This window comes from Podarcis gaigeae, assembly GCF_964106915.1.
Source record: "Podarcis gaigeae genome assembly, chromosome: 3".
Lineage (NCBI taxonomy): Eukaryota > Metazoa > Chordata > Lepidosauria > Squamata > Lacertidae > Podarcis > Podarcis gaigeae.
Window position 1 is genome coordinate 74,202,192 of NC_139680.1, and position 144,179 is coordinate 74,346,370.

General features: G+C 42.1%; 2 protein-coding genes and 1 long non-coding RNA gene across 3 annotated transcripts in view; 2 read left to right on the forward strand and 1 right to left on the reverse strand.

Moving 5' to 3' along the window:
• Positions 1-17,459: 17,459 nt before the first annotated feature.
• On the forward strand, positions 17,460-86,551 carry PGBD5 (piggyBac transposable element derived 5). Its single transcript, XM_083732446.1, has 7 exons — positions 17,460-18,168; positions 55,285-55,712; positions 63,163-63,297; positions 71,372-71,552; positions 74,201-74,398; positions 74,652-74,757; positions 80,615-86,551. Exons 1-7 carry the CDS (start codon positions 17,490-17,492, stop codon positions 80,808-80,810), a joined length of 1,923 nt encoding a protein of 640 aa, XP_083588572.1. The 5' UTR covers positions 17,460-17,489; the 3' UTR covers positions 80,811-86,551.
• Positions 86,552-94,241: 7,690 nt separating this feature from the next.
• Positions 94,242-95,635, forward strand: LOC310841666. Its single transcript, XR_014562670.1, has 2 exons — positions 94,242-94,749; positions 94,973-95,635. It is a non-coding gene; the product is annotated as an uncharacterized lncRNA (long non-coding RNA).
• Positions 95,323-144,179, reverse strand: part of GALNT2 (polypeptide N-acetylgalactosaminyltransferase 2) — a 63,802-nt gene continuing 14,945 nt past the window's right edge. Inside the window, exons 2-16 of the mRNA XM_083732500.1 lie at positions 132,298-132,391; positions 123,545-123,698; positions 121,630-121,728; positions 121,468-121,535; positions 120,513-120,578; positions 116,800-116,921; positions 114,097-114,184; positions 110,872-110,959; positions 108,163-108,266; positions 106,584-106,710; positions 105,300-105,392; positions 103,675-103,758; positions 102,179-102,305; positions 99,346-99,465; positions 95,323-98,036 (exon numbers count right to left, since the gene is read on the reverse strand). Of these exons, the coding sequence (XP_083588626.1) occupies positions 97,881-98,036; positions 99,346-99,465; positions 102,179-102,305; positions 103,675-103,758; positions 105,300-105,392; positions 106,584-106,710; positions 108,163-108,266; positions 110,872-110,959; positions 114,097-114,184; positions 116,800-116,921; positions 120,513-120,578; positions 121,468-121,535; positions 121,630-121,728; positions 123,545-123,698; positions 132,298-132,391 (1,590 nt within the window). The 3' untranslated portion in view covers positions 95,323-97,880. The remainder of the gene's footprint in view (positions 98,037-99,345; positions 99,466-102,178; positions 102,306-103,674; positions 103,759-105,299; positions 105,393-106,583; positions 106,711-108,162; positions 108,267-110,871; positions 110,960-114,096; positions 114,185-116,799; positions 116,922-120,512; positions 120,579-121,467; positions 121,536-121,629; positions 121,729-123,544; positions 123,699-132,297; positions 132,392-144,179) is intronic.

The following is a 144,179-nucleotide window of genomic DNA, read 5'->3' on the forward strand; positions in this document are numbered from 1 at the left end:
GAGTAAAGAATACAGGAAAGGTTTATGATGCCCCCACTGACCCATGCAAGTCATCACTTTATGCTGCAGTCATCACCAACCAACCCTTATCTGAAAGAAAGTTCTGTTGAAGTCAGTGAGATTTAGGACTGCTTCACAGTTGTTTGCTTATTCCTACACATGTGTAGATGCAGGTGGTGCTATGGTCTAAACCACTGAGCCTCTTGGGCTTGCCGATCAGAAGGCTGGCAGTTTGAATCCGCGCGACGGGGTGAGCTCCCATTGCTCTGTCCCAGCTCCTGCCCACCTAGCAGTTCGAAAGCATGCCAGCGCAAGTAGATAAATAGGTACTGCAGGAAGGTAAATGGTGTTTATGTATACTCTGGTTTCCATCATGGTGTTCCGTTGCACCTGAAGCAGTTTAGTCATGCTGGCCACATGACCCAGAAAGCTGGCCCAAAAGGGAGATGAGCACCACAACCCCATAGTCGCCTTTGACCGGACTTAACTGTCCAGGGGTTCTTTACCTTTACACATGTATACACTTTATATCTGACAACTAAGTTCTACGGAGAGATCTTCTGTGTTACCTCACATCACTTTGGGCTTTCCAGTAGGTTGAATTCATGCACTCAGTTGCCAGCCGTCAAGTGTACATTAAACACCCACAGTGATGCACAACCCTTACAGACAGGTCTACCGCTAAGAATGCTACTAGTAGATAGACAAACACCGACTCCCTCGGCCTGAAAGCGAGATGAGCGCTGCAACCCCATAGTTGCTTTTGACTGGATTTAACAATCCAGGAGTCCTTTACCATACCTTTACATGCCGGATGTTATCTGCTGGGCAACATGGATAGGCTAGCATACCCTACATAACCTGCGGCTTTATTAAAGATTAAGGTGTAACCGTAAGCAAAGTCCTTACTTGGAAGTAAGTCCCACCAGGGATGAATTTCAAGTAAAAGTTTTAGGCCTTGAGTATATGTGGCTTACCTTAATCTCATCTATGAAGCTGTTCATATAGAGCAAAAGGGAAGACAGAAGCATCTCTCACTAGCTGTGCTTTTGCAGAAAGAGAGAGTGGGAGGAAAGGAGAGAGAGAGAAAAAATGAAACATAGAATTATATATATTTTAAAGACTTTTGCATCCTTTGGCCAAGAAACTATGTGCAGCAGCATTTGTTAGTATAATTGCATATGTTGAAAGCTTCATTACAAAAGAACAGTGAGTACTCAGCAATGGGAACATTTCAGGAAAGTGCTAATTTTCAGATGGCTGCCTGTCAGCGTCTTTATTTGTCTCACATGGCCAGAGTGTCTGGGAGCAGTTTCTACCAGATTTGGACCTTTAAATAACTCTTGGCCACTGAGGATTGTATCACTCCAAATGCACAAGGCAGAGGGGAAAAAGCATCTTAATCCTGTCAATGAATGTGGTTTAATAGTGTTGCTCATGTTTTAAGCTGCAGTGCAGAAAGGATGGATCTTGAGTATCATGACATCAGAATTGAATGGTGTGTTTTTTCTTCCACCCAGTTCCAAGAAACATCTTTGGAAAGCTGAAGTATATGTCAGTGATAGAAGTTGCTGTTGGAGATAAGCAGTGTCCAGTGCACAGCGGAATGATGAAAAGTACGTGCCAACATGCTCTACATTACTTTATTTACACTTCAAAGCTGGTAATTTACAGAAAAACATCTTCCCTCTGCCGGAGCAGAGAAAAGCATCCTCTCTCCTCTAAAGCATGGAGAGAAACAACACTGAACTGCAAAGAACAGTGAAAACAGGAAACCAGTGTACGTCACATCCAGTCTCCTTTCCCGTGAGAAAACCCAACAGCACTTGACTGTGGAATGTAAACATTGTCTTGTGACAAGCATTTCGCTGCTCAGTGAAGGAAGCAGAAACCAACATCCTCCCCCTTTCTGTGAACATCACTGGGCAGCGTGTTCGTACAATATCAGTACAAACCCAACTTCTGCACATAGGTACAGTGTTGATCCCTTGATACAATCTTGGACAATACATCAGCAGGAATTTCATTACCTGGCATATAGGACACCGTTACGAGTCCCTTTTGAATACGTTCCCTAGCATGTTGCAACTTCAATTGCAAGTGCTTCGTGCTTTGCTTACAACCTTCAGAATTCAGCAAAGCCAAACATGCTTTGTTGTCCTGGTAAACCTGGATTGGACATTTGACAGGAATTTTCATGTCTTTGCACAATTGTAACAACCATTCACAATCCTTAAGTGAATAAGACAGTGCATTCAGTTCAGCTTCACAAGTACTTAAGCTAACTGTTGTTTGCTTCTTGCATGACCAATCAAATAGACCCTGATTGTACTTATAGCAAACTCCAGGCGTACTTTTCCTGTCTGTAGTGTCACTTCCAAAACTTGCATCTGCAAATATCTCAAGACCACCAGACTTCTGATTGTTAAATCTCAGTCTGTAATGCATAGTGCCTTTCAAATACCGCGCTATGCGTTTCAGAGCTTTCCAATCCTTAACAGTAGGATTGTTGACTTGTCTGCTTAGCAAATTACAGCTAACAGCAATGTCTGGTCTTGAACATCTGGCAATGAAGTTTAGCTTGCCTAGCACACTTCTGTACAGTGTAGTGTCAGAAAATGCTTCTTCAGTGTCATCTACCTGATAACCTGTTGTCATCGGTGTGTCTACAGGGTTAGCATCCATCAGGTTTAGTTTGCTTAACACATCAGCAATTTTCCGTGACTGGTGTACTAGAATGTTACCATCTTGATCTCTCTCTATTTCCAGAGATAGGTAGTTGTTTACCTCACCAAGATCTTTTATGTCAAAGTGCTCTTTCAGTTGAGCTAGGGCGTTATTGTACATTGTGACATCTTCCCAAAAGAATAAAAGATCATCAACATAAAACAAACAATACAGTTTCTTTTGCCCCTCCTCTTTGACAAATACGCATGGATCAGCTTTCCCTTGCTTAAAACCTAGAGAAAACAATACTTCAGTGAGTTTTGTGTGCCAACACCGTGCACTTTGTTTGAGACCATAAAGGGACTTCTTCAGAGCACAAACAAATCCCTGTTTTACCTGTACGCCATCAGGTGGAAGCATATAAAGTGATTCATCTAGAGATCCGTACAGAAAAGCTGTATTCACATCATGGTGACTAATGTGTAGATTCTCCTCTGCAGCTAGCTTGAGCATAAGCCTAATGCTCTCATACCTCACGGTGGGTGAGTAGGTCTCGTGATAGTCTTCACCTGGTACCTGTGCAAAACCTCTGGCTACCAATCTGGCTTTGTGTCTGACTATCTTGCCATTTTGATCTGTCTTCGCTTTGAAGACCCATTTGCTTCCAAGCAGTTTCATTCCTGGAACTACTGGAACAAGGTCCCATGTTTTGTTCCTTTCCAAGGAATCAAGCTCAGCCTTCATGGCATTTAACCATGGCTCAGCTTCCTTTGAATCCAAATCCTGGATTTCTTGGAAACTTGAAGGTTCAAACACCTTCTTGGAGCTTTTAACAGCTGTTACTGCTATCTTGGCAAACTCATCAGCAAATCTCTTTGGAGGTCTGCCTTTTGTTGCTCTCTGTGACCTGCGAATTAGCCTTAAGTCTTCAACACTCTCCTCTTCCTTCTTAGGAGAAAAGTGACCTATTGTGAACAATGGTTCCTCTAATTCTTGATCAGAGCTTTCAGAGGGTCGCATAGAGGCTTTCGCACTCTTGAAATCCTCTGAATCACCCGATTCAGTTTCAGACTCAGAATCAGAACCTTCATCAGTGGGTGTGGGTTGTTGCGGTTGCTTTTGACTATCCTCAGTTTCATCACTGTCATCAGGATAACATTGGAAAATTCCCACATTCTCCCCCCACTTGGCATTGTACTCAACACTTCTTGTGAGCTTAATTGTCTTAGAGTCAGTCATCATTATTCTGTAAGACCCTTTCTGATAACCTAGAAAGATACCATGCAATCCACGCTTGTCTAACTTGGAGTTTTGTGGTGAGTGAACCCACATGTCAGAACCAAAAATTTTCATGTGTTTGATGTATGGCTTCTTGCCAAACATCTTCTCATAGGGGGTACAACCAATCGCTGAAGATAACCTGCGATTATAACTGTAAGTGAAACATGAGAGAGCTTCGGCCCAATAACTCTCTGGAAGATTGGCATCATGCAGCAAGGTTTTTAACCCTTGAAGCAATGTCTGATTTGCTCGTTCCGCAAGTCCATTCTGCCATGGCGAGCGAGGACTAGACAAATCGTGTTGAATTCCTTTCTCAGTCAGAAAAGCTTCAAACTGCTGAGAAGTGAATTCTCCCCCGCGATCACTGAAAAGAGTCTTTACCTTCTTACCATGCACATTTCCCAACCAAGCACAGAATTCCTTGAACCTTGGAAAAGCCTCTGATTTCTGCTTGAGATTGTACACATAAATATACCTGGAAAATGCATCAATGAGAACCATGAAGTACCTGTTTCCACCCAAAGAGGGCGCTAGTGGTCCAACCAAATCAGCATGAACAACCTGGTATGGTTCTGTAGCTTGCCTACTAGACACCTTACCTTTCGCAGCCATTTTTACCTTGTTTGCTGCGCATGCCTTGCACTTCATGTGGTACCTGCAGGGTTTAATAGTCATACCTTCAACCAAGGCAGGCATTTTAGATACTGCCTCAAAATGCAAATGACCAAATTTTCGATGAAAATCGTGAATACATTCTGCATGCAAACTTTTGTTAGAACCTGCAATGCAACAAGTGTCATCCTGCACAACATCATCAAAATACAAAACATACAAACGATCAACATATTCAGCATGCAATACATAATCATTTTTCTTTGTGATGATGCACCTTTTGTTCTTAAAGGAAACGTCAATTTTCCGCTCATTCAGCTGTCCAACGCTGAGCAGATTATGCTTGGCATCTGGCACATAAAGCACATCCTGTATCGATAAGTCCAAACTGTGAAGAACAACAGTTCCGTAGCCTTTACTGGGGATTGTGTGGTCATCCGCCTGGTGAATCGCACCTTCCTGCGGTGTAAAAGACACGAACAGTCGCTTATCGTTGCACATGTGGTGGGTCGCCGCTGAATCAACAACGAAGAAAGATCTAGACGTCTTCTGGACCTCTGCAACCTTTGGAGTGAAGCGTGAGACCATTGCCTTGTGCTGCGTTGTCCTGGACACCGGACCTTTGCCTTTGCCTCGGCCTTTTCCACGCGATGAGCTTTCGCTGCGCTGCTCTGTCTTGGCCCTGGGATATCTGCATTCCCTCTTCATATGGCCTAGACGTCCACACGTGTAGCATTTCACTGCCTTCAAAGCTTTGGCGCCATCTGGTGGTTCCACTGCACTATGGGATGACGTCTGTGAAGTCTCCCCCTTGTTGATGCAGCTAGCACCCCGGCGATCCGCTTCATTCAATATCACGGCAGTAACATAGTCCACTGTTAGCTGAGCAGTTGGCTGTACAGCAATCTGAGTCGCAACAGACTCCCAACCTGAACCCAAAGATTGTAGTATCATAAAGGAATACACTTCCTCTGGAAAGTTGAGTCCTCTCTGTTGCAGCTCATGTCTCAGATTCTGCATCTCCATCAGATGTATACGCACATCTCCACCTTCAGCAAGAGCCATATTATGCAGCTTGTTAAAGTAAAACATTGTGGACCCAGCTTCTGTCCTCAAGTGAGCCTCTCTCAAAGCGTCCCAAATTTCTCTGGCTGAGGTCTTATCACGCAACAGACAGAGCTCTTCTGGGGATACTATCAACGTAAGAGTTCCCCTTGCCTTGGAATCCATAGCTTTCCATTCATCTGTAACTGGAGCTGGGGGGGTCTCTGTAATAACTTTAAACAGACCCTGTTTCCGCAGAATAGCCTCTGCATAGAGAACCCAGTCCGCATAGTTCTTCCTATTGAGCTTAGGAATCCCACAAGCATCCTGAAGGGCCATCATGACTTTGGCATTAGCCTTTAGCGTCATCTTTGCTGCTTTAAATCAGGCTGCTTTATACATGCTGCGTCTGTGTACAGCTGCTTCAATCCAAAAGCAAATTCAAAACAGCCTCTGCCTGTGAACCTGTGCCATTCTGCTTAACTGCTTTGCTTATCTGCAGCTGCTTCAAACCGCATTCCAAAGGCAAGTTCAAAAGTGAAAGTTCTCTCTGCTGTCTTAAATTCATGCTGCGACACTGCTGCAGCTGCTTTACTTTCGATTTCCCCCAGCATAGGAAAAATTTATCCTTCTAGCCTTTTGCCTGTGCCACGGCAAAACCGGCTATAAAAGTTCAAAGTCCAGCCATAAAGCCATTAATTAGAAGCTGGCAGGCTGCCCGGAGCTGTAGCACATACCTCATCAAATCATCTTGACGCGCAGAAATATCGTCTGATCCGGCCCTCTGCATTCCGATCCTTTGCCGGCACTCCAATTCTTTGCTCCTTTGTTCCTTTGCCAGGAGCCCGACTTCTGGAGTCCATTCTCAAAACACTGCGTTTTCCTGGGCCCGGAACCAAATGTTGGAGATAAGCAGTGTCCAGTGCACAGCGGAATGATGAAAAGTACGTGCCAACATGCTCTACATTACTTTATTTACACTTCAAAGCTGGTAATTTACAGAAAAACATCTTCCCTCTGCCGGAGCAGAGAAAAGCATCCTCTCTCCTCTAAAGCATGGAGAGAAACAACACTGAACTGCAAAGAACAGTGAAAACAGGAAACCAGTGTACGTCACATCCAGTCTCCTTTCCCGTGAGAAAACCCAACAGCACTTGACTGTGGAATGTAAACATTGTCTTGTGACAAGCATTTCGCTGCTCAGTGAAGGAAGCAGAAACCAACAGTTGCGGCAATCAGTTTGTGTGCACAAGTATTTGCAGGTCACGGAAACAGAACCTCGGCTCATTATAGAGTCATCCTAATGAGGACGACTATGGCCAGGTGACTGCTGTGTCTGCTCAGTCTGCAACCTATGTGCTAACTGATGAAGGGCAACTTCAAGGCCCCTCCTCCTTGCCTTTTGGAAAGAGCAATCCAAACCCCCAATCTATCAGGCTGGAGGGGGTTTGCATGAGGCAGAGGTGTCCCTCTGCCCAGCTCCACTGGATTCCAATGGCAGGTGTGCTCTACCATCAAGGGGTATCAAAAAATGGTCACCATTGTCACAATAGCCAGTGGAGCCTCCCGGAAGATGTGTGTTTTGGGATGGGGAATGGAGTTATGCCAGCACAAGATCTTCTGGATCCTAAGCTGGGTCTGTGCTCTCACATGTTGGCAATGGGCCCAGTTCAGTCAACCAAACAGGCATGGCATGAGTGGCTCCATTAAGCCCTGACACAGCTAACCAGAGGTTTCAATTGCAATCCCAGGGTTCTTTATTTTTAAACTGGACTTGGACCAAATAGCCCTTCAAATTGACAACACCTTCAAATAGAGGGCTGTCCTCTGTAAGGTAGGACACATGGCCATCCTCGTACACAATTTAACTGTGAAGAAGCATTCTGAAGAGTTCTAGAGGAACTGCCGCCCCCAATGCTGCAGTTAGCCAAATTTGGGGAAATAAGTAAGTCTGACTGAATCCATCACTCACCAACCCCAAAATAATTTGCCACCTCATTCATAGATGGGAGTTTGGTGGGCATTTTTGTGGCTCTGGAATGCCCAGATGTTTTAGCATTCTGTCAAAGAAAAAAAACTCCTAAAAATATGCAGGGGTGGTTCAGAAGGTAGATGGGGATCTACTGGCCATTCAGGGTCACTGGCAAGAGTTTTTGAAATTAAAAAATAAGATTATTCTTGGAAAACGTTTATCCAGCTTAAATGGGGGAAATGTGGGCTGGCATTCTGATATGTGGACTCTGTGAAAAACCTGCATGCATGAGCAGCACCTAGCCCAAAATAAACACCCATATGGAGGTATTATAATTTAGTTAAATTAATTGAGCATCCAATAACCAGAGTTCTCTGGTTATTGAAAGCCAAGTGAAATCACATGTCAGCAAAACAGATGTCAATAACAGCACAATTACTTGCAACTGAGACATAAGGATGCATTTAAAATTGGGGTGGTTAACCTTTGATCCTTCAGATGTTGCTGAACTACAATCCCAACTATCTGGCCGTTGGCCCTGCTGACTGAGGCGCAGGGGTATCATCTTCCCCAGGCTCTGATAAAATATCTCATTTATACGCAAACATTTTCAATCTCCTAATACTAAGTTAGCTGAGCACCTTGTTAGAAGCTGAGCACCTTGTTAGAAGCCCAAAACAGTGACTCTTGCAAGGAAAAAAGCAGGGAAGAGGAAGAAGAAGAAGAAGAAGAAGAGGAGGAGGAGGAGGAGGAAGAAATGTAAAGAGGAACTCTAAAAACAGTTCAATGAAGAAAGGGAATAGGATGGAGTATTGGGGAGACCAGCATACTTGACTGACTGGAACACTAAGCAGGATCACTGCACACTGCAACATTTTGCTGCAGATCCCAATTGTTCGTTTTCTTTTAAAGAGTGCACAAATCACACATATGAATAGAAAAGAAGGAGAAGAACTTGCACACAGGCCTTACACTGACCCACTTAAGTTCTTTAATGGTACACTATTGACTTTTCTGTTTTTGTTGTGGGCAGAGAGTTATTACATATTGCGCTTCCTGTACTGCCCGTGACATTGGTGGTATATTAGTCCATTCCTGATATAGCATCTGGCTGGGGTATTTTTTTCAAGTTCAACAGTTATATAAGGTACTTTTTTCCAGGCTATCCTTATTTACGGATAGGCACTAGCACAATGTCTTTTAATTTATTTGCTGCCTTTAGCTATTCTTCTCCACGGTGGAATCAATGACTCTTTATTTAAACTCCACAGATGTCAGGTTCTCTGTGCCAGGCAGAACAGGCTAAGAAGCTTTTCCACATAAATCCTGCAAGAAATATATCTGGAAAGACATTTCGGAGACAGATAAACAGTCAGGATTTGTTTCGTCATTTGGCTTTCTCTCTACCTTTGTGTGGATTTCAAGATCAGAAAGATTTATGGGATTTGAGATCCCTGAATTGGCAAAAAGGGACATTATTACAGTCAACAGAGAAGGATCTGGACTCTATTCACTCTCTGATCATAATAGTTCAGAAAATTGGGTTGAAATGTTCTGAGACTTACTTTAGAACATGTCTCGGATAAAATGTGTCTCATTTGGTGGCTCAGAAATGGCCGGAAATATAACAAAAAAGTCAAGAAACGGTCCTTATAGAACAATGCTATCAAATTATTAATCGGCAGAAAAGAAATTGGTTTGCTGTTGATGTAGTTAATTACTATCTTGCTAGGACATTAACTTTTCCAGGGAAATGTAATTGGCACAACGATCTTTAAATAGAGGCAAGTGTGAATCTATTTGGAAGATGGGTGTGCAGGAAACCGCTTATGTTTTTCAGGGGGAGGGGACCCACACTTTTTTAACTAAAGAAAAAAAACCAGACACTGTGCATGATGTTCTTGTTGCAAAAGGCCAGGACACAGGAAAGGTACATAAGTGGTGCTAAATATATGTTTTTGTCCCACTTCCTAACACTTTTTTAAAAACCTGGCAAATATGGCTAGTGGAGCACATGACGCAGTCGTGGGATATTTTTAATGGTACTTTGTCTATTAAACTTGAACAATTTTGATAAGCACTTGCTACTATTCTATTTGTATAGAAATCCATCTATACCAGATATGGTCATCTAGGAAGGTGTTTGACAAAGTTCCCCATGATAGTCCTGTAGAGAAGATGGCAAAATGTGGGCTGGATGAGGTAAATATAAGGTGGATTTGTAGCTGGTTAATTGACAGACTCCAAAGAGTATTCACTAATGGTTCCTCATCATCCAGGAAAAAAGTGACAAGGGGATTCTGTCCTGGACTTGTTGTTCAGTGCCTTTATAAATGACTTGGATGAAGGAATTGAGGGGATGCTCATCAAATTTGCAGATGATACCAAACTGGGAGGGGTACCTGATGCAAGAGAAGACAGAATTGGGATTCAAGATGACCTTAACAGATTGGAGAACTGGGCCAAGATTAACAAAACGAATTTCAACAGGGACAAAACTAAGGTTTTACACTTAGGCAAGAAGAACCAGCTGCACAAATACAAGATGGGGGACACATGGCACACCAGTAGTAGATGTGAAAGGATCTAGGCGCCTTAATAGACCACAAGCTTCATGAGCTTAACATGAGTCAACAGTGTGATGCGGCAACAACAAAAAAGCTATAGTGTCTTGATAAAGGGAAGTCATAGTACCACTCTATTCTGCCTTGGTCAGGCCCCACCTAGAGTGCTGTGCCCGGTTCTGAGCACCACAATTTAAGAAGGCTATTGCCAAGCTGGAATGTGTGCAGAAGAGAGCAACCAACACGATCCAGAGTCTGGAAAACAAGCCATATGAAGAAGAGTTGAGGAAATTGGGTATGTTTAGTCTGGCAAAGAGGAGACTGAGAGGAGATAGGATAGCCATCTTCAAATATCTAAAGGACCATCTCATGGAGCTGGAACAAACTTCTTTTTTCCTACTCTGAAACAAATGGCTTCAAGTTATAAGAAGAAATTCTGACTAAACATCAGGAGGAACCTTCTGATGTTAAGAGAGCCAGTGTGGTGTAGTGGTTAAGAGCGGTAGACTCGTAATCTGGTGAACCGGGTTTGCGTCTCTGCTCCTCCACATGCAGCTGCTGAGTGACCTGGGGCCAGTCACACTTCTCTGAAGTCTCTCAGCCCCACTCACCTCACAGAGTGTTTGTTGTGGGGGAGGAAGGGAAAGGAGAATGTAAGCCGCTTTGAGACTCCTTCGGGTAGTGATAAAGCGGGATATCAAATCCAAACTCTTCTAAGAGCAGCTTGACAGTGGAACAGACTCCCTTGGAAGGTGGTGGACTCTTCTTTGTTGGGGTTTTTTAATCCAGCAGTGGAAAATTGAAAATGCTTTTCCATCACCAGCTCTGGAGCCAACTGATGATTCATTCCCAGGTAAGATCCTTCCCCTATTGTGTGGGCAGGTAGTCCCTCCCCTTACCTGGCCTGATCACCTTGGCAACGCCTACCCAGGTGGGATTGGGCAACTGACTGGGGTAGGCGGAGACCTCCAGGTATTCCACCTGGGGGGAGGTGAAGTCAAGCCTGTGCTAATGGTGCAGCATAGGGTACAGGGGGCTGCGCGCGACCATGCAAAGGGCTCCCCCCTTTTAATGTGGGGAGCGGTCATTACCAGCACATTAAAGTGTAGAAGATGAAAAACAAAACTCAGTCCACGAGAAAAAGAAGGTCATTGTGAAGCTACAAAGTTTGATTTTTTTAATGTACAAGCAAGAATAGATACCACCTGACCGACTCTTAATTATTTTAAGGTGAGAAAGAGATAAATTCCCACTCCTCTGTAAGGGAATGTGGAGGATTTCCTTCATTCTCCTAGAAAATGTTCCTGTACCTATATGTTCGAAATTTGGGAGAATTAATCCACTCTGGAGGGGCTTCTGTGTCTGTAAATTTCATCCACTGTAAATTTCATCCCCAAAGCGAAAGGTTATAGCTGTGGGTTCCCTGTGATAGTGAATGGGAATATACAGAGCTTTGGCTCAGAACCTGAAACAAGAGAGAGCATACAGTATCTCAGAAACAGAATCATAGGGAATGTGCACACTCCTGTATAAAATGCTTAACAGCAGGCTAACAGCTGCACAGATTAACGTGCTACGTTAACATTAATTACTGCTTTAATTTCCCCACTTTTTGTCACCACCAAAATCAGTGGAGTCTTGGGAACCCACCAATTGGGGGTTGGGGTGGAATAGATCAAGGACCCAGTTCAGGGATTAACCCCTCCTGCTCCAATGACTGGTATGTTGCAGAATTATATATTTACCCATTTCTCAAACCGATTTTTTGGATGAAAAATGAATTGCTCTGTTACTGCTCGTTTTAAGCTATGCACCACAAATGATTGTCATGAACCAAGCATGCTGTTCTTTGTAAAATGTGGATTTAGTAACACATATCTTTTTTTTAAAGTGCACATCTTTGAAATATTTTTGGAATACTGCATTCTTACATGAATGAATGGCTTATTTTCATCTCAGCTTAAGTACCATTGGGCAAGTAATCATTCACTCATATATGAGCACATGACATCTCATGAGGACAATACCAAAAACAGACAACTAAAACATGCAGCCAATTTCCCAAGTCTTAACAATGGTTAAAATAGACTCCACTTCTGTTTCTTTCTGAATCATCTGGGGCTTAGATGTACTTCTCTACAAACCTGCATTTAAAACCTTGAAAATTAATTATAAATGCACACTTTATGATTTATGCTGCAAACGTATTCCTGTCTCGGTCCTAATTTTAGCTCCCACTTTAGCAAAGGTAGCTGGCACCTTAATTACTTGTGACTTTTCTGGGTTTTTTAAAATCCAACTTTTGTTCCAGGTAAATAGAAACCTTATTTTTCAAAAGAAACAAGATCTATGTTTCCCTATTTCTTGTTGCATTTATATCTCGCCCTTCTGCCAAGGAATCTATACATGGCTCTTCCCTCTCCTCATTTCATCCTTGCAACCAGATAGACAACACTGGTACCTTGGTTCAGGTTACAGACTCCGCTAACCCAGAAATAGTACCTCGGATTAAGAACTTTGCTTCAGGATGAGAACAGAAATTGTGCAGCAGCGGCGCAGCGGCAGAAGGAGGCCCCATTAGCTAAAGTGGTGCTTCAGGTTAAGAACAGTTTCAGGTTAAGAACGGACCTCCAGAACGAATTAAGTACATAATCAGAGGTACCACTCTATACTTAGAGAAGAGGACATGGTTTGCATGCAGAAGGTCCCAAACAGAATCATTGGCATCTTCTGCAAGACCTCTGCCTCTTAGGAGGCCCTGGGCCATAATACTGCTGCCAGTCAACATAGGTAGCTAGATGACCTGACCTGATATAGCTATGTTTCTATACAAATAGAATATAGAAGCAAGAACCCATCAAATTGTTCACGTTTAATAGACAAAGTGTATATGTTCTCTTTGAGATGAACTTGGAAATAAACCAATTATTCCAATAACATTACTCAAATCTATATCAGTCCAAGGAACATTTACAGATTGATACCCCTTCAAAGTGAGGGCAATGTGTTTGGTTTCATTTTCCCTTGCTCTCTGACATCACATAGCCAAATCTGATTAGCTCCATGATGCCATAGCATCCTTAAGTTCATTACAGGATCCCTGATTGGATGGGATCACATAGTGAAGCAGAAAGAAGATCCCAAATACTGTATTGAAACAGCAAATAAATCTGGGCTGTGAGGAGCATGTCAAATATGAGTTGTCACAAAGTAAGGTTTTGGTGGCAACTTTAAGCTCACTCCAGAAGCAGTCCTAATCAAGCCATTAGAAAAATGACTGGGGGGAAATAGAGCCTTTGGTATCAAAACAACCTGGCAACATTAAACACAATAATATTGTGTTGCACCTTTTAGTACTCATACGACAACATCATCATCATTCATTTAGCATCAGCAGCAGGAGTACGAAGGGGCACTTGCTCACTCCTTCATGTAAATGAAGTGTCTGAATCAGACCATAGTAATTCATTCTTACCAGGACCGATTTACTACAGGGTGGGGAGGCTGTGACCTCAGCTGTTATGGGTCTACAGCTCCCATTATCCCTAATCATTTGTCATGTTGACTGAGGCTGATGGATTCCAATTTGTTGTTTAGTCGTTTAGTCGTGTCCAACTCTTCATGACCCCAGAGCACACTAGGCACTCCTGTCTTCCACTGCCTCCCGCAGTTTGGTCAAACTCATGCTGGTAGCTTTGAGAACACTGTCCAATCATCTTGTCCTCTGTCATCCCCTTCTCCTTGTGTCCTCAATCTTTCCCAACATCAGGGTCTTTTCCAGAGAGTTTTCTCTTCTCATGAGGTGGTCAAAGTATTGGAGCCTCAGCTTCAGGATCTGTCCTTCCAGTGAGCACTCAGGACTGATTTCCCCTGCAGGGAACTGACAAATGGAGGGTCCTCACTGAAGCATTAGAATTGGGAAATTTACCTTTTAGTCCTATAATATATCTTTTAGTCCTATAATGCTACTCTGTTTTAGACAACAGACTTTCTGTTAATGATGTGTAATCCCATTGAATGATGGTGGAACATGATTTTGAGTTCTAACTTGATACTTAAAATGTGTGTGGTCTGTCTGGTTTAATCACATCCTGTCCCTGCCGTTCCTCTTTCTTGTTTTGATATAGAAATTTTAAGAATGTGTTTTGTTTTTACTTTTAGAGGGTTTATTATTATTTTAAAAAACCTGATAACATATCACAGGGAGATCATTGGCTGTTTATTGCAGGAATTGGAAATTGTGGGCCGACATGCCATTTGATCAAGGAACTCCACCCTGAATCTTTGCTGACCCAAAACGGAAGAATATAAAAGTGGGAAGAGCTTTATATTTGGGAGAAATTAAAAACTCTACTTCAGGTTGCCATGGCTACAATATTCTATTCACTGTTTCAACTCTTGTCTGACTATCCAAACATAGGTAAAGTAATTATCATGAAAGCAGGATGTGATATGTAATCATCCATTAGATTAAGACAGATTTAGGTTTAGCTGAATTGCAGTGCTGTGATTACTTGCCTTTGGAGTACTGACTTCAGTAATAATGTTGCTCAATAAATTGTATACATACTTTGCAAATTCATAGATACTAGGTTTCCTTTTCTTTCTTTCTTTAAAAATCCAGCCACATAATTTGCTTGAGAGCTGAAGCTAAGCTACCATTTTGCTTACGGATTTGAACATCACTCTGCAATACACTTACAACCCTATCCTAAATGAATTAAGTTGTCACCCTGTCATTCTGTATAGCCTTCATGCCAGAGTAGGGAATGTAAACATGAGCAGAAGATGTCAGAGGCATGTTCTACACTCAGAAGCACCCTTTACCTGAATTGGAATATTAATAATTTTCTCCTGTACAAAGAAAAACATGGACAGAATGGACAGAATTAGGCTGTACCCCCACACCCATTTACTTGAATGTAAGCTCCCTGGAACTGAATGGGAGTTACTCCTGAGTAGACATGAATGTGATTGCATGGTTAATCTCTTAAATCTAAGTACCCTAATTATAGGGGTAAGTAGTCTGCATTAAGGATTGTTGGCTAAAGGGCAGATCCACAACACATTTAAGCACATCCATGCACATTTAAAGCATGTGGCTTTTCCAAAAGATGCTGGGAACTGTAGTTTAAAGGTGCTGGAAATTGTATCTCTTTAGGAAAGTCATGTGCTGTAAGTGTGCACTGAATGCATTGTGTGGATCTGCCCTTTAAGTTGCAGGTTGTGACTATAACTGCAGACCCTCATCACCTAACTCCATTGCTCTACTAAAAGGAGTCAATTGTCCTATTTATTCCGGCACTAGGGATGGGTGTATTTTACTGGTTTCAAGCTGGAAAAATTCCAGTACAATTGGGTTATTTTTCTGGAGCATAAGTGGAAATAGAAATACTTTAGTTACCTTCTCTGAATCTGCTGGACCTTTAAATGTAGAGATGTTTTTGTTTGTTTGTTTGTTACATTTATAAATCACTCCTCACCCCCAGGATTTCAGGGTGGTGAACACACATAACAAAACCATTAAACAGTTAATTCAACCAATGAAACAAGTTCATAAGTAGCATAAAAAATAGCCATACCCAAATGTTTGTTTGTGTTTTCAACTGCCTTTTTTTAAAAAAAGGAAAAACTAGTCAGAGTGGCAGCTTTACCTCTATAGGTACAGAATTTCACAAATGGGGACCAACGCAGAGAAATTCTTATCCCCTTTCAATGCATAGAAAACTATGCTTATTGATGGGGACATGAGGCGGGACTCCCCTGCAGATCACATGGGGAGCCAGCCTAGGAAGAGGCATTCTCTCAGGTAGCTGGGCTTTAAGCCATTTCAGACTTTACACATTAAAGTCAGCACCCTGAGCTGGGTCCAGTCACAAATGAATGGCCAGTGCAGTTAGTGCAAAATTGATACTATGTGATTCCTTCTTGCTGCATCACTCAGAGCTTGAGATCTTGCACTTTTATTTTATACTTAAGTGGTACATGATGGTGCCTAGAGGCATCTGGGCAGGCCATGAGTTGCACTTCACAGATAAGGGCCTCCCTGCTCTGGGAAATGACCTTGGGAGGTAGCAGCCTTCCCTGCCCTGAGGTGAACTGTGCAGAGGCCCCAAATACTGGCTTCCCTGTGTACACATAGTGCAGCTGTGGGCATGTGGCATCATGGCATATCCAGGTCTTGGGAGGCCTATAAATCCCAGGAGGCAAACTGACATTGCAACAGATTCCAGTAAGTTGTTTGTTTTATCTTTGGGCTGGATGTGCTTTTAGTATTTATGGTTTTATCAATGTCGTGAGTTTTATGGGAGGTTTCATATTCTATCCTGTTTTATTATAGTCAACATTGTTTTTTTATTAGTAATTGTGCAAATACTTTAAATAAAACAAAACAAGTCTCAAGACCTTCCCCGGGTGGCTTCGCCATGCACCTTTAGTAATGTTAGAAATCTGAGGTCAGCAAAACAAGTGTCAGCTACTGGGCTAGGTATGTCCAGAGAACCAACATTCTCCTTTCCAGTTGCTGAAGCAATGCTGGCATGGGAACGATCGAGATCATTGTATGTCTCAGCTATTTCGAAAACAAGTCTGACTTCCCAATACTTTGGTCCCCACCTTCCAGAGCTGCAGATGAGCAGCGACTCTTCCCCTCTTTGCAGTCTTTCCCAGATGCTCTAAAGTGCGCTCTTAGGATGTATTAGTGCCACTCCAATTTTCTCCGACATGAAAGCGACTCGAAGACCTTCATCACAGTTGAGTGCAACAAGCGTGCTTGCAGATGCTATTTGCGATGAAGGGTATGTGACAGGATGCTTATTATGGCCAGCCGATTGTCATGTCCCAGGTTTGTGCAGAAAGGCGTGCAATTCTCCCCCTCCCCACTTTCCCCAATTCTTTTCCGGCTCCGGTCAGCCGACCAGTCCTGCTGGGTCCTGCTGCTTGCCGACTTTCCTTTCAGACCATGTGCCACATCGGTTTGTTGTTGCGAGTGGAGAGGCGGCTTGATCTCGCTCGCCCTGCCTTGAACTCACTCATTCCAGACTTCTGGGGGACGGAGTCCAGAGGCTGGTGGGGTTTCAGCACCAGCGCCGCTGGACAGCTCCACAAGCCGGAGCTGCGCAGAGGGGCTCCGCGAGGCGTTTGGCGTCTCGTCCGGCTGGGCGGTTGCTCTGTGCGCAGCAGCCGCTCTCTCGCCTTCCTGCCAGGCAAGCCTGTGGTTTTAAGCGGCGGAGACCGTCCCCTTTCGGGGGCGGGGAAGGGGCGGGCTCCGGGCGTCCGGAGCGCGCATAAAACCCCACCTCCCGCTTCAGGACTGCAGCTACAATTGGCTCGATGAGGCACAGGGAGAGATGTTGAGCTGGCTGCTTCCACCCATGGCTCTGCACACACACAGGGGCGGGTTGTGCCGGGGAGAACGGGAGGCTGGGCTCCGAGGCGGTGGAGGCGGTGGAGGAGGAGAAAGCGGCTGTGCTGCTGCTCCCGCAGCCTGCCTGCCTCCTTCGGTGACCGAGCCGCTGCTGCTGCTGGGCTGCTGCCTGCGGCCGGACGACCCGGCCGAGCGGGGGCTGCTGCTGGCGCCGGCGGGCGAGATGATGGCGGAGGGCGGCGGCGGCCAGAGGCTGAAGGCGCTCTCGCTGCTGGAGGCGGCCCGCTGCCGCTACGAGAGCCTGCAGATCTCCGACGACGTCTTCGGCGAGTCGGGCCAGGACAGCAGCGGCGGCAACCCTTTCTACAGCACCACGGCCGAGTCGCGCTCCGCCTCCGACGAGGACGCCGACGAGGAGCGCGAAGCCCCGGACGGAGGACGCAGCCAGCGGGGAAGGACGGCGGCGAGACGCGGAGCCAAGCCAGCGGCTGAGCAGAAGCAGCAGCAAGTGCCCGGTGGCTCGGAAGCGGCTTGCCCGGCTTCCCTGGAGCAGCAGCAGGAGGAAGAAGAGAAGGTGGAAGAGGAGGAGGTGGAGGATGAGAAGAGGGGCTGGAGCCAGAGCCTGAGAAACACCGCGACCCCTTCCTTCAAGGATAGCAGCGGTAAATCGGCTCGGGTGTGTGTGTGAGAGAGAGACGGTGGGGGAGCTTAGGTGACTCGAAATGCCTGGGTCTCTAAGTGTGCGCGTGGGGGGAATAGCAACCCTTCCCCCTCGTTCCGAGGATTCTGTAAAGTGCGGTGGGGAGAAGTGGGGAGTTACTGGGTGGTGCGGGGAAGGCGCAGCCCCTGGAAAGGGAAAGACCCGCGAACTTAGGGAAGAGCACATCTGGATGGGCTCACAGGTAGGTGCATGGCTTCCTCCTCGCCCTGTTGGCCGGTTCTTCTTGCGAGGAGCGCCCCGCTTAATTCCCAAAGACGGCGGCACAGTCGAAAGTGTGCCTCGATCTGTAATGGGATGGTCCCCTGTTGCATCCGTGCTGCTGCTGTGCCTAGCCAGGAAAGTGTCAAGAGATTTGTGCGTTTTATAAATGAATAACGGCGATGCTCTTCTATCGAGTGACTCTTCCACATTGTGGGGTGGTGGGGAAAGGACCCCCTTATGAAGCGGGGCGACCCTGCCTGAGCAGAGCCATCTTCTGTGCGAGCTCGAAGGAGAGGAGGAAGGAAGCTGATCTCGCCAGTGCCAGACTGCAGTCACCGCTGCTGCCTAGATCTGCCCAGAGGAGAGGAGATGCGGAAAAGGCGCATCGCTCTCCGGGAAGCAGAGGAAGCTGCCTTAGAGCAGGTTAGAGCTAGTTGATCCAGCTAGTTCAGTACTGTCCACACAGACTGGCAGCGGCTGCTGGGGGTTTCAAACAGTGGCTTTCTCAGCTCTACCTGGGGCATTCTGCATGCAAGGCGAATGCTCTACCACTCAGCTGAGGTCCCTCCCCATTATTGTTCTCTTTAATAAAATATAAATTATAAATATAAATTATAAATAAAATATAAAAGGGGAGTGGGAAACTGGTTTTTATGGTGTTGTATTTTGACATTGTTGTAACCTGCCCTGGGACCTTGTATCGAGAGGAAATCATAATGACTACTAATAAAAATAAGGGAACTAAGCCAGGCTCCATCCCACTCCATCTGTTTAGAGGGCAAAGCCTCAAAAAGTCTCAGATCCATCACATTTTCCAGTTTCTGAACTGGCCGTGTGGTCTGATCTGTAGAGTTTGAGGGAGCTGAGGAGATTCAAAAACAAAGCACCTTGGAAGTGTGTTCCTGAAAAGGGGACCACCCTGTGCAGTAAAAGGGTCATCCTTTCTAATAACAGAGCATTTTGGAAATTTCTGCTTGAGAGAGTCCCTCTCTAACCTGACTGGCAACAAGGAAGCCTTGGATGTTCAGCTGCTGAGCCAAGCCGTCTCACTGCATCTTGTAAGGAGTGGGTCAGCAGACATAAATGAGCTGCAAGATCCCCAGAGCTAGTGCGACAGCCCAGCCCTGAATGTCTGGCTGCATCCTGGCCTCATTAAAAGACGAGCTTGTAGGGCAGACTCCTCTTCATCATGCCTGTTAGTCATTAGGGGAACAAGCTTTTCTGAGGCTGGGGCCTGGGAAACCAGCTGCGCAGGAGGAGAAAGGAGTGAGGTGGCTTTCAGGAATGGATGCACAGAGGTTCCTAAGTTTTCTTTGGATATCACTTTAACTAGGTGTAGATCTACATGCCAGTCAGAAGCTTTGAAAGCTTAGTCACTGGCAGGCAGGGCTTTGCTACTTTTGGAAAATGACAACTGCGTCTTGTTTATGATTATTTATGAGAATGGTTTATATCCCACCTTTTAGGATACAAATCCTTTCAAGTTGGCTTACAAGTAGCATTTAAATTACATTTTTAAAAGCAATAATCAATATCAACACATTAAACATGTTAATAAGTTTTTGGAATTCATCCTCTGGGGCAGTTGGTGGCAGGTGGTGGTAAGTCTAGCTGGAGGTGATCTTTTGAGATGTTCTGGCTGGAGGTGGTCTTCTGAGATGGTCTTTGCCTTGACCCTTTCTCTCCTGAGATCCCAGGAGGGATAGGAATTGGATTAGCAGGATCATAAGCCCTTCTCCTTGGATGATTCCAGGAGAGTTCACAAATGAATGTTCACCACTCGGTGACTGCAACAGCAAGTGATGACTTGACTGTAAAAAATGGTAATACATTGTGCATGTGAGAATCTGCATTTGTGTTGCTCAAATGCAGTAATTTTTGCCCATAGAGACGGTTCTACCAAGAGCCAGTGGGTGACAAGTTCTAAGTGATAAAGGTGCAAGTGTGAATCGGCCCTAAGGATACTTCTGAACAACAAAGCACATGATGCAGGGCTCTCTGACATTCTGCAGTGAGTGGGAGGGGTGCGTTTCTCATGAAGCACATATTGTATCTATTTGCTGTCATCTAGTCTGCAGAATCATAGAATCAATGTCCAGACCTGTGACACTCCTGAAGTTGATGGTCTTTAGCGCCCACCATCTCTGGCCATTGGCTGGGGCTCATGAAAGATGGAATCCAACAACATCTGAAGAGCCACAGGTTCTTAATCCTTGGTCTAGGTAGACATTTATGAGTTGTGGATTAATGACTGTGTCAGATGGGACTCCTAATGAGTCTGACTAGGAAATTCAAAGTTGGTGAATGTTGGATGTAACCTGGTTAAAATTATATTGTAGCATTTAGCATTTTCTTAATGAAGAATCCCACCACTATACTGGATGCATTCACTGCACTGAATTGTAAGAACTGGACAATGTGAGCAGAAGTTGACAACAGCTGTTTAGCAAGTAGGAGTGGGTGTTGCTCCCGTTGGGATTGTTTTGGAATTATTTATCTGTGTATGTGTGGTGGGGGAGTTCGTTTGTTTTCAGAGACTTCTTGTCTAGCTCGTAATTTCTTCAATTGGTTCTCAAAATTGTATGTTGGTTTCTCAGTTCGTTTAAGCCCTGGATACTATATTTACACCCCCACCACATGTGAACATCCCCTCCAATGTAACACCGAATATGCCTTATTTATTTGATTTAATCTGATTGGTGTAAATACCTTTTATAACTATTTTCTTCTTTACCTCCCCTTTTAATAATTTTTTTTTTCATATTTTGTATATTCTTTGCAGTTCTTGTTTTCCCTTAACCACTTCTTTGTCCATTCCTCCAGTTGTATATATTTAAACCAAGTTATTTTACTTCTTGTTAGAGCTTCTCTTATGTGTTTTTTTATTGCTTCTTATTTTCTCCACCCAATCCTTTATGTATTTTCTTCTCTTTCGCTTTTTCAGTTTCCTTTTTTTTTAATTTACTGGCCCTGGATACTATAGATAGAAATGTGTAAAAAACAACAACAAAGCAAATAAAAGAAACAAGAAAGACCACCCCAAAGGATGATTATTTTATTTTTAGAGGCTCCAAGGATTTGCATAATACCTGAGCTACTGGCACAAGGCGTAGCTCTGGAAAGGCTGTGGTCCCTGAGCTTGTTTGACTATAGGGATGGAGGGGGAATTTTGATTCAGTTTGCATTTGAAGTGAACCTGCCTAATTCATTCTTTCCATAACTACACAAACCAAAAAACATAGCTATCCTTCAAAATTTGCACTCTGCTGAATTTGGAGGGCAACTTTCCAGCCAGGTTATGTGTACAAAATACAGTGGTACCTCGTGTTAAGAACTTAATTTCTTCCGGAGGTCCGTTCTTAACCTGAAACTGTTCTTTCTCTCCCCCCCCCCCCAGAATAATTTTTATTAATTAATTTTTAGTAAACATACATACATTCATATATTACATATATAAGTTACATATGTAACCTGAAACTGTTCTTAACTTGAGGTACTACTTTAGCTAATGGGGCCTCCTGCTGCCACTGTGCCGCCACCACGTGATTTCTCTTCCCATCCTGAAGCAAAGTTCTTAACCCGAGGTACTATTTCTGGGTTAGTGGAGTCTGTAATCTGAAGCGTCTGTAACTTGAAGCATCTGTAACCTGAGGTACCACTGTATGCATATACTAAGTTAGCACATGCATAAAAATAAATACATTAGTGAAAATAACAAATGCATTATACTTGGGTGAAAAAATGAGAAACCAAAATTGACAAACTATTTGATCAAGCTCAGGGAATATTCTTGAGCCACATGAGCTGAAAGGAAGACAAGACTAGCTTGATATACTTTGTACACTTCTTGTATTTAGCCCATGTGTTTGGTAAGACCTCTGCCCTAGTTATGCTCCCAGGTCTACAGTGACTTGAGCTATCTCAGGGGAGAGGGGAGATTTACAAAGCCAGTATAGATGGAACCTAAAGTCCCAGGCTTTAACTCACTCTGGTTGGGGAGCTTCCCTGTGATACATCAGGCAGGTTCAAAGATTGAACAGCTCATTTTCTCCCAAGACAATGGGCCAATAACTCAGGGATCCCAGAGCTCTAAAATTCACCCCTTAGTGGCTCCACTGATGCTGTGATTTAGTGTCCTAGTCTTGAATAACAAAAGATGAACGTTTTCAATTTTTGTACATTTAGCTGTAAGACAGTCTGGCCCCTAGTCGTACATTTAACTCTTTTCACATCCTGAGCTGGAGAAGAATTTTGCAGGGAAGAGACACTGACTTTGCAATACACCTGAGCTCTAGAAGTCAGACAAATATATACTCTGGACCACGTGACTAAAAAACTTCAGCAATCTAATAGTTGCCAAGATCTATTTTGTCTCAATATTTTGTACAGCCATCTTAGATTGCTGATCTCAAAACACTCACTTAAGAATAAATCCATTTAAGAACATGAGACTGCTTCATAGAGTAGGGTTGGGAAAATCACAGTCTACCTTGTGTGATACTTTCGTTCCATAATCCATTAGCTTGTGAGTTAAAAATAAAGAGTGGACTTCAACGTAGCACCAAGGAGATTGTTCTATCAGATCTCATCTTTTCTCTCCCCCCTGCAACTACTGATATGGGGGTCTTGCAATCCTAGAGCAGATTTGGAGGAGGTGGAGGGAAGCACAGTAAGATGAGAGACTCCTGCCCAATCTAAGGTACGTGTTGCCTCTGCCAGATCAGTGTTTCTGTTGGAGTGAATATTATTATCCTTCCTGTTAATAAAAGTTGGTTGCTGGCATATGGAGGTGCTGGGCAGTAAAATGGCTGGAGCCAGAAGGTCCCTGATGATGCTGATGGGAGGGAAATTTCCAAACATGCAGTAAAGCTTGGCTTTTGGAATAAGGCCCTTGCCCCCGCCACTCCATTGCAGGGGGACTGACAAGGGAGAGCAACAAATGGGTTTGAGCTTATCCTTTCCATAAAGAAGGTCCTAGATTTAATTCCTAGCATCTCTACTTAAAAGAACCAGGTAGCAAGTGACAGGAAAAACCAGTGCTGGAGACCCTGGAGAGCCTCTGCCAATCAGAATAGACAGTCCTGGGCCAGATGGATGGAGTAAGAGGCTGACCTGCTTGCTACAACACAGTGCCCAAAATTGAAAATGCTTGGCAGGCGACTATAGGACAGACAAGATGAAGTGCTACTTTGTACCACATGTGTTTTAATTGATGGAATTCTCTGCCATATGATGTGGTGGTGGACCTATGGCCGGGTTTTAAGATGGGATTAGGCAAATTCAATGGAGGATAAGGCTATCGGCTGCTTCTAGTTCTGACAGCTAACTGGAACCTCCAGACGTGGGGATAGTTTTTGGCTGAATATCAGCGGGAGAGGGACTGTTGCCTCCTAGCAGGCTTTGTGGGCTTTGTGGAGGTGTCTGGCTGGCCACTGTGGGAAGAAGGATGCTGGACTAGATCAGGAGCAAAAGACCCTTTTCAGCCTGAGAGCTGCTTTCCCTCTTGGGAAACCTTCTGGGCTGCCATATGCTAGTGGTAGCAAACTGCTGGTTTGAATCTAGAACCTAAACAAAATGTAGACCTTTGTTCTGCAAAGGATGAATATCTCTTTTTAAAATCGGCATGGAAGCTGGAATCAAGATAAGAAGACAGATTCTTGCTACTTCTGCCTTTAAGCAGTTGTAGGTTTGAAATCTTATTTTCTGGACGGGAAATGCAAGCTAAGGATGAAGATTCTTAAGGAAAAGCCAACAGGAGCTGGGAAGCATCCTGTTCGTGACAATTTATCTAATATGGGGGATGATGCAAATGTTTCAGAAACATTTCTGAGAGGGGGAAGCTGTGGGCAACACATACAGAGAACCAATTTTGTCACGGGGGAAAATTACATGTGAAAAGGACATTTGAGAGGAAGACCAGGGACTGCATCCAGCATCCATCAAACTCAAAGTCTGAATGTAACTAACTTGGGTCCATTGACTGTGAGTCTTAGGTAGATCAAACCCTATGTATTGCTGCTTATATTTTAAAACTAGAAGGTTCAAAAGCAAATGGGGGACAAGGTGTGTGAAAAGAAAAGGGCTTTTTGGATGTGGGGACACTTCCCCCTCACCCATCAGACAGAGGGCAGGGAGTGCAATAAATAGGGGAAGGAGCTCTAGCTGAGTTGGGGAGCAAATGCTTTGTGTGTCAAAAGTCGCAGGTTCAATCCCCTACTTCTACAGATAGGTCAGTGAAAAGGACGAGTATTTGAAACACTGGAGAGCCACAGAGAGCCACAGCTATTCAGCGTAGTAAATAATTCTGAGGTAGATGGTTTTGCATGGTATAAGGCTTCCTATATTCCTGTGCCAGAAAATGTAAAAGGAAAGGTAAAATGGATGCTTTAGTTGACTTTCCTGCATTGCAGGGGGTTAGACCAGATGCGGTCCCTTCCAACTCTACGGTTGTATGAAAGAGCATTCTTGCAGAATCACCGTGAATACAAATATCTGCCCCACCCCCACTGGAAATAATATTTATTAATATTTACTAATACATTGCTTCCTCACTTGTCAGCCCCGGTCCCTAAAGTGGCTGCTAATGTTAGAAGGGGGGGGGGCATATCATGATAACAAAGCAATAATAAAAACAAGCAGAGCTAAAAATAAGAAGGAGCCTGAAAGTACAGCAGCAGCAGGACAGCAAAAACTCCAAGCAAAGCAACAGCTTGGCAAAAGGAAAAACATCTTTCCAGTTTGCTGAAATTGCAGAAAGGGGAGGGGGGTGTCAAACAGGATTCCGGAGGAAGTGAGCTCCACAGTCTAGAGCCAGTCTGTGTTGTGTGTTAGTCAGCCACAGCATTTAGGAAGCTGCCTGATCTCAAACACATCGGACCACTGGTCCAGCTAGTTCAGTAATGTTGACTCTCTAGGGTCTTAGTGTCCTTCCCCAGTGCCAGGGATTGAAGCTGGGACCCTCTGTTGGCAAAGCAGACTGAGCTATCACCTCCAAAGGCAATGGGACTTGGAAGAAGCACAGTACTGGGGCCATGTTACCTCCCTGACCAGACCTCTGTGGGTTAGGACAACGGAGGTGGGATAGGAGCCAAATGTTGCAATGCTAACATCAGGCGAAGTTGTCTATTTTTTACATAGGCCCAGGAAATGTACATTGAGATCTCAGCAAAAAGAAAAAATCCTTAGGAGAGTTAGTCACAGAGCCAGTCTCTTGATGCAAATGGCATTAGTCATTCCTTTTCCAGAGAAGTGCCTTTAAAAAAGGATAATTTTTCTTTCAGAGAAGAAAATCTTGAGGATCTTACAGCTGGGCTCAGTGAATCTGTCAATCTTTTTGCTGTGTTGGAGGCATTGCAATGAAGCAGAGAGATAATATAAATAATATAAATTCTAGACCATCTCTATTATATAAAGCTTTTCAAAAGTGTGACAGAACATGTCTCCCCCCTCTTTTCTGCTTATTTAACGCTTGTGATTTTTCAACATTATAAATCTCCTTAGCTTTTTCTTTAAAAAATTGTTCTAGTTATAATCTCTAGAATAGAGATTGCAAAATTTTAAGTACTACCAGTTTTTCTTAAGGGATGGCATGTATTATTGCAATTGAGATATGAAGGAATTTTAGCATAAAATCAGTACACAGACCCCCCCCCCCCAGGTTTATTTTTTGGTCAGGCAGTTCTTTCCTTTGCAGCTATAAAATTCTTCAAGAGGAAGTTAGTTAAGAAATATTTATCAAGAATATTATAATTTTTCTAAAAAGTAGTTAGTATCTTTGAGTATCAACAAACCTGCAGAGAGGAATAACTAGTAGATATTTCACACTGGGCTTTCAAAAAGCTTAGTCTCTCACCAAAGGCTCTTGGGTGAAATTGGCAGTCATCGTATAAGAGGACATGCTCTCTTGGGGATCTGTAATTGGTTAAAGAACAGAAACCAGATGCTGGGAATAAATGACAGCTTTCACACTGAAAGGAAGTAAGCAGTGGGGATCCTCAAGTATCGGGATCTGGTCTGTTTAACTTAATCAGAAATGCTTTGCCGTTACAGGTAAGCAATAAGACTGTGCATGGACCTCCAACCCAATCTGATTTGTAAGTGCTGCTGAGGCCCTGTCTGTTTCAGACTGATCTGGACCTAGTTTGACCTAATCTGCACTTGAGTTTTACACAACTCTAAAAATCCCATTGACTTTCATTGCAGCATGTAAATGGCTATAACATTCTTGGTTTCTGACATAGTGGCATGAACTTTGTGGTTATGGTAGCCACTATAGAGGGGGTTAGTTTGCTTTTTTAAAAAGCAGGCTGTGAGTGCTCAGTTCTCAGGCTGCTGTATTTGTCCTGCTCCTTATAGCAGGATTTTGAAAACATTTGACTTTTTAAAATTAAGCTTGAGATATCAGGCATGGGCATCTAGCAGACACTGGTGAAAAGCAGCATGAGGATATCTGCACAGTGCCAGGGGATATAATACAGATACAGGAGTCTTTTCAGGGTTGTCTTTTTCAGTGAGAAAAAGTAGTATATACATTGGAGTCACAGAACAGATCCTATCATATTGGGGTAGAATTGCAGCAGCAGGAGGAAGTGAGGGGAGAATAAAAAGATCTCATTTTAATAATGTTCATTGTGGTTAACACCTGATGATGGTGGTGATACTGAATTCAGAATGTTGTGGCTAAATAATATGCCCACAAAGTTTGGCTGTTAACAAGAGCATGTTGTCTTTCCTCCTACAGAGCATGCTTGTTTTCCCCTGCCTTTGTAATGGTTCTAAAAGACATAATGGTCATAAATTGAATGCTGATGGAATTGTCTGTCTTGCATCTCCCCCCACGCTTTAGGTGGGCTGTCTTCTCTTTCTCCTTAGTACACAGCCCCACTTGCAAGTTTGCTCTTTACAAGTTCAAACATCTCTTTTTCTTTGATGCCACCAATCAGGTTTCCCCTGCCTGGCAAGCCCTCTGCTCCTCGGTTGGCTGCCTCGCAGGTGTGCATGATGGTTGCATTATGTGATTATAATAATCCATGCAGTGAGGGTTCTACACAGGTTTGTAAGGGGTAGAACGGTCAGTACTTCATTTTTCTGGAATAGCTTTGGAGAAGCACGAGCCCAGATCTGCTCGACACAGAGGAATGAGCTACGTTCCTGTCACCCAGGCTCTTGCTGATAACTGCAAAATGATGCTCTCTCCCTTCATATTTCTGTGCTTTCTGTCCCCTTGCCCTCAGCTCAGTCACTGAAGCACTCAGAACCAAACTGGAACCAAAATGGAAGCCCAACTTCCATTCAACGTAGCAAAAGCCACATGCAGTACTGACAGTACAATCCTATATATCGAAGTCAGCCTCATTTGAAGCCCCTGGGAGTTGGACTTACTCTCAGGTAAGTGTGTGTAGCTGGGAGGGAGAGAAAGACTTTCTGATTTATCCAGGATTAAACACTTTCTGATTTATCCAGGATTAAACTGGGACCCATTGCTGTATAAGTGGATATAAAGATAATACAGTAGGAGGAAGGAAAGGGCTGCAACCCTATTAATGCTGGAGAGGATCATGGCCTTATTCTCCCTTCATTATTTGTATATGCACTTACACAGGCATGAATCATTTGAGTGATGCTCTTATAGATACTTCCCAAGTTTAATCCAGGATGAGTCTGAATGAACACACTCTGCTTCTCCCTTGCGGATAATCCATTCAATCATTTCAGCATCTAGAATAGCTCTGTGGGACTAAATGCAAAACAATGGAGAGATCCAGTCCTTAAAACCTTAGCAAGGGGTTGCTACTGATGTAAACCTGGGAATTCTGGGTATGGGAGGAATTAATGGATTTGTAATTAAGAATAGGAGAAAAGGTTGATGCAGTTCAAGTTGAATCTACATGATTTGCACTTTCTAATAATAATAATGATAATAAATAATGCATTAAAACAGCCATCCTTCAGAATTTGCACTTTTCAGAATTTTGCAGTGCAGTTCTCTATTCAATTACTGTCTTAAAATGCACATACTAGTGTGTATATAAATGCATGCGTTATTGAAAAGAGAATACAAGAATGCATTATTGATTTGCAAAAATCCGTATATTAGGAGAAATTGCATATAAAAATGTGTATTTTAGGAGAAAATTGCACTAGCATGCTGAATTTTCATAAGGACTTTTTTTTTTTTTTTGCAAACTGATGTGGAAATGTGAAGAACCAAAACAGGAACAATGAGAAACTAAGAGAAACCAAAGTTGACAGATTAGCCTATCCTTGGTTGTGACCAATTGATCGGGAGTTCTAACAAAGGCTGCGGTTACGTGACCACTTCCCTTTGCTTTTAATTAGGGCTGCAAGCATTTGTTAGCTTACAGGGAACAAAGTGTATCCTAAGTATGTCTGTGCAGAAGTCCCATGGAGTTCAGTGGGGCTTATTCACAGGTACGTGGGTATAGGATTCCAGTCTTAGTTGATTAACCCACTAAGGCTGCATTCCTCTTCCCACTTACCTAGGAGTTATCCCTATTGAATCCAATTGGCCTTACGTCTGAGTAGACATGTATGTGATTGCACTGCAAAACATTGGTTGATTAATAATTACATTAAGCATGCAAGTTAAGAGTATACTTGTTTACTTTTGAGGCTATTTCGGTAATAGTGTACAGTGGTACCTTGGGTTACATACGCTTCAGGTTACATACACTTCAGGTTACAGACTCCGCTAACCCAAAAATAGTGCTTGAGGTTAAGAACTTTGCTTCAGGATGAGAACAGAAATCGTGCTCCGGCGGCGCAGCAGCAACAGGAGGCCCCATTAGCTAAAGTGGTGCTTCAGGTTAAGAACAGTTTCAAGTTAAGAACGGACCTCCGGAACGAATTAAGTACTTAACCAGAGGTACCACTGTATTACTGAAATAGGGAATGAAAAATAAAATGGCATTTCCATGGTAGCCTGTGTTAAGTTTATCTCGTGCATCCTTGCTAAAAATGAAATAAAAACCACCATTTATAATCAGTGCTGCTGTCAAAACCACATCAAATCTTAGGTTACCTCTGTGTCCACTTCTAGCCCTGGTCTGAAATGACAGCCCAAGTTTCTTAAAGACCTCTGAAGACCCCAGAGCACATCTGCCTTCACTGGAAGGTGTTTTTGACTTACATTTCTAGGAAACGTCACCTGCAAACTGCTAGATTACTGAAAACCTTTTGTGTACAGCTCACTGGGAAATCCTATGTGCTAAGCCTCCTTTGAAAAGGATGGGAACCGTCCCAGAGAACGATACAACCCCCCTTTACTAAGAGAATGTCACTGTGCCCCCATCTGCCAAAAAATCCCTCTCCGCTGGAGAGATTTTAACCAGCCCCACATGCCCTGCTATAGCACAATCTAGACATTTATGCCAGGAATCCAAGGAGATAACTTGATTAATGCAGAGAGCTGGACCTGCCTTTTGGGAGCTGGCCATGTTTGCAAGATCTGCAGTGCACTGCTGAGCAGAGTGTGGAGCGTCGACAGTTTTAGCTTTAAAAATGCTGTTATTTTCCTAAATGATGGCCAAAGAGAAGAAAAACATAGCAAACGTAAGGACAGGTTATTTCCCCCTCGTGCCGTAGAACCACTTTGTTTTATTTTAACTCCAATGCTCATTTGGGCCATGTTTTCTTTGCAGTTAAAATATTCTGAGTGGCAGTAGAAATGCACTGAGCAAGCACAGAGGACGTGCGCCTGATGTCCTTGATTATGCAGGGAACTTTTGGCTTTCATTCATCAAATGTTTCCCTGGGGAAATGTTAAGAAGTTTAGAATGGATGGCTTGCAAAGAAGAGCTGAAGCAGAACTTTAGCGCAACGCTGCTGTACCACTACCTTATATGGGGTGAGCCTGTTGACCCTTGACCTGCCTTCCCATCCTGTATAATATCGGATCAGCCTGTAGTTCAATGTAAGATGCTATGTCCTGTATTGATTCAATACAGGATACAGTTTGTCCTGTATTTCCACTCCTCCCTCTCACTCTGCCAAGTTAGGGATCCTCTCCAGATGTGTTTGTGAGAAAGGGTGTGCAAAAGGTCATGTATTTAAGCTCTGGGTAGCAAAACACAAACAGATTTACAAGTGTGTGTGTGTGTAAAATTCCAGAGGGGCCATTTAGGCAGCAATAGATGATAATGGATTGTTTTGAATTCATTTCAGCACCAGATGGGAGAAAAATAGCCCCCCAACCCCTGCCCCACCCTGTCCTGTATTTTGCCAGAACAAAGGCAGCAATCCTATTTTCCACTCATATGCATGTGTATATATCCTAAAGAGACAAGGTGGCTGCAATCTGAGCAGTTGAGACCGCTACATACACCACAGAAAAGTACACTGGAATTAAGTGGATGCAATAATTAATCAGATGAATTGATTTAAAAATCTTGGGTCAATTTTAAAAGATCAGTTTCTTAGAAACCAGGGTGTTGGTTTTTTAAAAAAATAAATCTGAAAATGGGAATGGGCTGATTAGAAGAGGCATTCCCCATTCTCTCACACAGAATGTCTCTACAAAGATGGTCACAGCTGTCAACCTTTCCCTTTTCTTGCGAGGAATCCTATTTGGAATAAGGGAATTTCCCTTTAAAAAAGGGAAAAGTTGACAGCTATGAAGATAGTGCATGCTAATATGTGCACCCATCATCTTTAAAAGCCAGCTGTTTCATTCAGGGTGAATGTGTTGAGGCATCTGCAGTGTTTTATAGATTTACTAGGCCATTCTAAGCACAGGCTTAAGTTAAACCAGCATAAAGCAGGACAGATCCAGAGCTAGTTTAGGAGGTTCAGGGAGGGGGGAAATGTTGGCTGGGCCAGCCTGAGACCAGTGGGGTGGAAATAAACCAGCAAAACACAAAGAACCGGCTCAGCTGGTATCAGTATGGGAACTGTGCCCACCTGTTGACATGCAGGGACAAGTTCCCAGGTGCCCTGATCAGATTTGTAGGAACGACAAGGCCGCACAGAGAGGGCTCCTGGGAAGCAGCACGCAATTGATAGCATGGGAAAGCAAACAATCAGGAGATGGAATGCACTCAGCACATGTGAAGCACCCACCCACAGGCAACAACAGCAAGACTGGGTAGTGAAAGGCATTTGGAGTGCTGCAGTGCCCCAGCATCCCATATCACACACACATAAACCTTGCAAAAACACCAGGCATGCACACAGGATGCTAGTGGCACCCCCACACCCCAACAGAAGGGAGATGCTAAAGGGTGGCAAAGCAAAGACCTGGTGAAGAGAGCACAGCAGAGGTTATATTTTCTGAGAATCCTCCAGAAAAATAATCTCTCATGATGGCATTTTACCATTGTACTGTTGAGAGGGTATTAACTTATGGTCTGTGTGTGTGGTTTGGGAGCTGCACGGTCAGGGAAAAAACAATGCTGTCCAAGGTTGTAAAGACTGCGGAGAGAATAATTGGGGGCACTCTTCCCACCTTGGATCAAATCTATGCTTCCAGATGCCGTAAGAAAGCTGCAGAATTAGTGCAGGATAGTGCGCACCCTGGAAATGATCTCTTTCAGCTTATGCCTTCTGGTAGAAGGTACAGGGTTATAAAGACTAGGACTAGCCGCCTGAGAAACAGTTTCTATCCAAATGTGATTTTGTTTTTAAATGCAGTGTAAGGTAGTCTCTATGTGAGTATATTGTATTCAATTATGGGGTATCAGATTTTTTAGGGGCTAACCAGGCTGGGATAGTTGGGATAGCAGGCTTGTTGGTTTTTGAATGTCTGATGTAGATTTTTTCAATTTCGTTGTTCTGCATGGGACAATGACAATAAAGATTATTGTATTGTATTGTATTGTATTGTATTGTATTGTATTGTATTGTATCGTATCATTGAAAGTTCCGTATGAGATACACATGGCTGAAGGCACAAGCGCAGACAGTGAGCAAACAAGAAACATGCATGTGACCCTCTTCAAAAACTCCAGAGCAAGCCCTCGGGTGGCTGCAGCAGACACGAGCCTGGTGGTGGACAGCTGGCATCATGGCTGCCATGGTGGCAGCAGCACAAGTGTGCACACCTAGCGGTGCCCCCCTGTGCCTCAGCCACCACAGCCTCTGTGCTCACCCCAACATATTGAGAGACATGGCTATTACCATTGCTATCATCCTCTGTGCTGTCATTTCAGAATGACTTAGTCGAAGTCCCTCATTATTTTGTGAAATCAGAACATGCACCTCAGATCTGACCGCTTCCTCGTGGCTACCCAGCTGCTTTCCAAATAATAATGCGCAGTTTATTTAACAGTTTGGTTTCTCTTTGCAAACTCTGCATTATTCACTTAGCACAAATTCGGTGACAAAAGGCAGAGCCTGGAGACTAAGCTGGCATGGAAGCCTGATTTTCCGGTTTGAGAATGAGAGTCAATGTTACTTTGGAAAGGAAAGGAAAGGTCAACAAACACTGCAGTTTAATGTCTCCGACATATATGTTATATTCAGAACAGTAGTAGAAAGAGTGTTGATAGATTTTGATGAGATGACTATCCCTGAATTAATGCTGGGGTCCTTTAAAAGACAGTCAGTAGATCTGGAAAAAGAAGTTATGTGAACCTAAGGCAGGCACAGTTCACAGAGCCCATGCTTCTGCAAGAAATGGCCATTTCTCCTTACCATTCTGCTCTTTGGAGGATCCTGGCCCCCTCCAGAATGGTGTCCTTTTATGGATGTATTCTGCAAGATATTGCTGATTCAATAATAGTGTAGTGGTGGTGAATTTATGCTGGCCCATCTATCTAATCAGTTGTTATGCAATGTTTCCCTAATGTTGTGGCACTATTGCTGTCTGGAGGGGCGCACTCTGGCAACAGAGCACAACAAAAGTAGACAACCCAGCCCAGGACCATTTAAGAGTTACAGGATTTCAGCAGGGAGAGATGGGACATGCACTGATTGGAAACAAAGCAGGCATGAAGAGTACTGAAAATAGGGGTTGCACATATCCACCCTGATACCATCATGAGCACAAAGCAGCATAGATGCAAAATAAGAAAGATGTCTAGTAGGGGCCCTTGTCATGAAAGACAGCAATATCATGAGCCATTAACGGAAAAGTGTCCAATAAATTTAATAATAATAAAAAGGGACATAATTAAACATGGTATCCCCTCTTCTACCCAGTTAGTGGAGTTCCATTCTCAGCAGGTATAGTCTGTAGAAATTCAGCTTCTTCCACTATTGTTTTTGTCAGATGGTTCCTTTTATCTTCTCATAAATCACAAAAAAGACTGACTTGCAGCACTGAGGTCTTAAGAGCAAATCTCATTGATTTCTGTGGGACCCTGGCCTTTGTTCTATGGCATATGACCAGACATTTCCACTGTGGTTCTTTTAAAAAGAAGGAGCCCTGTGCTAGGTAGTAACTGCGACTCTTCTTGGCTCTCCGGTAAAAGAAGATATGTGAGTCACAACAGCCACTTGGGGTTCTGTCTGAGAGCCATATAAATAAAAAATGGTGTTTTCAAAAGGAGAATTGCCACTCATTTTCTCTGGGCACTGACTCAGCAACAATCTGAAATACTGGAATGCCACAGTCTTCCTCCTGCGATCCCGCCTTTGCTAACAATTTGAATGGAAGATTGAAATGTGCTAATGACTGCAGCTAGCAACCTGACTTTATTCATCAATGCTGCTTCCTTTTTACTGCTCCTGGAGAGGAAATTCTTACCTCTTCAGGAAATGTGTAGCTGGGGCAGTTCAACCACAGTAGGGAAACTGGAATGACTGCCTGTCAAAGATTTCTCGGTTTTCCTTGATGGTGGCCGGTTCCCTTACTCTTCCTTTGCTACATCCTTCCACCGAGCAACTTCAACTCAGCCTATGTTTACTCAAAAGTTGTTGCTGGTATCCATATGTCTTGAGAGACAATGGAGTGTGCCTCCAGGGGTGAGGTCAAACCGCTGTGTTAGCAGCATGGAAGTGATTTCTCTGGGGCGCAAGTCTGGGCAGTGTGTATGGAGGTCCTGGGCTGCCCAAACATATATGCCTCACTGATGTTTCCCAAAGGAAAGCAGAGCAATATGTTTGGGACCAGCTTGCCTACAGGAGTTGCCAGGCATATATGGCACCATCCAACCACCTTAGCAACTTCACTCTGGATTTGTGTAGGGTTTCTTCTCCCAAAGATACCCCACAAGGCAGCAGAGGTTTAGGATCAGAGTTTCCTTGTCCTAGATGGGCTACCTTCCCAGGTTGATGAGCCCCATCTGCCCTTCATTTTCCTCTACAGCATTTTGCAGAAACTGCCTCCCAAGCACCACTGTCTCAAGCAGAACCATAAAGGGGACGAGTGGTGGAAGAGATGCAGAATCCTGCTTCTTGGGAACCAACTATCCAATTACCCCTGCTTCCAAAATAAACAAAAAAGCAGCTGCTTTCTGAGAAAGACCTGCTTGGAGAGCAGGACTTAGGCGCACCTGTTCCCCAAAAGAGAACACAGTTGTCTTACAGCAAAGCGGATTTCAGTGAAAAACAGCATGGCTCATTAGGCTTGTTTGCTGGACCTCTGCCAAACTGCTGCACAGGGTGCTATTCTGACAACAGCAAAACAAACCAGCCCAGAACAAAACCCACACATGAGAATTAAGGCTATATGAGTGAAACCCTTGCTTCACCCTTTCCTCGTCTCTCTTTGCTCCCCTGGTGCCTTCAACATTTAGAAGGGAAGCTTCTCTGAGCAAGGCCCTCTAATATGTACATGGATGGTACTAATAGTACCAAATTGCTCTCTTGATCCAAATGCTAATGTTATTTTACAACCTAATCGTTTTTTCCAAAACAGCTTGCATACCTTAGCTTCCTTCCTTGCTTGAGTGTTCTGGAACTATTGATCTTCAGGAGGGTACTTTGCTGCTCTCTGTGTCGTCACTGTAACCTGGATTTACACACAACTCTAAGTTCTCTCTAGAACTGTGTCCAGTTCTTTTGGACCAGTTGATACAGATGGCAGCACCACTAAATTTCCTATTGGGTTTGTAGGAGACCTGCGCTCTGTCCAAAGTCTGGATCCTGAACCAAATTGGGCTGATAGGGGGTAGGCTTTGGCTGTATCAAGTTGAGACAATGCCATTTCACCCCAGATGGTTGGGAACAGGGTTGAATTCTCCATTCACCAGCAAAAGAATCCAAAGCAAAACAACATCACAGGCCACAAATCTCCTTTCCTGGCTTCTTATACTTCTGTAGGATGACACCGCCATTTTCTTAGGAAAGGTAAGGTTTCCACTTGCCCCAATTCCTTTACTTTTTGCTGTGGGAATATCTAGCCCATGACATTCTTCTCTCCTAAAGTCTGCATGTTGCCTATGAACTTTGGGTCATGTGTATCATTTTCCAGGAATGTGAAGTCATTTGGGGCACCTTTGTAGAATTGCTGCTCTTTAAAAATTGAGGAGCGCTGAGGAAGAACATTCTCTTTTCGCTGCAGGTGTTGTTTTGTGCACAAATAACTGCTGATGACTGAGCATGCTCCACCTCATTCTTAGCATCAGCTGTGAAGCCTAAACCAAAACAGTCTTTGCTGTATTCTTTGGTAGCTGCACAGTAACTTGTACAGTATTTTTCCGTCACAGGCTCCAATTCAGCTCTGAAGATGAATGTGTGTTTCAAGGCCTAGCTGCACAGTGCAAGGCTGGAATCTCCATATGTGTATGTCTGAGATTTTAAATAGCAGCCTGGGATCTCATGTATGTAGGAGCCTGGGGTCATCTAATCCTAGGCATATACCTCTCAGGAGTCTTAATGAAGCTGTTTGGCAGTTTTAGGACAAGGTTAGAAGAATTAATTAATATTTTCAGGACTAGATTGATAGCTCTTAATGCCCTAAAATGAAGCAGGTTAATATTTTGCTTGTACTGAAGCTGGAAGGCCTCGTCTTTATGTGCACAAATTTGCTCTGCACACCAGAGATCCTATTTATACCAAGAGTCACAAGGAAATGGCAGAAGAATTGTAGGCAAAGTGTTATGATTTATGCATTTTAGGGCAACATATATACCTGCATGTAAGCTTGTTCAATTTTGCAGGCGTAAGGAACCCAGCTATGATACTTATAGAAACCTGAGTGGAAAATTACCAGGCCATAAAAAGAGCATTTTCTTGAAGATTCTAAGTGTCAGTTTTCTGTATCAGAAGAAATGAGAAAACGTTCTGTGGTTACCAAGGGAGTTTACACCAGATTCAGGTGGCCCTGTGGTTAAGAAAACAGGAATGTAATAATGAAAACATTCTGCTGAAACAATCTTCTGTCATACCAGAAGTTGGTTGTAGATTGTGACCTGGATATTGGATTAGATGAGATCATGTTGTTATTAGTAAATATAATTTTTGGAAATCTATCATCTCAAAAAAGAGAATTCAGTTAATCAGGCCTGGGAAAATAATGAGATATTGTTTTGTTTGTGTAAGCTTATTGTTTCACTTGCTCCCCTGTTCCCTCTTGAGCACCTCTCATGATGAGGAAAGACTACTGACCTACTCGGAGTGACATCTGTCATTTACCATCTCATTGCCCTCCATTTTAGAATAGGGCTTCCTTCTTCAAGCTTATTTAGAATTGCTTCATGGAAGAGAGTACCTCTAATTCCCTCCATCAGTACAGTAATCCCAAACCATATTTGTAAACTTTATTTTTTGTGAAAGTAGTTAAAAAAATTGACAAACACAAATCTGAACAGTTGCTACACCATCATCATATGAAAAAAAAAATATCCTAGGTGGAGCTGCCAACTGAGCACAAGAATCTTCCCCGCTCCCCTGGTTTTATGATGTCCAATTTTCTTCTCTCTCTCTCTCTCTCTCTCTCTCTCTCTCTTAAATCCATATATGTGTCTCACAGATCTCCTTGGAGCTATGCTCCAAATATGTGTGTTCAAATATGGAACAACAGAAAGTAAACAAAGAACAAAGACCCCATAGAGATGTGGATGATGGAAGAAGTGAGTGGGGGCGGGGGCTGAGGGTGGGAGGCAGATTCATTGTACAAAATGAAAGGAAGATACTATATAATCTGCAGTGTGTGTGTGTGTGTTGGAAGTAGTCCATTTAGAGCCACTGACATGAAGTGTGATTTAATTCTGCGGAATGCACATACACAATGGGTTAGATCCAGACCACACCTTCTGCAAATGGAAAGGCAGAAGGGACTGAGAACCAGTACTTGTTGGAGGAAGTGTGGAAGCGGAAGAAGACAATTTCCATTCCCCCTTCCCCTTGCATCTTCCATGCTGTCCCAGAGGGTTGCTCAGCTCTTCAGAGCAGCTTTCCAAGAAGCTGTAAGAGGAAGGCAGAATTGGCAGAGACCATCTCCTTCCACTTCTTTGGCAGGAGCAAGCTGTGAGCAGATGCTCACATTTGTGTCAGTGGCCATCTTACCTTGGAAATGAATTATGAGTAAAAAGAAACAAACATCTAACACTTCAAGAGAAATCCACCGATCTCTACCACTCCATAGCCTTCTGTGGCAAAAAGGGCCTTGATCATTGATATATGCGCTCATTGTGATTTTTGCATAGCGTACACACACACACCATGATTTGCAATATATTGCCAGGTGAAAAATAATGAAACAGACATAACAATATGGACTTCAAACTGGTTTTGGACGATATGTTTATATATCTCCCAGTGCTAGTCCTGAGCATTCTTCCTTCTCCATGACCAACACTGCAGCTTGAGGCAGCAGCGGAGGAAGCCACTCGGACGCCTGGGGCAGCGCACGGCTCCCATAGGGGCGGGGCATGGCACACCGTGGGGCCTCTGGAGTCTGCCTGCCTCCTCCCACTCAGCCACTCTACAGCTGGGGGGGGGGAGGCAGCAGGTGGACCATTTGGGCAGCGCAGAGCCTGCACGCACCCAAACCGCCGTGTCTCTCGCAGGAGAGACGCGAGGCTCGGGTGCGCTGCAGGCCCTGCGGTGAGTGCTGCCTGGCATTTTGTCACCCCCCCTCAGTGGGGACACCCAGGGTGGATTGCACCCACCGCATCCCCCTTCCTCCACCACTGGCTTGAGGAACCGGTGTGGTAACCAAGGAGTTTCCAAATGATGCAAGTCCAAACCCTAGAAGAGAGACTTCTGCAGCCATTCCCCAGCTTGAAAGAAACAGCATTGCTCATTCAGACCATTTCATTGTAAGGAAGCGGAAAGCTCCCTCAAAGCTGGGGCTGGTGAAAGGAGACAGCAGGTGCTGCTTGTTAGTTTATTCTGGGGAGATAATGGTCAGCAATATATATATATATATAACTAACTATAAAAGGCTTAGTTGAGAAAATTATTGCTTAACCAAGAAATTTCTTTTGAGCATCATACTGAAAAGCTCAAGAAAAAAAAGAGAAAATACACAAAAGCAATAAAAAAGGTCAATAATATAAAAGAGGCACCCAAAACCCCTGTGGAGCTCTGGCTTGTTTCTTCTCTTTACCTTTGATGATTTTCTTGCTATGCTGTTCCTATAAAGATTGCCTTCGGCTGGGGGAAGGCTAGCAGATGCAGCCTGGGATCTTTGCTGTCTTCTACTTTGTTCAAAAGGTATTTTAAACTAACTCATTTGAAGGAAGGAAGTTCAAAAGAAGAAGAAAAACAACCTAAAGGAGCAGCAAAAGCAGATATGGCATTGTGCGGGCTCATCCAGACTTCCAGTTGTGATTTCTAAGGCACAGAGTCCAAGAGGTTTTCCTTTTTGTCCCACCACTTTCCCTGACAAAACCTACGGTTGACGGCTGAATCAGAACAAACGTCAGTTGGGTATTCTGTGGACTGATGTTTGTTCTGATTCAGCAGTGAACTGTGGGTTTGCCCAGAGAAAGTGGCAGGACAAAAGAAAAACTTCTCGAACCCGTGCCTAGAAACTGTGTGACAAGCAGAAGAAATCACAGGAGAAAGGGAAGTTTTGGTGAGCCCTCAGCCTTGTAGCAGTCTCAGTTGCTTACGGACACATCCACACAATACACTGAAAGCACACAACCCCCCCCCTTAATTCTGGGAACTCTAGTCTGTTCAGGTTCCCAGGTTAAGAATCTAGGTTAAGAACTATGGATCCTAGGTTAAGAATCCTGGGAAGAATCCTAGTGGAAGTTATATGCTTTAAATGTATGGTGTGAATGTGACCTTTGCTTGAAAAGCCGTGAAGCAGATCTAGGGCCGATTTAGTTCCTCTTCAGGCATTCCCCAGCTTCCCGTTTCAAAGTTAATTTATTGTTTTTTTACAAAATGAAAACATAAACATTAATTTGTTGTCCACTATCTCAACTTAATTTGCATATTTTCCGTAACTCAACGGTACAAGGCTGCCCTTCAGGATGCCACTGCCCCCGGAGCAGATAATATAATCATCTAATTACATCATATAATTATCTGTGGATTATCTGTGGTGTGGAAAATTCAAATTTCCTTACTTCTGCTGGGTCACATCACAGCCTGGTACTTGAATTATGAAGGAAGAGGTAAGGAGGGTCCTAAATGAAACTCACAAGTCCTATCCATTCAATTTAAACCAAAGTTTTCCATCTCTGGAGCTTTTTAAAAACAAACAAACAGGACTTTGGGGACTCACCTCAAAAGGAGGGGGGGTACCATCTGACCTCCCTGTGATTTGAGCACTGCAGGTGTGCAGTCTATATGCACACACCTCAGAATGAGGTAGTAGAATCCCGAGAAGTATAGTGGCCGAGGGGTCTGAACCAATTTAGACTGAAAATAGGTGGTGCCACTTTTGAATGGTCTTCTGTGTGCTCTACTAGCAATGATAATGAGTGCCCTACATTCTCATGACTATGTGTGTGTCTCTCTCTTTGAATGTTGGCCCGTCTCACTTCTCAAAGATAATGAAATATTACCTTTATTATCTTCGGCATTAACACAACATCCTGAAGATACCCGCGGACAACGTCAAAGAGATTGAAGACGGTCTATTCCCAGAGATTTGTAAGGTATTATAAATAGCCAGATCTGAAATAGCATTTATCTTCTCTCCAGATCATAAATAATATTGACCTGACTGATGAATGTGATCATTCAGTTAAAATCTGGCAGACAGAACACTTTATTTAATGCTGCTCCTCTGACTCGGCATAAAATCTGTGGAATCAGCTGTGCCTCCTTTGAAATGCCCTTTCCTCCCTTTTATCTCTAGGAGTCCATTTGAAGACATCAGGGTCTTCATTAGGGATTAGGGGGCTCTGAATTGGAGTTGGCCTGTTTCGAGAAATAGGGCAAATGTGGAGAAGAGAACAGATGGGCAGAGAAGATGTGGGAGGGAAGGCATTGCAAACAGAATCCGATAAAGATTCAGATGAAATGAGAATCAAAATAGGAGGTGAGAGAACAGGGACATGAGGAAGGTGGGTGGTTCAAAGAAGCACAAAAGCTGAATGGGATTTCACGATTCTTTTCCTTTCCTTTTCAATTCCAATCCTTCCTGGAAACAACACAAGACACTTTACATGGGCTTTCCCACCCACCAGCCCATTTTATGACAACCCTCTAACATGTATCTGTCAGGGTATTAATAGGCCTCCAGGTCTCATTTATTTCATGTTTGCTCAAGCAGAGGAGTATTTAGGAGCTAAAGGGAATTGAAAATGAGTGAAAGAGCTCCTGAGAAATTAGTGGCTGGACTTACTTCTTATATCACCATCTTGAGACTGAGCAGATGTGGTTGGTGTTTAGTATTGCAGGCGGACATGTGAGTGACTTTTAGATAAAACACTGTTCTTTGCTAGAATACATAGAATGTGTTTTCTTCAGCATAGCAACCTCAAGTTAAAAACTTCAGGGATCCCTTATAGCAAACATTCTACACAAAAGGGGTGTGGAGCTTATGATAATTTTAATGTGCCATTTTTAAGTGGCATTGCATAAATCAGAAGCTCATTATACACCTGGCATGTTTTGCATTTTAACTTCTCTGCTACAATGAGATTCACTTTCTTACCCTTGGGATTGCTGCGTGATGACAGCATCAGAGATGGAAGGAAGACAGTTTTGGTTCAGCATCTTTCTGTGTCACTTGAAAGGAAAGACCTTCAGCTGCACACAGTGTCAGCTCCAGGTCTGGGGGATGGGATGGGCTCAGGCAGGATACCTAGAATGGGTCCCCCCCCCCCTCATCCCTTGTACTTGATCTTCCGTTGCACCAGAAGAGGCTTAGTCCTGCTGGCCACATGACCCAGAAAGCTGTCTGCAGACAAACACCGGCTCCCTCTGCCTGAAAGTGAGATGAGTTCCGCAACCCCATAACCGCCTTTGACTGTACTTAACCGTCCAGGGGTCGTTTACCTTTTACCTCACCACCTAGAGCACTGGTCTTCAGCTGATTGGTCAGGACTCACCACCAGGTCATGGCCTGATGAAAGGTGTGTTTCAACAGTAGCACTATATGGTAAGAAGAAGAAGAAGAAGAAGATTCCCAAATTAGGGCTGCCATATGTCCAGGGTTTCCCAGACATGTCCTCTTTTGGGGGGCCAGCACCCCCATCCAGGCAGATGTTTGCATTTTGGATTAAATGTCCAGATTTTAGGGGTTCTTATTTTTGTGTGTTTGTGGGGCACCTGCATGCTCAGAAGGCGTTGTGCCTCGGAACAGATAGTGCTCATCGGGTGGCCTGGAGCAGCCTGCTGGGGGTCACACCTTGTGTCTGGTCGCCCCATGTTGGTTGCCAGGCCTTGCGCAACCTTCCCATCATGAGCAGGAGGCCAAAGACAGCAGAGGTAAGAGAGGGAGGGGAAGAAGAGGAAAGCCTGTGGGTGAGGAAGGGGTTAGTGTCAGATAGGGGGTGAGTGAGGGAGATGCAGAATGGTGGGGGGGGGGTGTCCAGATGGTGGTGTGTCTGGGTTTATGATCCCCAGAATATGGCAGCCCTATCCCAAATGAATGTTTGGGTTAAAAGTAGAGGAAGCTAGTCCATCAGGTTAAGTGGGGCACTGCTTCATCAACCTCAGTCTATCTTCAGGCAGCCCCTACCTGTCTATCTGGGGTCTGGCACTGGCTGTCAGCCTCCTCCTCCTCATTATTATTATTTATTAAATTTACAGAATACCGTATACCTGCAGGTCTCAGGATGGTTCACAGGCTAAAATTACAATATAAAAATGCAGAATACATAAGCAAAATAAAAAAGAAACAACCAAATAACAGCCCCCCCAAAAATTTTTTTAAAAGGGCATCCTTAGTCTCTGTGTTGCCCTTACAGACTTCAGCAGGGAGGAGTAGGGGGACAAAACCTGAATTAGTTCTCTTCCTATCTTTGGCTCTTGCTCCACTGGGCGTTTGATCTCCCCTGTCACTTACAGCATTGGTTTTCAGTTGGTGAGTTAATTTTGGCGCCACCTACTGTTGGCCTCCCTGACTCCCACCCTACCAGTCTCTAGAGGCAGCAGCCCTCTACTGGTTATTGGTGTGCTCTGGATCAGACAAGGAACTAGAGGAAAAGGGGAGGTAAGCAAGTAGGCAATGGCAACTTCAGCTCCTTCTATTTGGACCTAGTGTTTGTTTATGCTTTCCTCCATGCCCAGAGGGAGAGAGCAGGCCAGTGTAGAGATGAAAAATTGGGTTCACCTCCCCACTCCCCCCCCCACCCAAGTTTTTTGAAAACAGATAGGGAAAATAATATGGAAAAATCTCCAAACAAAATGTTTTCCATCCATCCCCCATGCATTCTCGTTTCAAGGCCCGTGAGGAGAAGCAAGACCAGGAAGTCTGATTAATCGGCAATAGGTCTCCTCCTTATGTGGGGTGCCCCAGAATGCTGAAACCCGATGCTTGATCCTGCCTGCCGGCACAGTATAGGGACATTTTCCTACTATTTGTTCTCACAAATGGACTAGTCTCCAGGTCTGTCCCCGTCCTCTTTCATTCCTGCACTGCAGGATTGAGTCCTTAACGCTGACTCCTTAATAGGTGCTACTCCATTATGCCTCCTGCATGCAGTTGTTGGAGAGCAGTTAGCAGAGGCGGTGTTCTGTCGCGGAGGGACTCTCATGCTATTTCTGGAGTCTATTCTGACTCCATCAGGTTGTTAGTTGCTGGAGTTTGCTGCTGCCGCCCCCCTCCTCCCCTTCTTTTGCAGATGCCTAAATGCTTCTTCCCCAAAATCCAGCTTTTCAAACATCTGTGCATTGCCCTAAATGCTTTCTAACAAAAATCTGTTTAGCTATCTATATATAACAGCTTCTCAAGTGTGTGTATGTGGGGGGACATTTTTCAACCTGAGCCAAGAATTCTCAGCTAAAACTGCCCCCTCCCCTGTCCAGTCCCTGGTTCCCATTTTACCCCTTCTGGCCAGTACAGTTATGATATTGGAGCACTGCTTCAAAATACCCCACAGGCGAATAATCCCATAATTGCTAACTCATACTCTCAGCCAGATGGGCAGGGTAGAAATATTATTATTATTATTATTATTATTATTATTATTATTATTATTATTATTATTATTATTATTTACAACAATGGTTCACAGTCTTGTCCCAAGGGGAAATGTTGTGCTTACCATGGGGTTTTGCTGAGTCTGTTTGCGATGGTGCAACGGCACATCTTTAGTGATGAGACAGAGTCTTCCACCTCTCCCTTTGCCTCTAACTCAGCCAGATCTGCTTTATTAACCTGTCACTCTTCCACTACTCTGGGAGCTTCTCTTTCAGGAGGCAGAGTCAGAACTCAGCTTTCTTTCAGGAGGCAGAGTCAGAACTCAGCTAAGTCCTTTTCCCTTACCGAAGCGTTGGGCAGCAGCAGTTTGAGACCTCCTTCTCCATTTCTGCCTGAACTTTCCCACCCTCAACCTCCTCCCCTTGGACAGATCCTGCCATTCCCACCACATCCTAACTGGCACTACGAGACCCATGGCACATCTGGAGGAAAGCATCAGGTTGGGGGAGGTTGGGCAGTGGGGCAGAGAGAGCCAATGGGGTGCCCTACGGATGTTGCTGAATTCCAACTCCCATCATCTCCGTCCATTGACAATGCTGGCTGAACTGATGGAAGCAAGTCCAACAACACTCAGAGGGTACCACATTTACTTCCTCCAGGACACAGGTAGCCTCAGCTAGGTAAGTGCTGTGCCCCAGGAACTTCTCACCATTCAGGGAAGTGGTGTATCGTGTGAGAGGGGTGGGGTGGGGAGAGCACACACATAAATCCACTCCACTTCCCAGTGGGGAGGAGTTGTGGTGGACCACGTGGCCACCCACTCCCCACCGGGGGCGGGGGACTTTGTTCCCCGTTGCCTGGGGGATTCCAGCCACGTCAGAGCCTGGCCAGCCAATCTGCTGGCTGGGTGGGGGGGCGTGGCCAGGGCTGTTTAAACTGAGGAGCGAGCCAGAGGACTTCCTCATCACAACTTTGTTAGGGTTGCGGTTAGGCATTGTTTGACCTTGTGTGGGGGAGGGGAGGTGTGGCCATCACCTGCCCCTCCATGCTTAAGGGTATTCTGTTAAAGGAATCCGGGGTGTTGATCTAGTCTGAAGCCTGTCTGGGGGTTGGGCCTTGACACGACCCCAACGGGAATACCAGGGGGAGCTTGAGTTGGTTCGCATCGACAGGGCTCCCCCTACCAGTGGCTTACCCTTACTGGACTTTCTGCACAGTGGGCAAGTGTCAGATATAGTCGGGTCCAATCAATACCTAAGCCAATACCGCTCACATTCTGTAATTTCAATAAAGTTGTGGCCAAAATTTGCCCAATAACATAAACCTAATATCTGTGTCCTTGTGTGAGTTATTTCCAAAGAGGGGGGTGGCTGTGGGATCTCGACACGCAAATGTGTTTTGGGGTGTTTCCTTCTCCTGTCCCGAGTTCCTTTGAGAAGGGGCAAGATGGAAATCTGATGGAACAGCAATTGTGTCCTCTGTTTTGGTTAGTTGTTCCTTCCTCCACTTGGCTGTTTGTCTAGAGCTGTTCAGCACGGAGCAATTGACAAACATTGGCTCCAACCTTAAGCAATCAGGAAGTTGTTGTGAGAGCAGAAAGAAACATTTCTTGCTGTAGCATTTCTCTGATGAAGACACACAGGTGTGAAATGTGTTAGATCACTGTGGAGGTTTTGTTAAAGAGTTTGCATTGCTCCTTCTGTTTTCTTAGACAGTCAGGAACTGGCTTGCAGTTAATGTGCTTCCGACTATCTGCATCTCCTCTCTCCCAATGCTTAAAAAAAAAAATTTAAAACCCCTTTGCATGAATTAACAATCAGTTGTTGAACAAAGCCCCTCACACAGGTCTCTCTTGAGATTCACTAACAAAGCCCATTTTCCTCTGCTCTATGCTTTGCATACAAAGTACGCATTAACCTTAGTGCTTTCAGTGCAGGTCAGTCAGCTGATAACTTCAATTTCATGAATTGCTTTTATTTCAGCATCTTGACCCTTAGTACTGCTGCTACTGTTTCTTTGTATAACAATGTCTGACAATGGTTGAAGGAGCATATTCTTTTTAAAAAGTCATTGTGGGAAATAATATGTTATACTTGCAAATGTCTCTGACTTAATAGCAACAGGAAATGTTAACCCATTGATTCGTATTATCTCCTGCTCTGTACCTTGGCTGTGTATGAAGCCCTTTTCTTGTTTTACTATGGTATATGATTTCCAGTTTGCACTAGGGGTGGAGGAGAAAATTGATTTCATATGCATTTAAGGCCAAATCTATCAATTTTGCACTTTCCAGAGCAATATGCAAACCCAAGCACAACTAACTTTCTAAATTCGCGATTATCTGAATATTGTGATACAGTTCTCCAATCAAATCAGTTTTTTACTAAAATGCATACATTGGGGGAAAGTGTGCATAAAAATGAAAATATTAGTGAAAATTAGTTTGGCTTACAAACAGGTGTATATTAGTCAAAGCATGTGTTTATTAGGAGAACTTTGAACTAAAACACTGATGAATTCTTTTGAATGTTCTTTTATTTTTTAAAAAAACCAAACACAAATGGCTGCAAAATATCAAGAATGGAATTTCAGATAGGAAAAAATGAGAAACAGAGAACCAAAATTGACAGATCCTTCTATCCCTAGTTCACATCAGTGTAAAGAGACATATGTAAAGGCTATTGCTACTCTAATGAGATAGTAGTCCTGTGCAAATGTCATAAGCGTTTTGAATAAATATCTGGACATTCTACTTTTACCTTTTAGGAAGGGATTATTAATCACTCACTTAAACTAAAGGGCAGCCAGTCAAAACAGAGCATGTAATTGATTGTTTTAATGGTATTGGGATTTATTGAATTGTAGAATTCATTTGAATGTTTATGATTTATCTTTGTTGTTATGACTTAGGGGCCTGATAAATAAATTATTTGAGTTGAATATGTTGTGGTTTGTCAGGGTCCTCTGACACATATTTTGAGGCTTTATTTTAAATGTTGAATTTCAGAAGGAACATGGTTACAGTCAAATCAAATCTGCCCTACTCCAGGATATGCCATTCCTCACCCCCAATTTTCCTTCCACCTAACAGTCAGCTTTCTGTGGTCACACACCTTACTAGGCTGTTGTGGGTTTTTTTGCCGGGGTGGGAGCTCTTAGGCTTTCCCCCTTAAGGTTTGCTGTATTTTTTAAAAATCTTGGTGTTTACCAAGCCTTCTGATATCACCTCTAGATGGTGATGTCATCATGATTCCGTAAGGAATGGCACTCATACCAGAATGTCAGAAACAGAGGGAATAATAAGCAGAAAACACAGTGGCAAAAAGTTGAGACTAAAATGTGATGAAGCTACCCCCCTCCATTTCCCAATTATCTCAACCAGATAGTTGTGCAAGTTGTGGAACTTTATGTTTTTTGTTTTTGTTTTGAGCAATGCTATGCTGTCTCCAGCTTTACACTTTTATCCATAATGCACCAGCACAAAATGTGGGCAGCTTAGTGGCTGTTTGGGTGTCGATAATACTGATTGGCAGAACTTGCAACAGAAGCCAGCTGCACATATAATTAATGCCCAAAATGTGCTCAATTGTGTGCCTTCCACACATCCCACCTCAATTCACTGGTCACAGCATGAAAACTTAAGTTTATCACAAGGCTATAAACAAGGAAATATAGTGAAATTCAGTTTTGTGTTTAAATCCATAAATATATATATAATGAGAGCATGCCTTCATATGAGGAAAAGATGAGCTTAGTGAAGAAGCAGACTTATCCTGTATATGTTCTCATATCTCGGTCTGCAGTGCTGTTTTTATGACATCAGGGAGATAAGAATTGAAACGTTTCGCCTGTGGAAGACAACTACAGGTCATGATACAGTGCCAGGTATCAGATTCTGAGCATGCATTTTTGCAATCAGACTTTGCCTGTGCAAGATGACTGTAAATATTCATTAATGGATAGTCCCCGAGGTGCCATGTGTGGATCGCTTTACTGCCAGCACTGTAAAAGATATGATCTGGTTTGATGTTCGTTGGCAAAATAGAACCAATTCACGGAGATATTCTCTGAACGCTCTTTTCAGTGGAATGTACATGAGGAAATTGGAAGTGCTGTGTCTTCTGTTTGCAAACCTGTAGCAGGTACATACTGTCGAGTCATTAGATCCTCAACAGTAGCATGAGAATATTTTTTAAAACTGTGGCATGACTGTTTGCAGCGGTGCTTTGACATTATTCAGCATATTTTTGTGATGAATTCAATTGTTTTATGTACTTTTGGCAGTTTATGATTTGTATTGTGCTAGATTGTCCATGTGTATGGGAAAAAGACACACACTGTTTTACAAAAATATTTAGTTAATGGACATTAAACTTCCTAAATGAAGGCTCCATTTAAATACAAACAGCAACATGGGGTTATTATTCTTGTTGTAACTTCCATGTTTTCCTTCCTATATTTTTCTAGCTCTAACTTCTCTTTCTTTTTTTTCCTTTTCTTTTTTCTTATGAACTTTCTCATTTTTGCCCCTCCCCCCCTTTGTCATCTCTCTCCAGCATTTTCCAGATACAACTGGAAAAAGGCTCTTATCTGAAACCCAAGAAAGCCACTGTAGACCTGCCTTTGCCAATCTGAAACGCTCAAGATGTTTTGGACAATTTCCATCACCCCTAGCCAACTGTGCTGGCTGGCGCAGATGGGAGTTGTAGTTGAAACATCTGCATCAGCTGGCATAGTCACAGTTCTAAGCTAGATGAATCAAAGGTCTGACTCAGTATCAGTCAGCTTCCTGTGCCATTCTTTCTGCTGCCTATTCCTTCTCCTTTCGCCATAAGATGGTTGATATAACAGCTGCGTAATTACACATCCATACTGCTGAGACAACCCACTGGTTGAAGACCAATGCAAACATTTGGGGTCCTTCCAAATTGCCAGCTATTCTATGCTAGGGGCATCTGACAGCGACTGCATAAATAGAAATGTAGGCTAGAGTGGCATTTTTTATTGCTCTTTCCTTTCCCCTGCCAAAGCCTTTACCTCGGGGACTATGAATTCATGCTAGACTGCAGGTGAATTGCAGCTACTGAGCCGTGTTCTTCCGCTTGGGTGTCTCTGATTCTCTGCTGAGAATGCACCCATTAGAAAAATACCACTTACACCTTAAGAATCTATGAGGTTTAAACTATATTCTAGCACGTATTTTCTACTATGCTACATAGTAGACCCATAGGGAAATCCCAATTAAAGGAACATTGTTTTGGTCCACCTTGTACTGTACTGCCCATTCACCTGCCACTTAGGATCTTTCATAGCTTCTAATATATTTCCAGCTGCTGTAAACACATTAACCAATCACTTCTGTAGCTTCACTGTTGTATTAAGCTGCCCCAAAGTTGAAGGAAATGTATTGTGTAGGGTTGTTTTTAATTGCTAGCTGTTGGGACTGTTACTGAAGGGAACCATCTGATGGACCATCAAATCACTGTGAGGCTTTTAAATGGAGGAAATAAAACCATAGGCAGTTGCCAGGAAATTCTCTGTGGCTTATAGCCTTCCACTCCCACCCAGTTCTTAGTGGACAAAGAGATTTGAGTATGGTCTAACAGAAAATATTTCTTAGAAATATAGACTGGGTTTTATTTCTTTATTTTATGGCACAAAGGGACAGGATGTCACTTGCATTTTACCCATAAACTCCTAGTCACCATGCAACAGATTTAGCTTTAGCTAAGCATATTTTCACAGCTGATGCTATGAAGGTCTTTTAGCATCCCTTCCACCTATGAGCAATTGTGACTGGTTGAAATGTGATTCATCATGTATCACAGAGCCCTGCTGGAAAATTAATGTGTGGACTTGAAGCACTATTTTCTTACCTGCATACAATGGTCTTCAGCAAGGTATAAACCCATAATTGTGAATGAAACGTCTAGCTCTGTCAATTTCAGGTAGCAGGACAGATGATAGCTTTTCCAGATTGTTGAAGGTGGGGTGAGAGAAAGACATCACAGCATGTGATATAGATACTCACTTCTGGCAAACAGGTTTTTGCCATGTTTGAAAAAAACCTGTTTGACAAGAGATCACAGTAGGGATTAGGGGGCAGTAATGTGTGAGTATGTGATCCTGCCACATTTTTTTCAACCATCACTTGTCAGCTTCAAGAACATGAGCAGACATAGAGAAGCAAAAATAGAAGGAACTAGGCACAGCTGAAAGACAAGAGGGAATAGGAATTCTCCAATATACCTGAGTTTAGGCTTAGTCACATGTTGCACTGAACACTGGGGCAAGCTGACTTCTTTCTACACATGTGTAAGTATTTGTGTGAGAAAGTGTACACTGGATTTGTACAGCTCTTCTATTATGTACACACAGGTCCACAGAGTATATACACTCACTGAATGTAATGTGTGGACACCTCTTTTGTTAAAGCCAAACACATCTCAGAAATACAGTTTTTCTTCTTCAGAGTCAATCTGCATAAGTATTGCTTGTGGTCAATCTGCATAATAATAATAATAATAATAATAATAATAATAATAATAACAACAACAACAATTTATTATTTGTACCCCGCCCATCTGGCTGGGTTTCCCCAGCCACTCTGGGTGGCTTCCATAGAAACCAAAAATACACTAAAATATCACACATTATAAACTTCCCTAAACAGATCAAACTAGGATGCCCTGTAGCCCAGAAGCCTTACTTAGATTGCTTTTGAAGAAGGAAATTTGTGCCATGTTTCCAAAATAAGAGCCAAGTCCAGCATCTTGTTTTCACAGTGGCCTTCTAGAAATAGAAATGGTAAATAGTCAAATGGGAATATTCAAATAAAGGGTGGTTTGGGTCTTGCCAGAGAGGAAAATAAAAATGTTTTCTTTATTATTGGCCTTTTAGAATATTGTGTATCTCGGCACACTCTAGAAATACTATGCTGTGTCTAAATGCTACTGAAATCATTGGGATTTTTTAAAGCATGCCCACCTTATTATTCTTTTATGGAAGCTGTGACCTGACTCTGTCTTTCTTCAGGGTAAGCCCAGTAAATGGAAAGTTTGACACTCTTCACCAGTTCTGAAATTTCAATTCTGAAATTGTTCCCTTCTGATCTGGGAAATGTGATTTGATGCGTTTCCATCCCATTTCCAAGGTCATCATTGCAAAAAACACATGTATTTAAAAATCTGAGAATCTGTGGTACTCTTAAAATGCAATGAGAACCTGGAGGCTAAGCAAAAGTTCTTTGCTTTCGGTCTTGTTTTTAAGCAAATAGTGATTGGTCAAAGCATTATAATAGCGCAAAATAACTAACAGCTTGCAGGACCTTAATTTGCAGGACAAAGTTGTTGCAGCATTTGATTGACTCTGATGATTTGTGAATGTGCATCCTTCTAAGCTCCCTATGACGCACTGACTTCTTTTTTTTAACTGTAATGCTGTTTGGCAGATTGGATGTGTGGTTTCCTCTCGTGTTCTCTGTTTCTGGATGCTGGAGACTCCTGCAGTAAGCAGTCGTGCTTATCAGAGCTGGAACACAGTGTGCCGAGTACAGGCATACCAGACTCCTGCCATGTCTATTCCAGAATTTAAATCACCAGAGACTTCAATAGCAAGTGACTTAATGCTGACCACAGCTGGGTGGATTTTGGACTCAAAGGGCTGGAGAGGACTCAAACATCTGTCGGATAGCATGAAAGAAGCATTGCTTCATTTGCAAGTTCAAAATACCTACACACACACACACACACACACACCTGAACAGGTTCAGCAATATATGAAGCAACAGAATACAATTTTACAGTCTTCCCCAACCTGATCATCTCTGATCATACTGCCTGGGCCTGGTGGAAGATTGTTGTCCAAAACATTGGAAAGGCATGTAAAGACATATATGGAGACACACAAGCTGTAGCGCACTGGCCAGAACTCAGGCACACCTTTTGTCTTGCCTGTTTCCTTTCTTTTTCAGAGCCCCAGCCAAACAAGTTGCTTGTAGAATAACTTGCAGGCCAGGGTCCCATGGCTGGTGGGTCACTATGTGTTTATTGCTGCTTCTTGCTGTTCAAGACTGAAGAAGGGGCAAGAGATAAGGCCTGTGTTGATTGCCCACAATTGGTTAAGCTTTACCTGTGCTGGGGTGGATCATGCCCTTATATTACATTAGGAGGAAAAATATTTTTGAGCATTAATGCAGATACATAGAGATAACTGCACTCAGGAAATGCGTCTGTTGAATAAATGAGTACCACTTTAACATAATCACTTCTCAGAAAAATTGCACTTTAAAGAGTGCTAGCTGCTGAAAATATAATTGTGCGAAAAATCATAATAATGGAATATTCTATATCAACCTGGTTTTCTGAAAGTTCTAGCATGTACTTTTTTATATTTATTTCATTTCTTTGGCCTTTGGTGCTGTGCATTATGAATGAAAATTTGCTGTTTTGGGAAACTTCATTATCTGTATCTTCGAAGCAAAGTAAATTGATTTTACATATAGATGCAACCCAAAATGATAAATGCCGAAGGGCCAGATACCATCTCCCTGTATCATTGCAGTATTCGTAATAGGGACGTGGGTGGTGCTGTGGTCTAAACCACTGAACCTCTTGAGCTTGCCAATCAGAAGGTTGGCGGTTCAAATCCCCGTGACTGGGTGAGCTCCCATTGCTCTGTCCCAGCTCCTGCCAACCTAGCAATTCGAAAGTACACCAGTGCAAGTAGATAAATAGGTACTACTGTAGCGGGAAAGTAAACAGTGTTTGCATGTGCTCTGGTTTCTGTCACGGTGTCCCGTTGCACCAGAAGCGGTTTAGTCATGCTGGCACATGGCCCGGGAAGCTGTCTGTGGACAAACGCCAGCTTCCTTGACCCGAAAGCAAGATGAGCGCCGCAAAGGTGACCCCATAGTCACCTTTGACTGGACTTAACCATCCAGAGGTCCTTTACCTTTTTTTAAAAAAAAAAACCTTTATCTGTATTCCTAATGCTGATGGATGTGTGATAACACCCTGAATTGCTGGGCAAATATGGTATAAACATCTATCCGAGACCATGACAGAGTTTTCAGATGATTTGCCCTGGTGACCCAAGTCTGGAAGAGGAAATGCTGGTGTTAACACTCAACTGTTATGTGAATCAAGTTCAGCCTTAGATATGGCATAACTTTGCATGGTCTGAGGAATGGTCCAGCTCCGCAGACCCTGTAGGCCCTTTCTTAATCTCTTCAACAGCTGGCTGGGGTGAGGAGGAACAGGAAATGAAGAGAAAGACAACCATAGAGACTAATATAGATCACCACACTGAGAAAAAGAGTGAAGAGAATGTAGGGATGATGTGAGCTTGGAAAGAAGAAGTGGGGTCTCTCTGGAGGGGCAGGAGACTTACTGTACTCTGAAAGGGCCAGACTCCTCTTGATGAGAAGGAGAGTCCACAGGGCATTATGATTTACAGTGTTGAAGGCCTTGGTCAGGTCAATAAATGCCATAGACAGGGGTTGGCTTTGGTCTCTACATTTTTCTTGAAGCTGTCGAGCAGTGAAAATCATGTCCACTGTCCCCCTAGAAGGTCAAAAACCATTTTGAGATTCAGGAAGGGTAGTCTTGAATATAGTTAGGAGATGGTTTGTTAAGATCCTTGCAAGAATTTTGCTGGCCACAGCTAATAAAAAGATCCCTTGATAGTTTCCACAATCCATTCTGCCATCTTTTTAAAAAACGTTGATAATATAGCTGTATATATGCAACTATACTATGTAACCAAGTAACCCATGCACTGGCTCAGTTTGCTCCCCACATGCTAACTGTTGGTGGTTTCCCCCTTCTTGTCATTGTTTATCTTTAAACTGGACTCAGACCAAAGAGAGAAACCCTTCAAGTAAAGGGTTGTCCTCTGACAGCCCTTCAAACCAAGTTTTTAGTCCTTACGTCTGGAAAGGCAGAGTTGAAAGTAGATGAGCAATGTGCACTGAAATATCAGAAGTCAAAGGGGCACTCGAAAAAGTCTCCATTCCTAAACCGACTCACTTTTGTGGGTTATTTAACAGTTTAGTAACGGATAAAAGAAGAATTCCCTGGATGCCTAGATCCAGGTTTGGGGGCAAATTCTCTCTTGGTGAGAAAACCCCAGCAGAGATTTAAAATCACAAAACATGCAGGAAAGTAAAGCGTGGAAATATAGGCTTAAAAAAATGCCTCCTTTTAGCTAAGTCTAGGCAACCAACTTATTCAATGTTCTTAACTCCTTCATGCATTAACTAGATCTGCTGGTTATATGAGGCTGATTCTACTTTTTGAGCTTAGTGAAACTCACTTCAGACTACATGCTATAGACTTGTTTTTATTGGGATGCTTTTTCTTCTTTGATTTTGATTCAGATTTTAGATTTTTTGTTGTTGTTGTTCTGCTATAGACAACCCTACAAACCATCTGGCTGAAGGGTGGTATATAAATGCATAAAATAAATAAATAGGAATAGTGATCATGCTGCATATTTTAGCAGTTGAGGGTGGAGTTTCTTCCCCCTTCAATATCTAGCAAAGCCAGAAATGGAAGAGAAGCCAGTATATATGTTGGCTGTATATTTCCTTCAGTATAGGAGGCAGAATGGCTTTGAATAGTAGGGTTCATGATCATGGGAGTGCTATCATGCTTACATCCTGCTTGTGGGCTTCACATAGATTGGCCACTGCTAAAATTAGATTAGATAGACCTGGACTTGATGGGCCTTTGGTTTGATCCAGCAGTGCTCCTCTGATGTTCTTATATATATGTTCAGAAAAGATGATGCAGAACAAAAAATGTGACTAAATTATACAAAATAAGATTGTCTGCTATGTTAACATGCTGAATCTGCATCTTTTATACCACAAAATCCAGCTTTCCATGGCACAAAAGTTGGATTGCCCTGAAAAATTATTTATTTTTCTTCTTTTTAATAGGGTACAATGTTGTACCCTGTTAAATGGGTGGCACTGTGGGTTAAACCACAGAGCCTAGGGCTTGCCGATCAGAAGGTCGGCAGTTCAAATCCCCACGACGGGGTGAGCTCCAGTTGCTCGGTCCCTGCTCCTGCCAACCTAGCAGTTCGAAAGCACAAAGTGCAAGTATTTAAATAGGTACCGCTCCAGCGGGAAGGTAAACGGCTTTTCTGTGTGCTGCTCTGGTTCACCAGAAGCGGCTTAGTCATGCTGGTCACATGACTCAGAAGCTGTACGCCGGCTCCCTCGGCCAATAAAGCAAGATGAGCACCACAACCCCAGAGTCGTCCGCGACTGGACCTAATGGTCAGGGGTCCCTTTACCTTTACCTTTAATGTTGTTCTGACTACTGATTACGATATGTCTTGTAAGTAAACAGCTCTGAATTTGAGTGTCCATGGGCCAGATGGCCTAACTGCTACTTCTCAGTTCCCTTACTAAGGAAATGAGAACAACCTGTTTCTTTTTGTGTTTTCTAGGCCCCACTCGCAAAATGCCACCAACTGCCAGTGCCATGGACTTCTTCCAACTTTTTGTCCCTGACAACTTGCTGAAGAACGTGGTCGTGCAAACCAATATGTATGCCAAGAAGTACCAGGAGCGATTTGGGAGTGATGATGCCTGGGTGGACGTCACCCTGACAGAAATCAAGGCTTTCCTTGCGTACATGATATCCACCAGCACTCACCATTGCGAGTCTGTACTCAGCATCTGGAGTAGTGGTTTCTATAGCAACAAGAGCATAGCACTGATCATGACTCAGCCGAGATTTGAGAAGATCCTCAAGTACTTCCATATTGTGGCCTTCCGTTCCAGTCAGACTACGCATGGCCTCTACAAAATCCAGCCCTTTCTGGACTCCCTGCAACACAGCTTTGACTCTGCCTTTAAGCCTTCCCAAACCCAGGTGAGATATGGTTCCTTGGCTGTGGGAGATCTTTGGTTACTCCATGCTGGTATGTCAGAGGCTCTTTTATACCAAAGCTGCAGAACATAAATGTATCCAACTTTCCTGATACAGTGGTACCTCAGTTTTCGAATGTAAGATCAGTCGGCTTCCGAAATGTTAGAAAACAGAAGCACAAAGGCCGCCGGCAATTTCCACTGAGAAAATTGAAAAAAAATGCAGCAGAAGCCGTTTGACTTCCAAGGCGTTTTTGAAAATGGAAGAAATTACTTCTGGGTTTTCAGCGTTCGAAAACCGAAACGTTCAGCTTCCGATGCTCAAAAACTGAGGTACTACTGTAAACAGCAGATTAATGTAATAGGTTCTCATAATACAAAATAAAAGTGAATCATGTAAGAGGCCGCTGAGATTATTACTTTTACTATGTTGCACTTTTCGTGTTTTTACATTGTAAACTGCCCTATGATCCTCAGATGAAGGGCAGTATAGAAATTTAATAAATTTAATAAAAAATTTTAAAAAAAATTTCAAGTGCACATTTAGCACACACTCCCAGCAGTGCAAAGCATGAATGTGCAGCGGTGTGTTTGCGAATGCATGTCATACAGTTTTGTGGTACATCAAGATAAGTATGTACAAATCTATCCTGAGCTAAGGCAGGCACTTAATTCAGTCACAAAATAAGCCATGCTACTAAGGTTTAAAGTTCGTATATGATCTTTCTTTTCAGTAAATTGATTAGCTTAGCTGTAATCAAATTAAGATGAAACCAGTCACCAATAAACCAAAAGAATTAGCCAGTAGGAGCTACTGGTTTTCATTTTGGAAGGTGGTGAATCAGAGGGATAAATTAATTCAGCTTGTATCTGTTCTATTTCTCTTTATGGCTAATTGTTTAATTGAATTGAAGACTGGAACCCAGCATTAAATGTTAACCCTTTCCAATATGAAGGTATAGCATGCTTTGTAAGTGAAGAATATTCTTGGAAGGCTGTTCGTGAGATCTGAGAGAATATTCTGCTGACTAAAGAGTGGAATGTGTTTTATCCCCACATCGAGTGTGAGAATTAGCCACCAGAGATATATTATTAAGAAGACTGGGAAAGTGTCTTCTCCACTGCCTCCACCGCCACAAAAATCTAAAGATGCTGTTACTTTAACATTTCTTTCCCAAATAAAACAACATTTCTAGCCACGGTGACAAACCGCAGCAGCAAGGCAAATGCCTTATTCTGAGGACGGAACCAGCCATGGCCCTTCCTCAGAGGCTGGAGCAAGTGGGAGGAACTACTTTCAGCTGGCGGAGAGGATTCAGTTGTGGCCAACCCTCCACAGGTGGAGAGCAGATGGGTTTGACACGCACACCTCCCTACTGAGGCAGCATGGCTTGCATTTGGTGCCAAATTTAAATGGCAAGGAATACAAGTTGTGCTTGCAAAGGCGCCATCAGGGGCCTTAGAATGTGCTACCAGTCATTCATTGGGAAGCATATTGTATTCTGCACTCTTTGAAACAGACCATGACCATAGCGATGGGGGCGGGGTTGGATCCACTTGTTTGTTCCCACGTGGATCCGATGTCTGTTGAAAGCAGTGCAAATTTAAACAGCGCCAAATTCAACCTGTGCAGGCGAAGGAACAGCCAAGAGTCCTAGTTACTTTTTTTACAGCTGCAGCTGACATCCTGACAGATGGGCATGGCTGGGGGGGGGGATGGCTTCATGGGCCAAATTAAAAGCCCTGGTGGACCTAATTAATCCCATGGGCGGCTGGTTCCTCACATATGGGCTAGAGTGAGGCAGGGAGAAGGTGTAGACGGAAGCAGAGAGACTTGCCATGTCTGTGGGCACCCAGTGTCAATAACGGGAACCAGGCAATGACAAGGGAGCACGAGCCTTGGAGGATGCAGGATGTGTCAGTTTACTGCTCCACTTCATCCACAGTCCAAGACGAAGGTCTCAGCTTGCCTCATTATCACCTGGCTGCCAATGCACACCTGCCCTGGTGACAATCACGGCCGGGGCAAAGGCTTAAAGCCCTTCTCCCCCAACCTGTGCTGCTCCACTTGAGATCAGAGACCAGCTTTTTTACTTCAAAATAATATCACGTCTGGTTTGGCCCTAAGATTAACTGGAAATCAATGGAATTAAATTAGTCATGACGTTGTCCAGGTTCCCATTGCTCACGGTGGGAATTTGTTGCAGATGACACAACCATGATGGCAGAAAGTGAGGAGGAATTAAAGAACCTCTTAATGAGGGTGAAAGAGGAGAGTGCAAAATATGGTCTGAAGCTCAACATCAAAAAAACCCAAAGATCATGGCCACTGGTCCCATCACCTCCTGGCACATAGAAGGGGAAAAAATGGAGGCAGTGAGAGGTTTTACTTTCTTGGGTTCCATGATCACTGCAGATGGTGACAGCAGCCACGAAATTAGAAGACGCCTGCTTCTTGGGAGAAAAGCAATGACAAACCTAGACAGCATCTTAAAAAGCAGAGACATCACCTTGCCGACAAAGGTCTGTATAGTTAAAGCTATGGTTTTCCCAAAAGTGATGTATGGAAGTGAGAGCTGGATCATAAAGAAGGCTGATTGCCGAAGAATTGTTGCTTTTGAATTATGGTGCTGGAGGAGACTCTTGAGGAAATCAGCCCTGAGTACTCACTAGAAGGACAGATCCTGAAGCTGAAGCTCCAATACTTTGGCCACCTCATGAGAAAAGAAGACTTCCTGGAAAACACCCTGATGTTGGGAAAGATTGGGACAACAGAGGACGAGGTGGTTGGACAGTGTTCTCGAAGTTACAAACATGAGTCTGACCAAACTGTGGGAGGCAGTGGAAGACAGGAGTGCCTGGCGTGCTCTGGTCCATGGGGTCACGAAGAGTCGGAAATGACTAAACAACAACAACAAATCTGCTCGTTGTTTTTCAGTGGTGTCAGTTCACACATTCAGATACCAGCAGATATCATTAAGTGACGTCCATGCATGTGAGCTGGCCTTTAAATGCATTGAATGTCAAAGGCTTAAAAGCTTAATCATATCTGACTGCTATAATTCTGAATTCTATCTAATCCATCTCCCCATTTCCAAGTCCTTTTGCCAAGAATACCTTGCTCCTGTTTGAAATACTTATGTGGCTGGAATCAGCCTTATATAACGCTGAACATCTGGCTCTGCCTATATACCTGTGTTTGGCCCTATGTTGAAGATTTGCTAAAGCAAATTAAATTGTCTTTGTCTCTTTGGTCTGTCTCTCTTCCAGTACTAATGGAAGAACGCAGATTTCAGAGTGGCAGATGCTGAAATAGCTGTTTTTGCGGTAGTTTAGCACAGATTTCAAATGAATTATTCAGAGACCTTTAAGTTTGGCACCTCTTTCCCTTGACAGCATTTTGGTTATTGAATTTATTTTCTAATGTGCCAAGGTTAACAATATACAAAAAGTGGTACATAAAATAGCAAAGGTGGGGGTTGGAGGATATACTTCAGTTTGCTTCTGATTTAAGAAAGACTGTTACTGGATGTTGAAAGGCTGAGATTCCCTAGAGTTTGAACCTTGCAATCCGTACCCCCCTGCATTTCACTAAAGGAATTAGTTGAATTCTTTTGTGATCACTTACAGTCTAGAAATTGTTGCCATTTTGTTGTCATCATTGTCACCACTATGAAAGTGTGTGTGTGTGTGGTCTACTCCAAAGTCTCTAGGCAACCTGCAATATAAAAAATAAAAATGTTAATTAAAAATGACATAAAATTGCATGCAGGCACCAGTAACCCACCCCTCCCTTATACCAAGCTGTATAGAAGACACTTCCCTTCCCAGACCAATAAAACTTAACAACCTGAATAAACAATATTAAAATTGTCATCAGAAGGAAGATGTTAACTCTAAAAGCTTTAAAACTAGGCTGCTGCTGAAACCAATAAAACTTCTAAAATTTACTATAAACCTAGGCAGGGAATAATGTATTTGCTTGACCCTGAAAGAGTATTGCACAGAAGACACTAGGCAAATTTCCCTGGGGAGCATTCTGTATTGGGGGGGGTGAACCACTGACAAGCCCCACCCCCCTCATTGTCACACTCTGTAACTCTGATGGCGCAACCACCTTGAAGAAGGCCTTTGTAAGGTTCAGGTGGTAAAGGGAAAAGGTACTGGAGTCCCAGACTATGTATGGTTTTGTTGGTTAACACCAGCACCTTCAATTATTTGCCTTTAAATCTCCTTTTCTACAACACTTTGTCCTAACTCCTCTTAGATAAGCAGTCGGATGGATGGATATAGCTTCAAGGCAAATTAAACACAATAACCCACTTGTACAAAGTGGTGTCTTTGTTAAGGTGCCACATTCTAGTATTAAAACTTACTTGAGGAGGTAAGTGACTGAGGAGAATTGCTAGGGGCTCATATTTCTTTAGGACAGGCCCGTCCAACTCCCAAGAGACTGCAATCTACTCCCAGTGTAAAAAAACTGGCAGTGATCTACCCGTTGTCATTGAGGATTGACCCGAATTGTTGAGCTTTTTGGGGGGAGACCAGAGTTGCTTAGCTTTGGGGGGGGCACAGTTTTTGAGCTTTTTTTAAGGGAGAGTGACATAATTCGCTCATCTCACACTCCGCCAATAACAAATGCACACAGCGCTTAAGTCAATTGCCGGATTCAACATCGCAATGATAAAACACCAAACTCCACCCACTTGATGCGATGGAGGGACAGAACGAGGGAGGAGGGGGGTGGAAACATTCATTCTGAAGTTTTTCTAACCCAGCAATCGATAAGGATCCCGTGATTGACAGGGGATCTACCTGTCGATCGCGGTCAACCGGTTGAACATGTCTGCTTTAGGATATCGAAAAGACTTTGCCCAGCTCCACACATCTGTGCCTCTTGGGTTTTTTTAGTATAATCTGCATGTTTTGCTATGGTGCTTTCAGGTGGTGCTGTGAATCTTTTATGAGCTATTAAGGGCTTGCATAAATGAAGACGTGCAGCAGCTCCAGAGGTGAAGATGTATAGATGTAAGGCTGGCGGGGAGAAATTTTGTTATAACAATATCTAATATTGTCGGGACCTAGGGGCGGCTCTGACAAATATGTTTGAAGGCAGGCATATTTGGATGTTAAACTCTCGGTATCAAAACCCTGAGCCACGCTTCCACTCGACTTTCAGAATATACTCCCATGGTGGTTCAAGAAAACACTACACATCTTATAGATGTCCCTTGTAGAGAGACCAGGCAGATGTTCTGTAGGCTGAGAATCCAGATTCCCTGGGTATTGTTTTTCAGCTGGTCCTAGATGGGCTTGCACTCCCCCTGAGGGATCAATGTGTGCAGTTTGGGAGTTCTCCTAAAGTCCTCTTCAGGCATTCTGAACAGCATGTATGTCATAGAATTGTGGGGTTGGAAGGGTCACCAAGAGTCATCTAGTCTGAACCATTACAGGGAAGAGACAGTTTGAAGGAGCACATCAGCTCTGCCCCCGCCCCAAATTTGCTGTTGGCCCACCATGTTGTTCCCCCAGTGACTGCCAGCAATGGAGAAGTCTCCTGCAATTGTTTTTATTTACTTATATTTTATTGAAAACTTTCAGTGGACAAATGAAGGGAAAGAAATGAAAAAAGAAAAGAAAAAGGTGCTTGAAACTGTAATACAATGTGATTTATAGGTATATAAGTAATGCTGTTGTTCCAACAAGTGTACAATTATTAGCAGGTCGTTATAATTTTTATAAACGCACTCGCAAGTATCGTTATATTTATCTGTACACAATCTGCATCTAAAAGCAATCCGTTCCTACGAAGTGATGCCATGCTTGTGTGGGCTCAATACACAACAGATTCAATTTAATGTACAGATTGTTTTGCTGAACAGCTGGAATTAATCCCATTTTCCAAATAACTTTCACGTGGACTGTGAGGATCCTCTCGTCACCAGTTTTAAGTGGCATTGCATGTCCCAATTCCTTGGGTTATGTGGAACATAATAAATATGTTGCTTAAAAAAATATCTACATTCATTTCTGGCTTCAAACTTTTCTCTCTGCTATTCGCTTTTTAATGATAATTGCACAGGTGAGCCCCGTGATGCATTGAAGATGCTTTCCAAAACAGACCTATGTTTTGAATGAGCAACCTTTTCATTTTATTTTTTTAAAAAAATCTCATTTGATGGCTTGATGCTGTTGGGTAGCCGGAGGAGTGGAACATGGCTGGCAAGAAGCAACATGAACTTGGCCAAAGATTAACATTCTGGAGGGAATTAAAATTACCAAGGCATAGCTCTCAGGAGGGAACAACAAGTTCATTATAAGCAAGCTGTTCTTTGCTTCGCTTGCAGTCTACAAATTCACAAGGGCTAAAGTAAATGTTTCGACTAGCGATAATCAGAGAAATAAGGGCTAAGCAAAGATGATGACCCTACCTTCTCATATTTGAGGAGATTGTTTTCCCCAAATAAACCATACATGGCAGAAAAAACAAACCACACACGGTTCAGTTGGATAACACCATAGCTTGTTTGAACTAGGCCAGAGTGCGCTGTTCAGACATGAACAACATAGTTTTGTTGCAGCTGCTAGAATGGGTTGTGTATAACCCCCTATGAATTATAATCCAAAATGTATTGGGATCTAGATAATCTGAAGTTTTCATCATTCTATCTATCTATCATCTATCATCCATCATCCATCATCCATCTATCTATCATCTATCTATCATCTATCATCTATCTAGTCTATATCTATCGTCTATCTATCTATCTATCTATCTATCTATCTATCTCGCAATCGTCTTTGTTGCACAGGACAGCAATTGACTCTGCTAAGGATTGGGGGTTGAGGAGAGAATATTTTTGTTTGTTTCATCACATCCATGGTCTTCCTTTCCCTTCCAAGGAACGCAGAGCCAGGTTTGTGACTGGAATATCATGGGAAAGGTCAACCTTATACAACTCCATATCCTCCACCCTGGGTCCTCAAATAATGGGGGCGGAAATATGTGTGCAACTCAACAATTTATCGGTTTGTTCCAATAAATGGAAATATTGGTGAACGCCAGGTGATGCTGAGTCAGGTTAATTCTATATTTTACCTCTTCCGCTTTAAGTCCTTAAGGATGTTGCCCCTTTCTTGACTCTTTCAATAGCTTGCGCCTGTGTGCACCACAGCCTTCAGGGTTTTCCTGTGCCTCTGGACATATATTCTGGCTGGGCTTTTTTAGCTTACAATGTGGCAAGCCTTTGTTATTTTATTTCCACAACAACCCAGCGATGTAGATTAGGCTCAGAGATAGCAACTGAGCCAAGGTCACCTGGTAAGCTTCACAGCTGAATGGGGTTTGGTTGAAATCCGACACTTGATCCACTTTGCCATGCTTGCTTTAGAGAAATTGAAAACCCTGTTTTCCTTCCCAGTGATAGAATAACACAACCCCGTTGTGATTTTAGGTACTCCATGAACCTCTGATTGACGAAGATCCGGTTTTCATTGCCACCTGCACAGAGCGAGAGTTACGCAAGAGGAAAAAGCGGAAATTCAGTCTCTGGGTACGGCAGTGCTCATCAACTGGTTTTATCTGCCAGGTAAGAGCCTGTGGAATTGGCCTCAGCCCTGAGTCAGGCATCTGCACAGAAAAGTGCCTTGATTTGCACATTAAGGCATTTTCCAAGAGGCTACAAGGGGGAGCGACTGTCTGTACTGTACAGAAAAAAGCCTTAGTCCCAAGTCTTATTCTGCATGATTTATGTTAAATTGAAACTTCCCCAAGCCCTCTGGTAACAAGAATAATGTTTCCTGTCCATCAACAGCCCCCTGCATGGGCCAAGCTAACACTGTTTATATGAAAAAGTGTGGCAGGGTTTTTAAAAATATCCTAGGGAAGTTCATCTTGTCCTTCCTGCCAGTCTGAAGATGGTTGTTTTCTATGCCTCCTAATTGTATTGAATAATTCAGGCTGCAAGCCCAAGGTACCTCAGCAAGAGCTACAATTTCTGACTAAGTGTCCATTCCTTAAAGATGTGGCCTATACAGTTTTTTCTTCAACAAATCCTGGGTATCTATTGCAGGGTGTGGGCGGGGAGAGACAAAATGGGGGGGGGGGAGTTGCTCCATCCCAGGATGAACCATAATCCTCATATTCCCAGCTTTCATTAAAGAAACCCCAAAACCTACTATGTTGCAACCACTTGTAGCACCTGAGACAAACTGGACAGGAAGTATTATTTTCAATTTTTGTGAGAAATTAGCCCTAGTGCCCCCTTTTGGTATTCTACTTGGATTTTTTAAAACAAACAAACAAAAACAAGCAATTTTATGAAATAAATACTTTGCGCATCTCTCCCCCGCCCCCCCCCCAAAAAAAACAACAACAGTGGATGCCCACATTTTCATTTGCATGGTTTGGGAGCAGGGAGCACTAGATGATGGTCATAGAATCACAGAATTGTAGAGTTGGAAGGGACCGTGTGGATCATCTAGTCCAATGCCCTGCAATGCAGGAACATGCAGCTGTCCCATATGGGGATCAAACCCGCAACCTTAGTGTTATCAGCACCATGCTCTAACCAACTGGGCTATCCAAGCAGTAAAGCCATTATGGACTGGGCCCAAATTTCAGAGAGGGCTTGGGCTTGGCTTCTGATGGATCATGGATTTCTGAGTTGAAATCATTCTGAAACCCCCATTTCTAAAATTTATCATCATAACCAGTTACTTCCCATGCTGCCATTGCTGCACTTCCCACTAGCATAGTAGCTGTGTCTTCAACTCCTACATCACAGCCACGGGATTCTTCTCTTACAGGAGCATCACGGGGAAAAGCCATGGGTGATAGTTCCCACAGTATAAGACTTTTTGTTTTGCCTTCATGGACTTTGGCACTGAAGGATAAGTAGGAGAAAGAGCAAGGTCTATAGATCATAAATGAAAACTGTTACAAATGTAGACTTGCTGGAGAGATTCCAGCTACTCTGGGCTCCAAATATAATTTATTTTCTGCCCTCAGTCCATCTCCATTAACATACATCTTCAAACTGTCAAAGTCAATGAGAATGGATGACACTCCGCACGTCACAGGATCAAGCTCAACAGCTTGAGCAAAATAATGAACTTGACACTTGCGTTTGACTCGCATCCAAATAACTCCCAAGTAATCTCAAGAGCCTTTGTCTATGCACATCTTGACAGCCCTCTGTTCATATTTGAAAGGATCAGGTGAGAAAGAAGTTCAAGAAGTTGTGAAAATGAACATTTCAAAACGTGTGAACCCATCAATATCACAGCTTGCAAGAACAGGTGTGATGTTTTCCCCCCAGTGACTAGAGACTTAAATACCACATTCACCTTTATGTTGACGACCTTTCCAGTACATTTATACAAAGGCCCTGTGGAAGTCAACCACTTATTTGGAGACTGCCTGCTGTTCTGTGAAGGAGGAAAACAATAATTTGCTCAATGCACCAAAAGGAGGCTTTAGTTTAGTCTAAATGATTGGTTCCAACATGGAGATAATTGACTTAAGTGAGAAGAAATGATAAACTCTCTGCAGCTATCTGTATGAGAGCATCTTTCTAACAAAAACAGTTTCTACGAATGTAGAAGCCCAAAGTTCTTGAATCCAAAATGCCATTTATTATACTTTATGTTTTGATTTTATGTTTCCATATAGCTTACATTTAAAGAAATCTCAAAGCAATTCAGATGAGTAAAAAGATAAAGCAAAGCAATAAATTGCACAAAAGCCAAAACTGGTGTAGCCTGTGGGGTTTATGGGTGGAATTCAACTCATGAGTCTCATCCACGAAACTTCTACCCATGCAATGGGACTTCTTTGCCCCCTGCCCAGCCTTCATACTAGCTATGTTACTTAGCATCTGGGGATCACAGCTTCGGATGCAAGTGCCTGTATGAATGTCTGTTCCCACATCAACACACCAGTGCATTGAAGCCAACAGATGAGGCACTCCGTCGGGTGCCATACTAAGGCGAGGTAGAAGGCAGCCATAGAAGAGGGCCTTTTCTGTGATGGCACCACTTTCCCTCTCAGTAGAAACTCACCTGGTGTCTATGTTGCCTGACATAGACCTTACCTTTCAGCTGTTGTGACTGAATTGTTTCCTTCTGCTGCTTTTAATTGACGATCTTTTTCTTTTTAATTATGCTTTTATTCTGATTTTTGGCTTGGTACTTCTCTTGATGTTAACTTGTGCCCATCACATCTCAAAATGCAGAGAAAGCTGATTTTTCATTTGTTGGTAGATTTTAAATACCCCCCGCCCCCCATCCAGGTTCTTTTCCCTAAGCTAAACACATACCGCTTTTCTGATAGGATTTACCTTCTAGATTCTTTATCATCTTTGCAGTTCTGCTCTTTATCTCTGTACTCTGTATCAATAACCTTCTTTTAACCGTGGTGTCCAGAAGTGAGGAAAATAATTTCCAAATGATAAGCCGGGATAATAATTTTCCATTCCCAATGCAGTCTGGCTGGCACGGCATGCCTCCAGTTTAATTAAGCCATGAAGAGATGTGGAGGCAGATCATCTCATGGTCCTGCCACTCAAATGACAGCTTCCAAACTGAATCAGGAAGTCAGAGCTATGACTGGGGATGGGGAGAAATTTGATTCAGCATTTAAAGGTGAACTTACCAAATTTGCCTGGGAAGCAGTAGGAGACTCTAAATACAGCAGCTTTCAAAATATACATTTCTCTGAATTTTGCAGTGTAGTTCTCCACCCAAGTGATGTGTACAAAAACATGCAGGGTCAAAATGTGCCTTACAATGCATACATTAGTGAAAATAGCACACAAAATGCCTTCTAATTTGGGAAGTTGTTTGGCAAAAATGCATATAAGGCAAAACTGTGCACAAAAATGTGTATATTGGGAGAAATGCACATTTAAATGCTGGTGGTGTTGTGAGGACTCTTTAAAAGAAAATTGCAAATGGATGTGGAAATGTGGAGAAGTGAAGATTGGGAAATTAGAAACTGAAATCAAAATGGACAGATTCACCCATCCCAAGCTGTGGCCCAGGTCTGCTCTTCTCTTAATGGTTCCAGTGGTGCTGAAAGAGACTGGCATCTTGAGTCTTGTCAATAGCCTTGATTCTAGACTCTTACAATGTGCTTATGTTGATCCAGTCTAACATGGCATCAGGGCACACTGTAAATGCATGCAGATGGGTTGGAGTTTTCCATCTTTCTTTCGTTTCTCCTCCCTGTCTCCTTGTTACCCATTTGTTTTTCATTCATGATAAACCTGTGGCAGTTCTAAACAGAGAGCCATTTCTGATGTTGGAGAATGTCAGAACTGTGCACGGTGGTAAGGTGCCACATTAAAAATTAGAATGACTTTCGCTGTCCTCACGTTGTGAATAAGCTTATTTGATGTCCCATTAAGTCCTAATTGATTTACTCATTCTACTTTGAGAGAGCAAAATATAAGCCCGGGGTGAATTTCCTTTTCAAGGGCAGAGTTGCAGAAGGGTTAGCCATCTGTTGTTTGTAGGGGTATCCGTATTTAACATCTCTCTCTCTCTCTCTCTCTCTCTCAAAAATTTGTGAAAGTTCAAAGCTTGTAGGAATAAAACTAGTTGAATTTATCAGTTGCCTTGTTCATATTTTTGAGACAGCTCCCTTCCACAACATCCTGTAGAGTATATTTCATTTAATTCTTTTAAATAATACTTGCTTTACTGTTGTTTCTCCTTGAGCATCCCAAAAATCCATTCCCAAGTATTAATTAAGCCATGGCTTAAAGAATATCCACTCATGAGGGTCATGTTGGAAACCTTCCCTGTCAAGCACAGGGCCAAGACATCAATTTGTGCATAGATTATTGCAGCTGTTAGGCGGACAGCTCAAACATCTGTGAAAATAGGCTTTTGGAATATTACTCAGGACAAAGTTCCTTTCCTGGTGGCTGCTTTGTATAGGACAATTACATGGCGGGGAAGTTCTGTGTGCTCATTCTAATAATAGATGCAAACATAATGGCTGTCTCCAGACGTCACTATAAACCATGGTTTATTCATTGACCCTAGGCTGTTGCAGATTTAGCTGTGGTTAGTGGCTTGACACAGGTCTTGGAACCCAAAGTCTTGAAAGGGGTACAGGGTTTGTCCTCAAGGGACAGGAAACCACACCCAAAGCTGTAAGGGTGAACACCGATTCCTAAGAGAGGAATGAGACTAGAGTTTGAGTCCCAACAAAGCCAGGTGTGAGACTTCCTGACAATCAGAAGGGTTATGACACCAAGACTAGTCAGAAGTGCAAGATGGTAAGGCCCAAGGCCAGGCCAGTTGCAGGTAGTTCCAAGAGTGGAATGGGTGATACAGGGGTATACTGTGTGTATGACATCTGTATGGTTGTTGCAGTTACACTGATGACTGCAACACAGTGCATGAATCAGGGGAGGATATTGGAGATTCATTTCCCGTGTCTGCAGTCATGGGATTGTTGTCTATCACATGGTGGTGTATGTTTTCATTCCACAGAGTGGGAAGTGATGGAGACAGGATGTTTGCGTTACTGTGTTCCGTGAAATGGGACTATTGTCCTTTGTTCTTTCTCTTTGCTGTCTAATGAGAAAGAGGAAGGAGCTAAGTCAGAATGCTCCGAGTGTATTATATGTAAATAAACATAGATTAGGCAAATGTGAGCTACTGAGTTCTGTTACACAAACTGTGAACACATTGCGGATCCCTGAGTGTGCTGATGTCTGTTGGCATCAGTCGCTGTGATGTTCGGGCAGAAGAAAGCTTTTGAAGCCTCCAAACGATCGACCAGGAGGGAGAGAACATGCCAGTCGGGCATGTGTCTCTGCCAGGGTCCTACACGAGAGTAGGACGCTCCTAACACCTCTCCCACCCACCAAGAGTGTGTGCTCCTCCTCTGGTGTGGGCCCAAGAAGGAGTTTTGAAGCTTTTGTTTGTCTATTAACAGGAATTTAGCATTATGCCAGACCCCTCAATTCTGGTTGACCAGTGGTTAGTTGAACAGTGAGATGAGCAGTGGTTGGCAGAAACAAGCCAGCCACATGACTCATGGTCTGAAATTGGCATGCTTCAACCAAGATGAACCGCAGTTGTTGCTGGGTTTAGACAACATAGCGAACTGCGGTTAATCAAAACCAGAAGTATTGCAGCCACACTAGAGGTGTTGAGGAGGGGTGCTCAAGCTCATGAGAAGTTAGGCTGGTAACCACAAAGGAGGTCTCATCCCTAAACCCAGTTGAAACGAACCACTGTTCATTTAATTGAGGATTGCACAAGAGAACTTTCCACTGAATTGTGCCCCCAAGTGAGAGCTGCTTTAGGTTTTCTCCTAGTTTCCATTATAGCTGCCTTCTGCTGCAGTCCTATTCTCATGTGATGGGTACAGATGGGCCTGCTGCTACATCTCCTTGTGTCAGTGTGATTCTGCCATGCCTGCAGAGGACTCTCTACAACTATTTACATGGATCCAAATGTCTAGTCAGTGGGACTGAAAAACTGGTTTAGTACAGGCTGCTTGAAAGGTGGTCAGCGGATGTTTTGGCTGATAGGATTGCCATAATTTCCTATGTAACTGACCTAATTGCATCTGCAGTTTGAGCAGAAGGATCAGTCATGCCATAAACTGCTCCTGTTCAAACAGGACTGGAGTGTCTTAGGACATGATCAAATTTCTCCTGGCTGCTACAACTCTTTATCAGGCTCCCTCTGGGTGTGTCTGTTCCTTGGTTCTGCCACAGCCTAACCCTTTCTTAAAACTTGATACTTCTATCTGAAACCAATGCAAAATTGCTTGGGGTTGGCTTGTGCCTTAAGATCCTGTGGAAGTAGAGCGTCCACAGAAACATGTTGTTGGCAAGGGGAGAGCTCAGTGAGCTATTTGAGCACCCTCCACCCTTATCCAGGCTCAGTGTAAGGTCAGCTGGCTGCATATGGGCCAAATAGGAATTGTATGCTTGACCAACAGGAATTGTTTGCTTGATGGTGCAGGGTTGCCAGCTGCAAGGAGGAATGGACATTCAGTCCAATGCATCTGCTGTCCTGCTTCAGATCTTCTTCCTTAGTATGGGAAAGGCTGGGTAGTGATACCAGGGCACAGAACTCCATGGATAGAACTTAAGAAGGCCTGAACGGGGCTGATGTCTCGTTACTATGGGTGTGTATGGAGTAACAGATACATCTCCAGAAATGAAGGACACAAATTATAGTGACAAGCAAATGTCTTTTCAAGCTGCATAGTAAGGTGAAGCACTCCTTGTTTCCCATAGTAGTCCAAAAGCAGTACCAGTGTGCACTTCTTTTCTTTTTTCTTTTTCTTTTTGCACAGCCATGAACAATCAGTCTCTTTCACAATTCAAACTCTGTAGCTTTTCCTGTGCATGAATACCTAATGATTTTTGAAAACAGTCCAGTTCTAAACATGCTGGTTCTTGCAACGATGCTTGCTAATTCAGCTTTGGGATGGGATTTCCTACTGCAGTTCCAACAAAAGGTTTCAGGGGGGCAAGCCTGTGGCAAGAGCGCCCAGGATGAGCAGCTTAGAATTGCAGCACATCTGGGCTCAGCCAGCATTAAATCTCCAATCCTGGCTCAGACGCAGTGGTATAACTTCCGCATCCTGGCACAGCTGGAGCAGAGCAGAAGCTGGCTAAGCTGAGGCTGGAGTAAGACCCTCCAAAGGGGCATTCTGGGGGTGAGGTGGAGGCAGGACCAGAGAAGAGAAACTTAGGCTGGATTTTGAGCCCATTCGGTTTCATCAAATTACCTGGCAACCGGCTATAGAACATAAAATTACCTCTGCCAGGTTTACCACTGCTGAACGGGACTTGCATCTGCTGTAACTTTACACTGGTTTAAGCTACACCAGTTTGCCTCTCGCCAGCTTCTTGTGCATAGGACTGCTCCCCTTCAGGACTGAAGAGGCCTTAGCATTTTATTATTTTTATTATTTGATTTTTAAAAGGTATAAACACATAAGAACCCCCCCCCAAACAATTCCAAATATTGAGATTATTCTGAATCTTCTGACTCCCCTTCCCCTGATCCCTTCCATGGGTCCTAATGATAATATTTACAACTGCGTATCAATACAGTGGTACCTTGGGTTACAAGCACTTCGGGCTACAAACTCCACTAATCCGGAAGTAGTACCTCGGGTTACAAACTTTGCCCCAGGATGAGAACAGAAATCATGAGCCAACAGTCCGGTGGGAGGCCCCATTAGTGAAAGTGGTACCTCAGGTTAAGAATGGTTTCAGGTTAAGAACGGACCTCCGGAATGAATTAAGTTCGTAACCCGAGGTACCACTGTACTTATCCAAATTTTCATCCTTCTAAATTATCCATACTTTCCATTACTTTACAAGTGTGACTAAAATCCTGCTCATGTTTTAATCTGTTTACAGTGGTCTCGTAAAGAAATTATAAACTTTCCCCATTCTTTCTTAAAATTATTGTCTTCTTGATTTCCGAGCTTCCCAGTTAATTTTGCCGTTTTGGCATAGTCCATCAGAAGAGGCCTTATAGCATTGAATTAGGTATGCACTTGTACTATTCAGCTCATCTCCCCGAAGAACAAGAGAGCGTTGCCACTGGCCTTTCTGCGCACTGACTTTTCTCCCTGCTGTTCTGCCCCTGCCCCTGCCCCGCTTGCTTGTTAAGATCTATGTCCACCTGAAAGAAGGAAGTGGCACGGAAGGCCTGGATGCTTTGAAGAACAAAACCCAGCTCCACAGCATGGTGGCCAAGAGCCTTTGTCAGAACGCGGCAGGGAAGAACTACATCATTTTTACTGGGCCCAGCATCACCAGCTTGAATCTCTTTGAAGAGTTTGAGAAACAAGGTTTGTGTCGGGCTACGTGTTGACCTGTGGGGGGGGGGGGTTGGCCTCCGGTTCACAAAACAATAGGATTGTTGGTCTTTCGGGGGCACAAAGCTCTCTTGTTTTGCTTCTGCTTTGACAGTTTAACTGAAAACAGGCTAACATGGTTGCTGTGGAGTATCCCTGTGGACCTCAGAGGCAATTCATAGCTGTTTAATTGCTGTGGCATTTTAGGGGTAGCAGAATTTCTCCTGTCCCCTGCCCTCCCGCAACCATCCTCCAGCAATTAATGGGGGAAAGAAATGGCCTGTGTTCATTCTACATTGCCCATAATTTTTTTTAAAAAACTTCAGGACACAGGAACGTTTGGGAAATTTAAAGTGATATCGGAATGGTTTGAATATATGGTGTGACTTAAAAAGATTTCACTTGTGTCCATAAGTGGGAGATGCAGACAGATAAGCAGGTAGTGGTGACCTAAGCTGTCTCTCTAGGAGGCACTTGTTACTTTTTCTCAAATGAGCAAATAAAGATGTCACTCTCTATTTTGGGTCAAAACAGATGTGACCTGAGAGAATGTGATTTCCAGCTTTCCATTTGCACTTTAAAGGAACGGTGGAGTCTGAATTTAAATCCCAATCCCCTATTTTCATTCTCTCTCTCTCTCTCTCTCTCTCTCTCTCTCTCTCTCTCTCTAGCTACCATTTGCCCAAATTACCTGTCCTGAGGCATGTGTGATATAAATCAGGGAAATGCCTCATCTCAATTTCTTGAAGCCTTCCTTCCCCTTCAACAGAAGCTTCCATTGTTCTGCTTTCTTCTCAGGGCGTTTTAGAATCTCTTCATAAAAATCTTAACGTTAAAAAATTGTCACGCAGGTGTCTGGGGGCATCGTAGGCAGCCCCACCCTCCGTCGTTTCCCAGGCTGACCTATGTGCTGTCACTGTCAAGGCTTCACCCCTGCACCAAACAAGTATATCATATATAAGAGAAAGGCACTTGCTATTTGGACGTAACAAAACAGAACAGATCCATCAACCCAGATGGATTTCATTTTTATTGCCCGCTGCCCTAGCAACTGTGAGCTTCCATCGCAGGTTTATTTTTTAGAATCTGTGTAAGTTACATGTGCCATGTGCTGGCACTAAATCTGCTGCCACTGTTAAAGCAGTCACTTGTCTTGGTCATAAATCTAGGATGCCTCATTTGTTCTGTTGCATTAGAGAGGTGGTTGACATACGGTTCTCATTACCCTTTGTAAGGTGATGCTCCATTTACAAGTTCTCTGTCTGGACTGAAAGAAAGATTGTGCTTAATTACCTCTAACCTTTTGGTGTTTGTGCTTCTGAATTAAAGGCCCCCTTAGCAAACTCCATAGCATTGACTTCACACTACTGGAGAAAATTGGATCTGCGCAGTAGGAGTGAACGGCTTATGAGTTTTACTGTGGCAGGAAAGACAAATAGAAGAGGTTTAAGAGGTGATCAGAACTGCACCTGCTGGTCCAGTGTTATGGTTGTGCCGGCCCTACTGTTCATGGAGTCAGGGCAACTTTGTCGAGAGGAGTCTTTGTGCCTCCTCTTACCTCAGAGAGTTTTCACTTGAACTCAGTAAGCCTATCAGTAATGAGATTAATCAGCTAGTGTTCTCCAACTGGTACCGGGCTCAGTGGTTCATCCACCTGCTCCACCCTCCTTAATTCTTTCCTTCATTTAGGCACCCCAGAACTAAAATGTGAATCTTTGTGTTCAGATGTGCGTAGAACTGTGGCTGGAAATCCTTCTAATGACTTGGAATTACAAATATGAACAAATCCAATTTCCCCCACTGGCTCCTTCTCAATCAGACCATTTAAGATTCTAGTGGAGCTTAAGAAAGCTTGGATTTTTGAACTGTAATACACCAAAAGGAATAGATTTGTAGAATCTTGAGTTGGCAGGGACCCCAAGGGCAATGTAGGACCAGCAATGTGATCTATAAGCCTCACTAGACATGAAATATAGCCACAAGATGCCAGTATGGAAAAAAAGACAGTTCTCTATAAGAACTCAGCTTTTAGTCCTTAAAAGCTAAGATGTTTAAGGTTTTTATTTTACGTTTTTATGTTTTAGTTTTTTTTGAATAAAAATGGCAGGAAATCTTGTTGAATCACCTTACCCATCCTTGGCACTTCAGACCGTAGTCTGATAATGCCATGCTTTAAATTTGTCAAATTGCAATGTTCTAGACTAGGGGTAGTGAACCGCTGCGGTCCTCCAGATGTTGTTGGACTCCAATGCCCATCTGCCCCAGCCAGCATGACCAATTGTGAGGGAAACTGTAGTCTAACAACATCTGGAGAACTACGGGTTCTCAGTTCCTGCTATAGACAAAGTGACCTTTACCGTCGTGACGTATGGCACAGCTAAGCATTCCAGTTAGTCTTCTCCCTTGGAAATGCATTGCAATCTCATTCATACAGTAGACAATTCACCACACAATTCTCCTGGGATTTCCTTTTATATGGCATTCTTTATTGAGACAAGAAGGATTTCCTCATGGAAACTGTAAGTCATTGCCCCACCTTTTCCCCTCTAAACCTGGTAGGTTAGGAGATGACCGTTCCATTCAACTCTCAAACCTCAAGGTAGTTTTGCTAATAGATATGTATTGCCATCTTCCATTTGCAGAGATTTATTGTTGTGGGTTGTTAAGTGCAAGAAAAAGTGACTGCACAGGCCTGCCGCCATCTATGCTAAATAACCCAGATGCTCCTCAGTCTCGAGGACAATATAGGATAAAGATGAAAGGAAACATGTCCTTGATCTGCTGGTACAATAAAGGCTACTTTCGGTTTTTGACCAACGCTTATTCTCCAATTCAACAAGGTAAGGGCTCAGAGATGCTACATTGCTTGGGGGTGGGACCTGGACCTCCAAAACAAGTTATGAACCCAGGGCAATTAAGGGTCAAACTAGATAGGACATTAACTGTGTCTTTGCATCCAACATGCAAATTCTGCCCCCCTCCCCCTAAAAAGGGAATAGCACCAGCTCTGGAGGGTTGATAATTATCAGGATCAGAGCATACTGCATGTTAACCACAAGTGACAACCAACATGTTTCTTTTTCATTGAAACAGGTGTCATAATTAAGAGAAAAAGTGGAGAGATCCCTTGCCCGTTGGCAGTAGAAGCCTTTGCTGCTCATCTTAGTTATATCTGCAAATATGATGACAAATACAGCAAGTAAGCAAGTCGTGGGGTGGTGGGAACTTGAGGATGAATGCCATACTGTTGGAATAAGGGTACTACTTTCAGAAGAAAGTAGATACCTGACTTTGCCTTCACTGACTCCAGCATGGACAACAAAGCCAAGCATAAAACTTCATTCCCAACTTGTCTGAATATCTTCTAAGAGAGCTGGGTCACGGCAGGGATGTTTTTCAAACAGCTTATCTAAGAACCAGATATAGGCACTGTCCCTCAATAATTACACCCTGAGCTTCAGTGTGGATTTGTGGCTAAGAATAAAAATTGGTTTCTACCACATAGAAACAGCATATTTCCAATGTGCAGAAATGGCACGTAGCACACCCCTCCCTGGGTTGTAGTACTTCACACTGCAGCTGAGGGACCACATTTTTACATGTCCCCCCATGTGAAAAGCTTATTGTACTTGGAAAACTATTGGGTCAGGAAATTTTACCCTTTTCAACTGCTTTTCAGTTCTGAGATACATTTGCACAGGGATAAAAATACTCAGAGGTGACTCAAGACATGCTGTGGGAGACCCATGGCTGGTTTTCCTAACATTTTCCCCACTTTGGAGAAGCTATGGGGAATTTGAATTTTGTTTAGAGTAGAGGAAGAGGGAAACAGTGCATTTAAAGCTTTCACCAGTACTACAGTTCTGCCAAAAAATCCCTCCCCCCCCCCCCCGTGCCTGTTCCTTTTTGTTCTGAGATAGAAACTTCCATTGGTGTTGTAAGTGGTTTTCCTCCACAGCCCTACAGCAATTTGTGAGGTGGAGTTGTCAAAGGGGTTTAAAAAAGCCTTTCCCCCCCTTCCTACTCCATGGTTCTAATACTGCTTCCCAACCCAGCTGCTGCTGTTAAAGGGAGGAAACTGACAGCTTCTTATTTATTTATTTTGACGATGTAATAATCATAAATAAATAATAATAAAAATGTGCACCCCACCACCAAGACCATTCTATTGTAACTATCCAACATCCCAAAATTTCAACAACTCTTGCAATGGTTTGACCCCCTTCCGTTTGAACAGTACAAATTCTGCAATATCTCCTCAAAATCATTTCTCCTTCATATTCCCCGTCTTACCTTAATGGCACATGTTAATTTATCATTAATAGCCATATCCCACACCTCTTTATACCATTCTTCCATTTTATATTCTGCTTGCCCTTTCCACTTCCTAGCTATAATAATTTGTGTAGCTGTCAATAAGTTTGTGAGCAAGTCCTTCATAGCCTGAGAACCTTCCACCAAACAGACTTCTTAAACACATTGAATCTTTGACTGTCTTAGTCATACAATCTAGGAACCAAGCTGGGCAATTCTTTCAGATTGTTACAAGATGGTTTCCGCCACATGGTGTCTAGGTTCCAGAGCAGCTTCAGCTCAACCTTTGTCACCACAAGAAGGTATCAGGTAGAATGCATAGCTCTTCAAAACCAAAGTAAACCTTTTGCAACTCAGCAAAGCGTGCTTACGGCCCTTTATATGATAAGTCAGAACCGGAGCTTGTGATAGGCCAAATGGAACTGGCCACGGTGTTAATCACTCAGTGGCAAACACCCCCCTGCCTGGCAACAAGCTGATTAGCATTTCAATTGGGAATTCCAGGAAGGGAAAGGCAACCTGGCCAGAATTCAGTTTTGCTTCTTGGCTGTGACAGAAAGAATTAAATCAAATAAATGCTACATATAGATACACTATTAGTAGAATTGGCTGCTTTGCAAGGTTTGCTGGCTCCCAAAATGGAGCTTAGGCACTGTAAAATGGCAGCAACCATGACACGCAAACTCAAGATAATCACCATTAGAGAGTGTAGTTTTATTTATTACCATGGTTGATTTCTGTTCCATGCTTTAACTTGTTTCCACACAGAATTAGCCTATCCTTTTCTCCCATCTAAAGGGATCACTGTTTTATCCTGAACAGGATTGTGGCACCCTAAAGGAGCTACCAGCATGGTCCTGTCTTGTTATTCGTTTAAATAATCTGTGATTATATATTTAAACTTATTTCCAACCCACCTGTCATCACATACCGGTACCAGGGTGAGATAAGATTTTTTATTTAAAAAAATCAATTACAAACAATGAACAAGCAATAAGTACAGGAGCAGATGAGAGCACAAGAGTCAGTAACAACAGTATTGAAATCTAGCCAGTTTTCCACACAAGCCTGGAGGAAATCTTTCAGCAAATCTTTTGAACATGTGACACAATTCTTCTACATTGTTTACAGTTTTGTATAGATGACACAGATTTAGAAATGGCCATTAACTTAGACAGCAACCAGCGATGTCAGTGGTACCACCAAGGCCATCACCAAGTGTCCAGAAGGCATCAGAGCCTCTACTTCTCTTACTGCCCCACTGGTCATGAGGTGGAGAGGAGGATTACTTTTCTCTCTCTCCTGAAAAGTAAATAGAGCTGAAGGAGGAAGTTGGAAGTGTGGCACTCTTTCCCACTTCCTCTTGCAGCTCTATGTGTCGTTCAAGACTCAGCTTAATCCCACGGGATCTGACTTTCACCCGTTTCTTTTGGAAGAACAAAGTGTGTGCACATGCACTTCCCTGTTTCCATGGGGAATGGGGAGAGAAGTGACCAGAGTGGTGACCATCATATTCATTCAAAAATCCAAATTATGTTCACAAAACTCAACTGTTCCCTAATCATTCTCTGGGTGATTTAATAAAATGTGGATGTGAGCAATTATGACTAAAGCTTACATGTTACATGCAGGTCAGAGAGGCTCATCTGTTTAATAGATGTTGTATGCAGAGATGGTAAACCTTGAGTCTCTTCCAGAATTACGGTTCCAAGTTGACACTTGCCACTCTTCTCTGTTCACAAGGTTTCTAACCTACTTGAGTAACAAAGCAATAGTTTGTTAAGAGGGCTACTTTGGTTAACTTTTTCTACAAAGGATATATTTGTGGTATAGTGTTTAAGGAAGTGCATAGTGCTTTTATTTTCTTTCTGTCTAGTTTTGCATGTTATGTTTTCAAATTTGAAAATAGGGTTTCTTTACCTGCACAGTAAAATGATAAAGTCCTCAAAGAACTACCCAGTATCCATTTTTCATATAGAAGAACTAGCTATTTGGTGTATCTGGGACAGTTAAGCCCAGCCTTTGTGCTCAGAGGCTGTTCCCTATCCCGATTCAAATAAAATGCCATGGCAAGCAGTTTCCAAGTACAGGAGCCTCCCTGTTCCATGGAGTAAAAAAAGGGAGGAAAGTTCTCACTCTGGTCTTCTTTGGCATAACTTCAGTGTCTTGGGGGCTTAGCTGAAAAAGAAAGGACACAAATAGTGACAGCACAGCTGCGAAAGACAGACAGTGGAACCGGAAACTCTGTGAAGAAAATAGGATTGCAGGCTGGGAAATGGGGCAGAGGATGGGGGTGAAGAGGCATCCATTTGGCCGAGGTTCTACAGGAAAGGGAAAGGACTTGGCAAAAACAAATTTGGGCAGCCTTTCTATAGGCTGCTTCTTCAAGGGCCATTATGCCAATCTCTTAGAAACTGAATCCCACCCCCACCCCCCCAACAACAACAAAATGGTTCCCTGTGGTCACTTTAGTAGGTGTGTCCCAACCAAAATACTGGTCTGGAATACACAAGTGGTAGAAAAGTGAAAAAGTGTTCTTGTTTTATGGCATTGCCATTTTATTTTCACCAATGCCCTAAAAAGGCCTCTTAGAAAAAAGAGAGAAAGATGCTATCTTCATCTAAAGAGAGACGAGACCTTCTTATAAATGGGCTACTTCAGTTGAAGTATATCCAAACATAGGTTGCATATACATCAGGCACATTACTTTCCCCAAAGAATTCTGGGAGCTGTAGTTTGTCAACAGTGTTGGGAATTGTGCCTCTAAGAACTACAGTTCCCAAGATTCTTTGGGAGAGGAATGGTGTGTAGGCAACTATAAAGTCATTTTATAAGAATCCTTATGGATTTCTGTATTGGCCCCATTATAGGCAAATGGCAGGAGTTTAATGAAGATTTTTTCAAAACAGCCAAAGAAAGAACCCATTTCGTGCAATTTAAATGAAATTTGTAGGCTTGAATGTGTGTTTATAAAGTATTTCCCTGAAGCAATTTTTTTTGTAATCAAAATACCCTCAGCCTCTTAGTGAAAGAGCAAGAATATAAGCAATCGAAAGCAGCCCTTCGAAATAGTTAACAGCGTGCCCAGTACACTCACGCTTGAAAGCAAATGCTAAGTCTGCACAAATTAGGGAGCAAATAGAAGAAAGGTGTTTGAGTCATCCTTTATATTGAGCGAAAAGCAAGTGTAGTTTGGGTCCAGTGTAGCAGGTACTAACTGCTGCAACTCTTCATTCATTTTAAATAAAATAGTGGGGCATAGACACGTGGAGATTTTGTTCCCTCCATCTCACTCACATTAAAACTAGAAAGTGGTAGCGGGGGGGAATCAAACTTACAGTAGGGAGTGTGTGTGTGTGTGTGTGTGTGTGTGTGTGAGCACACAAAACTTAACATTGAGCAACAAGTGCATGGAAGTAGTTCAACCCTTTGGATGAATTTGTTATTTAATAGCAGCTCTATCTCATCTCCCCAGAAGATCTTGCTGCTCACAACATCAACCAGTATACAACATTCCTGTTTATTTCACACATGATTTTTTCAGTTGACCATGAAAGCATCCCTAGTCAGACACCACATAGGAAGATCCTGGTTTTAGACAAACTTTTGGGGCATGGCTGACTTCACTGGGGTGCAATTCTAGAGCTCTTCCATGACCTATTTACACATGGAGCTTGTTGAAAGGTGACTGAAGAACATTTTGTACCGAGAGAGGAAAACTGTCATGAGAGGACGTGTCATGTCAGGATACTGCAGTTTAGAAGAAAAGCTCATAAATTATGTTTGACGGGGGAATTGATTCCTTTTACTTCTCCAAGTCACAGCACAAAGTTAAGGTACTGTGCTAGGCACTGAAATCAGGAACCGTTTAGTCTTAATCTTCTCCCATATTTATAAAAAAAATCCATTTAAAAAAAATTCAAAGCAGTTTACCAGTTAAAATGAATACAAAAATGTAAACCTTATCACCAGCCAACTGTTTTGGAAAATACTTTTCTCAGTTGTCAGCATAAGCCTGGCTGCCAAGAAAAGTCTTTGGCAAACATTTAGAAGTTAAAACAAAAGGTGCTTGTGGAATCCCTGTTGGAGAAGCATTCCACAGGAGAGGGTCAATAACACGGAAGGCTTGGTTTTGTGTTGATGTCAAATGAGCGTCACCAACAATCCCTAAATCCTGTACGAAATGTCCAAGGCCAATCACATGAAAACAGTTGGCACTGAACAGTGTTTTTGCATTGATGCTTTTCAGGCAACACAAAATGTGCTTTCTCAGGTGCAGAATTCAATGGGCTGCTCTTCAGCAGCAGTGTCCATGCACCAGTGTGTGCTATGAGAAAATCTAGCAATATCAAACATCATTTTTGTCAGTCTCTGCCATTCTAGTTTAAGCTGCCTGTTGGTCCAAAAAGCATTAGGAGCTTGGGATTGCCAAACAAATACCGTCCTTTCTGGTGGCTATGTTGCTGTGGCAGAATAAAGTCCTCTCTCCCAGTTCACCAGCCTATGGAGAAATTGGCAAGAGTCATTTCTTTAAATATTTTTTACCATCCAACCAACAACCCCCCTATTCCCACTGCCATTCATTGCCAGATTTCTTAAGTGTAAGACATAGACAGACAGAACGTTCTTCTGTCTTGTGTATAGATTCTGTCGTTTTTAGGGCACAGACCCTTTACCTTATCTCAGAAACGTTTTCATGACTGTTTGATTCCCTCCCATCCCCTTTTTTGTGTGCTTTCCAGGTATTTCATCTCTCATAAACCAAACAAGACCTGGCAGCAAGTGTTCTGGTTTGCCATCAGCATTGCCATAAACAACGCCTACATCCTATACAAAATGTCCGACGCCTATCACGTGAAAAAGTACAGCCGGGTGCAGTTCGGCGAGAGACTTGTCAAAGAGCTACTGGGATTGGAGGATATTTCACCTTGCCATTGATGCACCATTCCCCGTGGCTTAGGTCAGGAGCGGGGAAGAGGAGGAAGACGGCGACAACTCTGGAACGCCAAAGTGAGGACCTTGCAATCACAGCAGCCATGCTGCTCCCCCATGTGACAAAGTGACCAGGGAAACCATGAATGTGGTGTGGTGGGCTTTGATGAAGGCCCCACCAGTATCCCTAAGGCCCTAAAGAGTGCCATGGGCACTTAACGCATCAGAAGCAAATTTAAGTTAGCAGCTGTTTCTTAATACTATTTGTTAAACAGGGTGTTAATTGTCACATGAGGCCCCTTTCCCTGTCCTCTCCCAAACTGAGGTGGCTCAATTGTTCAGACGGGGCATTACTGTAAAGCATATTCAGTTTTTTAAAAATGTGTGATCCACGGTGTCCTGTGTTTGCAGATGCTCAGCGCCTGGTGAGAGGTCACGGAGAGGTCGCTAAACAGAGATACTGAAAAATGTATAAATCTATTTTGCAAGCCTATGGTTAGGCAACGGCAGTGGGGACTTAGATGACTGACGAAGATTTTATTTTCTTGCAATGCTTTTGGATTGTAGGAGGGAATATAATTTAGGAGGGGAAGAAAAAAAACAAAACAATTTTTTTAAATATAAAGGAATAGCCAGAAATTGGTGGCTTTGCCTATCAAAGCTAATGTCATTTCGCCTTAAAGTCAGTGTGAGCTTTGAGGCTAACTTCAGTGATGCCATAATGCGAGAGATTTAATTTAATTTTAAACACAGTATATTCTTTTCCCAGCATCAAAGCACACTAATACAAAAGATAATCTAACTTTTCGTTAACTTTTAGTATCTGCAAACATACACAGGATCCCACAGCACAAGCAACAATGAAAAAAGCAGAACCAGAGGCTTCCCACTGCTCTTTCTTTGCAGATGCATATCCCATATCTGAATTTTTCATTAAAATACTGCTGACAGCACATAATGCACTATTGCGCAAGAGCATCTTTGGATTTGGACCATAATGTAATGCACTACCCCTCCACCGCACCCTCCTGGTAAAGACTGTTTTAGCATACCTTTTAGTTAATATTTGCACAAACCTGGCAGGAAATAATAGTTCAACATGTTTTGTTGTGTGCTCAGGGTGTGGTCCTGTAAGACTTCTTTGAAGTGGAGACTTCCTATAATAGTTACACATTTGCAGAAATTACACATCTGGAAAAACCATGTACTGAGGTTTTGAAATCAACCACGATCCAAGCACCTATAGCTCTCACAAGGGCAACATGACAAATAGGTGGATTGTGAGTAGGGAGGCTACTTGGAAGTTTATGGTACTAGTGGCCAAGAGTTGCAAGAGGACACAATAAAAGGCTTTCATTAAGGTAGGGATGGCCAACCTATTGGTCTCTGCTCCCATCAGCCCCAGTGGTGATGGGAGCTGTAGTACCACAAATACCTGGAAGGCCATAGGTTCCCCATCGCTTGCATAGAGCATGAGCTCAGTATAAACACCTTCCATCAGCAAAGCGGCAAGATCTCCTCTGGGAAAGTGTATTCATGGGCTTTCCAAGGAGGGCCTGAATTCTTCTACACTCACTGGCACTAGTGGTTTTTAAGGGCTAACATTCCTGAGAGATGGGGAGGGGTAGCTTGTTTTACCCAGAACTCATCCTCTCCTAAAGGCCATACCATAGAGCAAGGAAATCTGGCTGCATTATAACTCCTTAAGGAAAACCGTGGTACTATTATATGGAGAACGTTCCACCCACCCATTCTTTACATAGTCAGGGATGTAGCCTGACAGGATGCTGTTCTTGCAGCCTCTCAGCCCAGTAAGATTACTAGAGAGTATACACACACATATGAATTTCCCTGTAGAAAATAGTAATGCAGAAAGGCTCTCCTTTCTGTTTTTCTCAATTCAGTAAATGAGGCTCAACTCAGCGGTGTCTGATTCCAGGGTCAATTCCTGCCTCTGCCCTCTTTTTCCTCCCCCTGGAGTCCTACAGTGCACCAATTTGAAAGGTGAGTGAAGCGAATAAGGCTTCATGGCAGACTTCCTACTTATTCTGAAGGTTTCTGTATTAAATAATCTTCCAAATATGTTGCACCCAACCAGTAATGCTTCTTCTCTTACATAGACACAAGTTAAATTCCCACTGGAATTAAGGACTCCACAGAGTTCAGTGTGGGTCATAGGATCAAGATATACTTACTAGAAATCTATAGCAACAGCCAGTCAGATGTTTTAACAAAATTCTTTTCTTGTATAAAAATTTCCACCAGGTCTTAGTTTGGCCTCAGGGATTGGCCCCTGATATTTTTTTTTCCTTGTAGTTAACACTGGTTATTAGATTGTACAGCTTTGGAGTGAGAAAAAACAAAATGGCAGCCATATATTGTTCAGTTCCCACCTAGACACCCTACTCATTGGCATGTGATGGTTTCCTAAATGCGTTTCAAAAATATATTATTACACTCACCCAACTATTCTAAGTTGTGAAAAGGTCCAGCAGTATAGAGCTTGGATTCCTTTAGGAGGAGGTCAGCCACTGGAGGTTTACTGCTGTTTTCTAATGTTTACATTCATTTACAAATATACATCTTGAGCTTAAACACTCCAAGAGCGTGCCAAAGCCCACTGCTCTGCTGTCAGGTCTTGGGAGATAAACAACACCCTGGGAAGCTTACAGAGCCCTAACTCAGCTCTTTGCATCTGGGTGTCCTCAGCCTCAGTTCTATGCATGCTTACCTGAGAGTAAGCCCCAATGAGAGGAATTCAATTCATTTTGCATTCACCTTTAAACTACCTAATTTGCACTTTTTTTGAACGATATGTGAACTGAAAAACAGTAATCCTCCAAGATTCACACTTTGAATTTTGCAGGGCAGTTGTGTCAAGTGATGTGTACAGAAAAGCATATTCTAGGGTAAAATGGGCATAAAAATGCATATATTCATGAAAATAGCATACGCAAATGCTTTTTATCAGGGGAAACTGCTTTGCCAAAAAATGTGTATATTAGTTAAAATTGCATACAAAAATGTGTTCATTTGGAGAAATGCATACTAAAATGCTGACAAAATTTTATTAGGTTTTTATTTTAAAAAATCACAGGTTGCAGGAATATGTAGAACTGAATTTAAGATTTAAATTTAAGAGGAACTTTGAGAACTGGAACTGATTTGTCTATTCCTAGTCCCCGGGAACCCAATGAGACTTATTTCTGAGTGATATATATAGGATTGCACTGTAAGGTACTAATAATCTAACTGCACAAAAATGTTGTGGCCAACTCAGACTCCAGTCAGCCTTTGGGATGAAGCCAGAATTTAATTCCTCCTCTCCCTCTTTCCCCAATTAATCAGACAAAAGTGCTAGGAAGTTATCTGAAAAGGGCTGTGTCTATTCACCTTCGCTAGACTACTCTCAAAGAATTTGACCAGGACATAGATTTAAATTCCTCCCACTGAGATCAACAGAATTTGAAAGTGTTCCATTTCTGACTAGATCATGAGGGCATCACTATTGTGTGCTTGAGTTTCTGCAAGATACTGCATAAAGGATGGAAGTCTTGCAAGCCAACATCTGTAATGCTGGTGAGTTGGGGAAAGCAAGTTGATTCCTATACAGTTTCAGCTCATTCTTTGCCAACATGAGAAATATGAACCTGCCCTTCCCAGCTGACCAGCATTTTATATGTTGGACTGTAAAACCTCCTTCTTGTTTAGGATTTCAACCTATGCATAGGTCCCACTGAACGCACTGGGATTTACTTCTGGGAAAGCATACACAGGCATTTGGCTATTATTTCCTCTGGATAAAATAGTAACTATGTTGATCTGCTATATTAGTAACCACGTAAGCACTCAGCAGGGATCTTTGCCAGTCTCATGTCTGGGAGCTGTTCAACAAAGGGGGGCAGAAGCGAATGAAACATTCTTATCACATGCTGAATGCCACAAAAGTCAAGTTGACCAAAGAGATGGAAGAGTGAAAAGGCTGCCTGTTTGAGGTAACTGGTTTTCCCTCTGCTAATGTCTGTCACTCAGCACTAGAAGGAGACATGGAAGCAACCGTCTGCATGTGTAACTGATACAGGGACACATCTGGACGTAGCTTTCCATACATTTTGATGCTTATCCGGAACCCATTCATAGGTGCAACCCCTCCCCACCAATTGCTGCATGTACACAACATCCTACTCAGGCCTAGAGTTGGATCAGGGCCTTTGGGCATTGTTGCAGCTCAGCCATTCAACATGGGAAAAAAGTTGTCATGGCAATGCAAGATATAAACCACACACCATGCACAATAAATTATCCTCTGAGTATCGTGTCGCCATGCTCTGTTAAGATGTTCCTTTGACTATTGTTTATTATTATGGAATGGAACATCTTCCTGCTCATGAGTGTTGTTCGGGAACTTTTTTGAAAACTCTGAATGCTTAGTGGGACACTGACTCCGGACTGCCCCCCCTTTCCCATTTATATGTTTGACAATTAAATGGTGGGGGGTTAAAGCATAAACCTGATGGGCTCCACTTTTTGCTCTTCCTAGCCATCCCTTCCAGGCACTACTTTTGTTCGGTTTAAAAAAACCCACAGAAATCCTTGTTCCTACATGCAGTTCTCTTGTGCCATTTAATAATTGATTTGGGGATCTCACGATTTTTCGTTCTTGTACATTTATGAGGATATAGCTCCCTAAAGTTTAGCAAGAGGGCAGCAACTCAAAAAGAAGCCACTTTAGAACTTTTAATTGATGCTTCCCTACAGAAGGCTTTGTTCTGCTAACAGGTGCTTAGCAGAATCTCATCTGACCTGGCAGTTAATGAGACCTCTCCTAGCTTCTTCCTGTGCTTCCTCCAGGTATGGACTGCCAGTTCTGGTGCTCATTTCAGCAGTGATTCAGGATGAGGCCGCATCGTTTCAGCATTTTGTACTTTGATGACACCTCCCAGTCACAGAGTTCAAGAAAGTGCTTTTTTAAAATAAATAAATAAATGCACTAATGAACTATTCACTGGAACACATGGAAACGCAAGAGCCTTTTTTTGCCCTATAAAATGTGGAATAGAGAAAAGAAGTTAAGATTAAGAACTGCATTTTAAAAAAAATTACATTTCCTGGGTTGGCCACTCACAAATCCACCCTTGAATATTGGAGTGGCTCTATCTAGTGTATATGACGGCCAAGTGTCCACAATTGAGCTTACAGCTTGTTAGTAGTAGTTTCCATCAATTCTCTTATGAGATCTGGCGGCATTTCTGATGTTTACGACCACTCATTTTTGCATCAGAAGTTATATTCCATGTCCAAGATCCTAGTGAATCTTAGGACACCATTTTTGACATTCTAGCAGTACTTCTTTACTGCCTTCTGCTACCAATATATGAGCTGGAGGTGTCTCTGAGCATTGCATATCTAACATGAAAGCCTAATAAGATGAAAGGGTTGAGCCTGTTGAGCAGCTGGCTGCCTATTCTCTGCAGTAATTCATATTTACTTCTCATGAGCTTCCAAAGCTGTGTGAGATCTCCATGCACTAGAAAGTTATGGTTCTGAATACTATGTTCAGAATAGACAAAATGCTTTGTGTTCTTTTGGCTGGTAGTGTTTTGGCTGGTAGTCTTTTCAGTGTTGCCCACTGCAATGGGACAAAATGTAGGCTTTTCAAATAGAAAACTAGCAGAAAGGAAAATGGAAGGTGGCCCGGCTAAGCAATCGTTGCCTGCAGGAGCTACCAAGGGCCACAGCCTAATGAAGTGATTGGAAATGAGGACATTAATAAAACTCTGCAGAAATGTTCTTATAGGTGAGGTTCCAATAGGGGTGGGGTAAAAGTCAGTTCAGTTTGCAATTTAATGCATGCCTACCATAATTCACACTCATTGAAATAATACATGACTAAAATGAAGCTATCCTTTAAAATTCACACTTCTCCAAATTTTGTGATCTTGTGGTCCAACCAGGAAACAAACAAAAAATCCAAAATACACACATTAGAGGAAATAGCGTATAAAAATGCACATTAGTGAAAACAACATTAAAAATGCCTTACGGATGGGGAAATCATGTTGCAAAAATGTGTGTCTTGGGCAAGATTGCATATAAATATACATTAGGAGATGTGCACACTGTGGGCTCATCTCATTTTTGTGGCAATATATATATATATATATATGCAGGTTTTGGTGTCCTCGGGTGTCTTCCCGTGTAAAAGTTGGGGTGTCTAGGCGACGTTTCGACGAGGTCTCACTCGTCATCTTCAGGCTGGTGCTTTCGGCTTCTTGTTACTGGAACAAGAAGCCGAAAGCACCAGCCTGAAGATGACGAGTGAGACCTCGTCGAAACGTCGCCTAGACACCCCAACTTTTACACGGGAAGACACCCGAGGACACCAAAACCTGCATTCCTGTACCCGTGAAAATCTACGAAAGCAAATATATATATATATATATATATAATGAAAGTGATTCAGACATGCGCTGAACTGAATTCAAGACTAGAAATATAAGAAAAAGAGATAAAAGCAAAACTGATCGACTTGCCCCTTCCTAGATTCCAACCTCCAGAGGAAGATCTGTAGCCAACAGCTCTGCAGCTAAACCTGCTCAATAAATAGATACCTTTCAAAGTTAAACAGTGAGCTCTAATATTGATGCTCAGCAGTACTTTTCTTCTAGAAAAAAAGGTGTCAGTACTCACCATGAAGTTGTTACAGTGCTTTTCTTTTAGAAAAAAGAGGTGCAGGTATCGCATACCGTTGAGTACCCCTGGGGAAAAAAGCACTGCTGCTCAGTGAGGTTCATAACAGAAATATTAGAAGTAACACTTTATCATTGCATTGTAACAAACTATTAGTATGTATAGATTTGAAAGAGCTCCTTAGTCTTCCTTCCATTGTGTCTTCTCATACTCTCTGTGAAAGAGCCTTCTCAGATATAAAGCAAAATAACACCCTGTAATAATTACAGGTAGGTAGCCGTGTTGGTCTGCCATAGTCGAAACAAAATAAAAAAATTCCTTCAAGTAGCACCTTAGAGACCAACTAAGTTTGTTATTGGTATGAGCTTCTGTGTGCATACACACTTCTTCAGATACACTAAGTGTTCATGCACACGAAAGCTCATACCAATAACAAACTTAGTTGGTCTCTAAGGTGCTACATGAATGAATTTTTTAATTTTGTTTCAACCCTGTAATAAGTTTAAGAGTCAAGAGCAGAGGGGAAAAGGGGAGTTGTGATCCACTGTTCGAAGAGAGTAGCAAAGCCAGCAATATCCCAGATATTAATGTAGGCTTTACTATGGATTTTGAAAGATGTGGCAGACTTTCCTAAGGCTTACAGCGCAATCCTATGACACATTGACTCAGAAGAAAACTTCACTGATCACAGCCTCACACAGTGTCTTCTCCAACTTTCCCAGATTTGGATCTTGGGATGAACCTCAAAAGTGTTGATGAGCTGATACCATATGATGTTGCAACAGACCTTTTTCTTTTGGCCACAAGGCTAATAATCCATAGCCACACTGCAGTTCACTGCCTTAGAAAACAAATTCAACCTGACTAGGATATATGAGCTTACCAGAGAATTTTCAATGGGTCTTGAGCATTAAAATCCACCACCACAGCCCACATACAAATACCCTGAGGCAATGGCAGATTTGTCCAAGTAAGAAAGCAACACTCATCCTCTGCAAAAACACTTATTACATCCACAAGTCTGCCTTTGAAGTTAAGTTTACTTAGATTTTTAAACTAAACAGTCAATTCCTATGCACCCAAACCCACTGATCTCAAGCAGTTCAATTTTCTGTTATTAAATGCTATTTCTTTTTAAAACAATATCTGTACCAAGATACCTTGTTAACATGTGTGTCACAAGCCTTGATTTTTTAAAGCATCCTTAAAAGCCATTTTCGACTTACACTCCCGTAAGTGCTTAGACCAGCTCAACCCCTCATGTTACACCAGTGCAAGTATGAAAATACAAATCATTTTCGAGCATTGAACTTTGGCCATTTAGGTATGTAGGCATGTGTGTAAATTTCATCCAAATCAAGACAGGGTATATTGATGGCAATCACTGTGACAGGGCAACCTATTGTGGCAAAGATATCAGAGGTATCCCATCAGCCACCATGCTTTTTACTGTATGCTGCATTTTTCTTTTTGGTAAATTCTATTGGGACGCGGGTGGCGCTGTGATCTAAACCACTGAGCCTAGGGCTTGCCCATCAGAAGGTCAGGGGTTCGAATCCCCACGACGGGGTGAGTTCCCGTTGCTCGGTCCCTGCTCCTGCCAACCTAGCAGTTCGAAAGCACGCCAAAGTGCAAGTAGATAAATAGGTACCGCTCCAGCAGGAAGGTAAACGGCATTTCCATGCGCTGCTCTGGTTCACCAGAAGCAGCTTATTCATGCTGGCCACATGACCCAGAAGCTGTATGCCAGCTCCCATGGCCAGTAAAGCGAGATGAGTGCCACAACCCCAGAGTCATCCACGACTGGACCTAATGGTCAGGGGTCCCTTTACCTTTTTATTGTGCTTAATGGGATCTTGGTAGGCTTTTTAAACTGCACATGGCATCAACAGCTCTCTGGAGCCCTGTTCAAGTATACCTACATATCACAATGAAGTAGAACTGTATTAGATGTGGTGTGTATAAAATGTCACTCCCTTCAACTATTCATCTGTTTCCGGAAATAGATATTTGCCATCATGTGTGTTATGATTTAAACAGGAGAACAGCCCTGTTTCTTGATAACCTGTTACTGTTGTACTGGGGCAGGAGGTTTACTAGATGAAGACAAGAGCTATCTAGGCGCAGATGATGGGAGATGGCAAAATCCTTCTGAGCAGAAGAGAAGACGGGAACAGCACAAATTGGGTAGCAGCACGGGATGCTTTTATCCCAAGCAAGGAAGGGACAATGCTGCAGCTAAGTTTGAGGCAGCACTCAGAGGGGTCTCCAGAGGGCAGAAATGCTAGTGAGCCTGCCTTCCCCACCTCTGATCAGAACTTTTGGTGCCATTTATGGAACCCCAAAGGACAGAGCGTTGGGAAGTGTGGCTGGAGCATCTATTTGGCATGTGGGAAATTCTAAATTCAGTAGCTGGCATCTCCAGTAAGGGCTGGCCTGGGAGTTACCTGAAACCCTGGAAAGACCGTACTGAGCAAAATGGACCAAATGAACAGTCTGACTTAGTATAAGGCAGCTTCCCATGTTCCCAGTTTTGTAGCAATGCTTTACAAATTAATCTGTATCAAGGTGTACAATTAGCAGAGACTCCACACTTTGCCGCAAGCATGGAACGCTGCTGCTCATGCAATTGGTACAGGGAAGATGCTGGACATTCAACTCAGATTGTTCCCACTATACACTTTATGGCTTGTTTTGTTTCCTGGGCTCTGATTCTGTAGCCACTTTGTAATCTGACCTGGAGAGAGGTTTATTTACAAAATCTGGAGAGCAAAAGTGAAACTGACCAAAAAAAATATATTATTATTTTTCTGGCCAAACTAAACCAACTTAGCAGTTATGATATGATGGCTGATATAAGTGGCTTGGCCTGTGGGAGGAGGTAGTCTAAGAGGAACCAGAAGTGCTGAGAAATCTGAAAGGAAGAGTTGGGTTTTAGTGGCTTCCTTCACCAATTTCAATTGTTCAGGCTTAGGAATGTCTCAGTTTCTGGTTATTCAGTCCTCTTTTCCCCATAAAAAACACAAACAAACCCTACAAGCCAGCCTTTGCAATTTCCCCTTTGGTGCACTAGAAAGTTATGGCTGAGATAGCACCAGTCAAGGCACTAAAAAAAGATATTGGGATTTGTTGTCACTTAAACAGGCAAAGGCAACACAGAGGAGATTGTGTTCTGGAAGGAAGCCCTATGAGCTACAATTTTTTTTTTTAAAAAAACTTTTAGTTCTTTCCACCTTTGCAACTTACATTCCATCAAATGAAATGACTGTACAGAACACTATTGTAGTGCTGTTGTTGTGAAAAGTGCATTCAGCTACCCTTGTATTATCAGGCTATGTTCACAACACGACAATGATAGCAGTTCAGTTGCAAGCTTCCATTTTCTTCCCAAAAAATGTTCTGTTAAACAATGTCAATTATAGATTTAAATGTGCGGTGCTGTTTTGTTTACCATTTGGTTTGAAACTTTTAAGATCAATTTTATACATATATCTATCTATCTGTATTTGTTCAGGAAATGCATGTGTGGGGATCCTAACAGAATGTTCCCATCAGTATTCCTGGCTCCTTGGTTCACGTGAGGACCTAAATTTTGTGACTATGGTTTTTGTTCTACACAAAGGCACGCTTGCAATAAAATTTTTACAAGTTTTCTACACCATAAGCTAAATTCTGAGTTCCAAAATGTGAAGTGTGGTAACAAAACAACTGAATGGATTTATAGTATCACTCTGATATCTTGTCATGTGATTTTCCCCTTCCCAATGCAAAGTTTGTTTACAATCAACAACTTTGAAATACAGTCAAATATAGATTATATCTTCTCCTGTCTCATTTTTGCTGGAGGGAAGGGTGGAGGACATGATTAAACATCTGAAGCAGGGATGGGAAACTTCTGGTCCTCCAGATGTTAATGGGACTCCAATTCCCAGCATCCCTGACCATTGGCTATGCTGAATGGGGCTGATAGGAGTTGTAGTCTATAAACATCTGGAAAGCCACAGGTTCCCCATCCCCAATCTAAAGAATCCCCTCAGCCACGAAGAACCAACCTGTTCAAAGCTCAAATTTGATACCTGACAGTTTGGATAAACAAGTGGTATGTTTCTTGTTACTTGGCCGTATTTGTTTTAGCTGATGGGGTTCAGTATTTTGACAGTATGTGATAATTGCCAGGCAAAGGTATTTGATCTTTGAGAACTTTTATTGGAAAAACTGGTAGGATCTGAAAATTGTCAGCTTGTGGCATTTGATCAACAATTTCCAAGCAGTCAGAAGCACTCAAATTTCTAACTCAAATTTTGAAGTCAAACATTTTGAAATTATATTAATTTCATTATCTTAATTTTAAATGCCCAGAATTTGGCTTAAGCAGATGCACTGCTTTTTCATAAATTCCATTCTCTCCAGTAGCATGCTGGATTTTTATAGTTACAGTTGTACCTCGGAAGTTGAACACCTTGCAACTCGAACATTTTTGGCTCCCAAATGCCGCAAACCCGGAAGTGAGTGTTCTGGTTTGCAAATGTTTTTTGGAACCCGAACGTCCGACATGGCTTCCAATTGGCTGCAGGACCGTCCTGCAGCCAATCGGAAGCCACACCTTCATTTCCGAATGTTTTGGAAGTTGAACGGACTTCCAGAATGGATTCCATTTGACTTCCGAGGTACCACTGTATTTCTCTTTTTTAAAAGCATACCAAGTGGGGTATGTAGACATGATTTGCAAGCCACAAGATGCAGCAGGCTCAAGTGGAGCCAGAACTAGGAACCAGTTGCTTGCGATGCTGTGCTGGGAAGGCAAATTACAATTCCTGATTCATGCTATCCAGCTAAAAATATCTGAACACATGGCTGAAGATACTGTGTGTCCCTGTCATTGGCAACGGCACCAGCAGTAACACATTAGATCTGAGAGTTCAGCACAGGAGATTTCACTGGAAGAATGGCCTAGGACACACACAACCAATTAGGCAAGCATTATGTGCAATGATTGCAGACACACTGGAATGCATCCAACTGTGGCTTTACATTAGTGCCAGGCACTTCAATTTGCACAATGCGGTGGTAATTGGCAAAAACTGTTTATCTCATCTTACGCACAGAAGCCACTATTGGGCGCAATCCAGCCTCTTCTGTAACTCAATGAATTCCATCTCATACATGAAGGCTTTAATTATTAGAGCTCACATCTGTTAAGTCACATGTTGTGACATTTGGAATGTAACGGTTTCAGCAATATAATAATAGTTTTTGCATTGATACACCACCACCTTTCCACCAAGGCCCCCAAGGTTTGTAGTACTTACATGCAGGAACATGGTTGCTTTCCTTCTTAAGAAAGCACAGGGAGCGTGTGGACCTCCTGATATTGTTGGACTCCCAGTTTCTATCACCCGCAGTCAGCTACAGGATGACGAAGGCTGTACATCTAGGGTCACAGGTTACCCACCCCTGCTCTGAGTAGTGCTGCATGGTCCTATTTCTAAAAAGGTTGGTGTTTTTCTGCATCGTTTGGATATCTTTAGAACTGGGGTGGGTGCAGAATTTTGATTTTACCTTATCACAGCAAGGTGACCGTGGACAGGGTGTGTTTTTCTTTCTGGTAAACATTTCACCAACCCTCTGCAGCCTCCCTGGCTGTCCACGCCATCTGAGAGAAGGGGGGCTTCGTGGTCTCTTCCGCAGGGCTTTAATTGAAATATGGGCACCTGGGCAGGCTGCAGAGTGCAGTCCATTTGTAGAATGAAAAGCAAGGGCACTCGCAAAAACCCTTTAGCCACCTCAAAACTATGGTAAGTGCAACCCCACCCCACAACCCCGCTGCACCTGACCCATGAGAATTGCAGAAGAAATTCTCTCTTGGTAAGTTTTGAATGCAATTTATTTTCTCATTAACTGGTGAAGGGTTTTCATTAAAGCCCCAAACAATTATCCCCCATGCCACCCTACAGGATAATAATGCTCTCTAGATTGTAATCTACACTGGAGGGTTTCCCAATCCTCTGAAGCAGATTTGGGCGATGCAAGAGAGAAGAGGGGGAAGTCCACCAATGCAAGGACACCATTGACTACAACTGTGCCTAGCATTTTAATTCCCTGGTTGGACAAAGAGGGGAAATTATGGTTTTCAACAGCAAGCATCGATTGTGAAGGGCATACATGTGGCAGAGTTATAGGTAGGGAGGTGAGAACAGGTGAAAACACTGGAAATCTACTACTTGGCAGGCCAACTATTGCTCTGCAATCCCTCCACTTTTCCAGATACTTGGTTTCTGGATACTTGGTTCCAGGAAATAGCAACAGGCTATTCTAACATTTGATACAAATCGTTTCTCAGCTGTGGCTTGATGTGAAAGTTAAGGGGAGAGATAAGTTTCCGGAGCTCAAGTTGTCCTGAGCAAAGAAAGGCAAACTTTTACACAACTTGAAATCTGTTTCAAAGTTGTAATGAACTTCAGCAGTTGTTAGAGATAGTAATATAGTATTACATTAGTAGAAATGGCCAGGAATTGGAGGAGGTGGAAATAGAATGTTTCTGGTGAGGAAGTCAGCTTCCTCTTCAACCTACATTAGATGCAACAATACTGTCTAGTGGGTATGGTGGAAGCCTTCTATGTTCAGCAACTCATAAAGCAAATCCATGAAATCGAATCCAAAGCACCACAAACCAATTCAAAGCATCCTTGGTGTTTTTCAAACACCCACCGACCATGACAAATCTCTAAGGGAGATTCAGAAGCGGTTTCAGATCCAGCATGAAGGTTTGCTGTTCAAAGTGAAAACCAAAAACCAAATCCAACGGATGCACCTCCACGACTGGAAATGCCTCAAGCATTCTTTGGATCTGCAAAATTGGTTTACAAAAACACAGGCCCGGTTTGCACACTCTATTAAGCTACAGCTTATATGAAACTTAGGATTCGTGTGAATGAGCAGAATGCTGGTGCAAAAATCCCTGCAGATGTGCCTCCCACACACCTTCCTTCACCGCATGGAAGAAACAAACCAGGAACTGGCTTTTTTTAATGTGCAGACTAGTGCTTGTAGTTTATTACTTGTGTAACAAAACACAAACATACCGCCATGGCTTGTTAGGAGAGAAGCCACCCACAAGGTTCACATGTAATGGCAATCCAGCCTCTTTTGGTTCACTCCATTCAGGAAAGGAAGCAATGCGAGGGAGTGCTGCACATGTTCACTTTAAAACCATAGCTGAATTTAATTTATGGTTAAAAGCAATGTCCGAAGAAGAGTTTGAATTTGATATCCCACTTTATCACTACCAAATGAGTCTCAAAGCGGCTAACAATCTTCTTTCCCATCCTCCCCCAGAACAAACACTCTGTGAGGTGAGTGGGGCTGAGAGACTTCAGAGAAGTGTGACTGGCCCAAGGTCACCCAGCAGCTGCATGTGGAGGAGCAGAGATGCGAACCCGGTTCCCCAGATTACGAGTCTGCCGCTCTTAACCACTAAGTCACTGTAAGAATGCTGGCTAGCCAAGGAGATCAAGTGGTCTTAGCTGAAGTTCATGTATTCTGGGGCCAGTTCCTGAGTGTACACAAAAACAGAATGGCAGCAAACCTCGCTATCTTATCTATAAAGTATTTATTTCCTTAAGTTAAACAAACAGGTTTTTTTCCCCCCAAGGATGGTTTCCATCTATAAAATGAACAAAGTACAAGCTCTGTACAGCAGATTTTAAAGAACCAACTGAAACGACAGTTTCCAAATGACATCTGATTTGCAAAACAAAATTCACATGTACCCCCATCATTTTTGCTTTGAAGACACTCAGATAAGGTTAGCACAGAGATAGCACTGCAATTTGTTTCCAAGTCTCCTAGTGATTTATTATAAAAGGAAGAGGGGTGGGGGTGGGGGAGAGATGTTGGCTACTTCTGATACCCAAGGTCAATATCTGCCACTGACTGCAACTGCACACCCTCCGTTCATGTCAAAGGTTTTCACACAGTGCCCCTTAGTACACCCCACTGACAGAGGATCTGTGCAGCAGCAGTCGTTGGTGCATAGCACCAGAAATCCATAGACTTTAAAAAAGGATGAAGTCACAGTAAATAACTTTGGCACACTGTGTCATGTAAACATAGCTAACACCACATTACCATATTTCCATTCTCATCCAACACCCACAATTTGCGGTCTCAGCATGGAGATACTGTCTGCGTAGGATCTCTAGAATTTTAAGAACATATTCTCATTTTATAATACATAGACGACATTAGAGTTTCTGGAGTGGGGAGATATTATTAATAAAACTTACTAGCAACTCTGGTTAGGTTAACAGTCAAGGCAGCAAACTCCTATTATTTCAGAAAACAGCAGCTGGTTTGCCTGCTAGCTTTTATATCACAAGAAAAAAAAATGTTAATATTTTAGCTCCCCTTCATTAAGTTCTTTTCCCAGAAGCGCTGGATCATAACCAGTTGGCTGTATAGTTGCGAGTTGAATGCATAGTCCCTCAAATATTAAAATATCACCATCTTCATATTCACTAATATTTTTCATGTCAAGTGTTGTTGGGTGGCTGAAAATAAAGCGAATCTTGAAAAAATCAAGTCCAAAGTTTCTCTCTTTTTGTTGCCAAGGTCGTATGTAAATAGGATATACATGGGAACTTGCAGTGTGGGAGAAGGAAATTTGGTCTGGAAGAGGATTATATGCACAAATCCACATTGAAGGAAAAAGCAATGTGGATTCAAACCATGTAGAATTCATATGACATCTGTGAATACTACCTGCAGAGATCACAAGCATGTCATATAACAGTTTATCAGCCTGTTTTAAACCGGTACTGCAAATGTCAAAGCCTTTGTGTCAATGGAAGCATTTTGTGGCAAATACTGCAGCTACAGGGGAAAATACAGTTTATGGAATACTCTTATGACCCATGTAGCTGGAAGAGAACACTGTCAAAACATGATTGCATAATAATTTGTCTTTGTCCTTTGTAATCACTAGAGGGCACCGTTAAAATCTTACATAAGCTGTGTTTTTAAGAAGGGGGGGGGGGGGTTACAGGCAAAGACGTCAGAGTAACCCCGGACATTACTTTGATATAAAAACAGCAGTTGGATTGAAATGGCTCCTTCCAATGTATTCAGAACATTTCCCTCCAGCCAAGTTTGAAACACCAGTTTAAAACAGGACACAGGTGTAAAGAAAAAACCCAGACCATGATAACTCCCGCCCCCCCCCAAAAGCAGAGGCGTAACAGCTGAAATGTTGATATTTAGTAGGTAGCTGCCCATGCTTCCACGAGAAGGCTATTGTGATCTTGTGCTGTCAGACAACTTTTTAAAAGGAGAAAAAGAAGCACGTCTTGATAAGAACACAACCTGAAGACCAAACGCTCCTAGCTGCATTATTTTAAGAAGGCCAAACTATTTTTTTTTAAGTAGCCCCAAATTGCCCAATACAAATACCAAGTTTATAGATATCCAGAGCACATGGCATGAATTCCCCAACTGGAGGTGACAATGTTGGTGAGATGAAGCGTGCGAGCTCCTTTCTGCCATTTGATCATCCTCCTCTGCAGAGGTCCGACATTTCCCAGGAGGAGGAAGCGCAAAAAACAAAATAAAAAATAGGCACACTTCACAAAGCAGAAACATCCAGTGTTTGCATGAACACAACTCAGCAGCACAAACCTGCATCTTCACAAAGTTTTGTTCTTCTACCAACTGTCCAGTCCACTTCCCAGAAAAGTGTTAAATTGCTTTTCTTTGTTCTGTTTGTTTTGTTTTTTGGATAAATTACAGGATGATGAAAAATCGATAGAAAGTTGAAAATTTTGACAATATATATTTTATATATATATTTATATATAAACATATAGAATGTTTATATTTAAGAGTTCTGTCATAGAAAAGTCCATGGTGAAATATACCAAGTACACATGGCAAAAACCTTCAAAATGCTTTGATTTCTGGAAACCACGAACACTGATTTCTATGTAAAATGGAGACTGCCAATGATCTTCTCCAAACCATTTGCTTCCCTCCCCATCAGTCCCTCCCTCCCTCCCTCTCTCCCACCACCCTCCCCCTCTTCTGTGTGTTGAAAGCAGTTTCCTACTACTGTACATCTGTTTTTCCTAGGAATCTTAGTCATCTGCTGTGGAAGGATTTAGCTTGATGCCGGAAAGGAACTGGTGAGCCTTTGCGGTGGAAGGGAGCGAGTCGTGCAGCAGCTACGTCTGACCAGGCAATGGCACGGTCCCCAGTTCACTTGCTTCACTTTTGTTCACTTGTCGCCTACTTTCAGACAAAGATGGAATACTGAGGTATATAAAGTATCAGTAATGCAATCAAAATGTTGCCCAAGGTTTCGGAAACGGGAACAGTCCTCCTGAGCAAGCCCTACTATTGCTGCAGGTTCAGGGTGAACTTCCACTGCTGCGACAGCGAGGGGTTGCAGACTTCAACCGTCAGACCACCGTTTTTGGCATTTCGGCTGTCTAAGCAGAGGTTACTGCCCACGTGCCTCAGTTTCGCGTTGCTTTCAATTTGTTCCCATTTCTGGAAGAAGAAGAAGAAGAAGAAAATTTAAAAAGTCACTCCACTTAGATAAACGTTGATTTTAAAAGCCAGTATTTTCTAGGGTTATTTTGTCTACCATCTATCTTCCTTACAGCAAATAATTGCAACTCCTTAAAGTCACTACTGTTAAATTTGCTTTGCAAACCTGCTGTGGCTGTAAATTTTCCTTCAGCATTGTCCATGCAAACTTCCCAAATGGAAGCTGAAAGCCCCTGGTATACTGGAGTGGGAGATTACATACCGGGAGGTGAATGAAACCTAAGGATTTAGTTATACTAGACAGCTTGCTGTAAGAAAGGCCAGCCATCAGTTCTACTGTTTGTGAAATGTTCTCCCCAGGGAGGCTTACCTTCATTATATACCTTTAGGCACCGGGCGAAAACATTCCTCTTCAACCAGGCCTTTGACTGAATAACATGCTGTCTCCACCCCCATCGTTCAGCCCGGACACTGAGATCCAGTGCTGAGGACCTTCTGGCGGTTCCCTCATTGCAAGAAGTGAGGTTACAGGGAACCAGGCAGAGGGCCTTCTCGGTAGTGGCGCCCGCCCTGTGGAACGCCCTCCCTTCAGATGTGAAGGAAATAAGCAACTACCTTACTTTTAAAAGACAACTGGAGGCAGCCCTGTTTAGGGACGTTTTTAATATTTAATGCTGTATGGTTTTTAACACTCGATTGGGAGCTGCCCAGAGTGGCTGGAGAAACTCAGCCAGATGGGCGGGGTATAAATATAAATAATAATAATAATAATAATAATAATAATAATAATAATAATAATAATAATGATGTGTTTGTGGGAGTGGGTGAGGGGGTTATTGTTTTGTTTTTATTATGTATTTATTGTTTTATGTTTCATTTATATGCTGTGAACCTCCCTAAGATCAACGTATGAAGAGCATTATACTACGACTGTTGTTGTTTAGTCGTTTAGTCGTGTCCGACTCTTCGTGACCCCATGGACCAGAGCACACCAGGCACTCCTGTCTCCACTGCCTCCCAGAGTTTGGTCAAACTCATGTTAGTATACTACTACTACTACTACTATTACTATTACTACTACTACTACTACAATGAGTCTCACAGCAGCCAATCCAATGGGCAAAGTGATTCAATGACACAAACCCAACAGTGCTCTACTGGCAGAAATCCAGCAGACATATATAATATCCTATGGAATGGTAGATGGCAGAACAAGGCACAGGGAAGAGGAATAAATATCTACAAGCGTGCACATGATATTGGTGTGCCCTCAGCCCTATTTGCACATGGCTGTATTCTGTGTACTGACCTGTCTACCATCATTTTCTCTACAGCCCTGAAGTTTTATGAGTGAGCCAGGAGCTCGGTCTACAACAGTAAGGCACAAATCCATATGTTTCACTGACTTGTCCTTTGTTAAGGCCCATTCCTGCAACAGAAAGGAAATGAGACATAGTTATATTCATGCAAAATGTTTGCAAAACATTTCATGTACCTGATTGTTACAAAATTCTTCTAATATGAGAAAAGGCTCTTACAAAGACAGAAGTGTCTGTTATGAAATGCAAATTGCTGATATTCCTCTCTCTCTCTCTACCTAGGAGAAACATTTGAGAACTCTGCCCCAATGATTTTAGATGGTGCTTTGGAATCCAATATTAATCCTGGAATTGTGAATCTGGAAGTGCCGTACTGGAGAGAGTTGTCCTATACTGCCCTCTGCTGGCGGTACAGCACATCATACAGCTGGATCCTACCTTCTGGGAATACCTAAATGAATGAATTGAATGAATTTTAAGGTTTTGCTTCACCCCTATAAGAAAGTAAGAAACAGGAAAGACTCACAGACAACGTTTGAACTGCCAGTGACATTTTATACCCATCTCTCTTATAAAACCTGTATTTTAGCATACCAGTCAAAGGCAACTATGGGGTTGCGGCGCTCATCTTGCTTTTCAGGCTGAGAGCGCCGGTGTTTGTCCACAGTTTTCCAGGTCATGTGTCCAGAATGACTAAATCGCTTCTGGTGCCACGGAACACCGTGATGGAAACCAGAGCACACTGAAACACCGTTTACTTTCCCGCCGCAGCAATACCTATTTATTTACGTGCACTGGTGTGCTTTCAAAGTGCTAGGTTGGCAGAAATTGGGACAGAGCAATGGGAGCTCACTCCATCGCAGGGATTTGAACGGCCAACCTTCCAACTGGCAAGCCCAAGAGGCTCAGTGGTTTAAACCACAGCGCCACCCGCGTCCCTTTCAGCACATACACCAGGCCATTTCTGATGACTATCGCCCACATAGGCAATGCATATTGAGGGTCTCGTTACATCTCCAACTTGCTTTGAAGTGCAATTTCCCATTATTGGGATCAAGATCGACCTCTCCGCTAACTACACTGTAAGAACCCAGCTCTTCCATAGGAATATTTCAAATCCAGAACTGCAGCAGCGCCACTTCATTTTCAGTAAAGAAACATGCAGCCTACTTCTGGGAAGTGGCAGCAAATGAAATCTGATTGTACTAGGAGTCAGATTAGGACGAAGGCACTACTGAGCAATTGACTTAACTAATGGGGTTTGGCAAAGAAGCCATTTTGTAACAGTGTTTTAAAATGATTAATGTGCAAGTCAGCCCCTGAATGAAAATACTGAAAAACTATGTGAAGCATGAGATGTTAAAGGGTATTACAAGCATATCTTTCCCAAGTAGAAGGTTGTACGTTTAACGAACAATTATTCTTGGTTTTCATTCCATCAGCTTAATTTTATTTCCCACATGATCTGACACGCCTAAGTGGAGACTCGCTCCTCAACTATTGGGGCAGCTTAAAGTATTTCCATAATGGAGCAACACTCATAGTGAATGGGGGGGGGGGGAGGGAGGGAGACAGTGTGGAAAAGGATTGAGGCAAAACAAATGTAGAAAAAAGGCTGTGGAAGAAATTAGCAGGCTAGGCTGGAGGGAAAGGAGGGCTGCAGAGAATGAGGGCTTCCGAGTTGCAGACAGCATGGGTAGCCAAGAGGAGAATGGAACAAGGAGGAGGCATTTAATGAATGGCTGCAGTTAGAAAAAGATAAAATTATCATGCTTAAGGAGAAGGGCCAGGAGCTAAAGGAAAGCGTTCTGCTTTGACAAAAAGGCAGGAGTGATCTGAATTGTGGGAACTGTCTACTTTCCTTAAGTTCCACTCCTGCCTTTGACCACAAGATGGTGCCATTCCCAAACAATGACCTTCACAAGCCAACGGAGAAAAAGCAACTGAAGTTGCAGTGCTAAGTTGCAAGATGAGAACAATTTGACTGCAACTCTGCTGCAGGAAAAGATGACCACAGGTACTTAATGCATCCATTGCTTGAGGTCTGTTGTGTATGCATGCTCCACTTCCCCTTCAGCCTATGGAATTTGTGCTCCTGTAGCCATGCCAGATATTTTATTTCTTTTCACTCAGCCAAACTATCCCCTATGCACTGCGTGGGATATGGAAATAAATACGTAAGTTTATTGACATCACCTCTGCACATCATCTCAACGTGAAGCAAAAAGGCATGAATTTTGAAAATGTCAGCTTTGTGTTCTCTTGTTTAAGGCACCATTTCATTGGTAGCTGTTTAATTATGTTTAACCCTGAGGTTCAAGAGCTGTTAATGGAAATCAGTGTTCTAAAAGTAAGAATGTCTCTCTCACACGCATATACACTCAACCCATTCATTCACCCACCTTATCCTCAACATGAAAAAAAAAAAATGCTTGCAGGCCAAGTCTCAGAAGGATGAAGTAATACTTCAAATGTCTATATGTTAAGTTTCTGTATCTGCACAAACAATGAGAAGTTAAGCCTATTTACAGCCCACAAAAGTTAAATTATCCAGTATCCTTTCGTTTGTCGTGTCATATCTCCTTAACACAAACGGAAATCCACAAAGCCATATTTGGCAAACGTCAGAAGGAAAGGTGAGAAAACACAATTTAACAATGAATTTCCAAATAGGCAGGTCTAAAAGACTTAAAAGAGTAATATAGTAATAAACCTACTTTCTTTGGGGTGATAAAGAATATAAAATGTGATTTTCCCATCAGTCTTGTTTCTAACATGTAGTGAATTTAATTTATTGCCACTTATGAACCTGTGATTACTAACCTGGTTTCCCCCGGCATTATGACATTCATAAACACCAACGACGCCATCTGCAAAATGGCCTAAAGTGTCAAGGCAATTGGTTCCTTGCTGCAAGGCCCCAAAAGCTATATCTTGGTGATCAGGTACCCTGAAAAGTAAAACACCACCAAATAGTTTAGAATTCCAAACATCCGTCAATATTAAAAACTACTCTATGTTTGAGTAAAATTCAGAGGTAACACAATGCAATTCTTTTCTAGAGCTTTCCTGTTGGTAGCTCTCTCAGCCTCCACCAAAACGGCATTTTAAATTCCCCTGGATTTGAAGATAAATGACGCAACAGCAGCCAACTGCACCACATGACGTTTTCCAATAAGCAGGTCTTCAAACACAGTTATGGAGGTACAGCAGAGAGCAGAAAAATACTCAATGTGCTGTGCATCTCTCTGCCTTGTATGCTTTAATATAGGCATTCAAAATATTCTTTCAAATCCCTTTCTCCCCATAACACACCTGATGAAGCAGCTAAAATAAACTGAACTGCATCCAGAATGACAGTTGACAAGAGATGAGAAATTACTTCACACTGATCTGGTTTAAAGTAGTGTCAGGGCAGAAACTCCCTTAACTAAGCATGAATTAGTTATTCCTCAATGTCTTTTCACCCCACCCTGTTAAATTCACATTTATATGCACAATAGGAAAAACAGGGATTCTATCTACTTTAGTAATTATGAGTATGAAATAAGGAGTTGATAAGAAATAAGGAGTTCCAGATTATTTCCCTAGAAGTGACCACACACAGAAGAAGAAAAAAATTATCCATGTGACTTTTATATAGTATGGGAAATACATGGCTTGAACCAGAAACGTTGTGGTTGGGGCCCAGTCTAGTAAGCCACCTGGGTTTGTATATTCCAATCTTCAGCTGCTTTTTAGGTGCAGATGGGAATAGGGACATGAAATTGTTAGCTTTTGTGATTGGCAAGCAGCGGCTGGCTTCTGAAGCAGCCTCCTATTCCAGCCTAGGCCAAATGGCAGAAAGGCAACTTTGCTTCCCGTCCCGGCCAACAGTACAGGACACCACTTTGAACTCCTTAGATCAGGCATAGGCAAACTTGGCCCTCCAGGTGTTTTGAGTCTACAATTCCCATCATCACTGACCACTGGTCCTGCTAGCTAGGGATCATGGGAGTTGTAGGCCAAAAACATCTGGAGGGCCAAGTTTGAGGAAGCCTGCCTTAGATGAAAGGTAGGATAGAAATGAAATAAACAAACAAACAAACATGTATATGCTATGTGTTGTGTTTTTAGTTGATGTGGATTTACAAAAGCAGCAAACCTATTCCTAGCAACACTGTCACACTTGATGTACAAGCCGCATTTTGAAGGTATTAAAACAGATGGACCAAAGTCACAAAATAAAAGTTAAATGAGGAAAGGATAGTCGTCGTCCCCACTCCCCAATTTGCTGAAAAGCAACAGCAAACATCATTTGTATAAAATAGATGACTCACCTTAGCTCAGGGTACACATTTTCAAGATACCATTTGAATGGTTTGCAGTTAAGTCTCCTTCTCAACTCCATTCGGCTTTGAATACTATTGAGAGAAACAGTGTTTATCAGCTATATTTAAATTGGCACAATCTAAAAAGAACCATTGGTTCCTATCTCAAGGGTAGTTCTGTGTTGCTGGACGAAGAGCATCACTCAGGGTGCCACCTTGTGGTCAAAGGCAGAAAAGAGAACTTGAGGGAAAGCTCCCAGAGTTCTAGCCAAGCTCCAACAGGTTGCTCAGACAAGACACAGAAACATACAGCGAGAGAACAAATGCCCACTTTCCTAACAATAACAAAATGGGAAAAGCATGTTAAGCTGGATAAACTATGGTGATTAATTGGAGCAGCCAAAAACAGGGCGAGACCTGATGCCCCTCACCCAGCAACACAGAACTACCTTTCAGGTGTGAACCAACGCTTCTTTCTCTTGTTGCTGGAGAAGAGCTTCAATGAGGAACATGTTAAATAGAAAGTACGAGGTTTGTTCTTCCACCCGAGATCCCTCACTCCACTCCCCTGGATCATATTCGGGGTTAACGAAGGGATCCAGTGAGCCCAACGCTGGTGCTAGAGGAGGGCGTCGCAATAATGGATAAATATTAGCTGTCCCTTGGGGAATGTCAAAAGGGTTAAGGGAGTCTGGAGCAAGTTCAGCCCAACGTGGGGGTTGAATGTGGATGGGAGACCCTTTTGTGGTGGAGCTGCGACTGATCACACTGTCCGTTCTGTGAAGGCAAGACAGAAGTAGGTTTTGCCACAGGCAAGTCAGAAAGGATAGCAGTAATGTAACCCCTTAGCTCCACATACGTATCTGGCAACAAAGCTTCCTTTATTTGTTGCGAGAATGTCAGTAGTAAGCTGAAAGATAGGGAGCCTGAGAAGCAGTTTGTAGAGCGCTTCAAACAGGGATTTTATTGGGCACAGAAGGCTGAACGGACTGAATAGAGGGATGCAGGGGAGGGGGAAGGAGTTAAAAACAACAACACAAAACCATAAACTGCCCATCCTCAGAGGGCCGGGGAGAATGCAAAACCTCTAAAAGGGAACGCTGCGAGTTGTCACACAGTATCCTCAAGCCCTCACTCTTTATAAGGAAAGGGGCAGTCACTAGCCTCAGTCAGGAGGTCTGAGTGCTGCTAGGAGGCATTCCTAGATAATAAGAGCAATTGGCTTCACATCCATTTGCTGCTTCCCCTACAGAAGCCTCAGTGGCTTTCAGGTTTTGTGTTGCTCTGCAGATTGCCGGTTGGTTAGTGCCAGCTGAGGCCACATTCTCTGGCAAGCCGACTACCACTAGAGCAGCAAGGAGGAGCCTGAGAGGCCAGGAAGCAAAGTTCCCTTCAGGGAGAGAGCTAAGTGCAGAAAATTCTGGATTCTGGGAGCTTCCCTCACATCTTTCTTATCTTTGACCATAAGGTGGGACTGAAACCTTCACTGATGCCCTTCTCTGGAGACATGTGAAACTGTATTTCTATAGTCAACGATACTTTTAGCATTAACTTTATAATATTTCAAATCCAGGCCACCTCCGAAATGCAATCTCAAAACGCACTAACAATAGGAAAGGAGTAATTACACTTACTTGCCATAAGGTACATTTCTGGCTGAAGGCACTGCTGCATAATAGAAATTTTTGTATTCATCCATCCAGACTTCTGCTGCTCTACGTGTATTTCTGGAAATATAATTCAGTATGTTATGATATTTTTGCTCTTATTAATGTGGCAGGGTCCTTATTCCCTTCTTATCTGAGTACTGCAGATCCTTGAACATTAAAGATGCTGCAGGAACCAAAATAATAGACAAGTTTCATTCTTTCCCTCCTTTAGGTCATGATCTTACTCAAGAAAACGAGGATCTTCCTTCTCCATTGACCAAGCGTTTGTAGAAAAACCGATTTCCGTGCCATTGTCAGTAAGATACATTTTGAGGTTAACATGTTCACAACTAGCATGGCATGTTCCTTTCCGATTTGTATTTTTATTGCTCCCAGTTATATTGTTTGAGGATTCATTTTGATCTCATGTCCTACTATACTTCTGATACACTTAGCATCTAATCAGTGTTGGCTAACCCAAGGACCTTGATACCAAATATGGGCATATGTGCACTCTTCCTCTTTTATACTAACAACTCTGACATACTCGGCTACATTTTGACTCCCAATTTTTTCTTGTTGCCTTAGAAACATGCTGAAATCCAAAGACCTTTATTAATTCAATATGTATTGATTCATGCTCACCGGAATTTATTCAAAACCTTCTGTTTTATCTTAACAGGCAATAAAATAATTATTGGTGGAAGTACTTACACAAATATTTGGCAATATACTTTCATTTTTCTGACTGCTGCCCTTCCTAACCATGAACATGGTAGCTAGGTCTTACTAGTCATGTTCAGCTTTGCTTTTTCTACACTGCCCTGAAATTAACTTCTAAAAGATTTGCTATATCAGTGACATCAACCCCATAACCTTCTAACTACAATTAGAACTTGTCACACTTTCAATGGTTGGTTGGTTGGTTTGATCATCGATAGTGGCAATATCGTAATTCCCTAAATTGATTTTGTATCCCAGCACTTTTCTATAATATGGTTACTTTCTTTAACAACCTTTTCGACTGATGTCATTGGTCTTTGAAGGAGAAAAACTATACCACCAGTGTAGCACAGAATTTTTGCCCCACACCAGGCAATGTTTGCTAAAGGTTAGCACATTTAGTTATTCTGACAGTAGTTTAAGCTGCAAAGACTTTTTAAAAGCCTCAATAGCATTTTACTCTTTGATAAAGAGCTCTGCCAGCTAATTATAAGCTAATCATCTTAGGTTCCATTGGTTTACTTAAAGCAATCTCTTGACCGTTACCTTGCAAAAACGGTACCACTTCCTCCTGGGAAGGTATAAGGGTGTTGTTTTCGGAACACGTGGCCAACTCTGCTGCATGGAATTATTTCTAGGCTCCCTCCGCACTGCCAAACACGGAATGAAATCTCTGTCATTGGGAAACAAGCAATAGATAATAAAAAAGAAGGATACAAGAATGCAGAAATAGTTAGTTCTCTCTTCCTCCAAACATTCCCATTGCCTACAATGCATGCACAGTATGTATATTTTTAAATCCCTGAAAATTTCTCGGGATTTTCTTTTATCCTGAAAAAAGGGAGTTGAGAGAGCTTTTATTACTTGATTGAAAAAAGGAAATACTGTGATGGGAGAGGGGCTGTGCATGCACAAATGTGCAGGAATATCTGAATCAACATTTCCCATTTATTTTCTTCCCTTTTTTGTTCTTTAATATGGATTTGTAGGCTATGGAAACTGTGCGGTTGCCTAGTCTTCTGAGGTTATTATCCCATTTTGCTTCAGCAATTTGTGCAAACTGAAGCAACATCACACTAGAAGAGCAAGAATGAATGATAAGAAACGCATCAATGTCAGGGGTGGTGGGACCCATTTGTGCAAGAATCAAGCTCGTCTCTCCCACGTGGTTTCTATATTCTTATAGACGGCAGCAATGTAGATGGCAACCACTTCCCTCAGAATCAATAAGAACAACATTGCTACTTCTGTTCCAGTTCTTTCTACCCTGCGCTATTTTTATGTGCCCCTCGTGTCAACACTTATGGCAAACCTGTTACTTCACCTCTCAAATTCCCATTTTGGATCAGGTTAATTTACTCCCTTTCTTTCCTAATACAGTAAAAAGGACAAGCTTATGTCATCAGTACAAATTATTTAAAATGCCCACCCACTTACAATTAGGTAATTAAAAATGCTTAAATTCCAACATTCAATAGGCTACCATAACTATGTGAGCATTCGTATTTCTTGGCTCTTACATTAACACCTTGAAATAAGGACCAATAACTAAAGTGCTAGCATGGGGGGGGGGGGGAATCAATATTTGACGGTGTAATAGAACTATAAAATCACAATCCATCTTCGGCTAAGGTGCCAAGTGTCTACTAGGAATGATAATCAAAATTAATTAGCTCATCCCTCAAGTAATGACTTTACAATAGATTCCTTAAAGTATTCACAAGAAAATTAAACCCATGAACTGTGTGTGCCCAACTTTAAGTTTTAAAAAGTGTGGAATGTTTTTTAAACCCTGCTAAATGACACACTTTTGCAACATTTTAATTAGCACAGAATGGTGTTTCCAAATTATGCATGACTTGTTTAAAGGCTAAAATCCCTTTAGTTTTTGTCTGCTTCTCCCTTGTAAAAAGAAGTCCTCTCAGCTTTTATTTTTCAACATAAAGCTCTAATTTTAGAATGCAGCCCTGTTGTGGCTGAATTTTTGCCAATAATCCACTTAAAGTATTAGCTGTCATTTTAACCCACTCCAGACAGTGAACTAAAGGCCATGAACTCACAAAAATTAGGTTACAGTATAATTTGCTTTTCTTCAAGAGAGAATTCTATGCAGAAAGATTCTTACCTAGATTTTCTCCACCCCATACATCCATCATCATATCATATTTTCCCAGCTCTTCAAAATAAAATTTGTCCATCACAAAGAGTCCACCAGCTATCATTGGTGTTCTAAAGAGACAGGAGGGATAAAAGAGGGAAACTGAACATTACATACTGGCACAGGTTAATCGGATACGAAGACTCTTCAACAAAGCATTTTCTGTTCATACCTTAAACAGGCCATTTTGCTTAGTTCTAGCTATCTGCATATGCTACCGCTCTGAAACACGTTATCACGTAACTAATGCAATTAAGACTGATTCCTGGTTAACCATTTCTCAGATTTCTTGGAAGCAGATGTGGCTATTCCTAGAAACTGAAAAATGTTATCTACTTGCAGCTTGTTCTGAAACAGACCATAGGTAGCCAGAAACTAGGATCCCTAGTTCAGATTATACAAGAAGCTGAAATTCAAACTTAAAGTGAATTCTGCTACAGTCTTCCTTTGGACTGTGCAGAGAGAAGTGGGGGAGAAGCTTGAGAGTCCAAGGATTGTTAAGGCTCCTTCCTGCTCCTGCATATTATCATAAATTAGTATGATGTGCCCTAGAGCAAGTTATAGCTTAAGATATGTGAAAATATAACTCTTTGCCCTCTGAAGTTCTTTAAGTATTTTACAAACCAACATACAAATCTATCCCATTTATCGATTTAAATTCAGGATAACGTGTATTCTGCTCAAAACGTTCTTCACCTTAGATATGAGTTATGTACATTTGGTTATTCTGCTTCTTGTGTTCATGGAGAGGGATAACAACTTATGTGGCACACAAATCCCACACCTCTGACCACTGGAATTCTAAGAGATCCCCTGCCAACCTTTAAGCGTATCATTCTGAAGGAAAGGAAATTTACATTAATTTAAAGTGACAGCAGATATCCCGTGAAAGAGAGTTCTATGCAGAGAACTAAATTTAGGATCTGCATGGAACACACACAGTGCAACAGTTTAAAACGGGGTGGCTAACCGTTTCTTGGCCCAAGGACTATCTATTCACCCTTGGCCAGCCCTCTGAAGGGTACATACCATGGTGTGGCCAAAGTGGGTGTGGACAGCCCTCTCTTGCTCTCTCACACATGCCACACACCACCTCATGCAAACCACACACCCCAGAGGCTGCTCTCATTTCCCACGTAAAGTTCAGACTGCTGCCATTTTATTTCTGGCGTGGGTGGGTGGGTGGGTGTGGGGCACTCAACCACACCAAGCTAAAAATGAATCCTGTTTTTGAAAACATGTTAAACTGAAAACCAAAACCAAACTTGCCAGTATCAAGCACAAATTGAGATGGGAGGGGAGTCAAGCTGGGAAAACACCTTGCCGGGAGGGGGGGGGAATCAAAGCAGCAACCACATAGACTGCACTTTGCACATTCAACCTTTCCTTTTTTGGATTTCTTTTCCTTGATCCCAAGGAGATGCAAAGTGCAGCTGGGACCAGTCTCAGCAGCCTGGCTCCACCCTCATTCCAAACTTGCATCTTCTCTTCCTCCCCGCAGGCAGTGGGTGCGGAATGCAAGGGAAAGGGGAAGCTCATCCTTAGAAGGCTAAGGGATGATATGTTGACTGTGTTACATTTTGTTTGCTTCAGAGTGCTGTTCCCTTCTGGGAAGGGGCTGACAAGGGAAAAGGAAAGGAAGGATGCGCCACCAGCAATCCATTGCAAGATCATAGCAAATCTCTGTTTTTGAGCTAGATAACCATATCTGCTCATCCTGCCCAGCAAGAGCCAGTGACTTCAGCTACTCTAGGGAACATATATATGTCTTCATTCATTAGGCATTGGCACAAAGGATGCTAAGCATTGCAGAAGCTCCCTTAAAGAGGAAGGAGCTCTTAATAAAGGAAGTGGCAGCTGCCTCTTGCAGTGACTGCACAAAGGAAATTCAGCCCTGCCAAACAATAAAACACAAACAGCCAAACACCCATGAAACACAGTCTCAGTGCCATTATTATTGTTGTTGTTGTTGTTGTTGTTGTTGTTGTTGTTGTTATAAAAAAGCTGCAAAAATTGAGGGGGTCCCCAAAAACCCACCAGAAACCCTTCTGGGAGGCCAGAGATTGCTCACAGGTTAGCCATCCTTGGTTTAAAAGTTAATAGTTTAAAAGTTCAATAGTAATAAGAATCAAACTGTGTACACAAGAATAATTTGTATGCTCACTTTATGCTATTTGGGTAAAGCAGCAACTAAAGAATGAATTAAATTAGTACGCTATCCGTTTTGTGAGACCCCTACTGTTTAAGGAGTCTTGTATTAACTAATTTTCTATATTACTTTATTGGTATGTTGTGCACAACAGAAAATCACTAAGCTTCATAAAACAGTTTTCAATTTCTCCTTCCTTGAGGGCAGTTCAACCTCACCTTAAACGTAAGGTTATACCTTTTTATGTTTTGCAATGGTAAGTCTCAGATAACTCAATATCACTACCACAGCAAAGCTCTGGTATTTAATACACAGTGAGCAATATTTGACTTCAAGTACCAGCCTGCCATATTTCAAGTTGAGACTTTAATTTGCAAGACTTTCCTCCTGCATTTAGAGTTTGTGATGTGCAAAGTAATTCAAGAGCAGTCTGCCAAGCATAACCTGGGGAGATGGTAACTCAAAGTTGCACTTACTAAGAACCACAACATTGTTTTGTGAGGGGAAGGGTGGTGGCAGGAACATACTTTATGGGAGCAACTGGGTTTCCTTGCCGTGCTCTTCTTTGCTCAGGTGTCATGTAATCCCACTTGAATACCAAATTCCAATCGAAGCCTAAGAGACAGTGGGGAGGTGAAAGAAAAAGTTACAAAAGTGCAGATCGGATATTGCAACATTTTGTTTCTTTTAGTTTTTGGACCCGTGGTTTAGAACAGACAAAAGTTTGCTTTAATCTATGGTTTCTCGTTTGCATGTAATGACAAGCAAGGGTTCTAAAGTTAAATTAAACAGTGTGGAAGTCCTGTTGTGCAGGAGAATGCAAGAACAGGAAGAATGCATGAGATTTCCAGCTCATTCACGTAACATGGAACCATGCACAGTTTGTAAACAACAGCTAAGGGTTTAACAACAAATGCATCTTTTGAGGTTGTTTGTTTCCTCTCTGCTGATGAAGAGAGGAAACAGTGTTATGAATGAATTGGGGACCGTGTTGTTTTGCTGCAACAAAGCACAATGAGCGAGCCAAGAACAAATATTGGCTACAGACCGAGGTAACAATTCCAGGTTAAGATGTAATATTATACAGAGGTCCTGGCTTGTCTGTTCCTCCCTGTGTGCACTTAGAGGGTCAAAGTGACCAAGATGAGAGCCCATTACTGGGATGCGCAAGAGAGACCGCTGCCTCCGCTCTGGCTGGGCTAGGGGAAATCAGAATGAAATTAAGGCTGCTTTTCCCTGTGCATTTGTTCAATTACTAATGCTAAATTAGGAAAATAGTTGTGAGACATAAATTATTCCCACTGCTCTGCAAAAACAGTCAGAAATAGCTTGCAACCATAACTACTGGCGTTATGGTTAAAGGTAAAGGTAAATGACCCCTGACAGTTAAGTCCAGTTGCGGCGCTCATCTCATTCTCATTCTATAGGCCGAGGGAGATGGTGTTTGTCTGCAGACAGCTTCATGTGGCCAGCATGACTAAGCTGCTTCTGGCAAACCATTTACCTTCCCGCCAGAGCAGTACCTATTTATCTACTTGCACCACGTGCATTCGAACTGCTAGGTTGGCAAGAGCTGAGACCGAGCAACGGGAGCTCACCCCGTCGCAGGGATTCAAACTGCTGACCTTCCGATCGGCAAGCCCTAGGCTCTGTGGTTTAGACCACAGAATCACCTGCATCCTGGAGTTATGGTTAGGAGCTTGTAAATAGCTTGCAACTACTAACCATAACTCCAGGGTCACATGCGCAGAGACCAGCTGTTAGCTGTTACAGAAAATCTGCTGATATGGAGCTTACAGACAAGCTTCAACTAACAAAGAATCAGTGATTACAGTGTAGGGCTAGGATTGTGAAGACCCAAACTGAAAGCCCCAGATTGACCTTGGGCCAGCCACACACTCTCAACCTAGCCTACTTCAAAGGGTTGTTGTGAAGTTAAGTAGGGAGGGGAAGAACCATGTTCTTCAACTTGTTCTCCTGGGTGGAAAAGCACAATTTAAATGTAATAAAGAGAGACAGATATTCTTGTTACCCCAGATGATTGCAATAATGAATATTCTGAATGTGCCACAACAGTGTAATTTATAATCCTTTTATAATTGCTGGATATCTGACACCTAAAAAGTTAGACAATTATGCATTTCCAAACTTTCCTTTGATGAAGAATTATTTTATTTTCCCCAGAAGGAAAGCGGCATACTTTTGGAATATGTATTTCCCAAGTCATACCTAAACACCGTCCAGAAGCATTTTAATATTTTTCTGTAATTTGAGACTTTGTACAAGAAGCCATTTTATTTCCCTAAGGCTAAGGGACTCTGCTTATCTTGCTAGACTATACACAAGGGGACTGGAAATTGGTTAGAAGTATCAGAATAATTCACTGAATTTCAGTTGAAAATGAAGTCCAATGGTAAAATGTGCATAATAGGCTAATTAGTATGATAGAAGCAAAATGAGTCTCAACTGTTTTTTCTACATGTGTATACATGTGCTGTTCTTATTCATATGCCTTCCTCTGCTTAGCAGATCTGTAGGCTATCAGAAGCAATATACCAATTAAGATACAAGCTCAACTTACTTTCATTGTACTTAGATCCTTCATCAGAAAAGCATTTTGCATACTAATTTTACATGGGCACTAATTGTAGTGTTGTGATCACTAAAATGCTTTTTCAAATAGCAATTTGGCACAGAATGTTCTTAATCAAAACAGTAGAATAAATGCAACTGCTTCCCAGCTTTTATTGAGCCAGAAGTTGTATGCACGAGAACAGGCATTAGGGGGCTCTTCTGGAGCAAGAACGAAAAACATCGAGCATAAGATATCTTGAAGGGCTGGCAGGATTAAGGAAAGTAATCCGACATGGATGCATCAGCCCAATTTGATCAGACAAGTTCCACCTACTTTAAGGCTAAATGGAAATTGTGTACCAAGATGATTTTTACAGCTAAAATGGCCAACACCATAAAGAAGTCTCCCCCCCCTTTCATAAGGAAATTAAGTCACCATCACCTGCTCATAATGATTATCTGAAACTAGAAGACATGAATGGTTTTGAGGGGAAGGACTCAAGGATATGGGAAGGGAAGAGAAAGGGCTTTTCTGTTCCCTTTTCCCTTTCCCGAAACCCAGTTCAGCCCTTGTAAAACCTGATCAGGACTGTAAGATAACTGTTTCAGGTTTACAGAAGCCCTCTTACGAGGAGTGGTGATATACTGAACATTCTGCTTGTTCTTCTTGTTATTTTATTTGTTGCTTTCTCCAAAAGATCTCCAAAGCTAATTACAGCAATAAACTTCACACAAATGTAGTTCATACAAATGCAACATTTAAAATCAACTAACAGAGAGAAAGTAATAGCAAAAGAACTAGGCATCGTATATTCTGTTTCCATGCATGCTACTCTGGCATATAGGGACTTAAATTTGAGGTAGAAACATCCCACTTTATATCCCCTGAACACTCCTGTTTTCACGGCTTAAGTATAGCCTTACATTTTTGTGACGTTATTATAAAGATCTGCCATTTCTATCAGATTTTTCAATTCAGAAAGTAGCATTTCTTTTATAAAAAAAAACCAACCTAACTTAACAGGTATTCATTCAAAACTATGCCATAAAAGACCTGCTTCAATAAGAACACCCCAACTCTTTTTACGATTTCAGCCGTGTGTCGTGTGTTGACATGCTTTGGTGTGTTCACATTTAGGGGTCCTGGGAAGATCGTATGTTCCAGTGAAAGTACATACCTCCTTTTAAATCAGCCGATGCTCCCACATACTGGAAATTGTCCATATTAATCACATCAATTATAGGAGACACAACTCGGGTCTTGTCCTAAAATAAATATTTGGAGGGGGGTGGAGTCAGTGTAAAAGATTCAGAGACGGAAAGTCGTTAAAACTTTTTGAAATGGATGGAAATTGTCACAAAATCCATACAAAGGCAATCTACTTTTCTAATTATCCCTCCCTTGAAATGTATTTGCTAGAAAATTTTTCTCTATATTTAAGTTTTCCTTATGTCCTCAAGCCCCATTGTTCATTCTATACTTTATTTATGTGAAAAGTAGACCTGGATACTGAAGGCACCATTCACATGGCAAGCAACCGTAGTCTCAAAGCTGATGGCACCTGCCATCAAAGTCATAAATTTATTGGTATTGTATCTTTCCTATAAGAAGTGTTTAACCTCTAATGCATCTGTTGGAGAGAGATTAGGCAGATGAGTTGATCAAGAACCCTCAAGCGAGCCTTGGATCTGAGCAGGAATTTGAATTTCCCCCCACATCCAAGGCCAATAATCCAGCTGGTAGGAGGATCATGAGGATCTGGGGAAGGATGAGGGCAACACAGTGGGATGGCACCAAATAAAATGGGTCAGGAGACAAGGAAAGGAACAGTCCAACCTGTTTGGGTGTGTTCAGGAAAGCAGAGGGGGGCTAATTATGGAACCCTACAGCTATTTCTCAATAAAATGTGTGCCAGGGAGGTTAGATGGCAACCAAGAGGAACCCCCAGGTAGCTGTGGGGCACAGGGAGCCCTGTGAAAAAGAGTGGAGGCCTATTCCTCTGTGTCTAGGCTGTGCATGATCGCCAAGCATGCAAGAAAAAGCAAGGAAGTGCTAAAGGTCCTGTGTACGACACACACAACTATTCACTTCTCTCTCTATCTTCTCTGCCCTCCCCTCCATTTCTTGCTTTGACTCCTATGACCTGCCTCTTTCTTCTTCACTCCATGGCCCCCTTCCCTCTGCTTCCATTGAGTGCTTGTCCCTTCTCCTTACTTGCCTCTCTAACCCATCTCTTTCTGTATTTTTCAGCTTGGTCTTCAGTCCTCCACCTTTTGCTTGCTCCCCCAAAAACCAGCAGAGCCAAGTACTAGCACAGTTAAGTCTTAATGGTAAAAATGCAGGTCTTGAGGCAAGTGAGCAGCTTTACCCACCAGCTCCCTCACCTTCGTGTTTATCTTGGTTCATCCTCCTCTCTGGCTCTCTTTGTGAGTGCACACATGTGCACTTTTTAAATATAAAGATGTTTTACACTTGTGCATACCTCAGGGCTCCCTCCCCCCTGAGTCTCCCAATACCTCCCTCTTGAGTATGGTAGTGCTGTTTTGGCTACATAAGCAATGTCCCTTGAAGACTAAAAAGAGTTGTAATGATGATTACAACAAGATTATGCTTACTCCTATTATACTGTCTATCCTACACTCAGTGCTTTCCCCACCAAGGGGTACTCAGGAGTACAAGGGTACACAGTACCGGCACTTCTCTTTATTATTATTAAAAAGTGTAGTATGTCCTGTAACAACTTCATGGCAAGTACAGGCACCTATTTTTCTAGAAAAAAAGCACTGCTAATGCTACTATAAAAGTACAGTGGTACCTCGGTTTTCAAACGTCTCCGTTGACGAATGTTTCGGAACTTGAACAATGTAAACCTGGAAGTAAATGCTTTGGTTTTCAAACTCGCCTTGAATAGGAAATGTGGCTTCCGTACTGAGTTTTCCGTATTGAGACTTCCATTTTGAGGCTTCCGTTTTGAGTTTTTGGACGTTTCGGAACTTGAGCGGTATTCCAGAACGGATTACGTTCGAAAACCGAGGTACCACTGTATAACGTTTGCCCAGTATCATTGCCAGTTATTAAGTAAACCATTTCCAAACTGTCTGTAACAATAGCTGATTATAATATAAAAAATTCCTGAATTCAAAGTAACACCAAACAGAAGTGACAAAACTTGCCTGCTGTTAAAATAATCAGCTTTACAATAATGCATAACACAAAGGAATTTGACTACATTTTCTTGGAAAGAACCTCCAAACCCTTGTGGTTGCCTTTTCTGCAATTTTCCCAGTCTTATGGTATGCTTCTTGATATGGGTTAAGTGTGTATCCCAAGTGTAACTATGCTATAGTAGGATGGCGATGTGATACAACCATTGTTTTCAAACACTTTCCTAATACCTAACAGAATTGAGGTCAAATCAATTGTTGGCTGACATGTCAACTATTGCTAGGTTTAATTATGTGTCCTACTAAACCAAGAACTACCCTCAGGAATTCTTTATTTTAAATCAATGATTATTTACAAACAATTCTGATCTAATCATGTGAGGGGCAAAATGTACAAATCTCCCTGCCTGAAATACTACTTTTTCAAATTTCATTTCATTCATTTATTTGGTTAATTTACAGACCACCCTTCATCGAGTTATGATTACAGGGTTGTTCACAATACAGTAAAAAAACCACTATCCATGGATGAAATCAGGAGTTCACAACTCTTTGTATCAAATTGGCATGCTAGTTAGTACACTGGGAATTATTTTGGAAGAGCGGTTTGAAATGAGATGCAGATTGAAAACAGCCACTACAAATGATTTTAAGCACCACAAAATTCAAACAAAACAGTGTTTATGGATCAATAGTCTATGTTCCTCACAACAAACCTCAGCTACTCTCTCTAGAAGAGGCTCCAGCCAGTGCTCGTTGCATTCACAATGACTATCCAAGAACGTCAGTACTTTCGCCTGTGCTGCATCTGCCCCTCGGACACGAGAGCGCATCAAACCTGAAAATAAAGACCACATATTAGCCAATTTCTTTTCTTTCTTTTTTTGTTGCTCACTATTCCATCAGTTTAGTAATTCAGTTCAAAAAGAATCAGACTACTGACAAAGGGCAAAACAATTGAGTTTACTTATCATCCTGCTATACTTACACCTTCTACAACTTCTAGCCGAGGCTGTTGTTGGGTGACAGGACAGTGAGCTAGACAGCCCATTAGACCAGATCCTAATAAACCTCTCTTGTGACTAATACAATCGCACTCGGCTTTCCTATTTTCGTGTTACTGAGATTCACAACTGCCTTGTGTGAAGCATGAATCTGGTGTGCTTGTGGATGGACTTGTGCCGGTATTCCAAACTGGGCCAACAACTTCCCGCATCCTAACCACCGTGCGTATCCAGAGGTTGCAGCGGAATGAGGGAAGTCTCCCCTCTTCACATCATGGTGCCTGAAAATTAGGAGTGCCGCTGTAGCAAGTTCCTAAGCACTAAGGACATTATGGAACATAATTTTCCCAGCATCCCTGGTACCTGGGATGTTGCTGCAGCAGCAGCATTCTAAATTCCAAGCACCATGGAGGAAAAAGAGCATCTCCCTTCCTGCACGCCGTTATCATTGCTCCTGAAGTGGAACGCTGCAGTCGCCATAATAAGGGGACCATGGGGGGAAGAATTAGGGAATCAGAGAGTGCTGTATTTCCAGGGATGTCAACAGGAGCACAGCACAGCCCCAACTGAGCTCTGAATTAACATAATTATTAGTTTGCTTGGGGGAAACAGCTCTATCTGCTGAGTCCAGCTCTAAACTAACCTAAAGTGAAATGTTGCCCATCACTACTTTACTTGGAAGCACTTAACACAAGAGGAAAGGGAAAACTTTCAGCAAACACATAAGCCTTGATATCTTACAGTGTTTCCATTTTTACATTCATCCAAAGTGTGTGATAAATAGCCTTGCAAGCATCACACAGACGCTAGTGCATTGCAGTTTGAATTTTTAATTTGCTTATTTCTCTCTACACCATATTGTGCTTTGTTCATCTAATAAGCTACCCATGTGTGCATCACTTCATATAAAGACTGAAAAGACTACAAACATCCATGATGTAGTAATTAGATGTAATCACACATTCCAGTGCAATCCTCATTACTTTCTAGCTCTAATTCTTATGTGTTAGGCAGTCCCTCTCTGCTATAAAACTGATAATAGGAAGAACATTTTAGAATAATTTACGCTGAGATATTCACAACCTTAACCCTTTTCACGCCTCAGGGAACAACACTACTAATGAGCTGTTAAAAATTGTATAGACCACACAGTTTAAACAAAACCAGTGGGGTGTTTTGTAAATCAACTCCAGTTTAAATTATTTTTTAATATATTTTGGTAGTATAAGGTCATGATAACTATACAAGGAAGGTATCTGGGATAAATAACCAGTCACATTATTAACAGATAACCACCAGTACTCTAGGTCAAAATGATGCTCATGTTTCAGAAATAGAGAATATACAGGGGGGAAATACTGCAGTAAGAAATAACGGAAAACTTAGGAAAGGCAAATTATATAATTTAAAATTACTTGCACATTTCATGTTCAACAAATCTCTTCAAAAGCACTCTTCTGGAGGTACTACCTCTTGAACTTTTCAACTCCTTCCCACCTTTTTGTTTCATTTGCCCAGGGGGAAACTTTTCTTCTGATAATATTCTCCTGAATTTTTTTTTTAAATACTGCTCTCTCAGAGATGTTTTTTTATGATCCAATAGCAGTACTGAAAGCTGCCTATCTCCTTAACTTAGGAGCAATTATAATTTTTATGCACGAACCCAACAACACAGTGCCTTAACCCACCTTCCACTACCCAGTGGTCTGAATAACTTGCCACTCTTTCTGCCTTTGAACATACAGCTTATAATAGTCAGTGTTGCATTTGGTCGTATACTTATCTATACATTTGTTAGGATCAATATAATAATTTTACTGTTAACCTCAGCTGACTATACTTCTCTCTTTCTCTCCGTCATATTTGCAAATATCTGTTAATAAGATAGTAGTAATCAATCATATCCAGCTCTTAATGACAGGTTATTGATTTTATTACTCTGTTTCTCAATGGCTGAAAACTAAGGTTTTGTATATTTTTGGCTAGCTTACAATATGTACTTTTTAATATCTTATAGTGCAATTATTATGCATGTCTTTTCTTTTTTTTAAGAACCCTGTGCATTTTTTCAGCTCAGGAATCAATTGAGATGTGAATAATGAAATGCTATTTACGCCTCTACCTGATCTTGCCAAACATTTCATTAAAGCTACTTTGTGAGCAATCTATACATGTTATGAACTCCAAAAGAAAACAAAGTTTTAAGTTCAGCACAAGAACATCATTTAAATTTCACAGAATATAAGAACACTAGAATATTGCCACTGAATGATGAATTTGTTCAAACTTTGTAACAGAAGTTCCTGCAGATGCAACTATGCCACTACTGACTATGAACTGGAAATACCTTCCATCTTTTAACTGCCTCCTCGGGTATATGTTGCACGGTTACAGGAATTTTGTAGATAATACAGCAGTTATCAAATGTAATCAATAAATTAATTTCTAGCTCACCCTTCCTCGCAAAGGAGTCTAGGGTAGAAAAGACTCCTTCTGGGTCTTCTCAGTAGTGGCGCCCTCCCTGTGGAACACCCTCCCTTCAGATGTCAAGGAAATAAACAACTATCTGACTTTTAGAAGACATCTGAAGGCAGCCCTGTTTAGGGATGTTTTTAATGATTGATGCTTTATAACTTTTTTATATTTTGTTGAGAGCCACTCAGGCTGGCTGGGGAAACCCAGTCAGATGCGGGGGGGGGGGGGGGAGAGAATAAACAACAACATCATTATTATTATTATTATTATTATTATTATTATTATTATTAGAACAAAGCGTGGTCTAGCCATCCACAGAGAACAAATTAACATTGACTTTGAAAGTTTCCATTCTACTGGAATGCCGCTGACGGTTTTATTGCTGCTGGTATTACAAATTACAATTTTTTTATTTCCTGACAATACATGTTACACCTACAAGGCAAGATTCAATAATCATCTCCTACCATTAGGGAAGAAAATAAAAACATTAATTCATATACTTCTGAATGCTTAACTACTTGCGCTTTACAATCTTTTGCAGATAACTAGGAGGCCAGGGATTCTAAATGCTTGTAACTTAGTTTCATAAAGAGCACCGACGATGCGGTTCAACTGAACAGTCAGTCTTTCTAACTTATGGCAGTAGAACAAAGCAATTAGACCACCAGCTTTCCACACTTGACTTCTAAAGCCTCTATATAGTTAGGAAGCTGTTGATTTAGGAAGGGCTCCAGGCCTCCAGTACTGTGAAATGAGAGCATTTATAAAGTGAGCCAGAAGACAGAATAATAAAAGACTATCAAATTAAATAGCTGTCTCTTCCGCTCTATTCAGTGCATTTCATTTCTCTACGTACCATACCTGCAACAAGAGCATGTTTTTCCTAATAACAAAAGTAATTCTGCCTGGAATTCTTCACATTTTCCCAATCAAAACAAAACGCTCACCTTCCCGGCGATCATTTCGAAGTATCCGCACTTTCTCAATTTTACCAAGGAGCGCACCATCCTCAGCTGAGGAAAAAGGCGTAACTGGTTAATCATTTGTTCATGTTGGCTCAAAAAACAGATGCGGAGAGTAACAATCAAAGACCTACAACTACCCAGGTTTTGGAGCTAAGAAATACCTGATAACTTCTTTTCTGGGGCAAACCTGCTTTACAGGACATAACTATGAGCATGGACAAAAAAATTCAGCTGAATACTGCTTAAATTTGTTTTTAAACATTCTGCTTTTAAATAGTGTTTTTTAATGTTTTTATTGTTTGATTATCATCTTTTTAAGGTACGCTGCTGTGATATGTTGTGTGATTTACAGGTATATAAATCCCTCTATAAATAAATAAATAAATAAATAAATAGATGGAAACTCAGCTCAAGCAACTAGATAGATCAATTGCTTGTGATCACAAGTCAAATTGCTGTATTAGCAGCACTGAAGTGAGCTCCCCGGGTTGCAAGCCTAGGCAGTGTGTATGGAGGTCCTGGGCTGCCCAGACAACAAGACACACACACCCCGGCCTTGTTGATGTGGTCCAAAGGAAAGCAGAGCAATATGCTTGGCACCAGCTTGGCTGCAAGAGTTGCTGGGTGGAGGTGTACAAGGTGCCACCCAACTGCCTTAGGGACACCACTCTGGATTTGTGCAGGGTGTTAGCTTTTTCTACAACCCCAGGGGTGCACCCCATTGTTTCTCAAGACGGATGGATGCCAACAACAAGCTATTTCATTCATGACATCATAAAGAAAGTGTTAGCTTTGGTTGCTACAGACTAGGTAGGACCCTGACAAATACGTGCCAACCACAACCACAGAGAAATCCACTAGAGGTTCAACAACTATTTCAATATGTTATTTTAATCTTGAGATGACTTCAGGAGCAGAATCCAGTATGAGTACTCACCATCATTACTGTAGTCATCTACAAGTATGATTTCCTTGATAAGATGTGACGGGCTTTTCTTGAGAACACTAAAAAAAGAGAGGAATTTCAATTCATATTATCACCATATATCACCACATTAGAGCAGCCCCTTGCAGGTGAAGAAATTATTCTCAGAAATACCTGACAACTGTTCGAAGCAAAGCCGATCGTGCCTCATTGTGAAAGGTGATTACCACACTGGTAGCTGGCAAGTCTATCCGCCACTGCTTCCGTTGACACCTTGACAGAAACACAAAGCATTTCAAGCATTAGGCCTCTTATGTTTAGCAGTGCCATCTAAGCAAAGATGCTTACTGAAAGATTCACAGCAGGCATCCATATTATATCTTGCAGGAGAGGAGGAATGGCAGAAAAGTCTGATGAACAATAAACTGCAATTCCATATGCTAAAATAAGCTCAGGAACAGCGTTAAAGATTGTGATTTGAGAACTGGTGGGGGAGTTCTGGGGCTGTTCTGTATGGCTGTTCTGCATGACTAGATGACCCTCACGGTCTCTTCCAACTCTACAATTCTATGTTTCTATGTGTGTAGTATTCTGAATGTTGCTGACATTTGAGTACATGTCACAGAGTACCAATTGTCATATAGGCCTCTGTAGAAATGTTATCCTTATGTTGCAAGAATTGTGTTTTTGAAGCGTTCCCTTGCATAGGTGCAAGGTCTACTTCTGTTCCTAGGCATAATGGAGAGGATACCAACTTTTGTAACCACTCAAAACTCCCACATCATCTTTGCCCACTTATTATTATAGTAATTTCTTATTTATATGCTGCCATCTGACTGGGTTGCCCCAGCCACTCTGGGTGGCTTCTAGCAAACTTCAGTGAAACATCACACATAAAAAAACTTCCCTATACAGGGCTGCCTTCAGATGTCTTCCAAAAGTCAGATAGCTGTTTATTTTCTTGACATCTGCTGGGAAGGCGTTCCACAGGGTGGGTACCATTACCAAGATCCATGCTGCACTAAGAGTTATCATTTCTGTGTGAGGTGGCATTTTGGCAAGGCAGACTCTTATTAGGTTGAGGACCTTCGAAAGAGGAAGCTCATCCTAAATGGCTCAGACAGTCCTCAACAGTGGATAAATCAAGCTGTGAATCATCTGCACAACGGTATCCCATTAACCCTATTGTCAAACTGAAAAAGTATAATAATCACAAAATGCTTGTAGCTTAAGAGCAGTGTGGTGCACCAGTTATGTTTAAATCAATTCCTACCAATGACAGCAGAAAATTGTGTCTAAAGCAATTCATTTGATCAGCTTTAATAGCCCAAGTTGAATATAGGCCTTCTAAAGTGAACCAAATCCTCAAAATATTTGAAGGGTCCATATAAAATTAAGCTGCTTAAAAGTCTCACTGGCAATATGACTGAAAAGCCTTGTTAATCCTTTGTTTATTCCACTCCAGAATTAATCGGGGCAGGTAGCCTTCATGCATTTCTAGGCCTCTTTTAAACACATGACACAGGAAGGAAATATATATATATATATATATATATGTGTGTGTGTGTGTGTGTGTGTGTGTTTTTTCTCCATGCATAGCAGGGCAGGTACTTTTATCTTTAGTCTATTTTATACGTTCCAATAGACCCTCAAGTATTTTAAAGCTTCTGTCTGAATAGAGGCCAATCCTTACATTATATTATGAAAAGCTTGAATACTGAAAGACTACAATTTTAGTGAGGGGGCTAAAAGAAGCAACTAATGGGGAAATAAGGAGCTGACTTTGTTTTGCCAACTTGTAAGGGAGTTTACCTTGGATATGAAACCACATGACAAATAGGCATAGCTTTGGAAGACAAACTGATACCATGAACAAGGTAGCAACACTGAACCTAGTTAATCAATGATCCCACCAAAGGAGCCAAGCCTTAGTTCTTAATGAGGTAGAAAACATTTGTCTATATGATTTTAGATGGCATGTGGACCTCCTATGAATGAATGTGTCCCACTTTAAAAAGGTTAATATGGGGGGGGGGGAGAGGCAAAGTTACTTAAAGGAAGCCAATATATACAGCAAATTGGTACTTACTGATCATGTCTAGTATCTGGTACACTTCTGTCCATGCGCAGCTTATCACTTTCCACTTGATTAAACTTATTACGGGCATACGGGTCTTGGCCAGCTTTGACCATGGTGACTCCAACATAAGCTTCCTGGTCAAAATCTTGCCACCTAACTTTCCCTAAGAAAAGGAAAATCTGGTGTTAACAGATCAAACACAAAATGCTGGTTTTGTAAAGACAATATACAATTAACAGAGAAGCACAGTAAAATTTCTAAATAGTCAGAATGGTGGGTGACATCTTTCCTTCAAACTCAACAGGTTCCCCCTCCCCTCCAGTCACACACCGGCCACGTTTGTATTATTGAATTTTGGTTAAACGAGCCAAGATATGCAAACATTTCAGGCACATATATGCAGCCACTTGCTTGCCCCTTTGTTCAATCACTCTTGCACAAGCAACCCCAAAAGCTCCAGTTAACCACAGCTTCCTATTCTATCCAAAGTAGGAACTTCCAAAGAAGTCAGAATATGAAACATAATTTAAGTTGGCTGGCATGTTCAGATATAACAGAAAGTGGGGTTAACTGCAGCATTCCGGCTTGTTTCTTTATTCATTCACATGAAAGGAAAAACAAAATGGCTGCATATGGGTGCCTGGAGCTCATGCAGATCCTGGCTTTGGGACTCCAAACATGGCTAAAGAGTCTTCCATGCCAGCCCTATCAACAGCATTTTGTTACAAGGTTCTGCAAGTACCATGCACTTTGTTGTAAAATAATAACAACAACTGTGCACCAGCTGCTCAGTTTTAAAACCTATTGCAGAACTTGTGAAAAACTTAAAAGCGGGGCAAAACTACATGTTGCATTAAATGCATTAAGGAAGTTAAAATGACAAAAAAAAAATTGAACTAACTTAGCTGGGGCTGGCCCTGCCATTAGGCACAGTGAGGGGGCTGCCTTAGACAGCAGATGCAGAGGAATGTTGGAAGACAGGGCTGTATGTCTAGCTCTATACAGTGGAACCTCTACTTACAGACGTAATCAGTTCCGGAGGTCCGTCCGTAAGTCAATCCAGGTCGCTGGTAGAAGTGCCGCTGTGCGCAGGTGCAATTGGCAGTAGTGTGCTTTTGTGCATGTGTAGACAGCTGCAGCCGCTTCTGCGCGTGCGCAAATCACGGCAAACCCGGTATTTACTTCCAGGTTTGCAGCGGTCGCATGTTGGATCGGATCCAAGTAGAGGCGGTCGTAAGTAGAGGTTCTACTGTACTCCCTTAAGCTAGCCTGCTGCCCTCAGCTGTAGTGAACACTACTGTGTCCGCAGTAAGATTCAGTGATCTGTCGAGTCTGCTTCTGTGCATGGAATGCACTTTTATGGAATGTACTTTTATATCTGTAAACCGCCTTGCGATCCTCAGATGAAGAAATGTATTGAAATAAATTTAAATAAAGAAACAGAATGGAAAGCGCCATCTTCTCATTCTCTCAGGCAGCAAGCATTTTGGTCTGGTTCTGAATTGCTGGGACGGTGACAGACCAAGAGGAAGAGGTTTAAGGCTTTGCTCCTGCCCGATGCAAGTCACATCCCCCAAGCTGCAGTGACAAACAACAGTTCAAGAGGGAGACTGTGAGCCTGGTGTGTGCATGTATGCATTCGTGGGGGTTACCTTTTCCCTAATACTGTGACCGTTCTAATCCCTCTCCTCTCTCAGCAGTGGCCATTCAGGCCTGAAAACCCAGTCGCTTTAAATGCAATTAAGCTTTTAACATAATGTGTATTTCGGACCTTAAAAGGGTTCTTTACCCCAGCGACTCGGCTTACTGTTCTTTCTTTCTTTGGTGATCACTCATAGCTGAGTAAGATTGTCTTCCATGAACACGGTCTTAACAGTGAGTCGTAAGTGACTGTGGAGGCCACTGACTTGTCCACAAACTACTGGAGATGAAGTAATATGATTTCATTCCAGCTAAGCCAGTTGACCCTGATGGGACTAAATCTGCTTCGATCCAACAACTCTAGCCTTACAAGTTAATGAACTGAATGAGTAGGTGCAGCAAAGCATCATAAACCACTGATAAACCTACATAAGATCTATCCCTCCCCGCCCCTCTCTCTCTCTGGAATGCATTATCATAAAAAATGCATACGCACAAATGATATGAAGCACAAGTAAGGGTAAACTGTCTCCATTTCAGTTTGGCTCAGATACACCTGGTCAGCAGATACACATGGACTACTGAATTTAACAGGATCTATCGGGGTTCAAGGGACGCAGGTGGCGCTGTGGGTTAAAGCCTCAGCGCCTAGGACTTGCCGATCGAAAGGTCGGCGGTTCGAATCCCTGCGGCGGGGTGCGCTCCCGCTGCTCGGTCCCAGCGCCTGCCAACCTAGCAGTTCAAAAGCACCTCCGGGTGCAAGTAGATAAATAGGGACCGCTTACCAGCGGGAAGGTAAACGGCGTTTCCGTGTGCGGCTCTGGCTCGCCAGAGCAGCGATGTCACGCTGGCCACGTGACCCGGAAGTGTCTCCGGACAGCGCTGGCCCCCGGCCTCTTGAGTGAGATGGGCGCACAACCCCAGAGTCTGTCAAGACTGGCCCGTACGGGCAGGGGTACCTTTACCTTTACCTTATCGGGGTTCAAGTCTATTTGGGTTCAAGTTATACGTAGCACTTAAAGATGCTTCAAATGCATAAGGTGCTAAAAGAGGATCCCTTTGAACTCTGAAAGGAAAGATTTCTAGATCTTGCATTAACTCCACTATTCTAACATTCCAGTAGAATAAGAAATGTCCTAAGGCTTAAGCCACTTTGCAACTATTCCTTATTTCAGCATTTGTACCCTGCTTTTCCTTCCAAAAAGGAAGCTCAAATAAGCAGCGTCTGATTAAGGGCGAGTCCTACACCAGAGAGGATGGCAGAACGTTCCTATTCAGCCCAAAGTGAATTATGGCTATGACTGAATAATACTGAGCCTGCTGGTGCCCAGAGGCATAACTGGCAAAGGAATGAATCAATCATGGTACAATGCAAAAAAAAGGGGGGGGATGTGGGGGGGGGGAATGAAATGCAAGTTCCAGTATTACACCATAGTAGTTCTCTGTTAACAGTTAAGCAATCGAAACCGGTACTTGCATTCATACTTGGCATGCGCCTGATAAGATTACAGGAAGAATCCATCCTAAAATAGGTTGTATCATATGACAAGGCAAAAGAGACTCAACTTCTCCTTAAATACCAGTTTAAATAGAAGTTAGCATGGGACCTCAAACAACCAACAGGTCCAAAACTGGGGGAGTTGTGGCCTTCACTTTTTAATGGAGACATTAAAAATTAGTAACATTTCATTATTATATTAATAATATTCCTGAAAGATAAGAGTGCAAGAATGTAACAGGAGCCCTGTTGGATCAGGCTAGTGGCCCATCTGTTCTCACAGTGGCCAACCAGATGCCTGTGGAAATCACACGAGCGGGACCTGGGGGCACTGTTACTTGTAAAGCCTGTGTGCGCTCTGAAGTGCAGCCATTGATTAATTCCATAATCAACAAAAATATTCCACAAAACGTAGCATTAGCTTCATGCATAATTCAGTTTACAAGTTATAGCACGCATCATGACAGACCTGCTTTAAGGAAGCTCTGCTGCCAATGAAACATTTAAGAACTTGACTTTAAATATGTCATCCTTACAATTGTTAATAGCAACGAAGTTATTTATAACATGAACTAGGTAATGTGCCGTTTTATTACACAATCAGTGAGACCAGTATTTGTTTTCTACTCATCCACTGCACTTTTTTTCAGAGGTTACAGCAATGCAGATAAACACGATAGTATAAATTTGAAATACTCTGCTTAACTGTGACATTTCTCCAATATAAGCACACTGCAAAACACACAAACTCAATCTCACGAAATATGTTCAGCTTCCAGAGCACATCTTCTGAGTGCAAAATGACATTTGCATTTCAAAGTAAAATTTGATTTAGGGAGCATTTATCCTTTTACCATCTCAGAGCCAATTACTTAGCAGCACCTCTATCAAGCAAGTTTTGTTTTAAATGTCTTTCTTGGACTTTTGGCCCAGGAATCTGGATCCTTCATGGAACCCAATGCTATTGTAACCCTAAAAACACTCTTTTATTTGATTCTGGAGGCCATTAGGGGGTTGTTTTTGTTAAGCTGAAAAACATTAGCAGGCAAGAAGTGGTCTGAAAAACAGATAGGCCATTTACTTGAAATACTTTTTAAATATACATACTTAACATCAACTTGCTTACCAATTTGTATATTTAAAGACATTTAGTTTATATGCAACACACTGCAATAAAATAAACTCTCTCATCAATGTTAACATAGCAACATGAACTATTGTTTCACCTTGGATTTGGAGTCCTTCCACGACTGCAATGGATGTGAACTCAGCAAGAATGAGAATGTAACTACAGTTCTAATACAAGAGGGAGCTACATTCAGACACACTGCTTCAGGCACAAAGCATCTAGTTAACTGTGCCTAAGGAGACTCAAAGCCTTGATTCATCCCTGAATTCAGGTTGACAGATTCAAAAAGAATTTGGGTCAGTTTTTGCTGGTTGCTGTTTATTTCAGCAAGGTGACACTATAAACACTGCAGAGAAAAGGAAGCATATTTGCTTATTTTGAAGAGTATACTGCTGGAGGGACATGGTAAGAGATAATGAAGTGTTTCAGAAACCTGTATTAACTCTGGGTTGCATTCAGTTGTGTCCTTCCCCTGATGAGAGAGTATTTGATCCAGTGGAGACTAGAGGGGGTACAATCTTTGCTGGTTCCCCAAATCAGCTCTTTGCCCCCAAAATTTGCTTTGGAGAGTCAGAAGACCAATAGGCAGCAATGTGAGAAGGGGTGCAGGAGAAAGGGGGAATCTGCAGAAGTCACATCTTCCCCCTTTCTACTCAACTCAAGCCTCTGCTAGGTCAACTAGTCTTGTATCAGCAGAAGAACATTGCTGGATGCAAGTCTACCTTCACCTCATTTCTAATGTCATGCTTTGCTCCCATCTAGTCCTTCCCAACACTTCAGAACACGGATCAGGCAGCCTGTCTCAGATTAGACATCATTAGAAAACAGATTCAGAAGTGACAGGCCACCAATAAGGTACTCAGTGCAAAGCAGTACTGATTACATTCTCTGGTAATAGGATAGGACGTAAATGGAGGAGCCAATACTGGGAAAGTAGCCAAAGAGGAAATATTAGTTATAAAGGGTGCTTAGATTTATTCAACCTTTGTTAGTCTCAACCTTAGTTTTATTAATATTTATCACAGCTAAAATTAAAAGATTAAAGCATATTAATTACTACTTTATTTAAAAGGTCAACTGCAAGCCTTTCATTACAAAGTGTGTGGTCATAAAATGTTGGTACAATTTTAAAATGATAGTAGCATTTGCGGGCTGGGACACATTAATTCACAAAGCTGCATAGAAATCTTTCTTTAAGTTGAGTGTCAAAAGAGAAGCTCAGGTTTTTATGTCCTGCACTACTAAATTCAGTGAACTATAATCCTCATACTTTATTAACAGCAGTGAGGTCATCAAGTTTTGCAGGATTCAGAAAATTCTGTTTAGAATTTCAAAACATCGAACATCTGTTTACCTTTTAAAACTTAATGGCTTGCAAAAGCCCATATTCTTTTCTTACTGGTTTGCGATCTTAAAAGATGAAGCTAGCACACAGAATTATCAATAGACTAAAGCCATTCTGACTGGACATTCCAGTTCAGTCACAGAAGGGACAAAGGGGCACAGTAATGCTTATTGCTTCAATGCCCGGGGTCAGATTTATATGCCAAAGTGAACATAGGAAGAGAGATGAAGGACGCTCCAAGAGGCTATGATCTTTATCACCAGGTTAGTAGTAGGCATGTGTGCTTTCTATCAAAGGCTCTGCCAGAGAGATTATTTGCAGCTAACATAAGTGCTGTCCAAGTGTCATTCTAACAACTTGATAGCCCACAGTAGGATCAGGTGGACATGCAGATGTCATTCTTATGCATGCCCATTCAGAAGGGTTACTAGTCAGATAACACAGATGTCACTCTAAACCCTTGGTAGAAGAGTAATGGGTTGGATGAAGTGATAATGAACAAAGCTCTGCTCAGGATATGGGCCTTTCCTGCCTTCATCTCATTGCAATCTGTGTAAAGGTAAAGGTAAAGGTAAAGGTAAAGGTAAAGGTAAAGGTAAAGGTAAAGGGACCCCTGACCATTAGGTCCAGTCGTGACTGACTCTGGGCTTGTGGCGCTCATCTCACTTTATTGGCCGAGGGAGTTCACGTACAGCTTCTGGGTCATGTGGCCAGCATGACTAAGCTGCTTCTGGCGAACCAGAGCAGCGCACGGAAATGCCGGTTAACTTCCCGCCGGAGTGGCACCTATTTATCTGCTTGCACTTTGATGTGCTTTTGAACTGCTAGGTTGGCAGGAGCAGGGACCGAGCAACAGGAGCTCACCCCGTCGCAGGGATTCGAACCGCCAACCTTCTGATCAGCAAGTCCTAGGCTCTGTGGTTTAACCCACAGTGCCACCCGCGTCCCTGCAGCCCGTGTACTCTCTGACAAAGCCATTGCTAAGAATGACAAAACGAGGGGCTATGGCAAGAAGGGGTAACTGGGATAGCTATACAAGATGGAAATGCCTTCCGCTTTCCTAGGGAGTAGTCTGGATCCAAACCTATTTGTTAAAGTGGATTAATAAGCTAGAAACAGTGCAGCAATTCATTTAAAACCGCCAGGAAATAATGTGTTAAGCAGGCAGCACTTTGTACTTTAGTGTGCACTTACTAGGAAAAAACAATATTATCAAAATATGGCCTGCTTTCTAGAATAAAAATTAAGCTGGGCTACAATTTTTCAGAAGAGGAACATTTTCCAATAATTTCTCTTTTTGGGGTCCCCCTAAACTATAAGTGAAATATCATCCCCCCCTTTTTTTGCTGCCCATGAATAACATGGAGAATTTCAGGCACAACTATGGATTTAGTTTTAATATTAATTCTAATTTATTTAAAAAAGAGAGTAATAAGCTTGGCTTCTATTTCTTCTGGTCTTCTTTTTTAATCCATAGCTCAAACTGCTGGTGAAAGAAACAATACAGTCCCCCCACCCCTCTCACTCACTCAAAATAAAGAACCGAACCTTGAATCTGATACGCCATACTATTGTGCACTATTATTGTTTTAGTGTATACACATTTCACTTTCTGTGCTTTAGTACCCCCAAAGCTGTGCACTGACACAGTTTCTCACAGCTATTCCAGAACAGCCCAGAAGCCAAATATGTGACTAGTGACACATTTCATTTTTCGGAGATTGCTCTTGGCAATGATACGAATCCTAGCCTAGTCAACCACAATGTCCAGAAACTTCCTAGCATTTGCTTACGCTGAAGATTCAGTTACGAGTTGCTCATTCTCGAAAACATAGTATAAAAACACTGTCATCTTGATGCTTTAAGTGTTACCCTTTAGCAAACACTGCCACTTGGGGCCTCTCCCCACAATTGCAATGACCGGGGACTTTACATATTAATGATACTGAGATTTTCAGGGGCAAAGCTTTCATTGGAGGAAAAAACAGTTATAGCAATTATCACATACAGTCGTACCTTGGGTTGGTTGCCTATAAAGACAGCATGTTTGGGAAGGTGACAAGGAAGCATAGGGCATTAACGACTCTTTATCAGGGCAGGGCCAACGGAGCTGTACAAGGGCATCATTGGTGGGCCAACCAGAAAGGGAATAATTTTCCTTTGGGGATGCCACTTCTTTGTTGACCTGCTCCTTTGTTTTTAAAAACCTATGCTCTTATATATTATTATTATTATATTTATAAAATTTGTATACCACCCTATACCTGTAGGTCTCAGGGCAGTTCACTGTGGAATGGTAAAGGATACTTATTATCTGCCTTTTGGGACAATAAAGAGGGAGAATGGAAGCTTTTCCGCACTCCAGAATGAGAGCCGACTGTTGCGGATCTGGCTGCCCTGGCTGGGAAACAGGTGAGGAGCGGGATGTTGTATGCCTTGTATGATTTTCTCTCTCTTCAGGATCTAGTTATAAGAAGAAGTTGGTTACCTAAACTTCTCAATCTGGTTTCTACTTGAGGGCGAAATCATCCTGGGGATACCTGCTCCCTGTGATGAGAAGTGGAAGAGAAGTGCATGCACCCTGGGTGAAAGATGGGGGAGACTTGTTTCATGACTTGGGGGGGGGCGGGGTTGATGCAGGGTTGTCGGTTCATACTTTTGCAATTTATACTGTTCTGATTAATTTAAAGTATCTTTATTGTTTTGATGCATTTATTGTTCTGAAGCTGGGATAGCTCAGTAGAGCATGAGACTCTTAATCTTACTCTGTCTTTACAATATATCTTTTCTGTGTATTTATATATTAAGAAGTGATGTCTTTATTTGTTAATGTTTTATTGTTGCTGTGCTTAGTTGCTGCAAAAGCAGCAAACATTAAATCAAAACGTAAAAAAAACAAAATCAAATCCTATACATGCCTGTTGTAGAGTTCATGATGCTGACTCCCAAGTAAATGGATATAGGATTGCAGTCTTACAGGTTCTAACATTTTATTGTTCAGTTGTATTTATGATGACTTATCAAAACCTTAAAACACACCTGTCCCCTTCATACATATACCAAGCATATTTCCTACTCCTGCTATTAGAAGCTAATTTTCAAAACTGGCCCATACTTTACTCTAAAATTAAGAAATACTGTTCAAATACCTGGAGGTAGGGTCTCGATGTTTTGCAATTTTTCGTTCCCATTATTACTGCGTTGTTCTTTGTTGTTTAATGCATTAACGTTATTTGGGTCATCCTGAGAAGACAAAAAACAGATTTGTCATTAAATTCACACTTGACAAAGTTTGTCAAGGAGAGAAATAACTACTTTACTTCCTGGAATCAATAAAATTTTAATTCAAAGTAAAGTGACAGCCTCAATTAGCAAGAGGGATTATTGAGCAATGGAGCATATATGCAGTCATTTCAGTCATCCACTATATGTGGAACAAGTGAATAGTACAAGATCTATTGCCAAGGCTACCGCAAAAAATCCTTACGATGACAACAAAAACCATTTACTAGAAAACTACGTACCTTTATAGCTAACACACTGTGGCTGGCCAAAAATTATTAAATATCCAATATTCAGGAATGTGCATGACATGCAATGTGTTAAAATATATGCTGGGTAATCAGACCACTTTATCAGAACCGAACACCACAACTGAGAACTGTCACATATCTACAGCAAGTTATTTTTCCCACCTGTCTAGATTTTACTAAGCTCTGTTGTGATATTCTACTCCACGTGGGAGTTATTCGACCATGCATTAACTTTCCAAACATCTGTTTCTAATTCTGTATACTATGAAAACGAGAAAGTACCCTGTGAGTCACTCCTCCCTCCAAGCAATGATGAAATAAATGAAATAAACAGCTTCAAATTCTGAGAAATTTTAAGATGCAGGGCTTGTAACATGAGCTTGTTTTCTGTGTCATAGTTGTTTGATTTGCCTTAGAAGGGATTAGACAATATTCCTTAGACTGGCTTACAATTTTATAATGTTAACAGCCGAATTCATTTCTGCGTTTTCACAGAACCAAGCACAAGCTCCTCAGCAACAGAAATTACATGGCAGTCACAGTAATCTATAAATTTCCCCCTTCTAATCGCAGGTATATACAGGTGGGGGGGGGAGCCAGGTGCACTTGTCCTAGGCCTTGGAGGGCTAAACCGGCCGGCTGGGGGGCACCAGAGACTGGCTAGGAAGTGGGCTAGCTTGCTTCTGCATCTATTATACTGAATATGAATACAGCTCAAATCAGTGGATTCATTGCTATCTTTAGCTTTAAAAATTGGGCATCCCTCCCCTCATCCCCCTATGTGCACTGCTGTACAATAAAGACAATATATTATGCTAACTTTTGTAAATCTTGTGTTTTGAAAACCAGTTCTACCCCAGTGCATTTTTAATGAGTTAACAGCAACTGGAAGAAATACCAACAAAAACCAGAAATGAGTAAATATGCCTATTTTATGAACTTGTTGGTCCTTATTCTACATCTTGCATGTGAACTTTTCTTCAGAGTCATGCTTTTGTGTTTTGGCCTATTGATTTCCCAATAATCGAGTTTAACTCAGTTGGCCGTTAAGACTTTAAAGTTTGTGAAATATGAGCCTCTATGTAAACAAAAGCCAAGAGAGAGGGGGGGGGGGAGAAACAGAAATATACTTATCATCATACTGATGGCTCTGTATTGGGGTGTTAGTTTATATCATTTTAGGAATTACTGCATTTGGTACACACCTTTAAATTGTTGCATAAAAAGGCAACCTGTTTGAAACAGAAGGACCACAAGTTTACTCTTCCCAAATTAAAAATGTTTGTAGTTTCTTTTAAAGGTTAGATTGTATTACATTTGCAACACAGCAAGCTGTCAGTCCAAGTCAGACTGTAAATTCAGAATTCTACGCTGAATGACAGCAACTCTCCAGGGTTTCAGACAGGAATCTTTCCAAGCACAACCTGGCGATGGCAGAAATTGAACCAGCAATGTTCTGTGTGCAAATCATGTGTTTCACCACTGAGCTACAGCCCTTCTTCAATTGGGGGTGGAGGTAGTGAGAGAACTAGAACCATGTTTTCACTATAATCCTAGCCCTGAACATCTGCATTCCTGGAAGTAGGGAGAAAATGATGGGACAGAATATTGGCTGAGGAGATGGCAGATAACTGCATAACAAAACAGGCTCCGTTTATGGTGCTATAATCCATAATTAAACGTAATTCTTACTGAACTCAATGGGACTTGGCAATACAATTGTGACAGGTTAATGCCAACATAGCTTATTTGCTAAATTTAGTTAATTTACACTCCACTTTTAGGTAGAAACAACCTCCCACAAGGCAACTTACAGCACTATAAATTTCAAGGAATATTGCTTAGATAGAGTTAATACAGCCCCTGCTTTGATTTGCTCATGCTGTATTTTCCCCTATTGTGTTTCCCATGAAACATCTGAATGGAGAAAAAAGCCAAGCAGAGAACTACACAATCACTTCTACTAGCTGGATATATCTTCACAGAAGTTACAGAGCCAGGGACACCGAGTGGAAAAATCAGAATTTCCAGTGATAATAAAGAAAAGGGCACCCCCACCCCCACGGGGGCTTTGCCCTTTGAGATATATGACAGTTACTGCCCAAAAATCATGTACAACTGTAATTTTAAAGGAGACGATGGCAGCAGCCATTTCTCATGAACAGGCTTTAGTAAACTAAGCACAGAAGCCAATTTCTACAGACTCACGCCTGAAGCAAATATATAAAGGAAGTTATAAGTATTTAGATTAACTGACAAAGACAGCATGACGCACAAGCTTCACAGATGAGAATAATCCCCGTCCTGCAATGTTTTATAGCAATACATTTACGTCAGCCCATGTAAAAAATGGCAGATAAAGCTAGGCAAACACTATTAGACGACTATTCAAATGTTCAGCATTGGGGGACTCAACTAATGATGCAGGAAGGTTTCTTCCACTATGCATCGACTAAGCACTTTTTGTTTCAAGACACAATACAGTTTGGTATGTTGTCTGTTGTAACACAGTGGATTTAAAAGCAGCAAATCTATCATTTCCGTGGTACCTTAGCTTTTAATTCCTATTTCTTATATACACTAAAGTACAAAAAGAGGAAGGTAACACGATCTGTAGCATTCTACATAGACAACCAAGGTACAAAATTTATTTGACCGTGTTTCTAAAATATGTCTAGATATCCTGACCAGAATTGATTTGTGCAGATCTGTAGCTCGAAACAGTCTCTCAGAAAGCCTGCAGAGTGTTTCTGGAATGTTGCAAATATTAATTACAACACCGTATAAGGAGAATGCAGGGTAAGTGGAGGGCAGGGAGGAGTTGGGAAGGCTAGAATGATTTCACCCCAGCCAGCACTCTCCAATCACAGTGCTTGGGAGCTTCTGTTGATGTTGGGGCTAGTTAGGTAATTCCTGCCTGTGGTCCACAAGTGGGCGACCTGTAGCATAGGGGTGCATTTATGCAGCCCCTCGTACTTCCTGAAATTGCCTATCAGAGTTCCTTCCATTTGTTTTCTCCTTGTTTTCATGGATTTTAAAAGTCTAGGTGCTTGCTCACCTGGGCTCCTAAAATATGGTGTTATTTTAATCTAAACTTAGGATAGTCAAACCTAGGAAGAGGAAACAGCTTTTTATCATATATTTTATTATATAAAAATTCAGAGTAGTAATTGAATGCCGTGGGGTGAGGGAACAAAAATCAAAACAGAAAAAGTATCCTTTGGGACAGTAAATCTTCCCAGCTTGTAAGAACACTAATCTTATAAAACTAACTCATTAAGAATAAAGGGAAAAGATGTTTCAGATATATTCCAAACAGCCAACACATTGTAAGAATCTCAAGCAGGGATAATTTGGAAAACACGGGAACATTTAAAAACCCTGTCAATGACTGCAAAATAAATCTTCACTTAATTATGGTCGTTGTTGACCCACCATTATGTTTAGGTAGTTTAATGCAGCAAAGTTTTCAACTGAAGGTTAAAAAATTCACACTCTAATTGTTTGTATCTAAAATGAGAGTCAGTCCATATCTGTGCAATTATACACAGACGCTGGATGAATGCTAGGTTTGCTGAGATGAATTTCTCCAGACTGTGTGGAATGTCAATTATACCTTAAAACTGGCTTCTATAAAATAATATATTCCAAGCCATTGCCATTATTCTGAATAATGCCTAGCACTTTGGTTTTACAAAAAGATTCCCAAAGGATTATTAAAATGGACACTGCATAAATATGGAGGCATTGGACAGAATGTCATTTGCACAAGGAAAATAGTTTATGTGTGGATGGTTTAATAAAATCCAAGAACACAATTTAAGATCTAGTGAATGGATTTATACAATTTAGGATGCTGAATACAAAACACATTTCAGTCACTAGCATGTTCTCCATCCCAAGATGTAGTAAAAGGCAGGGAAAGGTAAAGTTGGGTTGCGGCTTTTGGGAGGAGTGTCCCTCTGTGTACTTTAGGAAACTCCAAAATTAACTCTGCCCAGAAAGCACATATCTAAGAGAGATCTAAGTTAATTTCAGAAAGAAAACACATGCCAAAAACTATGAACTAATCCAAGTAAGTTAATCAGCACAAAGAGCTTTTCTATTCTAGTAAAGTTCCATAAAAGACAAGAGATATAATGCTCAAAAATGAAGAACAGAATTGCCTTTGCTACAAAAATAGTGGGACAATTTCACAGTTCCTATGAATGGGGCTCCATTTACAACAATTTACAATTGCCCCAGCTTCATTGTCCCCATCCCCCCAAATCTGCTCTGAAGGGTTGGGGCAGGGGTCAGCAACGTGCGGACCATGGGCCAGATGCGGCCCACGAAGACCGTTCTACCGGCCAACGAGCCACCCCCGAACCGAGCCGCCCGCTTGGCAAGTCCCCCTTGCACTGCGCTAAACCAGCACAGCGTGACCCGGGGACTCGCCGAGCGGCGCCAGAAAGTGCATCTGTGCATACGCAGATATTGGAAACCGCGTCTGCGCATGTCCAGATGCCAAAAATCACTTCTGCGCAGACGCGATTTCCGGCATCTGCAGAAGCAATTTCCGGTGCTGCTGACATGCGCAGACGTGATTTCTGGCATCATGTTGCACCAGTCCGGCCCATGGACAATCTCCGTGGAAGTGATCCAGCCCATGGCCGGTAAGCCTTGCCAACCCCTGGGTTGGAGGTTCCATACTGGGAGGTGGCACAGAACGGAAGGAGAAATAGTGACAATCACTACTCCTCTCCCTCTGAGATTGGCAGCCCCCATGAATCACGAGCACTTCTGCAAATAGATGTGCAACTCTGGATCTAAAACACTGTTTATACCAGATTAACAGGCCATTTCTGGAAAATTAAAAATGCATTGTGTAACAGTGTGACAGACATGAGAACAGCCTGGGATGTGTTGGAAGAGAAGATGCTTGCAATTTCTTAAGAGAAGCAATTTAACAGCCAAGTTTTCTACATTCTTGAAACAGCCATCTGTGTGTTTTTATGTCCACTTTCCATTTGTAAATATATGCAATTTCTTTGCATTTAAGTGGTGCAATATTTAACACATTTGCTTCAAGAACAAAGTCGTACTAATAGAGTTTTCACTGTGGTAGGTTTAGAAGGCTGCAGTGTGTATTTGTGTACCACTTTTCCCTTACAAGACCCCCAGACATTTAAATCAGATACAGATAGCAATTTGCGGTTTAGTAAGCTAGGTGGGACACTGAAAAAAAGAAGGGTTTGCAGTACAACCTGTCAATGTAAGCAAATCTTGACATAGTGCTGTGTTTCACTGAAAAGCAAGACAGAGTGTCTACATCTTGCTTCCTCAACCTGGTGCCATCCAGACGTTTTGGTCTGCAACCCCTTCAGCCCCTGCCAGCAGAGGGGGAAATGAAATGGATTATCCTGAAAGGCAACACGGGTGGATAGAGCCTAACAGGAGCACTCCATGCTCATGCTACATTTTGTTGCAGATCCCACTTGTAATGTTTGTAAAAGCAAAAATCAGGTCCGACTTCAAGAGTGGCTAGGGGAACTTATTACATCATATTGCTGATATTTCAAGCTTGCTAGCACTGAACCCAAGTTGCAACCATTATTGCCAACCTGTGCAGCACTAATATGAGCAAAGCACTTCACAATCGATATTAACTTGGAAAAGTAACTACTAGCATTTTCTGAATGTCGATACAGAAGTACCAGAACAGAACAGTATAGTGACTGCAATCCAAAGGCATGCATAATGCTATGTGTGCATACTGGTGCATCTCCACCTTCCCATCCAGTCCTCCACATGCCCCTGAAATGCAACTCCTGGGAGTTGGGAAACTCTCTTAAGCTACAAGTAACGGGAGAGGGATCATTTGATTCTGTTTGTGTGTAGAGAAGCATTTTCAACTTGCACACAGAGCCCTTTGGGTTCTGGAAAATACTTTTCTATTATGTCATGAAAATATTATTATAGGATTATAAGAAACCAAGAACAGAATTGTTCTCATAGAAAGGGTGCTCTGAGCACATGCTAATAGAGGCTGGGGCGGGGGTCATTTTCCCTGTAGGCCCCGGAGAGCTGCAAATTCTCCAGAAATTGGCAAAACACCTCCCCTTCTTCCATAAATGAGACCCTCTGTCAAATAACAAAAAAGCTCTTCTGTTCACATTCTATGTCTGAAAGGGCACCTATAGGATTGCAACTGCTTGGCAGTCTCTGATTCTATTGCCTCTGGAGTGCAGGCATGACCAAAGTGATTTTTTGAAAATCACTGCCCCAGAGAAAAAGCGAGACACATTACACATAAAAAGCTGCTCCCATGTTTGCTTCAGCAATAGCAGTGAATACCTTTCAGCTACTTTTCACTAGTTAAACTCTCTCTCATTTGAGAGTTGACTCAGTCCTGGCTCAAGCAGTTTCCATCTGCTAAATGTGCTCTGATTCTTAATTAACACCAATATATTCAGAACCAAACACTGCTAAGAAAGCTGAAAATAACAGTCTTTGTACATAAATAAGCAAAATAAAATTCTGAGAACTGAAGCCAGGCAATAGCAATTAAGCAGGAGCCTGTCTTGTGCGGTCTTGGCCATCTAAGTGTCTTTCTGAAACCACAGATTAACAAGAAAGGGCAAGGATCTCTCATCCATGGAGGTAGAAACCTTGCAGGTAGCCAGCGGCTCACTAAACAAGAACTTACTTTCTCCTTACAGTGCTCTGGCTAAGGAGGTTAATGTTACTTGAACTACAAACAACCCTCAACTCTATCTAGTTCTATTAACATCTAACGAATTAAATACTTAAATATATTATACCATACATATCAAATTGTTGGATACAAAATTAAAAAAAATCCTTCGAGTAGCACCTTAGAGACCAACTAAGTTTGTTATTAGTATGAGCTTTCGTGTGCATGCACACTTCTTCAGATACTGGTAGTTGGTATCTAAGGTGCTACTCAAAGGAATTTTTTTTTTTTTTGTTTCAACTACAGCAGACCAACATGGCTACCTACCTGTAACTAGATTATTGGATGTTACCTGCTTCTATAAATTATAAATTTTTAATAAATTAAAATGAGTAACTATTATTTGTTTTGAATTCATTAAACATTTACCCATGCAAAGATTTGCCTCTTAGAAGAGACTCTCACTCCTACTTTCCCCATGGGAAAGGGACACACACCAAGGGAGTCTAGCAATCTACCTTGAAAGCCTTGCTGCACAAGGCAAAAACCTGATCTTATGCATGTTGACTGAAAAGTAAGTCCCACCAAGTTCAAATAAGCCCAAGAATACTGGTTCTATGTATCCAAACAAACTTCTGTTTGCAACACAAACACTTCCGTGCAATCTTACTGTAACACTGTGTTTTGATGACACAACCATGCCAAACCTTTATTTGCAAATCAAGAAACTCTTAGGACAAGTTTTGAAAAACGTAAGTTCAGACAGGTAAGAGACAGGCATTACAGTAGTTTGCAAAGCCCTAGTATATTGGAATGAATTATTATATACAGGGTTATAGAAGGATTATTTATAAAAATCCTTCACATTTTATCTTATAGGAAAAAAATAATTTCCCCCTAATATGAAAATAAGTAATTATAGAGATGAAAAACTCAGCTACCATCAGCCCACTGAGCTGACAAGGATATTGCAATCTCACCCATATGACATTTGTTTAGCATTGCTCAGATTTCAGTAGTCATTTGAAGCAGTCATACCTGTAATATATGGAACTATGACAGCAGAATTAGCTGAATTCTTGAGCTTCTGAGTATGCATTCCTAGATCAATACACCAAGATGAACCCAAGGATGCATATATGGTATTTAGAAGAGTTGACAACATAATGACCAATAATGCGAAAAGAATAACTGTGTTAAAGACAAAAGGCATGACTGCATTGATGTTATTAGAGAACATAGTAAGCCAGCCTAGACCTCAGAGGAGTGTTAATTTTTTTCAAGGCATGCTGAAGGTGACACACATTTGTCAAGAGAAATATTTCCTACTACAGCTAGGTGCTTCACGGGCAGAGGAAACCTTAGTTAAAAACTGCCAGAATGACAGTAACAGAAGCAACTCAAGTCTACAACTAACTGAGCAACTTTATAGGTCATGTAGCAAAATGCAAGCTGAAGCAAGTTACAAACTGAAGTCCTAAAGTTAACCAAGAGATGCGTTAACAGTATAATATTTGTTTCTGGAAAACTTCAGTGTATCATTCTTAAAGCAAATCACACAGAAGGAACTTTGTTTCCACCGAACAGACACCAAAGCACAGGTCATTTCATGATACACACGCTATCAAGAACATTATATAATGATGAATATCTATCAGGCAACACTAACATCTGCAGCAAAACACTGCATCCTTTCTTGAACAGGCACAAGACCAAGCGCAAATCCCCGTCACCAAATAAATCCAAATGCAGCTCAATTAACTGCTGTTAAGTTTTGAACAAGACAGACAAGGCCAATGCAGGAACATAACAAAAGGTGCATTTCCGACTACATGGATTTTCAACTTTCAACAGTTCCTTCTTCGAAAAGGGAAACTTTTGACTTATCAAAGCATAACTTATAGATAGACTCAACTTTCTTCCCTTTTAGGTTTAAATTGGTAGGGAAGGCCATTCTTTTCTACAGAGCATTAAGAGGAACAGTTGTTTCACTCCCTACTGCTTATTTTTTTAAGCCTGCAGTTTATTAGTTCTGCTTGCTGCTGTGTCTTTATTCTGTGTTTTTGTTATGGTTTTGGTGGGTGGAAATTCTTCATCTTTATCTGTGAGGTACCCTTGTATATAATTTTTGGGGAGAAAGGCAAGATATGTTATTAAATAAATTTAATAAAATAGCACCTTGAACATGCAACAGTAGAGTTGTCAAATACAAGTCCTTGTTATCAAAAACAAGAGACGGTACATTTTAGGAAGTTTTTATCATAAAAAATAATTGCCTCAGGACAGCACGAAGCACTGTGTTATGACTACACATGTGTCTGCTTTAAAAATAGATTCTAATTGAGTTTCCTCAGTGGTTGATTTTATTATGCTAAACAACTAAATTGCTGAAAAATCAGTAACTAAACAGCTGCTTTTTCACAGGATTTAGAAACATCTGTTTGCTTTGATATAAACCAAGGCAGGTCCAGGAGTCTGCTGACATATACAACCCACTAAGGGAACAATGAAGTTCATCAGAGATGGCATATAAAAACCTTAATTTGAAAACCATACCAAAGTATTAACAAGCACCGAACATTCAAGTCAAGGTAACAAAAAGTTCACTAATGAGTTGTGCCACAGTCTGACTAGACTATAATACTTTACAGTACAATCCTATGTGCACTTACCTGAGATTAAGTCCCACTGAACTCAATTGGAACAGCTTCGGAGTAAACCATCACAGAATTGATGGTTCACAGATATCCTTTTTTTTCTTTTACTTCTATTCCCCTGCTCCTCCCAATACACACAAATGGCAAAATCCAACTGTTGGGGCAGGAGTAGTTTCTCCAGTCCTTTCCACTATTGCAACCCACAAAATTCATCTTGTTTATCAGGTGTTCTGCCTTCCTCTGCGGTGTGCAACTTGACTCACCTGCATCAGTCAGCTGCAAATTCATTCTACGGTGGTACCTCGGGTTACATACACTTCAGATTACAGACTCCGCTAACCCAGAAATAGTACCTCAGGTTAAGAACTTTGCTTCAGGATGAGAACAGAAATCGCACGGTGGCGGCGCAAAAGCAGCGGGAGGCCCCATTAGCTATCTGGCTATAGTCCAGAATTAGAAGCAGATTGCTGACAAGACAGTTCCGTTGAGAACAATTTTTAATAGCAAAAGTATGGGTTATGCATACTCAATGAAGGCACCTGAACTCACTCACATTCTCAACCTTGTGTAGTTCATTAGCCCTTTTACTTAAAAACATACAACAAAGAGGTTTCCTAAGTCTAGCAGTGGGTAGGTGGGCGAGTTCCTCAAGCAAAGCCTCTCTAAAAGAGTTTGAAGGCTGGCGAGCCTTGCTTAAAGGAAGAGCGATGAATCCCTCCTGGGATAAGAGAACACTTTTTTTGTCAACTTGGGAAAGCAAGTTGCCTCGTTTCAACAGCCTCCACTGAAGCATGTACAAACAATGTAAAAAACAGCAAACATGTTAAATTACGGGGGAGAAACATGGAATATATTATGTCTCTTGTATATAAACTGATGCACAAAGATTTCGGTACCCTGCTTCTCCAAGATGAAAAACCCTATTATGATCAGTATTAATTCTGTGCCTCATCCCACTGGGGGCTATAATCAACCAAGTCATACTGGACAAATTCAGTGTGTGGTATCCAAATAAATAGATCCACTAGCCCAAATACTTCCACTTGCACAACAGAACTTTCCCCTCTCTTCTCCCCACATGCCCCATCTACATCTGTTCTGGGGGTTCCTGCAACCCTATGGAATAGATTTGGGGAGGCCACAGGGGTGCACAGGAAGAGGACAGGGAGAAGTTCTCCCCCTAAAAGGACTTAAAGTAGCAATGGCTATTTATTTCAATGCAGTAGCTGGCTGAAAAACCCAGAAATAAGCTCATTGTACTCCCCCTGCCCCGCTGAGGTTTTGAAACAGATTCTGTAGGAATGAGGAGATAATTTTTTTATTCAAAGGGTGGAAACTTATTCTCTGCAAAACAAGATTATTTCCAGGTTTAACTTTCATTCCCCCCACCCCAAACATGGTAGTCCCTTTAATGGCACTACAATAAGTAAAACACACACATCCTATATTCCACATTGCTTCCACAGCAAAAAGTTACCAGCTGGAAGGGAATAGGAACCTTCTGTTGCAAATTAATTCCTTTAGCATGCAACTGTGATTCCGCCCCCGACCCCCCAAGTTGTTCCTAGTTTGCTTTTACTCTACCTTTTCTCTCAAGAGTCCATAAATATTTGTGTCAAAGTTATTAAGCCATTAAATAAACCATCCAGTCATCATAAAATAAGTTTGATAGCATGGGTGGCATATTGGCAAAGATGTGCTAGACTGAGCTTCAGAGTATTTCATTTCTTCAGCATATGAACAGGTGCTACCCAGAGAACCATTCAAACAGCTGTTAGACAGGCTTTTTTATTATTCAAGACAAAAAGAAACATGCAGTTCTCCGACCATATTCTTAACTACTGGTTTAATTATACCTTTCAATAATAAATTTAAAAAGAGAAAGATGGCAAGTTTTTGATCACATTTGGATGATTGTATCTTGGCTTAATAACCCGAGATACAAATGAGACTTGCACCTACACACGCAGCCAGTGACTTCCCTTCTCCCTTCACAGTATGAATTCAATGCAGAAGTCACCGGTTAACCACAGTTTTCTATTCCATCCAAACTGAGGAACTGTTTAACTAGCTGCTGGGAAAACAAGTCTCATTCATTCCATGGCTAATTAAGCTGAGATACAATGGTCCAAACAAGTTATCTGAGTATTCTTTCAAAACAGAAG

Bases quoted from the DNA above. Each gene is read 5' to 3' on its own strand.
- PGBD5 (XM_083732446.1), top strand. From the start codon at position 17,490: ATGTTGAGCTGGCTGCTTCCACCCATGGCTCTGCACACACACAGGGGC. The intron at 18,169-55,284 runs GTAAATCGGCTC...TGTGTTTTCTAG, and splicing joins TTCCTTCAAGGATAGCAGCG to GCCCCACTCGCAAAATGCCA. The intron at 63,298-71,371 runs GTAAGAGCCTGT...TTGCTTGTTAAG, and splicing joins CAACTGGTTTTATCTGCCAG to ATCTATGTCCACCTGAAAGA.